This window comes from Monodelphis domestica, chromosome 4 (genome assembly GCF_027887165.1).
Source record: "Monodelphis domestica isolate mMonDom1 chromosome 4, mMonDom1.pri, whole genome shotgun sequence".
Classification (NCBI taxonomy): domain Eukaryota; kingdom Metazoa; phylum Chordata; class Mammalia; order Didelphimorphia; family Didelphidae; genus Monodelphis; species Monodelphis domestica.
In genome coordinates this window covers 57,357,057-57,501,235 of record NC_077230.1, presented here as the reverse complement: position 1 = coordinate 57,501,235, position 144,179 = coordinate 57,357,057, and the positions used below count along the sequence as shown (strand labels likewise).

Below are 144,179 nucleotides of genomic sequence, written 5' to 3'. Positions count from 1 at the left end.
TGGATAAAAGGAAAAGAGAAAAAGAACAAAGTCAATGAATGCTACAGTAACAAAAAGCCAATTAGGGGACAGTTCCCTTTTGCATAAAAGTATACATTCAAAACAAATACATTGAATCCATGCAAAGTTCAAATTCACCATAGCTCAAAGTTCACTCTGGATCTTCTAGTGCAGGATGTGGTCTCTGCAGGCATCTTTGTGGTGCTTTCTCCAAAAGGTTCGCCTTCTGCATTCTGGGAGATAGTCTCTTGTAAATGAGGTTTAAACTGAAATCAAAGTTCACAACAGTAACATAGTCCCCCCCTGAAGAGAATAATAACAAACATAAGGATCACTCAGGGATGCATGACTGAATTATGAGGTATATGAATCAATTGGGAAATCAAAAACATCAAAGAATCCAAATAAAAAAGAAAAAATAACTTGTGGATAAAATATAAAATGTCAAAGTCTTATGTCTAAAAAATCTAAGTAAAGGAAAAATAAACCTATAATAGGACCTTGAATCAGGGCCTAATTAAAGTGATTTTGCAGTTACCCAATCAATAGCCAGGACTACAGAAAGCTTGCCATACTATGAAAGACAGAAAAGGGCCTGGATTAAAGGAGCCAGAATGGTGGCCAAAGTGAGATGCTTGTTAGGGCTCAGAGGAAGTCATGCCTCTGGCATATGTCAAAATAGCAACCTCAAACCCCAAACAATTTCAAATCCTCTTGTCTTGGTTCAAAATTACATCACTCCCACTGGAATTTTGTCTCTTTGACCTTGTGCTCGATAGACACTATTCAGCTCTGTGCTTCTTTGGCATTGTGAAGTGGCTCTATTTTGTATTCCCTTCTCTTGGAATCAGACAGATTTATTAAGCAAGGTCCCATAATTTTTAAGCAATCAATGGCATCAATTTTATAGTCTAAAACTTTTGGGGTATGCATTGACATTAGGGCAAATGTATTTTAAACTTATATTACTGCAAAATCAAAAAAGTTAAAGAAAATCTTCTCAATATTGTTGATATGTGCTCCAAATACAAAAAGGAGAGAAAAAATAAAACTCAAATATCATATTTCACATGCAAGGAAAAACAATATTAAAAAAGTTTTTAAAAATCAAAACTATATAACTTACAATCAATGACATACCGTGTCAGCCAAGGATAGGTAGATTACAAAGGTTTCTCACCAAAAATGAGATCCATTTCCTTTGCCATGAACCACTGTGTGAGTGCAAATATTTTTTACAAAGTAACAGTTTTTTTAATAAAACAGTAGTACAACAGGCAACACACATTCAAAAAAGTACCAAACTCCCCAAAATCACAATATCCCAGCAAATGATAAAAGCAAACAAACTCACTATCATACTTCACATGAGTTGCTGTATGACATTTAAAAAACCTATGAACTGATAGATATTTGTCACAATTTTTACAGATGTAGCAAATCTTTCAACCTTGGCAAAGATATTTTAGCTAAGGCTATTACTGCCATTATTTCAAAATTTGGCAGAAGAGTCTAGAAAAAATACAAACCTCTGTATTGTTGAGGAAAATCTATTTGGGGTCTACAAGATCACCAAGAAATCTAGGTTGTTCTGGTGGAAGTAGATTAAACTGAAGATTTAAATTATTATGCATGCAGGAGTTTCTTTTGGCTTTGTACTTTATATATAAAACCTCTTTTGGTAAGAACTTCTATTTGGTTCTCTACTTTTAATACATATAATAAAGAATGTGTATGTAAAATATCATCCATTCAGAAACCACTAGTTATCTAAAATTATTTCTGAAGACCCCTTAAAATTACAATTTAAATTCTTAGCTCATTAAATCCCCCCAAAGGTTATATACAATTGTAGCAAGTTTTGATGAAGTCCATTCATCATCAGATATGTGACAATTAACAAAGACAAAAGGAAAGAAAAGGTCGTGAGGGCAATATGTGATCTTGATGAATCTAGTGACAAGGTTTGGGCAAGATGTTCACGGGCTTTTACAATGATATTTTGTTCTTAAGCAAAGGTACAAGTTAAAGATCAATATAGGCAAAATATAGTAGCTTAAAATGATTTAGTATAACAGAAAGATATTAATTAGATTAATACAGATGAACTTATAAAAAATTTAAACCTAAAGCAATCAGCAATATCATAGGTAGTGAGGTCAAAAATCCTTTCCTTCAATCCCAATAGACTTCTTCACTATTAAGGAGGGGAATTTCCCTTCCCCTCATCAAGTATTTATCATCCATTTAGGTTTCATTTGTCAGACCTCTGAAGTTTCTGATAGAAGCACTGGGCAGAATCTCTACTCTGCATGTTTGGAGTATTTAAGACTTTCAAAACGTTGTCAAAATATTTTAATTTGGTCTCTAATTTAAGTAGCATAGCTCACTGCATATTCCTGAGGAGAAGAAAACAGAATGGTAAATAGCCAATGAAAATACAAACTGCTAGTTAAAAATTCAAGCAGAACTAATATGCACTAGCTAGCTCAAAAAACTTTGAGTGTTTTAAGAATGGTTTGGAACAACATTTAAAAAAAAAAGAAGGGGAGACTGAATGGATTTTATTTACAGAGTAAACAACCTACAAGGCAAAACTTCTAGGGAAAACAATAGCATATTTCCATATGAGAGAAAGAATATTCCTTGGTGTTTTGGGTAGAAAGGAGGGAAAAAATCTCAAATCCCCTGATTTGGGCTAATATGCCCTCAAACAACAAAACAACAACAACAACAACAACAACATCAGAGGAGTCCCCTTCCTGTGAAAAAATCCTGAGTTGCAAACCAGGAGCCAAGGTCAGTTTAAGAAATGTGGCTTAGAAACCAAAAGTGGGTGGGGCTGAATAACATTTTTTTTCTTTTTTTGATGCTGTGTTCCCCTTGCTGAAAATTGTTAGGATAGGCTGGGGGGGAAACCACATGGGGTTGGAGGGAGAGATCAACGGGACTGGGGGTCTCATCCTCTTTGGGGAAAAAAATAGCTTGGGTTGACAGACTCTCAGCAGCCAATCCAGTCACAGAAAGTAGAGGCAGCAGGCTGGGCAGGGAGCAGCGAGGAACACTAGCTCAAGCAGATGGATGGGAAATAGGTGGTGGGGCAGGATGGGAGCCAGGGAGTGGCAAAAGCAGGTGCTTGCAAAACACATCTATTTATTCTTTTCTCAAAGACTTAAAAAATTCTTTAGAATTTTGTCCCTTTGGGTTACCAAAATGTAAAGATTAAAATTATTATTCAATAACAAGTATTATATTTTTATGAAGTTTATTAGTAACAACTAGAGTAAAAGCTACCTAAACCACCCAGACCGCTCACGAAAGAAGAGAGCAAGAGGGAGGAGCTACAGAACCAATACATAAAGACTCAAACATAGACAAAGGGAAAAGAATTCTAGGTAATACAGAAAGGAATTTTGTGTAACGTAGTTTTAGGGGTTCAAGAATTTCTAACTATACATGCAGCAAATCCATGTGCTCTGACACCAAGCTATTCCTTGAGATTCTGACAACTTCCACTTTGCTGCTGGGTTTGTAGTGACAGGCTATGGAATGGTGAATCTAGTTTTAATCATAGGCTCTGACAGGGCTTTACAACTCTGTCAAATAATACAGAAGAACATTCAACTCTTGTCACTTAGGAAAACTTTTTGTGTTTGAGAATGAAGAATTAATTCCACTTTTTTAGGATGACTGTCCATAAGTAACTTCAGAATCCCATTGAAATCACCTGGACCCAGCCTCCTAGACCATCACAGATGCCAAACTTTGGTATTATCTGTATATATACTAACATGTAGTGAATGGGTTTTCCATATATAATGATACCTGTGGCCCCAAAATTAAAAGCACAAAAGTTCTATTTGAAGCCCTCGCAAAGGAAAGCTTTATCTATAAGGAACTTCATACTTGCAATGATTACTTTCTATTTTCCCTCATAGAACAAAGACTCTACTCAAGTCCTACACTGAGGATATATCATAGCATATGATGAACTCTCAAACCCAATACCCTGGGCCTATGCCAAACTGACAAGTCTTGAAGCGTTGAACAAAATGTCTATCATGGAACATTTCAGAACAGAACCAAAGATTCATCACCAAACTGTTGGCAACAGTATGATGGACTTTTTAAACCTTAATGGAGGTGACTTTCTATTATTGTGATTTGGCAAAATATATTGATGTGTTGTTCAAAAAAAAGTACACATCAAAAATTTGTGGATCTTTTGAAGGACTTAAATAATGAAGTATATAACTATGGGCATGAAGTACTTTTAGAACAATAAAGGAGGAAGGCATAAAGAGATGTTTTGGATGCCGTGGGTATCCTTTACATAGGATTATAAGTACTATCACATTCCTTGAATTGCTATAAAATGCTTGGGGATAGGAAAGAAAGGGATGATTCTTGTATGTTTTATGGAAAGTCACATTCAGTCTAAATCACAGAATGACAGAAGTTCAGAGTCAAAAAGAACCTGAGAGGCCCTTGAGTTCTATCCACACATGAAGACTTGAGTCCCCTCTACAACACACCTGACAGTAGTCATCCAGCTTTTCCTTAAAGACTTCATCCTCACAAAACAGCCCATTCCATTTTGGGATAATTCTAATATAGACAGTTTTAGCTAAGATCAATCCTAAATCTATCTCTCTTTAGCTTCCATAATTTATTTCTAAGTTCTCCCTTTGGGAACAAGCAAAGAAAGTCAAATTCCCTCTTCAAGAGGGCCTTTAAAGCTTAAAGACAGTTATATTGTCCTTCCCCAACATCTTCTCTTTTTTAAGCTCCCCAAACTAACCTTCAACCAGTCCTCATTTGTTATGAATTTAAGGGCCTTCTCTATTCTGGTTGCCTTCCTCTGGACACTCTCCAGTTTATTATGGTCTTCAGAGAAACATGATGTTAAGGGCTGAACAGACTACTCTGAATGTGGTCAAACCAGGGCAGAATGCAGTAGGGCTTATCAACCTTTGATACTTGTCTCTCTTATCATAGTCTGAGATCACAGTAGTTTCTGTGACTGCCATAAGGTTATGGTAACTCTTATTAAACTTGAAGTATCAAAAAAAATTTTTTTCAGACAAATTGATGTCTATCTATGTGTCCCTTGTTTCATATTGTGATGCTGATTTTTGTGACAATCCCATGAGGACATTCTGGACCCATGAGGCAAAATCAGTCAGTAAAGACACATGCACAGATCTGCCTCAGACCCTGGCAAGGACTGATTGGACTTTGAAGTTCTACAAAACACTGTCAAAGAATACCTGGCTTCTTAATTGGCTCAGGGCATCCTGAACAGCTAACTCGCTATCACAAAACCTTGAGCTCTATCTCTGGGACAAGAGGCCTTCATGTACATTCTCAGTCTTGCCCTGGTACCATCGTACTTCTAAAGAAATCCTTATGCCAATGATAAGGGACCAAAGAGTGCTTTGTAGTTTCCCATTGATGAAGTGTGCAGCTGCACTCTCTAATTGGCACCGAAAAATGGATGTTTTGATGTTACTTTCTTTTGATCTTAGAGTATAGAAACTGTATAAATATTGGACTGAAATATCAATAAAGCGAATTGTGCTATATGCTCCTAGGACCCTTGGTTCCCATGACTCTAGTTCAATTGTGCTTAAGACCTCTGCACATCTCTATCTTTCTATGTGCTCTCTCTGCTTTCTCTCTCACCCTCTGAGCTCTGTTTCCAGCCTGAAACTCTCACTGCTGCTGCTCTCTTCCCTCTCTAGGCATAAGAATAAGTGCTGAAACTTGGCATGAGGACTGCCCCCAACTCTTTCTCTTTCCCAGCAGGTTCCCCTCACACACCCCTACAACCCCTCCCCTATGCCAGCACTGGCCTGGGGCAGGCATTCCTGTGTCTCACAGCAGCTACTGGAGTGAGCACAGCACTTCCAACCAACATAGCTCACTCCCCCCTTCACCCACACAGGTGTACCTGACAGCATCCGTAGCAATTTTGGAAGCAAGAAATAGCACTGTTAACTCTCGAACCTAGAGAGCAACAGTTATAATGCTTCCACTAAAAACCAGAGAGCCACAGTGAGCACAGCAAAATTGTTTATTTTCTTTAAAATACAGAAAACAGGATACACGTGCCGTGATTAGAAAGGGAAGAAAAACACCCAGCAGGATACTTAGATGGCATAGTGCAGGGGTCCCCAAACTTTTTACACAGGGGACCAGTTCACTGTCCCTCAGACCTTTGGAGGAATGGACTATAAAAACCTAACCCTAACCCTAACCAGGCAGCAGTATACACAATGTGGAATCCCCTCCCCCAGATCGCTGCTCACTATGCTGACATCTTCCATTGTGCAGATACATAATCCTTTGCACAGCTCCTCCTTCTAAGGCACCACGCAAAGGATTATGTCATTGCAAGTAGTACTGTACATGAACGATGCCTCTCTTTGCAGAGCGCCACATACAGTGTTCCTCTCACTAACCACCAATGAAAGAGATGTCCCTTCCAGAAGTGCAATACGGGCTGGATACATGACCTCAGGGGGTCGCATGTGGCCCATGGGCTGTAGTTTGGGGACCCCTAGCTTAGTGTATGAAGAGCCAGATCTAGCTATAGGAGATTCTGGTTTCAAATATGGCCTCAGGCACTTCCTAGCTACATGACATTGCACAATTCACTTAATCCCCCATTGCCTAGCCCTTACCACTGTTCTCTGCCTTAGAACCAATACACATTATTGATTCCAAAATGGAAAGTAAGGATTTTAAAAAAGAAAAAGAAAAAAAACAGGCCAGAGAAATTGTAGATTACAGGTTTAATAGTATTCTAAGAAAGAGAAGAGGACTCTGGGAATGGGTAACAAGGGAGAAACTTCTAATCACACAGGAGATGTTCTTCAGCAGGTTGGAACCTAGACTAGAATGTGACTTCATTACAAATGGAAAATAGCCTAGGAGTTATCTATAGAGACTCAGGGAATGCTCAGGATGGTCAGAACCATTCTTCTGTACATCTGTAGAGTAACTTGTAGGGCATGTGTCATTATTTTATCAAATTGATCTTGATGTTCCTCACCAAGCTTTAGAAATTAAGGCAATTCTAAATAATAAAGAACCATCAGAAACAGTATCACTTTGACTGGAACAACCTCCAGGAATTGATGCAGAGCAAAAGGAGCAGAACCAGGAGAACATTGTACAGAGACTAATGCACTATGGCACAATCGAATGTAATGGACTTCTCTACTAGCAGCAATACAATGATCCAGGACAATTCTGAGAGACTTATGAGAAAGAACACTATCCACATCCAGAGAAAGAACTGTGGGAACAGAAAAACATATGATTGATCATATGATCCAATGGGTATATGATTGAGAATGTAGACACTAAATGATCACTCTATTGCAAATAATAATATGGAAATAGTTTCTGAACAATGATGCATTTAAAACCCAGTTGAATTGATTGTTGGCTACAGGAGGAAGGAGGCAGGAGGGGAGGAAAAGAATACTAATCATGTAACCATGAAAAAATATTCTTAATTAATTAGTTTGTGTTTAAACCCTTACCTTCTGTCTTGGAGTCAATACTATGTATTAACTCCAAGGTAGAAAAGTGGTATGGGCTAGGCAATGGGGGTTAAGTGACTTGCCCAAGGTCACACAGCTGGGAAGTGTCTGAGGTCAGATTTGAATCTAGGACCTCTTGTCTTTAGGCTTGGTTCTCAATCCACTGAGCTATCCAGCTTTTTGTTTTGTTTTTGAAAGAAAGAATGAGCAGGGTCAACCAAAAAGCTAATTGAAATAATCAACAACTTTAGCAAAGTTGCAGGATACAAAATAAACCCACATAAGTCATCAGCTTTTCTATATATCTCCAACACAGCTCAGCAGCAAAAACTAGAAAGAGAAATCCCATTCAAAATCACCTTAGACAAAATAAAATACCTAGGAATCTATCTCCCGAGACAAACACAGGAACTATATGAACATAACTACAAAACACTCACCACACAACTAAAACTAGACTTGAGCAATTGGAAAAACATTAACTGCTCATGGATAGGACGAGCCAATATAATAAAAATGACCATCCTACCCAAACTTATTTATCTATTTAATGCCATACCCATGGAACTCCCAAAAAATTTATTTACTGATTTAGAAAAAAACATAACAAAGTTCATATGGAATAACAAAAGATCAAGGATATCCAGGGAAATAATGAAAAAAAAAACACAAATGGGGGGGGGGGGGCTTGCAGTCCCAGACCTCAAACTATATTACAAAGCAGCAGTCATCAAAACAATTTGGTACTGGCTAAGAGACAGAAAGGAGGATCAGTTGAATAGACTGGGGGCAAGTGACCTCAGCAAGACAGTATACAATAAACCCAAAGATCCCAGGTTCTGGGACTAAAATCCACTATTAGATAAAAACTGCTGGGAAAATTGGAAGACAGTGTGGGAGAGATTAGGAATTGATCAACACCTCACACCCTACACCAAGATAAATTCAAAATGGGTGAATGACTTAAACATAAAGAAGGAAACCATAAGCAAATTGGGTAAACACAGAATAGTATACATGTCAGACCTTTGGGAGGGGAAAGACTTTAAAACCAAGCAAGACATAGAAAGAATCACAAAATGTAAAATAAATAATTTTGACTACATCAAATTAAAAAGCTTTTGTACAAACAAAACCAATGTAACTAAAATCAGAAGGAAAACAACAAATTGGGGAAAAATCTTCATAAAAATATCTGACAAAGTTTTAATTACTCAAATTTATAAAGAGCTAAATCAATCATACAAAAAATCAAGCCATTCCCCAATTGATAAATGGGCAAGGGACATGGATAGGCAGTTTTCAGATAAAGAAATCAAAACTATTAATAAGCACATGAAGGAGTGTTCTAAATCTCTTATAATCAGAGAGATGCAAATCAAAACAACTCTGAGGTATCACCTCACACTTAGCAGATTGGCTAACATGACAGCTATGGAAAGTAATGAATGCTGGAGGGGATGTGGCAAAGTAGGGACACTAATTCATTGCTGGTGGAGTTGTGAACTGATCCAGCCATTCTGGAGGGCAATTTGGAACTATGCACAAAGGGCGATAAAAGAATGTCTGCCCTTTGATCCAGCCATAGCACTGCTGGGTCTGTACCCCAAAGAGATAATGGACAAAAAGACTTGTACAAAAATATTCATAGCTGCACTCTTTGTGGTGGTCAAAAATTGGAAAACGAGGGGATGCCCATCAATTGGGGAATGGCTGAACAAATTGTGGTATATGTTGGTGATGGAATATTATTGTGCAAAAAGGAATAATAAAGTGGAGGAATTCCATGGAGACTGGAACGACCTCCAGGAAGTGATGCAGAGCGAGAGGAGCAGAACCAGGAGAACATTGTACACAGAGACTAATACACTGTGGTATAATCGAACGTAATGGACTTCTCCATTAGTGGCGGTGTAATGTCCCTGAACAATCTGCAGGGATCTAGGAGAAAAAACACTATCCATAAGCAGAGGACAAACTGAGGGAGTAGAAACACCGAGGAAAAGCAACTGCCTGACTACAGCGGTTGAGGGGACATGACAGAGGAGAGACTCTAAACGAACACTCTAATGCAAATATTAACAACATGGCAATGGGTTCGAATCAAGAACACATGTGATACCCAGTGGAATCACGCGTCAGCTACGGGGGGTGGAGGGGGAGGAAAAGAAAATGATCTTTGTCTTTAATGAATAATGCATGGAAATGATCAAATAAAATACTATAAAATTTAAAAAACAGAATGAGCAGGGTCTAGGGGGAAATCAGAGTCTATTTATGCTTTATAGTTTGTATAAAATAAAATGTTTGTTGGAGAAAAAAACAGTATTACTTTAACAATACTATTACTAATAATAGCTTTCTCCAGGATAATTTAAACACCTCAAGTACTGTGGTGTAGATTGACTTAGTTTTTGATACTTAACATCTCAACACCCTTTAATGTTTTGTCCTCTCTAATTAGAGGGCTTAAAGGTGGATTCATGAACTCCTCCCAAAGACTTCCTTTACAAAAGGCTTAAAACTTTCCTGGAAAACATATTTTCTATCAGAGGCTCTGCGTTTCAATTAGACTCCTATCTTTTTTACTTCGTTTTGTGAATTATTTTTCTCCACTAGATTGTAAGTTCCTTGAGGGCAGGGGCTATCTTTTCCTTATATGTATTCCCAGAACATAGCACAAGGTCTGGCACAAAGAAGGTACTTAATATTTACTAAATTGAGTGGTGACAAGCACTGAGGGAGAGTAGCTGTGAACATAAAGTTCACAAATAAGGTGGGTTTCAGATGCACTCTAAGCCCTACATTCTCCACGATGAGGAACCTCAGCCTATTTCTTGACCTTCTGGGCACCGAAAGATGGAAGTTACTTTGGAGGTTTAGATGGAGGCAAAGGTGAATGAAAATTTAGGGTGGAGGCTGAGGCTGAGAACCAGAGCAGGGTGCTGGTGGTGATGGTGACAGCTACTGTGGCAGTGGCAGCAGTTGCAGTGATAGAGGTGAAGATTGAAGAGGTGGAGATGTAGAAAAAAATGGCAATGGATAAAGATGGAAAGGGAACAGTGAGAGGTGAAGGAACTTCTAAACTGGTCATAGGTTAGGAAGGTTGTCAGTGCCTGAAGGAGTTTGTGCCCACAAATAATGATCTGGGTATAGCAAAAATGTTATGATTCTCTGACCATGCTCCTGGACTCAAAAATCTGAACCAAAAAGCAAAGATGAACATAAGAGCCATCACTTTCTGTTTTATCAATGGCATCTTCATCACTTCTTAAATATTATATCCAGGGGTCCAAATGTTTGGAAAGGGAGTGAGAGGAGCAAGAACCTGCAAATGCTCATAGCTCTTTATAATCTTGGGAAGGTGGTCAGACGGATGGAGTCTGTGCCCAAACAAAATGGTCCAGTGGATCCTCAACCTGCTGATTGAGGTCCAGTAGAGGTTCAAAACCAAAATTTATATGTGTGGCTTCTGGCTTTACCTCAAAATCAGACAAGACAGAAACACGTGCATGTTGTATAGGGTGTAAAGATGATTTGTCATTCAGATCAGATAATGGTATTGTGGTTGATCTGTGGTAAAGATGGTCTCCATAGCAGTGATGGTGATGATTAATGGTGAAGAGTAGCTATGCTGATGAAGCACTCCAATAAGGTAGGGGTAGTATACTGATCCTGGACTGGCGGTCTTGTTTCCCAGTAATAGAGGCATATTTGAACTATGGCCAGTGCATTTTAACACTTGGCAGGACAGGATCCACTGTTATTCAAGAGTCTGGGTAAGGTAGCGGTGTTACCGATAAATCTTGGTGTGATGACAGCTTTCCCCAGGAATCTAGACACACAAAAATCATGTGTTAAACAGTATATGCTTATAGACAATGTTTCTTCTGTGATGTCAATCAAGTGAAACCCCAACCTCATACTGAGGACCTATTAAAGCTATATCTTGGAGATTCAGAGTAAGTATGACATGGAGTTCATCTCAGCCTTGAGAAGAATCTGCCTGGTGAGCAGAACACTCTGTGTTAAGCATGGCCTTCAGAATCATTTAGATCTTGATGGCTAGGAAGGGAAAGAGCTTTGTGTCCTGAAGTCCAGGACCTTTCACCACCTTATTCCAACAGTCAGGGTCCAATAAATCTGTAGCCTGGTCACTGGAAACTGTTGAGATAGTACCTAGACTCAGTTGTTGTTAGTCAGATACTCTAGATAAAAGGGCCAAGATAATAGTATTGGGCCTTGTTTGTTGATTAACACAATGGATAAAAGAGTCAGATAAAAAACTTAATCTTAATTTAATAACAGTTATAAGGATTTAGGAAGGTGATAGATAAACTGGAAACCCTAAAAAAACTAAGGGATTCTAAGCCTTTACCCATTCCCAACTGATTCCCCCTCATAGGGTTGTCTTCTTCTGGAAACCAGACTACTCTATTTCTCTCTATTACTAAATAAAACCCAAATTTTCTGTCTAAATAACCTATTTCCAATAATTTATAAATGATATATTTATCTTAAATCTCTGTCTCCAAAATTATCAAAAATATCAGCCAAAGCAAGTTGGATGTTAGTCCTAGCCAAAGCTCTGCTGTGATGCTGGGTTTCTCTCAGAGTCCAGAGAAAGACAAAATCTTCTCAATGAACTCTAAGACCTTGTATTCCCAAAATGTCACGGGGAAAAGCCAGGGAACTCAGCAAGAACACTGCTTCTTGGACCAGCTAAGATCCAAGAGAGTCAGTCAGCAAACTACTCAGAATCTCAGAGCACCCAGTGGCAGTTAAAAAACCCCCACCTAGGAATTCCAACAGAACTCTTGCTTTGCATTCTGAACTAGTTTGAGCCCTTTTGACAGATACTTCTCTCTTCTGTTACTCAACTTATCAGAATCAATTACTAATCAATAATATTCCTAATAATCCCCCTTTGATCAAATGGAGAGAGATATAATCTCTACCATTTGATTGCAATTAACCATGTAATTCTAAATCTATACCCTAACCCTATTATTATATCCCCCCCCAAAAAAAACAACCAAACAAACATCTTAACCTTAAGCTTATTTTAACCTACTCTTAAACCTAGCATAAGTTTATGCTAGGGATATAATTCAGGTAATAGAGAACATCAAGAAACAGAAGAAATAAATCAAAGAAAACATACTTGCTAACATACAAGTTTAAACATTACAATTACAAAATGCAAAGTGCAAAATGCAAACTATGGCAAAAAAATGTTACAGAAAAACAAATTTGCATACCATGCTATTACAGAAAACAAAATCTATCTAAAACAATAACTATGCAAAACTCATGCAAACTGCATCTTATAAATCCTATGGAAACAATTCAAACAAAACTTTATAACTAAGCTAAAATTCCTATCCTAATACAGAAAACCAAAAATTGTCTATAGTAAAACTCAAAATTAACTTGCTATGCTAAAAAACATCAAAACCTTTTAGGAACCTAACTATTTACACAAATACAGATATATACACATCTGTATAAATGTACACCTTTTCTACATGCTTTATACATATATATAAATCTTTACAAATCTACACATTACTTACATGCTGTGGATACACTATGTATATGTCATATATATATTTTACATACTATGTACAACCTTTTCACACTATTTACATCATATGTACAAACTATATACATATCCTTTTTAAAAATCATCTATTATGAAGATAAACATCTCCCCCTTAAGTTAAGTTAAGTTAAAGATTTTCTTTATGGAAGGTATGTAAGTTTCTCTGATGTTATCTCATAGGAATATATGGAATATTCCTCTAAGATAAGACCTTATAGTCTAATGTGCACAGTCATTGTCATAGTTCCATTATAAGGTGATTAACTGGTATTCATTTATTGTCATGGATACCCATCACCAAGTTATGCTATTGCAATTTACTTGAGAAATGTGTCCAATATGTTCATGTTTTAACTGAATACTTACCAAACATTCAAAGCAACCCCTTCGTTCTTCTGTCTTCTTTCTTCATGCTCCCTCAGTTGTCAATATATAGTGTTGTTTGCAACTATGCAATGACCGTATGTAATGTTAAAGTGGTACAAATAGTCTCACAATTCGTGTCCATAAGCAGTCTGTTTTCCTCTTCTCTTTGTTGTCACTGTGCTGTTGCTGACTCCATCATTATCTTCTCTGTGTGGTTGTTTCCATTGTCTTGATCTTGATCTTTGTCTTTCTCTCCTCATTCTTCTAGAATACCTTCGTCACCTGCAGACCTATTGTCCAAAGTCATGTTGTCTGATAACAAATCTTCCCCTCATCTTTTTAACATGGGAGCAATGCACCAATGATTCTTTCTCTCGTACCCTGATAGTGGAAGGTGTCATAGTGTATGGAATGCCCCAATCCATGCTGATTGTGTTTCACTAGTCCTGTTGAAGTTTTTAAGGTATACTAAGTCCCCTGGTTTTATGTTATAGAGTGTGAAGTCTAATGGTTCACCCTGTACTAATACACCCATTTCATGTAATTCTTTGATCCTATATTGTAGTTCTCTTATACATTCAGAAAGTTTCAGATCTCCCCCCAAGCATAGACACATAAGCTGTTGTGAAATTCTCTGCCTGCATAGGTGCATGGCCATAGAGCATTTCATAGGGTGTCCAAAGTCCCCTCTTGGCCAAGTCCTTAGGTAGAATAGAACTAAAGGTAAAATTTCTGGTCATTTCAAATGTACACACCTTCCCTAGCATAGATTTTACTTCTCGGTTGATCTCTCTGTACACACCTTCCCTAGCATAGATTTTACTTCTCGGTTGATCTCTCAACCTGTCCAAAGCTCTGTGGGTGATATGGGACCTGGAACTTTGGTGTTATCCCCAGATTCTGATAGATCTGTTTAAAAATCAAGTCTGTAAAATGATTCCCTCTGTCTGAATCTATTCATTGGGTCAGTCCAAATCTATGAATTATCTCTCTCAACAAAATCTTAGCCACAAAGCTTACTGTGTTCTTATTAGATGGAAAAACTTCAAGCCACCAAGTCAGCTGGTCAACAATCACTAGTGAAATAATACACTGAGGTATATGGGAACTCTCAATGTCTCTCAATGAAGTAAGGCCAATGGCCTTACCTACTGGGACCAGTGCCCAATCAGGCCTCCAAGCAGTGTTGGTATAAAGGTAAAAGATTTATTAATAATAAAATGAAAGGATTAGGAAGGGAGGATTAAGAAACAAGGCTTCCCTAACTCTAAGAATTCTCACTTGCCTCTCCCTCTACATTTCCCTTTCCTGTCTCTGGCTAATTTCCCAAGCCCTCTCTGTCTCTACCTGACTCTAATTAATCCTCCTTGTCAGTTTCACAAGATGTAATAGCTCTTTAAGATGACCAGGAATGAACTCTTGATTACTGAGTTCAACCCTGTTGGGTCAGGCCCTGAGCTTGACCTCAGTCTCACACCAACAACTGACTCTTGATTAGATCAGGCTTGATATTATAAAAAGAGCTTCTATGTCTCTTCTAGTGAGGAAATGTACTTCCCAGAAAGTCCAAAGGTTTCTATTCAACCTCACTGTAGATTTGTTAAAAGTAGGATCAGCAGAACTCAGCTACCTCCTCTCTTCTCAGCTCTAAGGACCAGGAAGCAAGCCCTTTCCATTGGTCAGTATCCCTTCAAAACCTCTCTCCAGAATCTAGAATCTCCTGGTTTTAAAAGGAAAGGAGGAGAATCCCTGGGATGATGGTTTAAAGGTTGTCAGAATATATTGATGATCTAACTTCCCAAGGGTATTTCCTCCCTATCCCAGACAGAGAGCTAAAGGCTGTCCTTTGTCCTTGATCTATAAGATGGAGGCACAGGTAAAGCAGAGGTCTGAAACTAGATAGGCACAAAATAGGAGTTAGAATCTGACATTTTGTTAGGAAATTTTGTGAAACCTAACCACCTGGGTGTCCTTATTAAACCCCTTGCTGAAGTAAGATCAATGGCGTCTGAACCAGGATTTTGCTTAACCTGGTTCTGATAGAGATCTTCCTCCCGAATTAAACCTCCACCCCCCAATCTTCTTTCTTTCTTCTTTAAAGATCTGACTGCTACTGAATAGACAAACACTATTTTTTTGGGATAGGACTACTATGATAGGGTTAGGAAAGAGGTCAAACAGGAGTGCCCTAAGCTAAAACACAGATTGAGGATGAGTCCTTTCCGCTTAGGCCAACAACCTAGAAGCTTTCTCTGTCTTCTTGATTCCCCTATGCTAAGAATATGTGTTAGGAATATTGGGGTTTACAAATGAATACAGAAAGTAAAAGCAAATGTTACAACACAAGATCATGCAAAACAAAAATCAATAAACTTAGTATTACTATCTTTACATTCTAGACTAATTCAACAATCCTCTATCTATGTTTATCAACATGCAAACTATCTTAACTATAAATTCTTCTATTTACACAATTTTCAGCTGACACTGTTACAATGAACCTCCTTAAAGAAAACTTTTAATTTAAATTCTATTGTTAAGAAACTTAATTACCTATTAATTAAATACACTAAGCCTTAACCTTAATGCTAAACTGTTACAAGATATGCTAACTTTCCCAAGCTATCTTATTCATGGTCAATATACATTATATACGTTCTATGCTCCACTATTTCAACTATGTAGATACACAACCCCTATGGCTATATTTGCAAACATATGTTACAAGTATATACAATTTTTACAGACAGTATGTACAAATATACAACATTTATGCAATTCCTATTCCCTGATGTTAATCACACAGGAAAAATCTATCGATATTCCTATCTGATTAAGACCTTATGGATCTAGCTAAGTATTTACACAATTTGCATTATTGCAATCATAGACTCATTTATCTACACAAGGTCAAAAAAAAGAATCAGCTGTGAATTGTGTTTCTGTCTTTTTATATAGTGTTGCATGAGATACTTACATCTTCCTTTTCAGATTTCCTCTTCTCATGTTGCCTGATGCTTCTCTTCAGTTCCTGAAAGCTATGCATATATTGGATGTTCCCTAATATGTGAAATTATTTTGTGTTTTTCTGCCAATGCTGCACTTTATCTTACATAAGTTCCGGTTTACCATCTGTCCACTTCTTATATACAATATTTACAAAGATCAATGTTTTGCTAGCCACGTCAGCTTTTCAAAAATTGTTTTCTTCTATCTTGAAGCTTTTCTTCTGATCTTTTCCTCTGGGCTGGTATTTTCTTTGTTACATTATTAACTGTTGTCTAAATTGTTATCTGTAGTCTTTATGCTGTAATGATTATTTATGATACAGTAATTGAGTCTTCTTAGGGGATGGTATTTGATGGTCTAATGGAGATAGTTCAGTAAGAGGTGAGCTGTTGAATGGTAGAAGCCTAGATGAAGAGGTTACTTCTCTCTCTCTCTCTCTCTCTCTCTCTCTCTCTCTCTCTCTCTCTCTCTCTCTCTCTCTCTCTCTCTGTTACTCTTCCTGGGCTGTGCTATCAATGGGGTATTACTCAAGAAATTGGGGTTCCCCTGTTATGAGGGGGTGATGAGAAGATGAAGGAAAGTCTCTCCTATCAGGTGATGTAAGGGGTACCCCCAAATTCCCTTGCACAAAATGATATCACTCCTTGGGTCCCATAGTGTCCTTTTTCATGTATGGTATTACATCCTTGATAGAATAGTTTTCTAGGCAAGATGTTTAAATTTCACTGTCATCATAGGCATTGTGTAGATTTTCATCCTCTATGCCTAAGAAATTCAATACATTCATAGGGCCCATTCTTGCAGTATATTTTACTGTGATGTCAGCTCTGGTGTTCCCTAAGGATACTGGGTCTTTGCTAAATGTGTGTGATCTGCAGTGGACTACTGCTACTTCCTTAGGCAATTGTATGGCCTCAAGGAATTCACTTGTGAGTTTTGCATATGCTATTTCTTTCCCTGAGCTTGTGAGAAACCCTCTGTGCTTCCATATTTCCCCCATGGCATGGATAATTGAGAAGGCATATCTAGAATCAGTGTAGATGTTTACTCTTTTGTCTTTGCTTATCTTAAAAGCTTTTATCAAGGCCATGATCTCAGATCCTTGAGCACTCGTTTCTTTTGACAATGATAATATGTCTCTGATTGAATTACTGCTGCTGTCCCCATAAATCTTTCCCCTTGAAAATATAAAACAAGATCCATCAATGAAAGTCTCCAGTTCTAGGTTTATTAATGGAGTATATTTTAAGTCTATTCTGATCTTTTCCACTAAATATATAGTTTCTTCACATTCATGAATTGGTTCTCCCTTGAATGGCAAATCTGGGAGTAGAGTTGCTGGGTTTAAAACATTGCATCTCTTCAATGTGATGTTTTCATTGCTGAATAACACAATCTCATATTGAGGAAAGTCTCTGGTGTGTGAAAACTTGCAAATTGCATCTTTTCAATATTGCTTCTATCTGTTGGGCCAAGTAAACACTCCCAAAACTAAATCTGTGGATTTTTGAATCATGAGTGCAGTTGCTTCCATGGCTCTAAGATATGGGATTGTGCCTTTAGCAACTGTATCTAATTGTGAGTTGTAATATGCTACTAGCCTGAAACTAGGTCTTAAAGTTTGCAGTAATACTGCAGATGCTACTCCTTGTACCTCATCAACAAAGAGATGGAATTATTTGTCATAATCAGGGATTCCTAAGGCTGGTGCTGTGATTATGGATTCTTTTTTTTTTTAATAAAACCAGTTTTGGAGTCAATACTGTATATTGACTCCAAGGCAGAAGAGTGGTAAGGGATAGGCAATGGCGGTTAAGTGACTTGCCCAGGGTCACACAGCTGGGACATGTCTGAGGCCAGATTTGAACCTAGGACCTCCTGTCTCTAGGCCTGGCTGAGCCACCCAGCTGTCCCCTTATGGATTCTTTTTAGCTTGGCTAATGCCTGATGACTCTCAGCTGTGAGTCTCAAAGACTCTGTGATTTCTTTTCTAGTAAGATCAGTGAGACATTGATTATTTGGCTGTAACCAGGTATCCATTGTATACAGAAAACTGTGACTCCTAGAATAGCTCTAAGATGCTTCTTGCATTTTGGCACACTTAGTTTTTGGATATCAGTCACTTTTTTCTTAGAAATTTGCCTCGTCTCTTTCTCCAAAATGAAACCTTAGTATTCAACCTTGGGCATGTACCATTGATTTTTTTTTTACATTTTGTGACTCCTTTTGTAAAGTTCTATGAGCAATTTTGTACTATCCCAAAGACAAACTTTTGCACTGGGACTACCACAAAGTGAATAATTTTGCTTTCTCTGAACACAATGGACTTCAAATATTGTTTTAAAATTTGGCAAAGTAGATTCGTGCTTTTGCAAAAGCCTTGAGACAATCAGGAGCAGTCATAGTTATTACCATTCCAAGTAAAAGAAAAGATCTTTTGGCTTTCCTTGTCAATAGGTATTGAAAAATAAGCACTACACAGATCAACCACTGTGTAAAATTTAGCATTGCTTGGAATTTCTGCTAGAATACTTGAGGAAATTGGTATGAGTGGATGATTTTTGATGACAAAATACTTGACTGCCCTTAAATATTGAATGAATATCCATTGCACTCTGCCTTGGGCATCAAGCTTTGCTTTCTTGATTGGCATTATGGGTATATGGTATTCTGATATATTTGGGACCAGCATTTTCTGCTGGATCAGGTTTTGTATGATCAGCCTGATGCCTTCTGTTGCCTCTTTGCTTAGTCTAAATTGGGGAATTTGGGGAGGTGTTCCTTCCTTTAACTTTTACTGGTGTTGCAGATTTCAATAAGCCTACATCCATGGAATGCATTGCCCAAATTTCATTTGGTACTTCACTAGGAATCTCAAAAATTGCATTTGCATCTTGATCTTGTTCTTCATTCACTTGCCCCAGGAAAAGCAAAGGATGATGTTTCAGTACTTCTTTGGGCAAGTCTAGGAAAATCTTTCCAGATGTATCACATTGGAGTGTAACCCTGATTTTACATAGAAAATCTCTCCCCAAAAGATTTGAAGAACATCCGAGTACTAATAGAAAAGTGTGTTCAGTGGTTAAGGGACCTAGAGTTACCATTTTGGATTTTAGTTCTGGTACTCTTTGTGTTTTTCCTGTGGTCCCCATAACTTTTACTGAACTCACTATTCTACTGTCCTTAGGAGATGTTTTTAACACTGATCTCATGGTTCCCATGTCTATTAATGCTGTATATATTTCCTTTCCAATTTTGATCATGACATGTGGCTCAGTATTGTCAGGTTCTTGATATACCAGAATCATTGGTTCTTTCAACTCTATTTTTCCCAGATCCCAGTCTTGCTCTTATGCTGCTATGTGAGAACTATAAATTGCTACAGATTCTTGATTTAAGATTTCACTTTGCAACCCATCTGCTTCTTGCAATGGGATTGCTTGAGCATAAAGATTTAGGGAGATTAGGATAATGTCTGTGTCATTCAGTGATTCTATATATGTGGTAAGAACAGTACACTAATAATGGAGATCCCAAAACTAAATCTGCTGATTTTTGTACTAGCAGGGCTGCAGCTGCAATATTTCTGAGACAGAGAACCAGCCCAGCTACCACTGGATCTATTTGGGAACTGTAATAAACTATTGATCTAAAATTCTGTCCCAGAGTTTGTGTCTGCACTCCAGAAGTTATCCTTTTGGTCTCATTTATAAAGTGGTAGAATTCTTTGGAATAGTCTGATATCCCTAATGCTGAAGCTGGAAGCTGTTAGTATAGAGTCTTTGACCTTTGCCAGAGCTTGAAAATGCTCAGCTTTGAGGACTAGGGGTTCAGACACTATATTCCTTGTCAGATATGTTAGACACTTTGTAATCTCACTATACCCTGGGATCCACTAATGATAGAATCCTATGGTCCCAAGAATTGCTCTAAGCTGCTTTTTGATCTTGGGAACACTGAGCTTTTGAATATCTGAAATTCTCTTATGGGTTATTCTTCTGCTACCCGTTGATAAAACAAATATTCAACCCTAGGCAAGCACCACTGTAGTTTGGCCTTGAAAATCTTATTTCCATGCTTATATAACTCACAAAGAAGGAATTTACTATCCCATAAACAAACTTTTGCATTCAGGGCCTCTAGAAGTATGTCATTCACAAAATGTACAAGCTTGCTCTCAAATGTTATTGAAGCTGAATGTAAGTCCACCAAAGTGAAATATCTGGCATTGCTTTGGATTGGTAATATTATTGTAGTTGGGCTTGGAATAACAGGGTGGGATTTTATTATATGGTCATTTATAGCTCTCACATCCAGGGTGAACCAATAAACTTGTCTGCCTTGTTCATCAAGTTTTGCTTTCTTTATAGGAAGGATTGGTGTATTGTACTCAGAGAATGTTGGTACTATTATCCCTTGCTTAATAAATGAGTCTATAATTGGGCAGATACCCTCCACTGCCTCTTTACTTAGTTTGTACTGGGGGGTACAAGGTAGAGGACCCACTTTCATCCTCACTCTGTCTGGGGTTGCTGACTTTAATAACCCTACATCAGTAGAAGACTTAGCCCATAGACCTTCTGAAATGTCTTTAAGTATTTCAAAGACAGACTTTGTTTCCTCTTCTGCCTCCACTGCATCTAAGAAAAACATCAGAATTGGAAAGGCCTTCAAAGATTCCTTTGGGAGATGCAGCAAAATCTCCCCAGAAGGAGTGCAGTGGATTGTTGCCCACAGTTTATATAACAAATCTCTCCCCGTAAGATTTGCTGGTCAATCTGGCATAAAAAGGAAACCATTGTACACAGAGACTGACACACTGTGGTACATTTGAATGTAATGGACTTCTCCATTAGTGGCAATGCAGTGATCCTGAACAACTTACCACTATCCACATTCAGAGGAAACACTGTGGGAGTAAAAACACCGAAGAAAAATAACTGCTTGATTACATGGGTCGAAGGGAAATGAACATCCTAATGCAAACAACAACATGGAAATAGGTTCTGATCATGGGCACAAGTGAAATTGCACGTGGGCCCTGGGAAGGGTGGGTGGAGGGGAGGGAGGGAAATAAAGTGATTATTGTAACCAAAAAATAAATAAATGAATAAATAAATAAATAGATAGATAGATAAATGAATGAATGAATTAATGAATAGATGAAATATAAAAAAATAAAATTTTTAAAAAGGGTATGAACTCAAAATGCAGAACTAGGTATATATGATTGTTTTTAAAACTGTTCCCTTAAGTATTAGAATTGATATTGAATATAATTTCCAAGGTGGAAGAGCAGTAAGGGCTAGATAATTTGGGTTAAGTCACTTGCCAAGGATCACAGAGCTAGGAAGTGTCTGAGGCCACATTTGAACTCAGAACCTCTCATCTTCAGTCCTTCTGCTCTATCCACTAAGCTACTTAGCTGTGCTGCCCCTAGACATACACATTTTTACACATGGTCAAGGAAATTTCTTTTGATTTAATGTGTATATTTGATACAAGTGGTGTTGTTTTTTTTCTTTTCATCAGTGAGATGGTAGGGGGATAATTTTTAGTTGAAAAAAGAATAAAATAAGGGGTATTAAATAAATATATATGTGTGTGTTTATATAAAACCCATACACACATGAACAAATATGTATATAAACACACACAGGCACAGAAGGGAAGTAGATTCTGTCAAGACTCTAGAAGTTACTGTATCCTGCTTTAAGAAGAACAATTTTTATAGATGTGGAGAATTCCCCTTCCCTCTCCCTTTCTTGCTATTTTGTTTTTGCTGCTTCTTGCTTCATTAAGAGCCATTATATGTTTCATTTTTCCTTTGCTCTCATTGGAGAGGAGTGCAGAGGATACTTGTCTGTGTTCCTTGCATTCTCGGAAAGGTTTCCTTGTTTTGTTTTTTGTTTGTTTTTTTTTTTTTGAGGGCCAAGGTGCTCAGGATTGTCTGCTATATACAAAGCACTGTGCTAAGGACTGAGGAAACAAATAGAAAAGACCCTGATATCAAGAAACTCACATTTTTTTGAAGAAAGATAACGTGTATAGAAAATTGCTGAAAAGTAAATGGTGATTGTTGTTGCTCAGTTGTATTCAGTCATGTCCAACACTTTATGACCCCTTTAGTGTTTTCTTTGGCAAAAACAATGGAGTGGTCTGCCAAAAGGTGCCCCTTCTTTAATGTCATTTTCTACCCCTCAGAAAAATCCTATTTATTTCCGATGTCTTGATGCCTGGACTAGAAATAGAAACAGTGGCCTGGAAAGTATTGTCACTCCTGGAGCATGAGGCTTACCTTTCAGTTGATGGCAGTTGGTCAGGTGTTGATGATGGTAATGATGAGAAATATCCACCCTTTCTCCATCATGATTGTTCCCTTTCACAATGGCTCTTGTGGGTAAGTGGGACACTGGCTCAGGCCCAGAGTCCTTCATCAGGGTCTGAAGGGAAGTGCTGTTGGCTTTTTCCCTGGAGGATGCTGCCTCCATCTCTGTTGGGGGTAGGAAGTGATCAGGAGGTGGGTAGGGGCTCACTGCCTCAACTAGATTTGCCTGCTTTGTCTCAGTGACAGTTGATGGCAGTTGGTAGAAATGTCTAGTCCCTTCTTCACAAGAGTCACTGCCTTAGATCATGGATAATGAATGTCATTAGCATAATCTATAATCTTACAAAAGAAGATGTCTGGTGATTACAAATAATATTGCCTAAGGGGTTAAAATACAGAGGAATGCTCATAGACTAAAGAATGGATAAATAAATTATAGTGGAAGACTTTTGTGCTGAACTCTTACTGAGTGAAATAAAAGAAGGGGATAAGATTCAGTGTGTAATTCTCAGGGTAGTATTTGGCTTGTAACCCTAATTCTCAAGACCCCTTAATATTACTATTCTGTAGACTAAAACTACCTCCCCCACCCCACCCCATAAAAGTTTTAGTTTTCCTGACCTATTTTCAAAAGCCTTGAGAAGGATTTATCTGTACCCTGAGAAGAAAGCTGAAGGAGGGAAAGTACAATGAGTTTCAAAAGTTTCTTTTTTTTTTTTTGTCCCAAGTTGGGAATCCCATCATAGTCATGGGTTTTTTTCTTGATCAAGGAGGTCTTTAGGGGTATGTAATATTGAAAATCAAGTGCTAAATACTGTAAACATCACAGCTCCCCCCACCCACCTTGACTTCTGTGGGACTGGACAGAGGGGAGGAGAAGAATCTTGTGTCAGAATTATTATAAAAGTCTGTGATTGTACCCAGAAGGGAGGACATGTTTGCCTCAAGCAAACCACTAGTGTGGACAGAATCCCTTTTCCTTCCCTCCCCTTTTCTCTCTCTCTCCCCCACCCCCACTCCCTACTATCCACTATTTTCTCCAAATCAGCTTTTTTCTGTCAGTATCTTACCAAGTCTCCTGTTTGCTCACTAGACTGATTTCTGGGGATATGAGTCTCCCCAAAATTCTACTCCACATAGATGGAATACTTTTGTGCTGGATTCGTACTGGGTGAAATAAAAGTGTGTGTGAAAAGTAAAATTTTTGTCCTGTATACCTGTCTAGGGCATGAGGGTCACTAACCATGGACTCCACCCTACAGTATCAAAAATACAAACTTGGAGCCAGACAAAGAGATGCAAAGATGGTGGCTTTATTGAAACTATGTAAGATGAGTCCAATGTGAAATTCTCAAGATAGCATTTGGCTGGTAACCAGGATCCCCAGCAAGTCCCTTCAAAATAGAGATCGTCCTACCCCTGTCTCTAACACAAACGCCTTTTGACCCTTCTGGCCTGAGTGAGACAGAAAAGCCTGTATCTTTCTTAAAAGAAATTTATTGAAACTTTTCCTTTTAAGTTTATCCTTTAAGTCTATACCCCAGGAAAGTTAGGATACCCCCTTAAGCTAACACCTTTCCCATTACTCTCACTCTCACTCTCCACAAACTCCTTTTACAAACAGAGTTGCTGGTTTAATTTACATTCCAAAAGCAGTTGGAATATCAAAAACCCTTTACAAAGGATAAACACCCCAGCAACAAGTAGCAGCAAGATGGAGCAAAAAGGGAGCATTTCTCCTGAGCAAATTCCCACTGAGAACAGTTCCTTCTGCCTCCTTATCTTGCTAGATACTAAAAGTTTGGGAAATTGTTCAAAATTTATATACATTTAACACTTCTGAATGTTCTTCAAGCTATCAATATTGAAGACAGATTCCGGCCATCCTGATGAGTGATAGGATAAACGTGATGGGAGGGAGGATAAAGAAGAAACAGAACGGAAACAGGTTATTGATAAATTGGGGGAATTTTCGTCTGTTTTCAGTCATTGTCTTGAGCTCTCGAGCTTGAACAGTGTCCTGCTCTTGTGCAACAGCTAATAAAGTCTCCACTTTGCATCTTCTCTCTGCCTCCCGGTTTTGTATTTTGGGATGCTCTGGGGAATCCATTATTAGTGACACCCCTATTCCACACAGCACTGCCCTTTCCTCTTTTGTCTCTGAAACCCTCTTTGGGTTTAGAAAGCAAGCGGAAGTGCCCAACCCCACCCCGCTTTGTCAGGCTGGTAGTCATAGAACTTCTGCTCACAAGCCTCTTAAACCACGCCAAACAGGGCAAACTGAGGCTTCCACTGTTTTGCAATCCTGAACGAGCACCCATCTGTTTGGGACAGGAGAGGGTTTCTAAGGATAGAGTCCCCCTACCCCTACCCTCACCCTCCCATCCCCCTCACTCCCCCCTCTGAACTAAAAATACAAACATGGAGCCAGAGAGAAAGATGCAAAAATGATGGCTTTATTGATTTTAATAGAAAGAGGCATTCCCCTTCTTGGGTGCTCAAAGAATGCTAAAGTATCAGATTTAAGTCCACCAATTTATAAAATTCAGTCACAAACCTCCCCTCTTATCTCTTTCTTTCCATCTTTTTGTTCATGTCATGATTCCTGTCAATCCGAACTCCCAAATTAAAATTTTAAGAAACAGTCTATTGGGTCAGAGGTGTAACAAAATGTATACATATACAACAGAATGAGAACATCTCTTGACATTTTTGGTACCAAAGGAGATAAGGGAGTCACTTAAGTTGTAAAATTTCTCTTGGAAACAAGACTTCCTCAAGGGAAAAAGCACTGGTTAGCACCCCCAATTGAGAAAGGGATGACTAATCTGTTTTTAAATTTCAAAGACCTTTTGTTGACTCTTTATCTAAAAGACTCCAGGACTGTGGGAAAGAGATTGATGAAAGACAAAAGGTTCAAGGGCAATAAACAATCTCCTTGCTTCCTTAAGAACATTCAAGTAACACTTTTACTGTAACTTACAGTGCCCTGAATCAATCAGGCTAGGATTGAGTGGGATGAGATGAAGCACAGCTCAAAAATCTCCCACTGTCAATAAATGGGATGAGAGAGAGGCCTCCTTAGGTTGGGGTGCTGTGACATACCAAACTTTGAGAGTAGTGAGCTAATTTTACTAATACAAAAGAATTATGTACCTCCTATGAGCTTTTCATCCCCCTGAATGAAATGGGGGTTTTGGAAAATGGACCCCTTCCCATTGATAATACTCTGGAGCTGGGGGTTGAAGTAAAAGATGGCTTAATTTTATCTTCTTAGAAGGCACATCCCCTACTTTGGATGCACAGAGATGATCTAACTGATGATAGCAAATGCATGGCAAGTGACTGGCAAATAATTATTTTCACTTGCCTCAGTTTCTCTCTCTACAATAACAATAACATTAATTAGATATAGCTAACACACTTCATCTTCACCAATCATCTTTATCAGGGATCGGTCTTCTCAGGAAATTTGGTCCCTCTGTTCCAAGTTTCTTGCAGAAATTCAGGAGAAGTTTCTGCTAAAAAAAAAAAAAAAAGTCTTTCACAAGGCAGTTTCTAATAATATTTATGAGCACTTAAGTACCAATACTTTTGCAAATAAATTTCTTTACCCTAAGTTCTGTAAGAGACACAAAAATTCTTGGGCTATAACTTTAAGCCTAATATCCAATTTCCAATCATAGTTAATTAAAACTGGGAGGGTCCCCCTTTTCTGTTTCTACAGGACTATAATTAACAAAATCTTACTTAGCTAAAGCTAGCCCTTTAAAGTCTAACCTTCAACTACCAATCTATTTGGTTGTTTGGAAAATGGAAACTCATTTCACAATTTGCATTCTGTGCTGATTATAAGAATTTGTCATGAAGGGAAGGGGAGGTTGCACTGTATCCAAATGAACAGTTCCTGGAAGAACTGCAAGGCCAGAGTCAAGACAGATAACCTGGAAAAACTGTAAGACGTCCTCCCCAAGGCCACAACTGTCGAAACAGATAAGGCCACAATAGATATCCTGTTCTCTTAAGCTGCTCTATATATGTGCACTCCCGATCCTACTAGGGTAACCGTCCTAGTGTGCACTAGTAATAAACCTCTCCCTGCTGTCTTTGCATTGTCTTTGTGTGTTCCTGTGCGGGGTACTTCCACTTGGACCCTAACAGTCATAAAAGGAAAAAGCAGGGGAAAGATCATAACTATCCTCACTGGATCAGAAGGATCTTACTCCATCTTTAAGCTGAGACTGTCCTTTCTCTACTCTCTATAAAGATTTTTCACTTGTTCTCTGAGTTCTTCTCTTGAATGGTGGATCAATCATCAGATAGCCATACTTGAATTCCAAGCTCACAGTAATATCAGTTGAGATTCCAAAAGTCTTTTGCCTTAAATGGCAAATCTTACCCGTTACAGCTTAGAGTAGTTTAACCTCTCATTGGTCCAATTCCATTATTCTGAAATCCAACACTCAAACAAGCTTTTTGTCTTATTTACTTTGCCTACTCTAATGGCTTTTTTTTAATTTTAAAAATTTTTTCCATGTTTACATATTTCATTTTCTTTCCCTCCCCTCCTCTCTTCCAGATCCAATAAGTATTTCCACTAGTTTATACAAATGTTTTCACTTATGCCTATTTCCATATTATTCATTTTTGCAATAGAACAATCTTTTAAAACAAAAACCCCCAAATCATATATCCATATAAACAAATGATAAGTCATTTGTTTTTCTTTGGTGTTTCTACTCCCACAGTTCATTCTCTCAATGTGGAGAATATTCTTTCTCACAAGTCTCTTGGGATTGTCTTGTATTAGCAAAGACCATTACATTGTATTATTCCACAATGTTTCACTTTCTGTGTAAATATTCTCTTGGTTCTGCTCATTTCACTCTGCATCAGTTCCTGGAGACTCTTCCAGTTCATGTAGAAATCCTCCAGTTCATCATTCCTTATAGCACAATAGTATTCAATCACTGTCAGATACCACCATTTGTTTAGCCATTCCCCAATAGAGGGACACCCCATCATTTTCCAACTTTTTGCCACCACAAAGAGTGTGACTATCAATATTTTTGTACAAACATCTTTCATTATTATCTCTAAGGTACAAACCTACTAGAGATATTGGTGAATCAAAGGGTATGCACTTTTTTAAAGCCCTTTGAGTATAGTTCCAAATTGCCCTCCAGAATGGTTGGATCAATTCACACCTCCGCCAGCAATGCATTAGTGTCCCAATTTTGCCACACCCCTCCAACATTTATTATTTTCCTTTACTGTCATATTGGCCAATCTTCTAGGTGTGAGGTGGCTGTTTTGATTTGCATTTCTCTAATTATGAGAGATTTAAAACACTTTTTCATGAGTTTAGAATTTTGATTTCTTTATCTGAAAACTGTCTATTCATGTCCCTTGATCATTTGTCAATTTGGGGAATGGCTTGATTTTTTGTACAACTGACTTAGCTACTTATAAATTTGAGAAATTAGACTGCTGTCAGATGTTTTTGTTATATAATTTTCCCCATTTTGTTGCTTCCCTTCTAATTTTTGTTGCATTGGTTTCATTTGTACAAAACCATTTTAATTTAATGTAATCAAAATTATTCATTTTACATGTTGTATTGTTTCCTATTTCTTGCTTGGTCTTAAATGCTTTCCTTTCCCATAGATCTGAAAGGTATTCTAATGGATTTTTAAAGCCTTACAGATTTACAGATAAAATATTTTTCTCTTTCTCTTTCTCATTTGGTAAATGCCAATTTTGTATATTCTTTATTTTTTCTTACACTAATTTTTAGTCCTTAAAGATTCTTCTTGGTCTACAGTAGATCTAACTTAAAATATATTATCTCCGCTTATTACAATTCATTTACTGCTCTTAGAACACTCAGGGCCATGAGGGCTTTCCCCCTCCTTTTTGGTAGTGAGGAAATAAGATAATTAATTACCTAAACTTACTAGTCTCAAAACTTTCACTCTTTTCCCTTTCAAAGCCTCTGCTCAGAGCACAATAAAATTCTCCGAAATTCCCTGTTTTGCCTTTCTCTCCTCACATACCTACATACTTAAAACCTTAAATATTATATTCCTTCCACTGAACTTTACTTAAAAACCTCATAGTCTGATTAAAACATCTTAAAAACTTATTTCTTTCATATTTTATTTTATTTTATTTTTTAAACCCTTACCTTCCATCTTGGAGTCAATACTGTTCCAAGGCAGAAGAGTGGTAAGGGCCAGGCAATTGGGGTCAAGTGACTTGCCCAGGGTCACACAGCTGGGAAGTGTCTGAGGTCACATTTGAACCTACAACCTCCCACCTCTAGGCCTGGCTCTCAATCCACTGAGCTACCCAGCTGCCCCCTTCTTTCATATTTTAATCCAACAGTTCTCTCTACTTCTTCTACTTACTATTCACCATCATTATTTAAATCAACTTTACCAGGTATGCTTTTACCTGCCAATGAGTAGCTCAAAAGAGCCCAGATTATCATTCTTCTTAAAGATTGCATCATTTACATACTATATCTTCATTTTTTTAAACCTTTATGTGACCTTTTATTTTTTCCCCACATTATTTTTTTAGAATATTTTTCCATGGTTACATTATTTATGTTCTCTCCCTCTTTTCTTCCCTTCCCCCTTCCAGATGACAAACAATTCCACTGGTTTATATATGTATTATTACTTCAAACCTATTTCCATATTATTCATATTTGTAAGAGTAATCTTTTAAAAACTACAACTCCTAGTCATATACCCATATAACCAAATGATAAATCATGTGTTTTTCTTCTGTACTTTGACTCCCATAGTTCTTTCTCTAGATGTTGATAGCATTCCTTTTCATAAGTCACTCAGGATTGTCCTTGATCATTGCATTGTTATTAGTAGCCAAGACTATTACATTTGATTGTCCCACAGTGTTTCAGTTACTGTATATAATGTTCTCCTGGTTCTGCTCATTTCACTCCTCATCAGTTTATGGAGGTCTTTCCAGTTCACATAAAAACCAAATAGTTCATCAATTCTTATACCACATTAGTATTCCATCCCCATTATACACCATAATTTGTTCATCTTTTCCCCAATTGAGGGACACCCGAACAATTTCCAACTTTTTGCCACCACAAAAAGCACAGCCATAAATATTTTTATACAATTTTTTATCTCTTTGGGGATACAAACCCAGTGGTGATATAGAGGATCAAAAGGCATGCATTCTTTTAAAGCTCTTTGGGTATAATTCCAAATTGCCTTCCATAATGGTTGGATCAATTCACAGCTCCACCAGCAATGTATTAGTGTCCCAATTTTGCCACAACCCCTCCAACATCTATTATTTTCTTTTACTGTCATATTGGCCAATCTGCTATGTGTGGTGTGGTACCTCAGAGTTGTTTTAATGTGCATTTCTCTAATCAGGAGAGATTTAGAACATTTTATGTGCTTATTGATTGCATACTATATCTTAAGCTTATTGTCTTATCCAATTCATTTTAGACATTAACTTAGTCCATAGTATAAATCCATAAATCATTTGTGATTAAACAAAATTACATGATACAAGCAGATTGCATTTAAACATGTACTTACATTCAAGCAAAATCATTCTTGTCCAAAGTTCAAATTTTGGTAGTGTGTAATTAGAATCTGTTACCCTAAAAACTACAAACTCAAGCAAAACTATGGGCCCCAGCAAAACTACAATTCCCAATACCCTACTCACTTCCTGTTGTTATGTGGTTATATAGACAGGATGTAAATTGGGTGTACTTCCATCGCTCTTTCTTTTTCTTTTCTGACACAGATTTGATGGAGCAGGGATTTTTTGAGCAGGTAGAAAAAGTTAGTCACATGATTCTATTTTGTCAGATAATAAACTTTATAAAAATAATACTTGGAGTTGCTGGATATTAATTTAAATCTTACAGTAGTAATCCATATATCATTTAACCATATTTCATAGCTCATTCGGCAGTATTCCAAACTATTGATACATGTTCATTTCAAATTTATAGATTTAAACTTTTTCTTTCCTGATGTTCATTGCATTTACCCTTGTGAACACTTTCTAGATTACTCAAAAACTTAGTGCTTCACAACTGTTTTCTTCTAAAAAGTTATTACTAAATTTCTGATACTATAAGTTATTGAACCAATGCACTTCACTAAAAAACTAGCAATTACTGTGGGTTTGCTTCTCATTTGTGTCTTAAAGCAAACTCTGACAAATAGGCTGGCCACACATTACAATGATAAGAACAACATTAATCAATCTTCAATTTTAGACAATTTTGCAGTATTGAGACACCTTTACATTCATTTCATTCTGCTCAAAAAGCACATTTCAGAACCATTTCTTCTTTTCCAAAACCATATATACACATATTCCAACCTTGAAGTTAACACCATTTGAGAAAACCCAATTGAGAGATAAAACATCTCTTTTCTGTACTTCTTCCACGTTCCCTCTCTGTGGCCATAAGAGGAGAAAGGGGAGAAAGTGTTGAACAGATCTTTTTACCAGCCTGTCTTCTCTAAAGCTGAAGGCAAACAATCCCTTTTCACTTAGTTAAGCTATCTTAGAGTTTAAGAAACTCAAAATTCACACTGAAGTGCCTTTTTTGAATCCCTTACCTCACTGTCCTGTCTTTCAAACAGCCTCCCCACGTTTTGGAAAGTAGGGGGAGAAACAGTTACCTTATCAATAACGTAGAGGCTTTCTTCCCAACCATCACCTTTCTTTTTTTTTTAGCCTGATGATACTTACAAATACTGTTGCAGCCCAATTCTGAACTCCTGAATCATTCATTGACTTTTACTTCAGCCTAACACAAAACTCCCTATGGGCATGGAACTTGACAAGAAATTCACATACCTCCTCTTTTTTGAGAGGCAGCCAAAAATCTTAGTTGACTTGTCTTAAACTTTACCAAAAAGGGGAACTGAAAGTTTCTTACCATTCCAGGATCCCAGACAAGCCCCCAGACTGAGTCGGATGAGAATAAGCACAATCTGAAGATCTCCTACTGTCAATAAATTGGATGAGAGAGAGGCATCAGTTTTTATTCTCCATGCAGAAAAGGTGGCAGATTGCCTTAGTAACAATCTACCCTAAATGACAAAATTTGCTAATAGCAAAAAGCATGGCAGACTACCCTAATGACAATCTGCAGCTTCTACATGTAAAATAGACATTTTTTATAGCAATTCTGAGACAAGATTCCACATATACCCCTTTCTCGTCCAGCCTCCTTGCTGGGAACAGTACTGTGACGTACAAAACTTTGAGCACAGTGAGCTAATTTCAATTAAACAAAAGAATTATGTTTCCCCAACAAGATTTTCATCCCCCTAACAAGAGTGACATTCCCCCCAACATTCCCATATTATAACAGACTGGGCTATCATTTGTCTTTGAAGTTAGAAGTGAAAATGTACTTTACCAGGCTGGTTTGTCCTGGGAATAGTTAGATAAGCAACAAATGTTCTTTGTGAATTTAACATTATTGAAACATGCTATTAGATTTAAATGAATAACTCCAGGTTCTTATTTTCCATAGAGTTTATTAATAATCCCTTGAAATAAAGAAAGCAGGTAGGTATAGTTTTAAAGTCTATTTTTCTATTCAAAGTCTAACCACATGTTGATATGACTCTCCGCCAGCCTCTATCACACCGTGTCTAGGGAAGTAGCAAGAGCACCGTAACCCTTTTATTATCCGTCCCCTCACATATGCCTGTGCATTCACACTCATTCATGCAGTGCTGGCACACAAAATGAGTAGGTTGACAGTCCAGGAGGGGAAGGGGATGAAATTCCCTTTCCACAATGCTAAAGGCTTCCCCCTAGGAAAGCTGACTGGACATCTTTGCTCTGGGAATATTGGGAGTTGGGGCAAGCCAACTATTCTACTTTGAGAATCACATACATTTTCATTCCATCTCACACAGAATCCACATGCTGTAAGGGTGATATTAGAAAATAAGTACTGTTTTATTAGTTTAGGGATAAGAGGCTGCTTGAGAAAAGAACTGGAGTTTGAAGCAGAGCTGAGAGAGAATGTTAATTTCAACTGCTGACAATTATAATTGTTTTCCTATGTCAATTATTCTCTCTGGCAATTGGGGAGTTGCTCCCTGATAGTTGGCAGAGACACACTCTGAGACTCTCTCAGGGCTGGAGGGGGTAACATCGTTGACTCTCTCTCTCTCTCTCTCTCTCTCTCTCTCTCTCTCTCTCTCTCTCTCTCTGTCTGAGGGAAAGATCTGAAGGAGCTCAGTGTTTTCCTTTCCCAACTTGGGAAACACTATTGAATATCTATTGTGGTTTTATACATTGTTTAACTCTGAGAAGAACAAAGAAAAACCTGGTCTTTGGTTTGAACACTGAGTCTCTTAAGACTCAGAGTGCTAACTTGATTCTTGTTGAGACTCAACCAGCTAGCCTTTGCCACTTATAATTTGAAGGGGAAGTTAAGATTTATAAGGATAATAGCAGTAGTTTTTATTTAGATAGTATAAATTTGGGTTAGTCAGATTAGGGAAGATTAGTTCCTTGTGGAACCTGGGAATTTATTTGGGTGGATTTAGAATCCCTTAGAATTAGAAATCCTTTATTTATCTTTATATATTTGAATAAATATTTTATGTTTATAATAAGAGTCTCTTTAGCATCCTTTTGCCTGGCCTTGAAGGGAAGTTCACATTTGAGCTTCACTTCATCACTGAGGATACTTTTGATTACCTCTATCGAAAGTATCCGAAAGTATCCAAATAGTTTAAACCTGATTGGTGAGTTAAACAGTTTTGAAGAGTTTTGAACCTATATTAAAGTTTTTCCATCTAAATATTTTATTTTATGACTCGCCAAATTTATTTTTACGATGCTTAGATTGTAAGTTCAAATCCCAAGTAGGGACCAGACAGAGGAGGGAGGAGGGAATCTCACAATTCCTCAGGAACCTATATAATTCTGTATTGCATCCAGGCAATTTGAAGTTTGCCACTAGAACTTTTTGCGTTCCTCATGAGGAAAATAAACAACTGCCTTTTTTTACTCTCTTTTTCTGACTCCAGTTATTTAAGTGAGTAGGGCACTTGTGCTAGGTTTTTCTCTCACTCTTTACCATCTAATGACCTACCAGTATTACAGAGGACTAATGATGAAACATGCCAATCACCTCCTGATATAGAGATGAAGTCTTAGAATACAGAATGAGATAAATATTTTCAAAGACATGGCCAGAATGGAAATTGTTTAGATTAACTGTAAATGTGTATAATGGGCTTTGTTTTTCTTGCTTTCTCAATGAGAAAGGAAAGGGTGGAGTGGGAGGGTAAGAATGTAGATCATTTCTGATTAAAACAAAAAGAAATTTTAACAAAAACTTGAGGACTTTGATAAGTACAATAACCAACCACAATTCCTGAAGACATGATGAAGTGGCACAGGATTTTGCTTAGATAATCCAAATAGTTCAGTTTGACCCAGCATCTTCCAAGTGGTCTCTCAACTCAGTTGGCTTCTCAGAATCTTATTTTTGTTTTCTTTAATAGCATTTTTTAAATTTCTCAAACAACATATTGGGGAAATATAATATCTGAGTCTTAATATTATAGACCCACTGTTATGAATGGAGAAAAGACCTCCTGTATAAATCTCAACATATAAACTCCTTGTGAGAGCTGTTTATTTTTAATTTTTAATAAATTGCCCTGTTCTTTGTATTGTATACCTAGATCCTAGTATGGTGCTAGCATATAGAAGGCACTTAATAAGTGCTTGACTAACATTTTTCAGTGTTCATCTGGGTGTTGCCTTTTCAGTCTCAACCTTAAACGCTCTTGGTATTGATTCTCTTTTTAAGTGATTTTCTGATAGTCTCATGCCCACAGCCTTGGGACATATATTTTTTGGACATGACCAGTAAGAAATTTTGTTTTGCTTCACTATACATGCTCATAATCATTTTGTTTTTCTTGTTTTCTCAAGGTGATGAAGGCGGGATGCGGGAGGGGGAAGAAAGCTGATTTTTGTTTGAACATTAAATGAAATCAAATTTTAAAACTTTTAAAGTAATATTTTAAAATAAATACAAATAACAAACCATGAAGAAGCAATGAAGAGAAATATACATTTGTAAAAAAATATTGGCTAGAGATAATAACTTAGCTGTGACATTATTGTCACATGAATGAAACTGTAAGGGGAACAAGAAATTTAACAATGAAACTGTAAGGGGAACAAGAAACAGATGGAAATGAAAAAGATCTTTCCCCATTTCTATGCCAAGTTCTTTATCAGTGATTGTGAAAGTCCTACATTTCAATTCTAATTTCATAGTTTCCCAGTGTGTTGCATGCAAAGATATTGAAGAAAATAAAGATGGGAAAAGTAGTTGGAATATGCCAAGTACAAAGAGATGTCATATTCCCACTCATGGGGACAATCTTGGGGGAGCCAAGAGGTATATTCTCAAGATAGGTCAAATGAAAGATCTTTCTATTACTTCCAGTAAGGTGGCCAAGAAAGTATCACTTATAACTAATGTGTATATCTTCTTTCCTATAAAGGGCACCCTAATGAAGATATGAGAAGTATGGAGCTAGGTTTTCACAAATGATATTGAGTCGGATAAGATAAAAACAGTCCAAGAATCCCCCACTTACAAAAATGATCTGGAGTCAGAAAGCAGGCTTGAAAAGGCAGCAGTTTTATTATTCATGAGTTTATTATTCATATTTCATGAAAAGGGGAAATGTCCTAATGGCAAGTGCCAAAGAACTAAGCAAAAGACCTCCAGTATATATAGGAAACTCTAATTGCAAATCTTCTCCCACTTCCTACCTTTTCTATCACAGCTCCAGTTGGGGAAGCTGTAACATACAGTATGTGGAGGTTTCTAACTTAGAACAGCAAAGGATGAAAGAAAAGTTATATTCTACATTTTAAGAGATAAAGGAACAACCAAACTACAAAGGATGGCTAGATAACTCAGAAGATTGAGAACTAGGCTTAGATATGGGAGGTTGCGGATTCAAATGTGACCTCACACACTTCCTAGCTGTATGACCCTCGGCAAGTCACATAACCCCATTGTCATTCTTACCACTCTTCTGCCTTGGAACCAATACACAGTATTGATTCCAAGATGAAAGATAAGGATATAAAATAAAGTTTAAAAGTCAAAGGAAGCAAAAAATGTGTTCAGTACTTTTCAGTCATATCTGACTCTTCGTGACCCCATTTGGGTTTTCTCATGGCAAATGAGCTAGAGTTTGCTATTCCCTTCTCTAGCTCATTTTACAAATAAGGAACTGAGACAAATGGGGTTAAGTGGCTTGCCCAGCCTGTCTGAGGCCAGGTTTGATCCCAGGAAGATGAGTCTACTGCATCCACCTAGCATACTCATTAAAGTATTTGCCACTGACATGGAGAATGTCCAGGCAAGAGTCAAGATGGAGAGCTGATGTTTCAGATGATATTATGCCAATTGCATCACTGACAAACACAAGGGATGACCTCCTAAATGATCATTCCAAAGAGTTCTACCATCCACACAAGAAAAAATAAATGGAAAATGAATATTTATGCCTAGTCTATGATATGATAACTATGAACTCAGCCCAGAATTGAGAATGGGGTGAGCTGAGGAGAATCGATTATCTTTGGAAGGCTTTACATGACCCCAAATTTATCCCTGAATCAAAAACTATGTTTTAAAATATTAATATTCTTCCACTGCTGTTGATATGGCTACAAGTCATAGAATACTGCATTTAAGAATAAAAGTTGCAGGTCCCCAGAGGACAGTGAAACGGTTAGTATATGGTGGGCATGCATAGATTTCAACACTTTTCCAAAGAATAGACAGGAGAACTTAACAAAAAAATAGAGAACTAAAAAGTTATGTAGACTGATAGGAGGCAGTTAAGTGACCCTGACTCCTGAATGCGGAGTCAGAAAGATTTGAGTTCAAATCCAACTTTGTGACTCTGGAGTAGTCACTTAACTTCTGCCTTGGTTTTCTCAACTATAAAAGGGATGATAATAGCACCTATCTCACAGGGCACATAGTAGGCATTTTAATAAAGGTCTATCCCCTAGCCACTCCTTTTCATGTAGTGAGGACAAGGAATAATCAGATAGCTCAAGGGTCCCATTGGTCTCCTTTTAGAGGATTTACAGGAGGTCATAGAGAAGTATCTCATAGGGTGAAAAGGTATCAAGCTAATTGTGATCATTACCTGTTGTAATTAGAATGAATACACAAAGTGTGTTTGTCAGTAATGAACACAAGTAAAATATAAGTTCCACAAGAGAAGGGACTGTTTCTTTTTCTCTTTTTTGGGGGGACAAGGGGTAGGACCTTTATATCATCATCACTTAGCACAGAGCCTTGAATATAGAAGTTCATAGATTTAGAGCCAGAAGAAAACCTCACAGTTATCTAGTTCAAACCTATCAGTTTGTAGTTGAAGAAACAGAGGTCCCATAAAGCTAAGTGACTTGCCCAGGGTCACAAGGTTGGTTTTTGTCCTTTCTGAAGAGAACTAATGACATCTTGGGGGGATGTCTTTACTTGTCCATGAATTGGATTTAAGTGAGGCAGAGTTGCACAGAATCATCAGCCTCACTCTCTCTTCCAGTCATCCAAGTTTGGTGTCAGGACCACTGGAGATAGCCCAAGATACAGTGGATAGACCATTGGCTTCTCTGCTGTCTAACTAAGCTCTATGCTATCTACAGTGACTGCTTCAGTCACCTTCTGGAACCACTGGATCATTGGAACAAACTGTTCTCATCCACCCATTCTGCAAGGAGAAGTCTTCATGTGCTTGGGGTTGAATCCTCCTAATTCACTGATGAATTTGAGGTCTATGGATTACCCTCAATCTGGTTTAGCCCATGGATGTGGCCACTGCCCACACTATAGCTTCCTGGAACTACAGATGAAAGCTGGGGGACAGGTGGGCACCAAAGGAGGAAAGTGGTCCTGAAAAGGGCTTGGCAAGCCCTCACCCCAGAAAAACTGAGGATTTTAATCCATGTCCTCAAACTCCAAATACAGCACTCTTTCTACTTCATCTCTACCTTTTAATAAATGCTGTTGTCTGTTGATGAGAAAATGGTTCCATCAAGATATCAAAGAGTAGCTCCTGCTTAGGGGGCTCAGATTCCTGGGATGCACAGCAGTGCACGGGGTGCTTTAAGAAAACATGATTCTGGGGGGTGGGGGGAGAGAGACAGAAAGAGACAGAGAGTGAGAGGGACAGAGAGGGAAAGGGCAAAGATGCTTGAGAAGTTTGCTATTTCCTTCTCCAGGTGATTTTACAGATGAGGAACTGAGGCAAACAAGGTTAAGTGATTTACCCAGGGTCACACCGCTAGTAAGTTTCTGAGGCTGTATTTGAACTCATGAAGATGAATCTTCCTGATTGCAAGCCTGGCACTGTATCCACTGCACCACCAAGTTATCCTAACAATGTTACACTCCTGGGTCTATCCCATCCAGGGGCAAATGTAAAATTCAGTGTTTTTAGCACTTAGTGCTTCATGATATGGCTCCATCCTAGTTCTCTGGTCTTCTTACATCTTATAGCATTCCATCCCCCAGGTACTCTGACATCCAGTGATCCTGACCTCCTGACTGTTCCTCAGACAAATACTCCAGTCTCCTGACTCACTTTCACTGGCTCTTCCCCATGCCTAGAATGCACTCCCCACTCCAGGCTGCCTACTGTCTTCCATGGCTTCCTTCAAGCACTATCTAAAATTCTACCTTCTACAAGAAGCTTCTAATTCTAGTGCCTTCCCTTTTTTGTTGATTATTTACAAATTAGTTTGTAGAGAGCTTGTTTGCACATAGTTTTTTGCACCTTGTTCCATCCCCAACCCTAATCAGATTGTCAGCTCCTCAAAGGCAGGGATTATTTTTTATTTTCTTTGCATCTTCAAGGCTTAGCATGATGTCTGGCATTTAACAGACGACAAATATTGATTGATTGATTGATTAACTAGATAGGCATCAGTAATGCCTCGCAGCCTCAGAGAGACTGTAAGAAACCATGGAAAGTAATTCAGTTCTACAAATGGTTAAACAAATTCTTGCCATATAGAAGGTGCCTTGCTTGTTCCTAAAAAGACACATATTTGCTTCAAAAGAAACTGTTTTAAATCCCTGGAACCCAGGAGCCTACATCTTATTAGGATAATTCTCTCCCCTCTAGCACAGCCTCACCAAATCCCTCTCAAACCACGAGAGGGCAATAGCTACCCATAAGCAGTGCAGTTCCTCACCTCACCAGTCTTTAGATCAGGCCATGTTTTATGGGCTTCCAGAAGCATAAGGTAGAGATAGATGAAGACTTGAATGTCAGCAGGGGCCTCCAAACGCTTTATTGCAGTCACCACCAAAGAACCTCCCCTCCACAGCACAAGGCTTCCCATTCCTTCCCTTTATAAATGCTCACAGCTACTTTTCTTCCTCCTTCCCTAATGGGCTTGACCACAAGAGGTCACTATGTACTTGCCTGGAAACTGTCTGAATCCAAAAGGGAGGTTACATTTTCTTATTTGTGGAAGAGAATTCAGTAACCTTGACAATTCATTAAACAGAACTTCAAATGAGTCAAAGGATAGTAGACATTTCTGGGGAAGACAGAATGGAGTGAGACTTTAGTGAGCCTTGACATCAGGAAGACCGAAGTTCAAATCCCTCCTCAGATACTTAACCAGCTGTGTGACTCTGGGCACGTTATTTAATGTCTCTGCTTCAGTTTTCTTTAAAATGGAGGGTTAGATTCAATGTCTTCTAGAGTCTCTTTCAACTCTTAAATCATTTAATTTAGATTTAATTTAGATTTAATGATTCTATGACATCTATGATCTGTAAAGATTAGACTAAGGAGGTCGACAAAGTGAGAACAGTTTAACAGAAATTTTGTTTAAGAAAGAAGTACAGATAGAAAGATAGAAAAAAAGGAGATGATTGATCTTAGACCCTATAAAAATGCCTAAAATTCCTAATACTACCTAAAATTTCCTAAAACTATCTCTAACTGTCTTCTCAGGATAGGTTCTTCTGCCTGGAACATCAGGCCTATCTAACCTACACTATCCATAAATGATTTACTAACGACCTAACTCCCTAAAATAATAGACAGCCACCACTCACTCACTCCTTCAATTAGTTTTCTATAGCAGCCCAACTGTCAGTAGCCAACTGACAGCAGATCCTTGCCTCAGAGACAGACCTTCTGCTCTCTAGAGATCCCAGAGGCAAAAGACCTTCAACTGTCAGGCTGCTTCCTTTATCTCTTCATTGACCAACTGTCCCCCCTAACTTCCTGTCAGAGGGCCAGCTATTTCCTCTCCTCAATCCTTTTCTCCCTAGTAATGTAAAATCTTCAGCTCTGGCTCACTGACTCCTGTCAGTTCTGATCTACTTAGAAATCTTGCTCTCTAGAGTCTTAAGGAGACAGAGGGAGAGATTAAGAAGATCCCTTTAACATATCTTATGACTCTTACAATCGGGATTACAGCCCCCCCCCCAAATAATTAGGCTACAAGTCAGATTCAGAAAAAGGATAAAAGGCCAAGAAAAAAAAGAACTTTGATTTAGGACAGTTCTCTCCAACTGATGGAAACTGAAATTACTCTTGTGTTTAATAACATCCAACAAGTGACAGACTTGGAAATTACCATATGCTCTGAAAATACATTGGAACAAGAAATACAGATGGCATACCCAGGCTATCCCTGTATATGCCTGTAAAGTACAGGGCAGCCTGCAGAGGGCTGGTGTAACTGAAACAACCTGGGTCAGGGAAGTGCACAAATGGTTTATTCCATGCAGCTTACACTAGGGAAACACTGTAGTGTTTTGTTTTGTTTTTTTTTCCCCAGGGTACCCTCCTTGTCAGGGTCCTGGAGGCTTCTGAGCCCCAGCTGAGAATCAGAGCAACCTACTTTCAGGCTCCAGGCTTTCTTGGCCAAACCCTATTCTGAAGTCCCAATCTCTTGCTCCTTGTACGTAGCTTTAGGCCAGGCTTGTCCCTATTGCCTGAGCTCAAAGGCTTCCATGAGTTCTACTCCTAGTGGGACTATTCTATCTAGACCCCTTCCCTGGGGCCTGCAGATTTCTGGCTGTCTCTGTGCAGATTTCAGCTGAGAAAATACACCTACTGAAGTTTCTCCTTGGATTTCTTGATCATTGCCTAGCCTAGAGATCTTTGCTTTAATCTTTTCTATAGTAGTGATGAGAGAGCCAAATTATTCTGCTCCTGCCCAACCTGCCATCTTGAGGAGCATCAATAACATTGTTCAAAGACACTGAGCAGAAACATCAAGTGAAGCATAAATTGTGTTAAAAATGACCATCATAACCTCTGACAAAGGTCTAATTACCTAAATTTACAAAGAGCTAAACCAATTATACAAAAAATCAAGCCATTCTCCAATTGATAAATGGACAAGGGACATGAACAGGCAATTTTCAGTCAAAGAAATCAAAACCATTAATAAACACATGGAAAAGTGTCCTAAATCTCTGATAATCAGAGAAATGCAAATCAAAACAACTCTGAGGTATCACCTCACACCTAGCAGATTGGCTAACATGACAGCTATGAAAAGTAATGAATGCTGGAGGGGATGTGGCAAAGTGGGGACATTAATGCATTGCTGGTGGAGTTGTGAATTGATCCAACATTCTGGAGGGCAATTTGGAACTATGCCCAAAGGGCGACAAAAGACTGTCTACCCTTTGATCCAGCCATAGCACTGCTGGGTCTGTACCCCAAAGAGATAATAAGGAAAAAGACTTGTACAAGAATATTCATAGCAGCGCTCTTTGTGGTGGCAAAAAATTGGAAAATGAGGGGATGCCCTTCAATTGGGGAATGGCTGAACAAATTGTGGTATATGTTGGTGATGTAATAAGACTGTGTTCAAAGGAATAATAAAGTAGAGGAATTCCATGGAAACTGGAACAACCTCCAGGAAATGATGCAGAATGAGAGTAGCAGAACCAGGAAAACATTGTACACAGAGACTGATACACTGTGGTACAATCTAATATAATGGTCTTCTCTACTAGCAGCAATGCAACGATCTAGGAAAATCCAGAGGAATTTATGAGAAAGAACACTATCCACATCCAGAGAAAGAACTGTGGGAGCAGAAATGTAGAAGAAAAATATATGATCAACCACATAGTTCTATGAGTATATGATTGAGGATGTTGACTTTAAATGATCATTCTATTGCAAATATTAATAATATAGAAACAGGTTTTGAACAATGACACATGTATATTGGAATTGCTTGTCATCTCTGGAAGTGGGGAGGGAAGAGGAGAAAAAACAGAAATCATATAATTATAAGAAAAATATTCTAAATAAATAAAAAATTTTTTAAAGAATAAAGAAAATGACCATCATCAACTAGAGTGGAGAAGTGCATGGTGAGTGGGAGCAGGCTGCAACACATAACAGACGCAGAACTTGAGGAACAGGAGCGAAGAATGTTATCAAAGAAATGTGTACCAGAAAGGAACGATCACCTGACAAGGGCAATGGATGAGAGAGGGATTGTTTAAGTGTATCAGTGATACACTAGTGATATCAGGAGAAAATAAAGCATGTCCCTAGCATGTGGCAGACATGTGGGAGGACATAGAGAAGAATTGCACAAGATGGTAGGCAAGAATGGGATTGGATATGTATCACTGGAGCAAACATCCAAGTCAATGAGATCACAAATGCATTGGAGTAAATTTTTGAAGGCGCATGATTTTAAAATTGAATTGAAAGCATGATGACTTATCCTGGCATGGGAACATAATTCAGAGACAAAGGGCAGAACTAAGATTCCATCTCTTGGTTTTATGCAGAGGCAAGTGAGACCTTACTTCTACTCACAATTAGTATCTATTAATGTAAAGTATGAAATACCCCTTTTTTTCCTTTTTTTTAAACCATTCCTGTGCTAAGATCATTCTAAGTTATATGACTATTTCAATCAACTTCAAAGGCTCTGTGAAGGAAGATTTTATCCATTCCTAGAGAAAAAACTGATATATGGAACTGCATAGAATTGTGTAGTTTCACATATATGTACATATATGTCAAATGCTGACTGTCGACAGCACAGGGTTGGGAGGAAAGGAGAAAAAGAAAGAGCTTGGATCTCAGATGTAACCCTAAAAAATAATAAACTTTTTTTAAAAGGGGGGGACGTCCTATAATTTCACTGTTATGAGAAGTTCCTGGAGAAGAATTCCCCCTAACAAAGATGAGTACCTTCTCTGTAACTAATAGTCTTGGAGTGTTGCCTGGGACATTCATTGAAAGGAGAGACACTTAGTAAAGGCCCAACTTGAGTCTGGGTCTTCCTGACTCCAAAGTCTATTTTCTACTGTATCACTCAATTTTAATCCTTCATCTTAATGCCTTCCCTCTGACAATATCCCTAGTTTATCCTTTATATATATATCTTATTTGTAAATATGTCTACATAGTATCTGCCCCATTAGAATGTGAGCTTCTTAAGAGGAGGGACTATTTTTTGCCTCTCTTTGTATCCTGAATCCTTAGCACAGTGCATGGCCCATTATGGATATTTAATAAATTCCAGTTGATTTGACTTGATGCTGCCTCTCAGAAAATGTCATGAGTGTGCAGAAAAATGCAAAATACCATCATGCCAAGTCTTCTCATCATAAAAAATAACTTCTCCTGACCCTGATATCGCCTCATAGCATAATCCTTTATTGGTCCAATTTTCTTAAATTCCTAGGAATATGTCTATAATCTTTTTCTCCACTTCCTTTTCTATTACTTCTTGTTCTTTGCAGTTTTTCTTCCCACTTCACAATTAAGTTGAATTTCATCTCTTCAAGGTTATCATTTATATTTATCTTAATGGTGTTTTAATTAAATTATGTCTCAATTAAAATCCCTGATTTTAATAAACAACTCCAATTTTTAAAAGTATTTATAGTGTGCCTCAATTTTTTTAAATCTGGGCCTATCAAGGTCAAGGAGAATGAGTCTAGGTCTACCTCCATATACAAACTTTTAACCATATTTCATTTTTGCCATCTTCCTCACCCAATGTCTTCTCTCCTCAAGCTAAGGAAGATGGTTGAAGTCAGTGTATTAAAGGATAAAGCCAATGTTGAGAGCCAAGGACAGAACTTTGTGGACTACCCACTTCAAGGGATCAAGTGGAGGACAAGGAGTCCATGGAGAGGTATAATATAGGAAGGAAGTAGAGAATGGGGGGAAGACACTCAGTTCTGAAGTATGGCAGGAGGAGAGTCAAAGGAGCTCCGGGCAGGACAGGGCTTTGATTTTATTTTGTTCACATTATCTTATTTTTATTGAAACCTTTTGTTTTTCTATCACATTCCTCCCCCCCCCCCCCATACATCCCTACTCTTCAAGGCCCAGAATGCTTTGATCTTTTCAGTGAAATAGGCCTTTTTCTAGCTGCTGATTGATTTCTTGTAAATTAAAACCTTTAGTCTTTTGACTATGAATAAAACATGTATTTAGCCTGTGTCTAAGCAGAATTTCAGCTTCCCACTTACTGAAGGCTTTCTTTCCCAGATAACAATAACAATAATAAAACACTTACAAAGCCTTTTAAGGTTGTAAAGTACTTTACTATATTAACTCATATGATAGTTATTATTCATATAGAACTTCATTTTTTACAAAGCTTTTTTTTCCCTTTAAACATGGTCAATCTTACCAGAAGACCTGAATCAGTAAAGATTCATTCGATTTGGGGATTTCTTCTTTCTCCCTTTGGTTCTTCAGTTTTTCATTTTCGACAGGCACCAATTTTGTTTGTTCCCACCAGAGCCGCCAACAGCCCATCAAAAGCATCATTGGCCCATGGTGCTGACTTCCTACAACCCCATGCGAATCAGTGCCTGAAGCTGTTTGGAAATATCTCATCCAAATGGACCCCATTCTATAGATGTCTATAGCAAGTTAAAATGATATGAATGGATATGGATTGATAGTTATGTGGCATGTCCTTCTCCCTGCCAACCATGTACACACATTGTAGGTTGAGGACACGAGGAAAGAGCATGCCCTCAAAAGTGTAGCTCACTCACCCTCACCAAAGTCTGTTATTTTTTTTTTTGCTTTGTTTTGGTTTTTTAGGATTTTTTTTTAGCATCTGTTTTTACCTGGCCAACCAGAGGACCCATGAATTCAAATCAAAGGAAGTTTAATCAAACAGCATTACAAAATAAGAAACAAAGGATGGTTCCCTCACCTCCTGTGCACACAGATGTACACTCTGCCACAGGGTACTGCACCACCAGTGGAGAGGCCATAAGACAGGAACATGTGCAGGGAATACACATGAATGGATATAAATAGGGAACATGCTTAATCGGGAAATATGGAATCACCAGCGTCACTTGGGTGCTCAAAGCTACAAAGCCTTCCGGGGACAAATCCTGGCTCTTCCTTTGTGGTCATCTCTACTATGCCGCTGCTAGTAGTTTCCTCCTCAGGAGGGACCTCTCTTTTCTTCAGCTGTTGCTGCCTAGGATTCTCCAAAGCCTTTCTCCAAGTTTGGGCTGGAATTCCTCTGAACTCCTGAGTCCCTGGAGGCCCCAAGGTGAGGAGAGTCTGTAACTCATTCATTTGCTGTAATGGAGTGAGGTATGGCACAGTATGGCTTCATAAATCATCAGTAAGCATCTAGGGGCACAAAGGAGCTTTGGGCACTTTTCCCACTCCACGATGCTGAAAGAACAGTAGATCTGAAATCAGATGCCCTGAGTCCATAGCCCAGCTCTTCCACTTACTAGCTATGTGACCTTAAGTATGGTCAACTGAGAAGGTTGGAGCCTCCGATACTTCTCCTATCTATCACCCAGTGGTGCTGAGAGATTAAAATGGAATCATCAAGGTATAAAACATGCAGAGAACTATATAAATGTAAGAGACTATGGTCCTTGCCTTCAAAAAGCTAATATGTGATTGGAAGGCAAAACAAAACTTATATGAAACAATTAAGAGAATTCAGTGTTATTATTATGGCCAATAAAAGGAGGGGACTGGACCACTCTTAGAGATAATTGAAGGTCCTTTCAAGACCTTAGGGTGATCTAAGGACCAGCAGAGATGCCTTATTTACCTTTTGCTCTCAAAAAATATATATGTTGGGGCAGCTGGGTGGCTCAGTGGATTAAAAGCCAGTCCCAGAGACAGGAGGTCCAGGGTTCAAATTTGGCTTCAGACACTTCCTAGCTGTGTGACCCTGGGCAAGTCACTTGACCCCCATTGCCCAGCCCTTACCACTCTTTTGCCTTAGAACCAATAAACAGTATTGATTCTAAGATGAAAGGGTTTTAATACATGTTACTAAAATATGTTACTATAATGTCTATTATTTAAGCTCAAGCCGGCAGTATTATTTATTCAACGTTATTTCATTAAATATTCTTTCTTAAAAATCTAACCAACAATCACAAAACTACTACAGTACGGTTTGAATTTACTGTTTGTTTCAGAGGCTAGAGTTGGACAACACCAGAAAACACTTATAGAATTCAAATAAGTCAAAATCATGGAACTTGGCTGATAAAGTCACATGACACAAAATAAGAAAAGGATTACTGTGTCCTGATTTTCCAAATACCCTGATGAGTATCTACATGATTTTTTTATTATGTGTATATTCAAGTTGTTCCTTGGACCAATTATCTTGGAACAACTCTCAGGATTAGTGCATAAATATAGGTTTGTATCTATTATTTTTTTATCCTTGCCTTCTGTCTTAGGATTGTAATAGAATATTTGTTCATTAAGAGTTAATTAATGGTTAATTAGGAAATAGGATTGTTGCAATAGATAAATATAGAAATTTGGGAAAAGGCGGATTTCTTTAAAATAGAATTTTCAAGAGAGGATCATGGGAAATAAAAAGAATCTCTCAGACGTTCTTGAAAGGGACAGTTGAAACCATTGAACTCTCATACACTCTCTATTGGTCTATCCTGATTCAAGGAAGGAGGTTCCAGAGTGTTCTGGCTCAAAAAGTTAGAAATTGGAGAACATCTGGTAAAATTTCTACTTGAGAGTTATCCAAGTAAGGAGAAGATTGGGGTGAAATATCACTGCTTTGCCAGTGGTGGCAAAAGGGAGCAAAGATTAGAAGATGTTGGCTTGCTGGTTTTGCCCATCTAATCAGCAGGAAAAAAATCAATTCTTTCCCACTGTTAAAATTTGTAATTTTTTTAGTTTTAGAATAGATAGAAATTGGGTTAATAGAGATCATAGGAAGATTAAGTTAGCCTTGATTGGTATCAAGGAGAAGCAGATTCTTGCAAACCCTATGAGGTACAGTTAGAAGATTTAGATTTAGAATAAATATATTCTTACTTGTTTCCTTTTTCTTTCCCTTTTTCCAAATTTTTAAATACTTCCAATAAGTAGTTCTTATAAGCTGGCCTGAGCCAGAATTTTTAAGATTTTGGGATGCCATCTTTTCCAACATTCAAAACAACCACCTATCAACACAGGAAAATAGAGTGATAATACCATCCAATACCAATAATCAATAAGGGTTAGAAAACCCTTATAACAGGATTGATACTGATTAATGGTTCCAAGGCAGAAGAGTTTAAGGGCTAGGTAATGGCAGTCAAGTGACTTGACATGGGTCACATTGCTAACAAGTATCTGAGGTCAAATTTGAACCCTAAACCTCTCAACTCTAGGTCTGGTTTTCAATCCACTGAGCTACCTAGCTGCCCTATGTTTGTTCTTTCTAAATCCTCAGTTAAAAAATATTTTGTGAGTTTGACAGTGCATCTGATCCACTGACTTGAATCATCTCCTCTCCATCCAGCATCAAGGCGGTACATATGTGACGATGGCCGACTTCCAGGCTTGTTGGGAGGTCTGGAATTTGAGATGTGAAGTTATGAAATGTCTTCCTCCTCCTGAGACTGTCCATAAGCTTCCTTTCTTTTCTCCACAATGAAGGACTGCCGCAGCAATTACTCAATCCCTCATCCCCAGCCTTGGTCACTGCAGAGCCCTTCAAGTTAAAGTCCTTCCTAACTTCCACACCTTTATAGCCTTCTTAGACTTTACCTGTTTTCCCTCTTGTCCACGGTCCACAGAACCAGAGGGAAGACCTGATTTGGAAAACATCCCCAGTTCATGGCGACACTTGGGATGATGGTGGGTCAATCCCTCGAAGATCAAGGGCATGGAAAAATGAAGTCAAATAAAATGTCTCGAACTTGTGTCCCCGAGCCTCGGCAAATTTATACACAAAGCAGCTCTAGCACTGGAGTGACCAAGAAGGGTTTATCCTCCTTCAGTCAGCTTCCTTCTCTCACCTCATGGAACTGACTTAAATACTACTCCAAGAAGACATAGAAATGGAGGCCATGTTTTGTTTTTTAATACACAAATAAATTTAAACACACGTCAACCTATGGTGCTATTTTTTGAGAATGTCGTGTTATCTCCATTGGGTTCAATCTACGGCCAACAGATGATAGAGTGGATAGCTGGCAATAAAGAGGCAACATCTCTGCTCCAAACGACTTTGCCTTGTTAGCACGGAGGCTACATTAATGCTACATTTAGGAGAGGAGATCATGCCTGGATCTGCAAGCTCTTAGGTACTCTTGGATAAGGAAGCTCCTTCTACCAAGGCCCATCAGCACTTTCTCCGTGTTACAAGCTTAGAGAAGTGTCCAGGGCACTGAGGGGTTAAAGAGACTTTGCTCGGGGTCACATAGGCAGTTTATGTCTAAGGTGGGACACAAAACCAGGTCTTGTTGGCTCCAAGACCAGAGTGCTATCCACTCCACCATGCTTCCTTTATATTCCATGTTTATTAAGTTACAAATGGTTGCAAGTTTAGCTCAAATAATCAAAGCCCGTCTCAAAATAATATACATCTTTTTCCATGGGCAACAACATCAAACATTAGGAAGATGGACTAAATAGTCAGGTAAATGCCATTTAACCCTCAGATTCTATGATTAAAGTGCAAAGTGAACCACTCTCAAAAGCAAACACATAGAAATTCTGTAGCAAGGTGAGAGAATACAGTACGCTGACTGACCCTTACAGAGCCAGTGGCATAAAAGAACAAGATAAACTATCTTGGAGGCTGACCTTTACTGTGGAGGCTAGTCGCATAAAGGAGAACAAGAATAATGACACAAACACAGACAAACTATGTTTACAGACATCAAGTGAAGATCAACCTAAGGGTAAGATGTCTAACTGGAAAAATAGGGGCACTGAGCAAAATTATATTTCTTCTTCTGATTCTTGGTCTCGTTCAGTGTTTTTTAGCAATCTCATATCAGCAGGAAATGTCTTCTTAAGTTTTGATCCAATTAACCTGAGGAGAAAGAATAATTTGTCATTAGACATAAACAGGTTTGAATTGGGAGCATTATGAATCAAATCAAAGGAATTAATTAAGAATGAATTACAGGGGCAGCTGGGTAGCTCAGTGGATTGAGAGTCAGGCCTAGAGACAGGAGGCCTAGGTTCAAATCTGGCCTCAGACACTTCCCAGCTGTGTGATCCTGGGCAAGTCACTTAACCCCCATTGCCCAGCCCTTACCACTCTTCTGCCTTGGAGCCAAACCACAATATTGACTCCAAGACGGAAGGTAAGGGTTTAATAAAAAAAAGAAAAGAAAAGAAAAAAAAGAATGAATTATAGTTTTAAAAATAAAATATTAACTTTGCAATTTAAAAGAGTAATCCAAAACAGCAGACAGTGGAACAATCATTTTCATTTTGCCACCCCCTCCTTTGGGTCAGCTCTTTCTCCTTGGCCTTCATAGACATGGCTCACTGCCTACTTCTCTGTCTTAATTTTTGTTCCCCCTCACTTTCCCCCTTAAACTGGACTGTTATTAATCCCCTTGTCTCTCTACACTGGGAAATAGCATCAACTCCCATGACTACAATCATTTTTATGATATAAATGACTTCCACATCTTTATATTTACCACTATCCTTTTTATGGAGCACTATCCATTTTCCAGTTCTGAAATCATCATCAAAACCAACTCATTTGGGGGCAGCTGTGTGGCTCAGTGGATTGAGACAGGCCTAGAGATGGAAGGTCCTGGGTTCAAATCTGGCCTCAGATACTTCCCAGCTGTATGACCCTGGGTGAGTCACATAACCCTCATTGCCTAGCCCTTACCACTCTCCTGCCTTGGAACCAATACATACTAAGCAAAAGGTAAGGGATTAAAAAAAATGAAAACCAACTCATTGCTCCTGGGAAAAAATATATATATATACACACACACACATACATACATATATCTTCTCTCTTATGGCCCCATTTACCATCTCTATAACTTTCTAGACCAAAATCTACCTCTCTCTCCTCTGCCCTACATCTAGTTTCTTCCCTATTAGGATTATTTTTGCTTTAATATTTCTTTGACATTTGGTGCATAAGTGCTTAAATGCTTTTTCATGTGTTCATTCATTCATTCATTCATTCATTCATTCCCAGATATTTGTAGGACATCTGGCTGCTTGCAGGGTAGCTCCACCTAGACATAGTGCCTGACAGTGCCTCAATTCGACATATCCAAAACTGAATCCATCCCATTCCCTCTTGGGTCTGCTTCTCCTCCTCACTCCACCAGAGAGGAAACCCCCATCAGCCCAAGCCCAAACTTCAGAGTCACTGTTGGCTTTTCCTTCTCCTCAAAGTCATCATGTGTGAAGACTACCTCAGCAAGCTCTCTCCTCTCTATTCCTCTACCAAGAAAAACACATTCCTTAAGACCCTCATCTGAAAAGAAATTCTCTGGACCATTATGATAGCCTCTTAAGAAGGAAGTCTTACATCTACCTTCTCTCCAACCCATCCTTCATACTGCTGTCCAAATAATTCTAATACAACACTTGGATTATGCCTCTCCTCTCATCAAAACCCTCAAATGCCTCCCTATTTCCCACTAAATAAAGAATAAACCTGACTTTCGGGTAAGCATGGCAGCAGTGTAGACTCAGGATGCTTCCTCTCCCCAGCACACACCAATATAGACTACTTCAAAAGACAAAAAAAAAAATTCTCATAAGAATGGACCAACTCTACAGTAGGGTGCAACATTGAAGGTACGTGGGATTTGGGCATTTCCACAGTATAAGGGGGTGAAAAAGCTCCCAGCCAAATGTGACCCAATCTACACTCCCCAACCCCACTTACAGAGCCAGAGTCAGAGCCAGCACATGCCAGAATCAGCGAGTGAGCAAGGGGCACTTCTAGGTCCTTGGGAGCGGACTAAAACCACCAACAATCTACCCCTGAGAGCAGATACACCTGAAACGTCAGTGGGAGGGGTAATGCAGACCGTGGGTGCTTCCCCACTGCTGCGAACAGCAGAGGCTACGGAGATTTGAAAGCTTGCTGCAGGCAAAATCCTTGCTCCTTGACTCCATACACAGAGAACCTGCCCATCTCACTCAGATTTCTGACTAAAAAGGGAAGGGAAAACCTCAACCGTGATGGCAAATTGCACACAGGACCAATATACACTCTCCAAGAAAAAAAAAAGGCAGGGACCCTCAAAAATTTTTACAAAGGAAAAACCCAGGCTACAGAGGAAATATGGGAGGAAACGCAAAAACAGACAAAACCTTTTTAAAAAATGGAAACTGTCCACAAGCCCTGGAAGAATTTAAATTGGAGCTTATCAAAAAGATGGAAGCCTTCTGGCAAGAGAAGTGGGAAATGGTTCAAAGAGAAAATCAAAAAATGATAGGAGAAAATAAAAAAAAATTGAAGCAGAAAACCAGGCCTTAAGGACCAGAATTGAGCAACTGGAAAACAACGATCTGGCAAAACAGCAAGAATTAATAAAGCAAAGTCAAAAGACTGACAAAATAGAAGAAAACATAAAATATCTCACTGACAAGGTAACAGATCAGGAAAACAGAGGAAGGAGAGACAATTTGAGAATCATTGGTCTACCTGAAAAGCCAGAAATAAACAGAAATCTTGACATCATATTACAAGAAATCATCCAAGAAAACTGCCCTGGTGTTCTTGAACAAGGAGGCAAAATAGACATTGAAAGAGTTCACAGAACATCCTCTACACTAAATCTTCAAAAGACAACTCCCAGGAATGTAAATGCCAAATTCCAGAGCTTTCAAGGTAAGGAGAAAATTCTATAAGAAGCCAAAAAGAGATAATTCAGATACAAAGGAACACCAATCAGGATCACACAAGACCTGGCAGTTTCCACACTAAAGGACCACAAGGCCTGGAACATGATATTCAGCAAGGCAAGAGAACTGGGCCATCAACCAAGAATCACCTATCCATCAAAACTGACTATATATTTCCAGGGGGAAGTATGGGCATTCAACAAAATAGACGATTTCCACGTTTGTAAAGAAAAAACCAGAACTAAGTGGAAAGTTTGATATTCAAACACAAAGTTCAAGAGAAACATGAAAAGGCAAATAAGAGAGGGAAAAGGGGAAAATGTTTTTTTATTCAAACTCTCTTCTTTAAGGGCTACAATTAGATCAAATTGTATATATTTATATATGGGGGAACTGTTATTTGTAATTCTCAAAAATTGTATTCATTATTATAGTAATTAGAAGAAACACTCATAGGAAAAGATTGGGGCATTAAGGGTCATAAGATGATATGCAAAAAAAAAGAAAAAGGGGAGGGGGATCGAGGATGGTACAAAGAGAAACTTGAAGAAATAAAATAAATAGGATAACCTTTTTCACACAAAGATACGCATGGGAAGGGAAGGGGAAGAATGCTCTTATAAGAAGGAGAGGAAGATGGGAGGTCCTAGGTTCAAATCTGACCTCAGTCACTTCCTAGCTGTGTGACCCTGGGCAAGTCACTTGACCCCCATTGCCTAGCCCTTACCACTCTTCTGCCTTGGAGTCAATACACAGTATTGACTCCAAGACGGAAGGTAAGGGTTTAAAAAAAAAGGAGAGGAAGAGAGTGCTAATAGGTAATACTTAAACCTTACTCTCAGTGAAATCAATTCTGAAAGGGGAAGAGCATCTAGATCCATTGGGATCTTGAATTCTATCTTATCCTACAGGGTAAGTGAGAAGGTACAACTAAAGGGGGTATGGGGTGAGGGAGTACAAAAAGGGGAGGGAAGGAGAGGGGGGAGAAAAATTAACAGACCCTAAAAAAAAAGAAGGGAACAAAAAGGGAGGGACCAGAAAGGGAAGTATATCAAGGGAGGGGATTAGGGGGATTGATTAAAAGTAAACCACTGGTTTAAAAGGATGTAACAAAAGAAGAAAGGACAGAACTCGGAGAGGATATCAAAATGCTAGGGAATTCACAAGTGACAATCATAACTTTGAACGTGAATAGTATGAACTCACCCATAAAACATAGACGAATAGCAGAATGGATCAGAACCCAAAATCCTACCATATGTTGTCTACAAGAAACATGCCTGAGGCGGGTAGATACTCACAAGGTCAGAATTAAAGGTTGGAGCAAGACCTAATAGGCTTCAACTGATAGAAAGAAGGAAGGAGTTACAATCATGATATCTGACAAAGCCAAAGTAAAACTAGACCTGATTAAAAGGGATAGGGAAGATAAATACATCCTGATAAAAGGGAGAATAGGCAATGAGGAAATATCACTAATCAACATGTATGCACCAAATGGTATAGCATCCAAATTTCTAAAGGAGAAACTAGTAGCATTGAAGGAGGAAATAGATAGTAAAACTATTCTAGTGGGAGACCTGAACCTACCACTATCAAAATTAGATAAATCAAATCAAAAAATAAATAAGAAAGATGTAAAAGATGTGAATGAAATCTTAGAAAAATTAAAATTAATAGATATATGGAGAAAAATAAATAGGGATAAAAAGGAATACACCTTCTTTTCAGTAGTACATGGTACATTCACAAAGTCTGACCATATACTAGGTCATAAAAACATGGCATACAAATGCAGAAAAGCAGAAATAATAAATGCGACCTTTTCAGATCATATGGCAATAAAAATAATCATCAATAAGGGTACATGGAGAGCCAAATCAAAAATTAATTGGAAATTAAATGATACAATTCTCCAAAATCGGTTAGAGAACAATTCATAATTTCATTGAAGAAAATGACAATGATTAGACATCCTATCAAACTCTATGGAATGCAGCCAAAGCAGTATTCAGGAGAAAATTTATATCCTTGAATTCATATATTAACAAATTAGGGAGGGCAGAGGTCAATGAATTGAACATAAAAATCAAAAAACTTGAAAGCAAACAAATTAAAAACCCCCAGAAGAAAACCAAATTAGAGATCCTAAAAATTAAGGGAGAAATTAATAAAAATCAGAAGTGATAGAACTATTGAACTAATAAATACAACTAGAAGCCGGTACTTTGAAAAAAACAAACAAATTAGACAAAGTACTGATCAATCTAATTTTAAAAAAGGAAAGAAGAAAACCAAATTAACAGTATCATAGATTAAAAGGGAGAACTCACCTCCAATAAAGAGGAAATTAAGACAATCATTAAAAACTATTTTGCCCAATTATATGGCAATAAATATGGCAATCTAGGTCATATGAATGAATATTTACAAAAATATAACCTGCCTAGATTAACAGAAGAAGAAATAGAATTCTTAAATAATCCCATATCAGAAAAAGAAATTGAACAGGCCACCAAAGAACTCCCTAAGAAAAAATCCCCAGGGCCTGATGAATTCACAAGTGAATTCTATCAAACATTCAAAGAACAGATAATCCCAATACTATTCAAACTATTTGACATAAGTGAAGAGGGAGTTCTACCAAATTCATTTTATGACACAAATATGGTACTGATTCCAAAGCCAGGCAGGTCAAAAATGGAGAAAGAAAACTACAGACCAATCTCTGTAATGAACATAGATGCAAAAATCTTAAATTATCCAGATACTAGCAAAAAGACTCCAGCAAGTGATCAGGAGGGTTATCCACTCTGATCAGATGGAATTTATACCAGGAATGCAAGGATGGTTCAATATCTGAAAAACCATCCACATAAATGACCATATTAATAAGCAAAGCAACAAAAATCACATGATTATCTCAATAGACACAGAAAAAGCCTTTGACAAAAATACAACACTCATTCCTATTAAAAACACTAGAAAGTATTGGAATAGAAGGGTCTTTCCTAAAAATAATAAGCAGTATCTAAAACCATCAGCCAACATCAACTGCAATGGGGACAAACTAGATGCATTCCCAATAAGATGAGGAGTGAAACAAGGATGCCCATTTTATCACCTCTATTATTTGACATTGTACTAGAAACACTAGCAGTCACAATTAGAGAAGAAAAAGAAATTGAAGGCATTAAAATTGGCAATGAGGAGACCAAGCTATCACTCTTTGCAGATGATATGATGGTCTACTTAAAGAATCCTAGAGAATCAACCAAAAAGCTAGTTGAAATAATCAACAACTTTAGCAAAGTTGCAGGATACAAAATAAACCCACATAGTTCATCAACATTTCTATATAACTCCAACACATTTCAGCAGCAGGAATTAGAAAGAGAAATTCCATTCAAATTCACCCTAGACAATATAAAATACTGAGGAATGTATCTGCCGAGACAACCACAGAACTATATGAACACAACTACAAAACACTTTCCACACAACTAAAACTAGATCTAAACAATTGGAAAAACATTGACTGCTCATGAGTGGGATGAGCTAACATAATAAAAATGATCATTCTACCCAAACTTATCTATCTATTTACTGCCATACCCATTGAACTTCCAAAAAACTTTTTTACTGAATTAGAGAAAACCATAACAAAATTCATTTGGAAGAACAAAGGATCAGGGATATCCAGGGAAATAATGAAAAAAAAAATACAAAGGAAGGGGGCCTTGCAATCCCAGATCTCAAACTATACTATAAAGCAGTGTTCATCAAAACAATTTGGTACTGGCTAAGAGACAGAAAGGAGGATCAGTGAAATAGTCTTGGAGTAAGTGGCCTCAGCAAGACAGTCTATGACAAGCCCAAAGATCCCAGCTTTGGGGACAAAAATCCACTATTTGATAAAAAACTGCTGGGAAAATTGGAAGACAGTGTGGGAGAGATTAGGCTTGGACCAACACTTCACACCCTACACCAAGATAAACTCAGAAAGGGTGAATGACTTGAACATAAAGAAGGAAACTATAAGTAAATTATGTGAGCACAGAATAGTATACATGTCAGACCTTTGGGAGAGGAAAGATTCTAAAACCAAGCAAGACTTAAAAAGAATCACAAAATGTAAAATAAATAATTTTGACTCCATCAAATTTAAGTTTTTGCACAAACAAAACCAGTGTAATCAAAATCAGAAGGGAGATAAAAAAACTGGGAAACAATCTTCATAACAAAAACCTCTGACAAAGGTCTAACTACTCAAATTTACAAAGAGGTAAATCAATTGTACAAAAAATCAAGCCATTCTGCAATCGACAAATGGGCAAGGGACATAAATTGGCAGTTTTCAGCTAAAGAAATCAAAACTATTAATAAGCACATGAAAAAGTGCTCTACATCTCTTATAATCAGAGAGATGCAAATCAAAACAATTCTGAGGTATCACCTCACACCTAGCAGATTGGCTAACATGACAGCTATGGAAAGTAATGAATGCTGGAGGGGATGCGGCAAAGTGGGGACATTAATTCATTGCTGGTGGAGTTGTGAATTGATCCAACCATTCTGGAGGGCAATATGGAACTATGTCCAAAGGGCAACAAAAGAATGTCTACCCTTTGACCCAGCCATAGCACTGCTGGGTTTGTACCCCAAAGAGATAATAAGGAAAAAGATTTGTACAAGAATATTCATAGCAGCGCTCTTTGTGGTGGCAAAAAATTGGAAAATGAGGGGATGCCCTTCAATTGGGAAAAGCTGAACAAATTGTGGTATATGCTGGTGATGGAAGACTATTGTGCTCAAAGGAATAATAAACTGGAGGCATTCCATGGGAACTGGAAGAACCTCCAGGAATTGATGCAGAACGAGAGGAGCAGAACCAAGAGAACATTGTACACAGAGACTGATACACTGTGGTACAATCAAATGATATAGACTTCTTTATAACAGCAATGCAGTGACCCTGAACAACCCACAGGGATCTAGGAGAAAGAACACTATCCACATTCAAAGGAAAAACTGTGGGAGTAAAAACACCAAAGGAAAACAACTGCTTGACTACATGGGTCAAGGGGGATATGGTTGGGGATGTAGACTCCAAATGAACATCCTACTGCAAACATCAACAGCAAGGAAGTGGGTTCTGATCAAGGACACATGTAATACCCAGTGGAATTGCGCCTCGGCTATGGCAGGGTTGGGGGGAGGTGATGGAGGAATAGAAAATATTTTTTTTTTTTACCAAGGAATAATGTTTGAAATTGACCAAATAAAAAAAAATAATGTCAAAAAAATAAACTTGCCTATAGACAGAGACAGTTAAGTGATACAGAAAGATCTGGACTCAAGATGATGAGTTTGAATCCAACTTCAGACACTTACTAACTGTGTGGCCCTGAACAAGTCACTTAATCTCTCTGGACCTCAGTTTCCTCATCAGTAAAATGTTAGACTTGATTGCCTTGAAGGTCTACAGCTCAAAATCTAGGATCCTGTGATTCTTCAGACCCAAGTTTAGTAATTACAATGATTTTTAATCACACAAATTCTAAATGAATTCTGTTTCCCTAAGTAGTTACTCCTTGGTCCTAGGTAAGAGATGGTTGAAATCGATCCCTCTCCCTGATAATAGGGTGAGAGGTGAAACAAAAGTCTAGCCTAGGGACCCCTTTCCTTTCTTATTCTCCTGAATCTTTTTTGTTTCTTGGGCAGTTTGGCTTCAGAGGGAGTATTTGGAGTTTTGTGAATGAATAGAGTGAATGGAGTGGAAGGTAGATGCCAGCTGTAGGCAGAACCATGAATAATTCAGCTAATTTCATCCCTGGCTCAGCTCTAATACAAACTACAAGTATTTTCCTTATAAAACGTGACTGTTATAGGAACCCCAAAACGAATTTGGTTGTATTATTTGTTGAAAAGAAAATGGGTGGTGCTGGTCCACAAAGCACCATTCCTGAGGAATAACTACAAAGACATAAAGACTGGTAGAGCTTTGGGAGTCATTGTGTCCAACCTCCTCCTATGATGTAAGACAAAAACAAAGCCCAGAGACATTCTGGGATGATCCAGACACAACAAGGTACTCCCAAGGTGATTGTGAAAGATGGGAAATCTCATCAGTGGGAGATCTGGGACAGAAATTCACTCTTCTGCCTTCTAGTCCAGTATTCTTTCCACCTTTCCATACTCTCCTCCCTTGTATACAAGGAGCTTTTTGTAGCTTTCTTAGAATCCTTGTAATTACCTTTTATTTACATCTCTAATAGATTGTTTTATAAATTAATAGTGCAAAGCATGTATTAGCTTGTGTAAGATAAGACCAATGACAGCATCATTTTTATTTCTATAATTTTTCTATTCAATAAACATGTTCAATAAACATTTATTAAGTGCCCACTGTATGCCAGGCCTGGAGTCAGGAAGACTAATCCTGCTGAGTTCAAATCTGGCCTCAGACATTTACTACCTATGTGGCCCTGTGTAAATCATTTAACTCTATCTGCCTCAATTTTCTCATCTGTAAAATAAAGAAGGAAATGGCAAACTACACCAATATCTTTGCCAAGAAAATCCAGAAAGGGGGTCACAAAGAGTTAGATATGACCACAACAACTCAACAATATAACAAAAATGTACCAGGCACTGTGTTCATTATAAATTCATCTCATCTAGTGTTAATGTTGTCTAATTCTCTAAGACCACGTGTTTGTAGGCAAATCATTTAACCTCTCCAAGGTTCAATTTTTCCATCATTAAATGAGGATAATATATTTGTATTAATGCTTAAGAATGCTGGGAAGATCAACCAAAACAGTGGTGTGCCAGAAACAGTTTTCAGAGTGTTTACATTAAAGAATTATTATTATATTACTATTATTATTATTATTGCTGAGTATCAAGGGCTATATTGATTGGGGAAGGAACATGGCCAAACAAACTGTAGTACAGGAATGTAGTGGAATATAACTGTGCTCTAAGAAATAACACAAAAGCTAAAAGGATGCATGGAAAGACTTATGTGAACTAAAGCAAAGTGAAAGAAGCAGAAGCAGGAAAATAGTATACATGGAACTATAACAACATAAATGGAAACATCAACAAAGACCCATCTTGCTGAGTAGTTGCATTTTAGCCATGATTTGTAACTCTTATTTTTCTACTGTAGGAATTCTAAGCCCATTTAACTTCTCTCTGTTCCAGTATATCATAATTGTTAATGTCTTGCAGGGATAGTAAGAACTCTGAAAAAGACAAAAGAAAGATTGGAAGGGAGGCTTCTTTAGGGAAAAGATGGTGAATATTTTTGTTTTGGATATATCAAATCAAATAGTTTGATCCATGACAATCCAGAGTTATTACTTCATCAGAGTGGGACTTCCTAGGTATAAATTCCTTCCATGGATGCAGGCTGACAACTCCTCCTTCAGTTCCTAGAGAATTGTTGAGATACTGAGAAGATATGACTTGTCCAGAGTTATATGACTAGTGTGTATCAAAGACAAGACTTGAGCCAAGGTTTTTCTGACTGCAAGATCAGCCTCTAATTACGGTATCATACTGCCTCTCCTCCAAGGGTCAAGTTCAGTTGCTTTAAAAAAAAAAAAGAATCAAGACCCTTAACAACTACTTTTTTTCAATACGACATTAGTTTCAGAAAATTCGGACAAAAAAAAATTCAGTTAAAAGCCAATGTCAATGCAACTTCTCTCCATTCACTCACGAAGTATCTGGGAACTAACAGTCCCATGTCAAAAAAGAAAAAGAAAGCATAAGAAAATTCACTTGTTAAGCAATTTTATCTATTTTCTGGCTACTGTCTGATTCTCTATCTCTGAATGCTCTACCTTCTCCCTCAAATACAGAAGTATGGGGTCTTCAAATTGGGTTTCAGACCTGTTATATTTATGGGGAGTTAAGAATTAAAACCCCTTCATCTGTGAAGGACTAAACTATTATCAGCAAAATAAAATTCTAAGATAATCCCAAGGGACTCATGATTTTTAAAAAAGTGCTATCCATAGCCAAAGAAGGAGCTGTTAATGTTAAAGTCTCGTTGCCGATCAAAGCATGCCATCTTTCATTTTAGTTCCTTCCTGAGTTTCTTCTTGTATGTGTGATATATGATTTCTATCATGGCATGAGGAATAGGGAAATAGGTATTGGATGAAAGTAACCTACATCAAACTATTTACCACCATGGGGAGGGGAAAGAAGAAAAGGAGGGAGAGAATCCGAATTCTGAAATGTCAAAAATGAATATCAAAAATTGTCTCTCCATATAATTGAAAAAAATTTAAGTTAAATAAAACAAAAACAAACAAAAAAGGACTAAAGATTTTTCAGCATCCCTAGGCAACTCTATAGGACTTTAAATTACAGATGAGTTGCTAGTTTGTATTGATGGAGTTTCCACCCTACGAATCCTACAGGGCAGACAGTGGAATGTCATTCCACTGATCAATCAACTCTAGGATTACCTCAAAGATAAAATATAAAATTCTCTATCTGGCATTCAAAGAATTTCATAAATCTGGCCTCCTCTTCCCTTTCCAGGCTTCCTACACAATATTCCCCTCCACACACTACAATCCACTGTGGCACAGCTCCTTGCTACTCCTCACATGAGATCCTCCATTGCCTCCCACTCCTGCTTCTTTCCCAGTTAATTTTGGAGGTGGCAAGAGAGACACCAACCAGCAATCTGTGGCTTCAGCCATGCCAAGAGAGGTTCAGTCGGCTGGGGGCATTAATCAAAGCCCTGAATGACCAGAGGACTGAACTAGATGTGCCCCTTGCATCAAAGCAACTGAGGGAAAGGAGCATCTTCTTTGGTATCTTTGGTATCTTCTATGTTTCCAAATCCCTCCTTTTGGAAGTCACTGGCTGGCTAAGATGAGTGGTCCATTACCATCAGGATAGGCAACCTGCTAAAACCACCAGCTAAAACACTGTCTCTGTCTCTTCAGTACCAATAGCCCAGTGCCTGGCACCCAGTAGGTGCTTAGTAAATGCTTGGTCATTGTTTGCTAACTTGTTTTGAGCAATAATGCGTGTATGTGGAATTGCTTGTCAGCTCCAGAAGGGGGCGGGAAGAGGGGAGGGAGACCACATGAATTAGGTAACTTTGGAAAACTTATGTGTGCATTTGCTAATGGAATAAAATCAAATAAAGAAAAAAGATTCATTGTTTGCTAACTGACAGTTCAGTTGATTAATGACATTCACAGGAAAAAAAAAAGGATCAGGAACTACCTCTTCTCTTTGTGTTTTTAAGTACCCAATAAATATTTCTTGAGTCCCATTGGTAACTAGTGACCAGAAAAACTTTCCCAAAATAGCTGCGATCTTCATTGACTCTCTATTGCCTACCAAATAAAATCCAAGCTCTTCGGCACAGAATTCAGAAAGTTCTGAGTCCCCTCTCCTTTTTTTTTTTTTAAACCCTTACCTTCCATCTTGGAATCAATACTGTGTATTGGCTCCAAGGCAGAAGAGTGGTAAGGGCTAGGCAATGGGGGTTAAGTGACTTGCCCAGGGTCACACAGCTAGGAAGTGGCTGAGGCCAGATTTGTCTCACTCCATTTTTTGTAAACCCTTACCACCTGTATCAATTCTATAGCAAAAGAGTGGCAAGGTGTATGCAATAACAGCCATATTGTGGAATGCTCAAATGGATAGACTTGGCTATTATTGGCAATGCAATGATCCAGGACAATTTAAGGGACTTGGGACAAAGAATGCTATTTACCTCCGGAGAAAGAACTGCTGGAGTCAGAATGCAGATGAAAGCAATGATTTTCACTGTAGTTTGCCTGGGTTTATATTTGGGGGTTTTGGTTTTCTAACATTACTCTCAAAAATGATAATATGGGACTATGTTTTGCATGATAATACATGTGTAAGCCAGAAAAAAATAAAACCGAGCAGTAAGGGAGAGGTTATTGAGGTTAAGTGATTTGCTCAGGGTCACAAAGCTAGGAAGTGTCTGAGGTCAGATTTGAACCTCCCATCTCCAGGCCTCATTCTCTATCCACCAAGCTACCTTGCTTCCCCTGCCTTTTTAAACCAGCTAATGGTTTAAACTAAATTAATGTTAATTTTTCTCTGCAAAAAAAAAAAAAAACCATCCAGTCAGCTTTCCTCTCCCTTGACTTTCATTTTAATGTCAAAAACCCTCTGAATGGAAACACAGAAGAAAATCATTTGCTTGAACACATGGTTCAATGAGGATATGATTGGGGATGTAGACTCTAAATGATCACCCTAGAGCAAATATCAATAATATGGGACTAGGTCTTGGTCAAGGACACATGTAAAACCCAGTAGAATTGCTTGATGGCTCAGGAGGGGGATGGGAGGAGGGGAGGGAAAGAACATGAATCATGTAACCATGGGAAAATATTCTAATTTAATTAATTAAATAAATTGATTTTTCTAAAAAGCTCTTTGAATGGGGGGTAGTTGGGTATCTCAGGGGATTGAGAGCCAGGCCTAGAGACAGGAGGTCCTAGGTTCAAATCAGGCCTCAGACACTTCCTAGCTGTGTGACCCTGGGCAAGTCACTTGACCCCCATTGCCTACTCTTCTGCCTTAGAACCAATATACAGTATGGATTCCAAGATGGAAGGTAAGAGTTTAAAAAAAAATAAAAAGCTCTCTGAATGGATCAGAGCTCAGCATTACCAACCCTTCCTGTGCCTTGTAATCTGTAGAACTGATCCCAAATGGCCAATAACAGTTAACTTACCAGGTGATAAAAGCATAATTCACACCCAGAATGAAATAAGTGAATGCATAATGCCAGCAAAAACATATGGTCAGAAACATGATATTGCCGTGATCCGTTTGATTCCATTCAGGGCCCCCGTTGGGAGGATACAATACAAAGGCAATCTGTAACAGAAAACATAAATCCGTGTTGAAGCCATCAGATGGATCATAAACATGCTGAATTGTTAAGCCTTTGGTTCCAGGGATCGTGGGTGAACCACACACCCAGGACATGGGCTGCTACAAACAGTTTTACAAAAATGAGGCTTTACTTATTCTGTCCAGCCATGTGGACTGCAGCTGCCAAATGTAATAGATAGTAATTCCTGAGGGTGTATATTGATTCTTTATGTGACTAATGGATCAAGTTTTTCTTATCCTCTTCCCTTTTCCTCCCACTTCAAAAGCCTTTCAGCTTCTCCTCCCCTTTCTTCCTTTCTTATCACTCAGTGTGAACTATGATACTTTAGGGGAAAATACTCTTTTCTCTTCTTTAACTCAAAGTAAGGGTTTATTTGGGGAAGACAGGAAAGGATGGAGGATAAAGTAAGAGGGATAGGTTTCCCTATTCTCTACAAAGAGCCTTGGTTTGGAGGATATTGGGGGAATGGCAGTTCTGTCACAACTGTGACACAGAGTCAGTCAGAGAAATATGAGGACCACTGTCTGTCTTCTTTCTTCTTCTAAACAGCCAGGTAACCTCAGCAGTCAGTCAGCAAAAGCTTCAAGGTCTTCATCATCAGCCACACGTAGCCAAAAGCTCAGCTTCTTCTCCCCCACTCTCTCAGAAGCCAAAAGCTCAGAAGCCCAGTTCACCACTGGCTTAGCTCCAACTGTTTTTCCCGGTAACTTTCCAAATGGAATGTTCCTTTTGATTCACAGATGATGTCCTTTGCATGCATGTATATTCTCTCTTTTACACAAAGCACATCACCTCTCAAACATCCCGGAATTCAGAGCTAGAAAAGGGAAGAGATCTAAAAATATGTTTTTACAGATGAGGAAACTGAGGCTCATGAAGGCAACTGGTAAGTCAATCTGACTTTTGGTGGGGTTTTTTTTAATTCTGAATTCCATATTTTTCTCCTTCTCTCCAACCCTTCCCACACACATTGAGAAGGGAAAAAATAAAGATCCATTATACATGCAGAGTCATACAAACCATACTTCCATATTAGCCATGTTGCACAAAAAAAAAATTTTTTTAGCAAGAAAAAGAAGATACACTTCAGTCTCTCAGTTCTCTCTCTGGAGGCAAAGACCATTTTTTATCATAAGCTCTTTAGAACTGTCTTGGATGGTTGTATGGATCAGAATTGCCAAGATTTTCACAGTGAATTTCATTCCAATATTGCTTTAACAAACATTTATTATGCCCATACTGGGTGCCAGGTGCCATGTTAAATGCTGGGCATACAAAGGAAAGCAAAAACCTCAAGGAGCTCCCTTTCTAGGTGGGGAGCCACTATATGAATAACCACGTGCATGCAAGATTCCTGCAGGGAAAATGGAAGGCAATCTCAGGGGGAAGGCCCTGGTGGGAGAGGGAAGGAGGCCTGAGAAAGGACAGTTTAGGCAGAAGCTAGGAGAACTGAGAGACAGAGACAAAGAGGGGGAGCATTCCAGGCAGAGAGGAAGGAAGGTGTAAAGGTATGGAGTCAGGCTGGGGAAGCAAACTGGATGGTGATGCACATATGGAATGAAACTAGGATGCAGCTGGATTGTGAAGGACTCCAAATGCCAAAAAGAGGACTTTATGTTTCATTCTGGAGATATCAGAGAGCTAATGGAAATTGAATAAGGGGTAACATAGTCAGGGAGTAGGCTCAGTGGATAGAGCTCAGTGGTATGACCCTGGGTGAGTCCCTTCATGCTGTTTGCCTCAGTTTCCTTATCTGTTAGATGAGCTGGAGAAGGAAATGACAAACCATCCCGGGATCTTTGTGAAGAATATCCCAAAAGGGATTATGAAGCATCAGACAGCAAACATCAGACCTGTGCTTGAGGAAAATCCCTTCAGCAGCAGAGTGTAGGAAGAATTGGAACAGGCAGAGAGTTGAGGCAAGGAGATGAATGAGAAAGCTGTGATAATAGTCCAAGTAAGAAGTAATGAGGGCCTCTGTTGGGGTGATAGCTATCTGAATGAGAAAAGGGAAGAAGCAAGCATTTATTAAAATACTTTCTAAATGCCAAGCACACTGTGCTACATGCTTCACAAAATAGCCTTTCCTTTGACCCTTGCAATAACCTCAGGAGGTAGGTGCTGTTATTATCCCCATTTTGCGGTTGAGGAGACTGAGGCAGAGAGTGATCAAGTGACTTGCTGAAAATCACAAAATTAAAAAGTGTCTGGGGGGCAGCTGGGTAGCTCAGTGTGTTGAGAGCTAGGCCTAGAGATGGGAGGTCCTAGGTTCAAATCTGGCCTCGGACACTTCCCAGTTGTGTGACCCTGGGCAAGTCACTTGACCCCCATTGCCTAGCCCTTACCACTCTTCTGCCTTGGAGCCAATACACAGTATTGACTCCAAGACGGAAGGTAAGGGTTTAAAAAAAAAAAAGTGTCTGAAGTTGGATTAAATTCAGTTCTTCCCAACTTCAGGGTGTCCACTTCCAATGATCTACCCACTGGACCATCTACCTGCCTCTAGGCTACCTAGATGTTGGGAAGGCAGGAAAAAAAACCATAATTTGACAACAGACTAGATATATGAGGTAGGTTCAGTCAAAAATAACAGTAAGGTGGTAAGCTTGGGTGACTCTTGAGGATGTAAGGTGCCTCATCAGTAATAAAAAAGTTGGGGAGAGGTGAAGGTTTTGGGGGGAAAAGATAATAAACTTCCAGGCTGGAGAAGATAGGGAAACCTATTCATATATATGTGTGTATATATATATATATATAATTGTTGCAATAAATTTTATTTTAAAACAAAAACTATAATAATACAATAAAGGCCTATTGTTTTATGCAGTACTGGCTTGTATGGTCGTCTCCAAAAACCTCCTGATAAAACTAGAACAGGAATAATAGAAGCAGAAGCATCAAGGATGACTCCAAAGTTTCAGCCAGTCCTTGGCAAATAATGGGAAATTAGCAAAGCAAGTGGCAAAGAACTGGAAATCAAGAGGATGCCCATCAGTTGGGAATGGCTAAACAAGTTGTGACAGATGATTGTGATGGAATACTGTAAGAAACTGTAAGAAACAATGAGCAAGCTAAATTCTAAAAAGCCAGGAAAGAACTACATGGAAAAATGAATAACAAAATGAGTAGAACCAAGAGAACACCAAACACAACTACAAATTTAATACTTGAAGAATAACTTGTGAATCTTAACTGAGAGTGAACTGAAAAATGAGGACATGAGAGACATAATTTGTACTAACATATCTGTCTTCTAGATGATGCTTTCTATGATGCATTATGATGCAGGGAGAAGAAAGAAGGGCTGAGACACTTGTAAATAAATTCTATTAATAAAAAAAATTCTAGCTAAATGTTAAATCTATATCAGATTACTGACCATCTCAGTGCAGAAGGATTAGAAAGGAAAAGGGAGAATTTTAGACTTTTTTTAAAAAATTCTTTTTAAGATGTTAGAAACTATTTTTACATGTAATTATGGAGGAAACTAAATTTAATTTATGAAATTTTTAAATAATTCTAGCTAAGTGTAAGTTAGAATAAAGTATTCTTTCACTTTTATTACCTAGTTTTCTCAATGAATGGCTTACGTGAAGATATGGCCATGAAAAGAGCTTATAATTGTATGAAAAGAAAAAAAAATCCATGGTCTCAAATATTGTTTGTATGAGGAAACCATGGCCATTCTGATAGGGCAAATACTCTGGTGAGCAACTTGGACCTTGTGTGCTGCATCATGGACCAATTCACTAAATTTATACAGACCTAGTCTTGGGTCTTCTTCCTACCCAAAAATTAGCTCTTATAGGAGCGAGGGAGGTCTTCTGAAACTAAAGCAACAACTACTCACACTTATAGTAGGAAATCATTTTATGCAAACTCAACTCAAGCAAATTCAGACATAAACGATTGGCAATCAGAAAAAAATAAAGGCAGAAAATATGTAAGATAGCAATCTTTAATTATATGCTAAATTCGTTTCAATTTCCCAAGCACCAGTTCACCCACTTTCATTATTGCTCTGGGAGGTGTTAGTCTGAGTCATATTTATATTGTTTTGTGACAACTATTAGCTCCCACTATCAGTGTTCCAAAGTTGTGTCCACATCTGAGTAGTGTTTCTCTTCGTTTCAGTAATGCTATTTAGTTATTAATAATGGCCCCAAAGTACAAGAGTAGTGATTCTGGTAGCTCGGATGAGTCTAAGAAAAGTCATAAAGTGCCTAATGGTGTTCATATAAGAATACTTATTAAATTACAGGGTGTGCTATTATGCACAATTTTCAACTTACACAAAGGATATTGGAAATTAATGCTTGTGCAAAAAAATAAAATAAATAAAGCTACTATGGACAGTGCTTTTGCAGTTAAAAAAAAAGCATATTCCTTAGAACCCTGTAACATAGGTAATAAGAATAATTCTTCTTCATTTTACATAAGAAGAAGGAAAGAATCAGAAAGAACTGACTTGCCAAGGGCCATACAGGCAACACCTTGTTGGAATATGAAGCCAGATCTTCTAACATCACATCAATACTCTTTTCTCCTGCTTTTTTGGTTTATGTGTCAGTGTCACCAGTCGCTTCAGTGGGGAAAAAACCCACCACCTTCTAGTTATTTGACATCATGAAGATCAAATAATCAGCAATTTATCTGAGTTATTCATTTGTCAAATAGCAATAAAGTATATTTTTAAAGGAATAAAATATTGCATATGCTAAATTTTCCATGTTTACAAAGGGCTTTATGGCCATTGATTCTAACTGTGTCTTTCAACAATGCCCAGAAGGAAGACACCTCTAGAGAATAACAGAGAGATCTAAGAATCATCCTTTCCAATTCCAATTAGTAGCAGAGATGACATCAGGAATCATGGCACCGACTGATGGAGCTATTGTTCAACAAATCTTGAGTGTCTGATTAGAAAAGCAGAGATGCAGGAGTCTTCTCCAGAACTCCAGACTAAACTCTGATGTGGCAAGACATCCACCCTCAGCACCCAGCAATATTGCTGCAAGGCTTCAATTGCATGACTCAATACACCCATCTTTTTTTTTTTAAACCCTTACCTTCCATCTTGGAGTCAATACTGTATATTGGCTCCAAGGCAGAAGAGTGGTAAGGGCTAGGCAATGGGAGTCAAGTGACTTGCCTAGGGTCACAGAGCTAGGAAGTGGCTGAGGCCGGATTTGAACCTAGGACCTCCCATCTCTAGGCCTGGTTCTCAATCCACTGAGCTACCCAGCTGCCCCCTACACCCATCTTTAAAAAGAAGATGCAAGGCTCTTAATGAGTGCAATCCCAATTCATTCCCAGGACTGTACATGAGGAGCTAGAAAACAGGTTCTGAGGAAAGTCCCCTTGCTATCCAACAGCCTCCAAGTGTTCTTCCTTATAGAAGGGTAGACACCCTATACCAATATAAGTTTAAAATGGATATGCAGATTAAGGTTAAAATGAATAGACATAAAGGAGATACTCTAAGTAAATGAGGGGAACATAGAACAGGTTTACTTGTCAAATCTATGGAGAAGGGAAGAATTTATGACCAAACAAAAGATAAAGAACATGACAAGATGTAAAATGAATAATTTTGACTATATTAAATTAAAATAGTTTTGTACAAACAAAGCAATGTAACCAAGATTAGAAGAGATACAACAAACTGGGGGGAGGGATTATAATAAATTTCTCTGGTAAAGTCTCATTTCTCAAATATATAAGAATACAAGTCATTCCTCAATTGACAAATGGTCAAAGGATATGAATAAGCAGTTATTGGTTGTGTAAAGTAAGGTCCTAATCAAAGCTATCAATATGAAAAAATGTTCTAAATCACTCTTGATTAGAGAAATGCAAATTAAAACAACTCTGCGATACCACCTCACACCAATCAAATTGGCCAATATGACAATAAAGGAAAGTGTTGTGTAGCAAAAAATTGGAAAATGAGGAGATGTCCATCAATTGGAGAATGGTGGGACAAATTGTGGTATCTGATGGTGATGGAATATTATTGTGCTATAAGGAATGCCAAACTGGAGGATTTCTATATGAACTGGAAGAACCTCCAAGAACTAATTCAGAGTGAAATGAGAAGAACCAAGAGAACACTGTATTCAGAAAGTGAAACATTGTAGAACAATCCAAGACTTTGTTACTACAAAACTTATGAGAAAGGGACTTAAGAGAAAGGATGCTATCCACATCAAGAGAAAGAACTGTGAGAGTAGAAATGCAGAAGGAAAACAAATGGCTTCTCATTTGTTTATGTGGATATATGATTGGGGATTTTTGTTTTTAAAAATTGCTCTAGTGCAAAAATGAGTAATAAGGAAATGGATATGTGATAGCATTTGTATAACCCAGTGGGAGTGGCTGTTGGCTCCGGGTGCAGGGAGGGAAGAAGGTAAAGAAAGAAAATGAGTCATGTAAACATGGAGAAATATTTTTTAGATAAAAATTTAAAATATTTTTTAAAAATAATACTTCTGCCAAGAGGCCTGTGAGTGTACCCTTGTCAATCTATGAAAATTGCAGGTACCACCATGAACCTCTGCACTGAGGAGTCTTAAAAGTAACTCTGAGTAGTAGAGACTGGTATAGAATATTCAGATATCCCAAAAGGAAATGTACCAATTAAGCAACAACAAATTCTCAGGCACTGCACATTTTTCTCGCAGATGGGATTTTGGGAAAAGCTGCAGCTGAGGCTTTCATTTCCTGACAATGTGCATGTTTCCTTTGGTCTTGTGTGTACAGTGTTGGTGTTTTTTAAGGCCTCAAGTATTTCAGTTATTATTTGGTCTAGCCATCAGGTAAAAAAGGAAACCAGTCTAGAAATTTGTAGAGGAGAAAAAATTTTAAAAGCATTAGTGCTTGTGAGAACATTAACCTTAAAATTCTTTATGAGTCCAAAAGCAGTTTCAAGAAATATGGATTCGGGGGCAGCTGGGTAGCTCAGTGGATTGAGAGCCAGTCCTAGAGATGGGAGGTCCTAGGTTCAAATCTAGCCTCAGACACTTCCCAGCTGTGTGACCCTGGGCAAGTCACTTGACTCCCATTGCCTAGCCTTTACCACTCTTCTGCCTTGGAGCCAATACACAGTATTGACTCCAAGATGGAAGGTAAGGGTTTAAAAAAAAAAGAAATATGGATTCATCAATAAATGCAGCCTTCATGTAAGTTCCTTGAAGGTAGGAACTTTTCCATTTCCATCTTTTAATTGCAGTTTGGCACTTGGATGGCACCTCAATGTTCCTTGAATTAAATTCTTGAATTACACAATTATGCCAAATGAGAGTATAATTCACTGGTTCTTTCTTAATCAGGTAATGGAGCCAATAGCCCTGTAACTGCTTCCTTCTGATGGTAATACTAGTACAAAGCTATAATAGAAACTCTAAAAGAACTCTTTTCTCCTTTCTCTTTATTTTAGACTTCAAAGAAGTTTTTTAAAAATGCAACTGTAGAGAGTAAAGTCATCACAATCAAGAACAAAGGAACAAGGATTAGGAAGTGTTCATGCCATTCGTGCCTATCAAAAAAAAAAATCATAAAAATTCATTCTCCCAAAGTTCTCTCAATTATTCACAAGTGGATTAATAATAGCTAACATTGGGGGCAGCTGAGTATCTAAGTGAATTGAGATCCAGGCCTAGAGATGGGAGGTCCTAGGTTCAAATCTGGCCTCAGATACTCCCTAACTATGTGACCCTGGGCAAGTCACTTAACCCCCATTGCCTAGCCCTTACCACTCTTCTGCCTTGGAGCCAAACCACAGTGTTGACTCCAAGACAGAAGATAAGGGTTTTAAAAAAATAGCTAACATTTATATAATATTTTAAGAATTATAAAATTCTTGTTTCTATAAAATCTGCTGCCTTGACTCATGAACAGGTCTTGTTCCAAAAGATCACCTCAAATTTATTTGATTGAAACACAATATGCGGAGGCAGATAGTTGACTCAGTGAATAGACAGTCAGGTTTGGAGTCAGGAGGACCTGGGTTCAAATTTGACCTCAGCCACTTCCTAGCAGTGTGACACACTGGGCAAGTGACTTAACCCCAAATATCTAGCCCTTACGGAAGGAAGGAAGGAAGGAAGGAAGGAAGGAAGGAAGGAAGGAAGGAAGGAAGGAAGGAAGGAAGGAAGGAAGGAAGGAAGGAAAGAAGGAAGGAAGAAAGAAAGAAAGAAAGAAAGAAAGAGAGAGAGAGAGAGAGAGAGAGAGAGAGAGAGAGAGAGAAAGAAAGAAAGAAAGAGAAAGAAAGAAAGAAAGAAAGAAAGAAAGAAAGAAAGAAAGAAAGAAAGAAAGAAAGAAAGAAAGAAAGAAAGAAAGAAAGAAAGAAAGAAAGAAAGAAAGAAAGAAAGAAAGAAAGAAAGAAAGAAAGAAAGAAAGAAAGAAAGAAAGAAAGAAAGAAAGAAAGAAAGAAAGAAAGAAAGAAAGAAAGAAAGAAAGAAAGAAAAGAAGAAGAAAGAAAAGAAGAAAAGAAGGAAGGGAAAAGGGAAGGAGGGAAGAAGCATATTAGTCAATCAATTAGCAAGCATTTATTATGTAATTGAGTTATTTTATAAATATTCTCTCAAATAATCTTCACAACAACTCTGTAATGTAGGTACTATAATTTCCCCTAATTTGCAGGCAAGGAAACTGAGGCTGAGATTAAGTGATTTGTCCAGGGTCACACAGCTAGTGATTATTTGAGTGACTTCAGCATTTGAACTTCCAACTATCCAGCACTATCTCACGTACCATATCACTGTCTATGTGGTATTGATTTAGTAGATTATTGCTCAGAGATATTTCCTCTCAGTCTTAACTTCTCTTTGGCAGGTAACCTACTCCTGGGCCTTCTGCTTGTATGACCTCAGGAAACACAAACCCAATTCAGCATTAGAGAGTCAGCAGACCTGTGTTCAAATATTCCCTGTGATACTTAGTACTTGTGTTACCATGGGCAATCCTGGGCAAATTCTATCACCCTCAGCCATCCTTATCTGTGAAAAGAGGAGCTTGAACCAAATGACCTAGGAGGTACACAGAGCTTTGGTCAACCAAAGTAAAATATGGCCCAAAACAAAAATCTGATGAGGAAAAATAAATCATACAATACATTCCAAAGACAAGCATAAATTATTTCTGGATTATATTCTGCTTCCAAACATTATGTAATGTCATACTACTGCCTCCCCTCCCATTTTCTTTCTTTCCTTCTTCCCTCCTTCCCTCCTGGGGAAGGGAAGAGGAGAGGACAGGACAGGACAGGACAGGACAGGACAGGACAGGACAGGAGAGGAAAGAGGAGAGGAGAGGAAAGAGGAGAGGAAAGAGGAGAGGAGAGGAGAGGAGAGGAGAGGAGAGGAGAGGAGAGGAGAGGAGAGGAGAGGAGAGGAGAGGAGAGGAGAGGAGAGGAGAGGAGAGGAAAGGAGAGGGAGAAGGAGAGGGAGAGGGAGAGGGAGAGGGAGAGGGAGAGGGAGAGAGAGGGAGAGGGAGAGGGAGAGGGAGAGAGAGAGGAGAGGAGAGGAGAGGAGAGGAGAGGAGAGGAGAGGAGAGGAGAGGAGAGGAGAGGAGAGGAGAGGAGAGGAGAGGAGAGGAGAGGAGAGGAGAGGAGAGGAGAGGAGAGGAGAGGAGAGGAGAGGAGAGGAGAGGAGAGGAGAGGAGAGGAGAGGAGAGGAGAGGAGAGGAGAGGAGAGGAGAGGAGAGGAGAGGAGAGGAGAGGTGGACACCAAAGGTGAGGAGCAAGGCTCAGAGAGCCTCACACCAAAGCTGCTAGCCCCTCTCCTCCAACACCTGGGGAATAAGTCCTAGAATGAGGACTATATTCTTACTGCTGAAGACAGCAAAATGATCTGTATAATCCCCATATGGAAGGTAAAGGGGTAGACTGTGGTTTCCCTGGCACTGGGAACTCTTGAGGAGAATACTCCCTCTGTCAGGGTACCACCACACCTGCTCTGTTACTTATAATCAATAACCTTTTCTACCTCATGCCTGAGATGGGCCAGAGCTATGGCCCACTTCAGAATTGGTCAGAGGGATGGTTTCTCCTCCTCTGTGTTTCCAAAGGGACAGTGTTTTTATATCCATTTTGGCAGGAAGATGAGGCTAAAGCTCAATCAAAGCATGTATTTTTAAAGTAAATAATCACTGAAAGGAATGGAAACTATTATAAGGGAAATGAATACATGCATAACAGACCTGAATAAACTTCTTGTTGCATCCAAAGTCAAATTACTTTTTACTAATAATAAATACCAGAAAAAATTTGTCTGATTTTGTTAATGAGCAGAAACTTGAAATTTGTCCAATATTCTCTTCTCTAAACAAAATCACTTAGTTGACACAATATTTGTACACATAATAACCCATCTCTCAATTTCCTGCACTTAGTTTTCCTGGTGGTCAAAGACATACTGCCAAAAACTCTATTAAGCTAAAGAAATTCACCAACACTCAATTATGTGAGGAGATAAACATTTATTAAGCATTTATTATGTGCTAAGAACCCTATAAATATTATGTTATTTGATCCTCATATCGACCTGGGAGATAGTGCTATTATTATTCCCATAGTATTATAGTTAATATTCATATAGTGATTTTTACTATGAACTAGGTTCTCTACTAAGTTTTATAATATCTCATCTGATCCGCATAACAACCCAGGGAGATACATGATACTATGATCCCCATTATCCTCACTTTAAAAAAAAAAACTTTACTTTCTGTCTTGGCATCAATACTAAATATCAGTTGTAAGGCAGAAGGGCTTGGAGTTAAGTAAAGTGCCCAGGATCACAGAGCCAGAAATTTGAGACCAGATTTGAACCCAGGTCCTCCCCATCACCAGGTCTGACTCTTTATCTACTGAGCCACCTATGTGCCCCAACTATCCCAATTTTACATTTGAGGAAACTGAGGCAAACATAAGTTAAGTGGCTTACTCTGCAACAAGTTCTATGATAAGTGCTTTAGAATTATTATCTCATTTGATCCTTACAACTAGAAGGTAGGTGATGTTATGACCCCCATTTATTAGATCAAGAAACGGAAGTTAAGAGATTAAGACTGCTCAAGGTCACACAGGCAGTAAATGTCTGAGGCTATATTTGAATTCAGGTTTCCCAGACCCCATACCCATGCCCCATCTACCTCCTCCTGTAATTTCCAATAGCCCATTATTTATGAAAATAAAACTTATACCTTAGCCATAAAATTTTCAGTGACTTAATTCTTGTCATCGTCTTGCTGCCCTCACCAGCAATCACTGCAAACTGAATGTACTCTAAGAATTCTTCCCTGCTAGTCCAGACCCACCAACTATTTGATTTAGTACGTTATTTAAAATGTCATGCTATTCTAAGTATGAATCCGATATCACCAATGCAAATAAGATTGCCTGGAGGGCTGCAGTGTTGGTGTCGGTACATCCATATCATCATCCAATTAATATAAATGATATAATACCTACACCCCAACATCCAATGAATAACTGGAATAGGTTGTTAACGGATACTAAGATAATTATTGTGAGGAGAAATGTAATGGGGTATTTGAAGAATCAAAAAATGTTAGGGTCTAAGTGTATATATCATAAGGAGAATTCTAGGATTGACCATGTGACAAAAAAAAAGGCAATTGGAATAAAAATAATAGAGAAAAAATCTAATTTAAAACTTACTGAAATGTTAAATGTGTAAACAGAACCAATGTCAGTTGGTGACAATTGATTCTTGGTCTAGATATTTAAAGGTAAGGAAAGAAGGGAGACTAATTAGGAAGGTAATATAGTGGGAAATGTTTTGATTTTTGTGGAAGTAAGAGGGTATATAATAGCAGTAAAATTAATAATGGCATGGACAGTAAAGTGGTTGGGTTAAGGAAGTAACTGACTACTTTCATTTGGAGTTGCACCAAAGTTTTTAATTCCCAAGACCAATGGATAACTACTATCCTTTGAAAGTAAGAAAGTCTAGGCAGAAGCAAGGGTGGAGTCAAGATGGAGGTGTAGAGGCAGTAAAAGTTCAGACCTCTGAAAACCCTTCCTTACCTCTTACAAATTAAATGCTCCTAGGGGTCTGAAAATCAAACCTAACAACAAGACACAGTGAAGGAACCCTCCTGATGGAGTCAACTCAAAAGGTATGTCCCCAAAAGCCAGAATTCAAAAACACTCCAGTTTAAGTTGAAGGAAGAAGGAAGGTCCAGGGACTCCTCCCCCACCTAGAGAGCTAAGCCTCTAGCGTTAGCTGGAACCTCTGGGCAGGCAAAGGCACTGGTCTGAAGGGAGTACCTTTCGGGAAAAGCTGTGCCAGGATCACAGAGTCCAACACAGGCAGTGGGGAAGCAGTTAGAGAAGAAATGCAGAGCACAGAGCAGGCAGGAGACACTCCATATCACCCCCTCCCCTTCCTGAGGTTTTGACCTCAGGGCACATTCAGCAACCCAGCTGGACTTAATCCCATCAAAGCCTCCAGAGGACAGGAAAGCTCCAGCTCCAACGAACCTCCCCCACAGACTGTACTGAGAGATTTGCTGACAAAACTGCAAGGGTGAAAGCTGAAAGAAAAGCCCAAAACCACACCAAAAATATGACAGGAGCAAGAGCTGAGGCAACTACAGGGAGTAAAGAAGGGGTAAATATGAGCAAACAACAGAAAAAGAAAAAATAAATTACAGTTGACAGCTCATATATATATATATATATATATATATATATATATACAGGCAATGAACAAAAAGCAAACAGAAAAGAGAAGGATGAGGGAACACCAAGCAAAAAAACAGAAAACATAGTGAATTGGATACAGGCTCTGGAAGAACTCAAAATACAAATCAGAACACAATTAAGAGAGGCTGAAGACAACTGGAAAAAGAACTTAAAAACTAAGATCAGTCATCTGCAAACAGAGGCACTTAAACTAAAACAAGAAAATAGTGTCTTGAATGCCAAAATCAACCATCTTGAAAATGAGGCAAAGGAGATAAAAGATGAGACAAAGAAGATGAAAAATGAGGCAAAGGAGATGAAAGATGAGGCAAAGAAGATGAAAGATGACCTCCAAAGAAAATCAGACCAGAAGGAGAAAGATGACCAAAAAGCCAGGGATGAAATCCAGTCTTTAAGAACCAGAATACAACAACTAGAAACAAATGACTTCAAAAGACAGCAGGACACTATAAAACAAAATCAAAACAATGAAAAAATTGAGGAAAATATGAAGAACCTCATTCACAAAACAGAAGATATGAAAAATCAATCCAAGAGAGACAACCTAAGAATCATTGGTCTACCAGAAGACCATGGCAAAAGAAAAAGCCTGGACATCATACTACAGGAAATTATCCAAGAAAATGCCCCAATATTCTAGAACGAGAGGGAAACATGGAGATTGAAAGAATCCACAGATCACCTCCTGTACTTAATCCCCAACTGACAACACCCAGGAATGTTATAGCCAAATTCAAGAACTATCAGACCAAGGAAAAAATATTATGAGCTGCTAAGAAATCATTCAGATACCATGGAACCACAGTAATGATAACACAGGATATGGCTGCATCTACACTGAAGGACCGAAAGGCATGGAATATGATATTCTGTAAAGCAAGGGAACCAGGTCTACAACCAAGAATCAATTACCCAGCAAAACTGACTATATTCTTTCAGAGGAAAGTATGATCATTTAACAAAAGAGAAGAATTCCAAGCATTTGTAAAGAAAAGACCAGACCTGAACAGAAAATTTGATGCCCAAATACAGAACTCAAGAGAATCATCAAAAGGTAATTAATAAAGAAGGAAAAAAGAAAAACAAAACAAAACTTTTTTTAAGAGACCCAATAAGTTAAAATGATACGTATCCCTATAAGAAAAGAGGTCATTGGTAACTCTTAAAAATTGTTATCACCTGGGCAGCTAGAAGAATTACACTTAGAGGGAACAGTGACAAATTGTAAGGGTTGAAATGCCAAGACATAAATATATAGAAAAATCAAATACAAAAATAAATAAGAAAAAGGTAAGAGAAGTGAATGAAATCTTAGAAAAATTAGAGTTAGTAGATATGTAGAGAAAAATAAATAGGGACAAAAAAGGAATACGCCTTTTCAGCAGCACATGGTGTGAACTTTAGATTACTCTACCCTAATTAGTCTAACAAAAACAGGAATGTCTACACTCATTTTTAAGGATTAAGTATTTAGGAGGATGGACTATGGACAGATATGTGCTAGCAAATGACTAATCAGAAACAACTGACAGACCCCTGGACTGTCCTAAATCAAGCTTAAGTTACCATTGGTACATGTGAGACCCAGGAAAGTGATGTAAAAACCATCTATATATTTCATGTCACTTCCTCTCTCCAGCCTCTTTTCGGTGGAGAGGTGGCTCTGGGGGCAGCTTGCTGAACATCTTTTGGCATCTTGGTGTGGCGGCACCTATTGTCCGGGTTTGGCGGTGAGTTTTCCTTGATACTATACTGGGAGAAGCTTAGTAGCCTAGTTCAGGTGAGACATCTTCACTGAGCTCTCTCGGAGCTTAGGCTGATTCTTTTCTCCTTTACCTTCCAAACACCATCCTCTTAGGAAAGCCTCTAATCTCATGGTGGAGGTCTTTGAACTCCCCCTGGCAAAAGCCAAGCAGGAGAAATCTTATACTCACTCACTCTCTCTCTCTCTCTCTCTCTCTCTCTCTCTCTCTCTCTCTCTCTCTCTCTCTCTCTCTCTCTTCTCCTTAATTCCTTACCTCTATATTAATTAAAATCACCATAAATTTCCAAACTGACTTGGGAATTTTATTTGGGATTTTCTCTGGTGACCAAATTAATTTAGATTAAGTCACAACCCTAAAATTACCTTTACAGTCATACATTCACAAAAATTGAACATTTATTAGGGCATAAAAACATTGCAAACAGGTGCAAAAGAGCAGAAATAATAAATGCAACCTTTTCAGATCACAATGCAATGAAAATAATAATTAGTAATGGTACATGGAGAGGCAAATCAAAAATTAATTTGAAATTAAACAATATGATTCTCCAAAATCAGTTAGTTAAAGAACAAATCATACAAACAATTAACAACTTGATAGAAGAATATGACAATGATGAGACATCCTTTCAAAATCTATGGAATGCAACCAAAGTAGTACTTGGGGAAATTTATAGCCTTAAGTTCATATGTTAACAAATTAAGAAGGGCAGAGATCAATGAATTGGGCATGTAAATTAAAAAAACTAGAAAGTGAACAAATTAAAAATCCTCAGATGAAGACTACATTAGAGATCCTAAAAATCAAAGGAGAAATTAATAAAATTGAAAGTCAAAGAACTATTGATTTAATAAATAAGACTAGAAGCTGGTACTCTGAAAAAACAAATAAAATAGAAAAAGTACTAGTCAATCTAATTTAAAAAAGGAAAGAAGAAAACCAAATTGACAGTATCCAAGATGAAAAGGGAGACCTCACCTCTAATGAAGACGAAATTAAGGCAATCATTAAAAAGTATTATGCCCAATTATATGGCAATCTAGGTGATATGGATGAAAATTTACAAAAATATAAATTGCCTAGACTAACAGAGGAAGAAATAGATAACCTAAGCAACCCCATATCAGAAAAAGAAATTGAACAAGCCATCAAAGAACTCCCTAAGAAATAATCCCCAGGTCCAGATGGATTCACAAATGAATTCTATCAAACATTCAAAGAACAACTAATCCCAATATTATGCAAACTATTTGACAGAATAAGCAAAGAAGGAGTTCTACCAGATTCATTTTATGACACAAATATGGTACTGATTCCAAAGCCAGGCACATCAAAAACAGAGAAAGAAAACTATAGACCAATCTCCTTAATGAATATAGATGCAAAAATCTTAAATAGGATACTAGCAAAAAGACTCCAGCAAGTGATCATGAGGGTTATTCATAATGATCAGATAGGATTCACACCAGGAATGCAAGGATGGTTCAATATTAGGGAAACCATCCACATAATTGACCATATTAACAAGTAAACTGACAAAAATCACATGATTATCTCAATAGATGAAGAAAAAGTCTTTGACAAAATACAACACTCATTCCTATTGAAAACACTAGAAAGTATAGGAATAGAAGGGCCTTTTCTAAAAAGAATAAACAGTATATATCTAAAACCATCAGCCAACATCATCTGCAATGGGGACAAACTAGATGCATTCCCAATAAGATCAGGAGTGAAACAAACTATGCTCTAAAGCAGTGGTCATCAAAATAATTTGGTACTGGCTAAGAGACAGAAAGGAGGATCAGTGGAATAGACCTGGGGTAAGCGACCTCAGCAAGACAGTCTATGATAAGCTCAAAGATCCCAGTTTTTGAAACCAAAACCCACTATTTGATAAAAACTGCTGGGAAAATTGGAAGACAATATGGGAATGATTAGGTTTGGATCAACATCTCACACCCTACACCAAGATAAACCAATGGGTGAATGACTTGAATATAAAGAAGTAAACTATAAACAAATTAGTTGAACACAGAATAGTATACATGTCAGATCTTTAGGAAAGGAAAGATTTTAAAACCAAGCAAGAGCTAGAAAAAAGCACAAAATATAAAATAAATAATTTTGATTACATCAAATTAAAAAGGGTTTGTACAAACAAAACCAATGCAATCAAAATTAGAAAGGAGGCAACAAATGGGGGGGGAGGGGATCTTCATAACAAAAACCTCTGACAAAGATCTAATTGCTCAGATTCATAAGGAATTAAATCAATTGTACAAAAAATCAAGCCATTCCCCAATTGATAAATGGGCAAAAAACATGAATAGGCAATTTTCAGATAAAGAAATCAAAACTATCAATAAGCACGTGAAAAAGTGTTCTAAATCTCTTAAAATTAGAGAAATGCAATTGAAAATAACACTGTGGTACTACCTCATACCTAGCAGATTGCCTATTATGACAGCAAAGGAAAGTACAATGTTGGAGGGGATGTGGCAAAATTGGGACACTAATGCATTGCTGGTGGAATTGTGAATTGATTCAAACATTTTGGAGGGCAATTTGGAACTATGATGAAAGGGCGCTAAAAGACTGTCTGCCCTTTGACCCAGCCATAGCACTGCTGGGTTTGTACCCCAAAGAGATAATAAGGAAAAAGACATGTATAAGAATATTCATAGCTGCTCTCTTTGTGGTGGCAAAAAAAAAAAATTGGAAAATGAGGGGATGCCCTTCAATTGGGGAATGGCTGAACAAATTGTGGTATTATGTTGGTGATGGAATACTATTGTGCTCAAAGGAATGATAAAGTGGAGGAATTCCATGGGGACTAGAACAACCTCCAGGAATTGATGCAGAGTGAGAGGAGCAGAATCAGGAGAACATTGTACACAGAGACTGATAAACTGTGGTACAATCAACTGTAATGGACTTCTTCATTAGTGGCAATGCAGTGATCCTGAACAATCCGGAGGGATCTATGAGAAAGAACACTATCCACATTCAAAGGAAACACTGTGGGAGTAGAAACACCAAAGAAAAACAACTGTTTGATTACATGGATCGAGGGGGATATAGTTGGGGATGTAGACTCTGTATGAACATCCTAGTGCAAATATCAACAACATGCTAATAGGTTCTGATCAAGGACAGATGTAATACCCAATGGAATTGCATTTTGGCTACAGGAAGGGTGGGGAGAAGGGAGGGAGGGTAATAATGTGATTCTTGTAGCCAAGAAATAATGTTCTAAATTGACTAAATAAATCAATTTTTTTAAGTAAGAAAGCCTTATTGTTAAGTATAGGTTCAGAAATGAACAGTTCTTGGTTCTTTCTCAGCAGATAAGAAGGTTTAAACTTCTATGTTTAGACTCACAATCTAATGTTTTGGTTAAACTATATTTGCAGTATGTTAAGCCCAAAATATATTTTAGGTTTAGAGATAAAATAATTAGTGGTAGGATGTGAAGGATTATGAATATATGTTCACATGTTAATGAAGGGTGGATAGGGGTTAGGTGGTGCATAAAATTTTCCCATTGTGAAGTGATTAATATATATATATATACATACACACACACACACACACACACACACACACACACACATATATGGAGTATAAGGCTGTGATTACTGTATATACTCCTAAAAGTTGAAGGGAGAAGTTGGACCATGAGAATGATAATGACTATTAGTTCTCCTAGAAGGTTAACTGAGGGTGGAAGAACTTAGCTATGAGTCATCAAGAGCAAATTAGCGGTAAAATTATTTGTAATCCTCAGACAAGGATTATTGTGCGGCTGTGAATTCATTTATAATTAGCATTGGCTAGACAAAATAATATAGAAGATGTAAGGCCATGGGCAATTATCGATACAGTAGCTCCTATGAAGCTAAGTGTTGATTGTATTAGGGCAGCAATAATAACTAAGACCATATGGCTTACTGATGAGTAGGTGATTAAGGATTTTTCTTAGAATCAGTACTAAATATTGGTTCTAACCCAAGAGAGTAGTAAGAACTAGGCAATTGGGGTTAAATGACTTCTCCAGGGTCACACAACTAAGAAGTATCTGAGGACAGATTTGAACCCAGGTCCTCTTGACTCCAGGTCTGGCATTCTATCTATTGTGCTACCTAACTGCCCCAGGAGGAACATAATTTGAAATGAAGGTGATATAAAGACAACTCATATCAATATATTTTTTAAGTTGCTCTAGCAGAAAAATGTGTTACTCTGTGATCAGTCTGGTAAGAAACCTTTTCTGTAGGAGAAAGAATACTATCCACATCCAGAGAAAGAACTGTGGAACCAGAAATGCATTAGAAAAATGTGTGATCAGTCATGTAGTATAAAAGGGATATGATTAGGGTTTTGATGCAAATATGATTAACATGGAAATAGGTTTTGAACAATGATACATGTATAACCCAGTGGAACTGCTTGTCAGCTCTGGGAGGGAAAGAGGAAAGAGGGGTGGGAAGAATCGTGTAAGCATGGAAAAATATTCTAAATAAAAATCTTAAAAAAGAAACCTAATTAGCTAGGCTGGTCTTCAGATAACAGAGAGATAATCAATTACCCACTCTTTTTTGTTTTGTTATTGTTGTTACTTGTTATATTATTATTGATATATTACGTGTTATAATAATGTTATTATTCATGTTGTTTCATTATTCTATCAGACTGTAAGATCCTTTAAAGCAAGAACTGCTTCCAACTAAAACCCTATAAACCTCCAGGAAGGGGCTGCTTCCTGGCCAATCTCTGGTAAGGTGCCCACTGAGGATTCTGAGGACATCCCTTTACAAATACAAATGCTGCCTCTGTGCAATGGAAGCACTGACTTACCTGCCAAAACCAGCTACCTTGAAGCAAGACAAAACTTGACCGGAGGAGCTCTAAAACTATGTTGCTCCGAAAGAAGAATTCCAGGAATACGAGGATTGCTGCACCAGTGATGGATAGAAAAAGCAGATGATGAATGTAGATGTCCAACATCATCCGGCCATGGGTATGGAAGTAAAAGACAAAACCTGATGGATGAGAGAAAGATGTTTTTGACTTGAACTGAAGTCAAAGTTAATCGTGGTTATAGAGCTTAGAGCTTGAAAAAATTAAGAAGAAACAAAAATAAAAATAATATTAAATGTGAAGTCAGGAGACCCAAAATCAAATCTTGGCCTTGTCATTTTCTGAGTAAGTTTTCTCATATGTGAAAAGAGGTTTTGTTGTTGAGTCGTTTCCATCATGTTCAATTCTTGTGACCCCATTTAGGGTTTTCTTGGCAAAGATACTGAAGAAGTTTGCCCTTTTTCCTTCTCTAGCTCATTTTACAGATGAGGAAACTGAGGCAAACAGGGTAAAGTGACTTTCCCAGGATCACACAGCTTGATTTGAAGTCATGACGATGAGTCTTCCTGACTTCAAGCCCAGCACACCCCCTTGTAAAAAGAGTGAGTTGGCCTAAAATATGGTCTCTTTCCAGCTCTAAATGTAAAAATGAATAATGCTGCTCTCTCTCATAGGACTACACCGGGAAACTAACTGAATTTCTTTGAAGTTTTCATATAGGGCAAATTATTTCTTCAACCATAAAATTAAGAAGCTGAACTAAATGTCTTCTGAGAGCTCTTCCAGCTTTAATGTATGATTGTATGTATGCACATAGATGTAGATTATATAGCTATATGTACATATGTGTATATAATTATATATTTATATGTATTTATACATTTTTATCTTATATGCATATTTATAAATACAAACATGGAGCAGAACCAAGAAAACATTGTACACAGAAAGTGAAACATTGTGGAATAATTGAATGTGGACTTTGCTACTAGTAGCAATGAAACAATCCAAGACCGTTCTGAGGAACTTGAGAGAAAGAATACTAGCCACATCCAGAGAAAGAACTGTGGGAGTAGAAACACAGAAGAAAAACATATGATGGATCACTTGTTTATATGGGTCCATGATTCGGGGTTTTGGCTTCAAAAGATTGTTCTATTGCAAAAATGAATAACAAGGAAATAGGTATCAAGTGATAACATTTGGACAACCCAGTGGAATTGCTTATCAGCTCTGGGAGGCGGGAGGGAAGAGAGGAAGGAGAGAAAATTAAACATGTAACCATGAAAAGACATTTTTAAAATAAAAATAAACAAACAATAAAAATAAAATAACACAAAGACATATGTGTCTACATACATGTATGTATGCATTTATAAATATATGTATGTGTGTATGTGCATATATATGGTAGATGAAGGGAAATAATTCGTGGTAGGATGTGAAGGATTATGAATATATGTTCACATGTTAATGAAGGGTGGATAGGGGTTAGGTGGTGGGTAAATGTTCTCAGACTTACCCTCCACAAAAAAGGCATTTGAGAGCATCATCTTGCTTAAGGAAACCGGCAGTGCATGGGTGGTAAAGCACAAGATGTCAACCAGTCCAGAGAGTCCAAAGAAGAAGTACATGGTCGCATGCTGCCAATTCATGAGGTAAACCCAATGTTTCTCTTCATAGTTGTACAAGTTCAGGTGGGGCCCTTCAGGAACAAACTGCTCTGCTGTCATGCCTTCGTGGGAGCAAACAAACAAAAATCAGAGATCAATAATAGAAGACGATCCCAGTTCATGAATCTCACACCTCATCCCTCTCTGATCTGTCCCTTAGAATGGGCAAGACAGGAGCTCTTCACTGGTGTCTCCCCTTCTAGGCATCCTGTTACCATGGATAAATCCATGGTTCCTCTTCCATCAAGCAAATAATACTGCTCCAACATAAGTGAAAAGTATTTTGCTAATTTGGGGCAAGGCGCTTAGTGTCTCTAGACCTAAGTTTCCTTATCTTTACAATGACGGTCTAAAGCAAAGGTGCCAAACTCACAGCTTCCCTCCTATTGAAGCCACAACATTCCCAGAGTGCTGTCCAATCCAGAGTAAAATGTCAATTAAATGTCAATTAAAATAAAAAATGCTTAACAAAATAAATGAAAGTAAAATAAAACAAATAACATTAATATGTGGTTTTCTAAGACAACGTATGGCCCATGGGGATTCTTAGAATGGTTGTGTCCTTATTTTAAGTGCCCTTCTTCTATTTGATTTTGGCACCACTGGACTATAGAATGCTATGGTTCTAAGTATCAAGGCAGCAGGGGACCATGGGAAAAGTAACAAGAGTAAATGAAAGAGCTGGGATTGGAACCCACCCCTTTTTATTCCATTAAGTTATAGATAGGTTGGATTCTGCAAGGGTAGAAGGAATTCCTGCATGGATGAAATCACAGCTGCTTCAGAAATTTGCCCATATAAATGTCAGTTATTAGAGTAAAATCATAGGACCATAGATTTAGAAATGAAAGGGACTTAAAAGGGCAAATATTCATTATAGTGCATTATTATTTGCCATCTTTGTATAAGTTTGGCTCTACCAGGCTGGCCCTATAGAGTCTGATGTTGTCTTCTGCACACTTTGCTTTAAGGGAACTTCTACTAGGGGAAAGATAAAGCCAGATTGTGGTAGGATGGTTCAGGGAATGTGTTTTCTCCAGGTATGAACAGCTATGAAAGAACAGGGATGGTCTAACCAATTACATGAATGCAAGTAAAAAACATTGATTAAAAAATGTATAAATTGGAGGCAGCTGGGTAGCTCAGTGGATTGAGAACCAGACCTTGAGACGGGAGGTCCTAGGTTCAAATCTGGCCTCAGCCACTTCCCAGCTGTGTGACCCTGGGCAAGTCACTTGACCCCCATTGCCTAGCCCTTACCACTCTTCTGCCTTGGAGCCAAACAACAGTATTGACTCCAAGACAGAAGGTATGGGTTTAAAAAAAAAATGTATAAATTGTTCCCTCTCAGATGCTGTTGGGTCTGATTATTATGTAGAAACCAAAAGAGATGCTTTAATTCTCTTTTTTAAAATACTTTTTATTATTATGAATGTAGTCAGTAGCAACTAATAAGAACATATCCCTTAACAGAGAAAAACAGAAAAGGAAACTATAAATCTCTGCTATATACACTTTGTTTTTTAGTGTAGAATTCAAATTTAACATGGTTCCAACACTGCTAATGTCCTCTTCTGAACTTTCTTCAGCTTTCTCTTGTTTATTTTTAATGATTTATCCACAGCCTTTGTTTTCTTCCTTTTTCTTATTAGCATTACTGTCACTGACCCCCCATTGCACTCCATTTCTTTCTGACAAAAAGTCTCTATAATAAGTATAGTCATGCAAAAGTAGGCTATACATTGGCCATATATGAAAATGTCAATTTTTTTGCCTAACCTTTTTTTTTTAAACCCTTACCTTCCATCTTGGAGTCAATACTGTGTATTGGCTCCAAGGCAGAAGAGCAGTAATGACTAGGCAATGGGGGTTAAGTGACTTGCCCAGGGTCACATAGCTAGGAAGTGTCTGAGGTCAGATTTGAACCCAGGACCTCCCATGTCTAGGTCTGGTTCTCAATCCACTGAGCTACCCAGCTGCCCCCTACCTAAAATTTTTATTTAGAAAGCATCTATTTTCCTCTTCCCATCTTCCATTTTCAAAAAATCTATAATAAATATTCACAAAGCAAAACAAATTTCTGTATTGACCAAACTCACAAAGGTGTGTCTCATTCTGCATATTTAGTATATCACTTCTCTATCCAGAAGTGAGTATCATTCTTTGTCATTAATCCTCTGGAATCATGATTGATTACAACATTGATTAGCATTCTTAAGTCTTTTATTATTGTTCATTTTTACAGTTTTATTTTATAAATTGTTCTCCGGGTTGTGCTAACTTCACTCTCCTACTTCATGTAAGTTTTCTCAGGTTTCCCTGAAACCATGGCCTTCATTATTTCTTTTAACACAAGAGTATTCCATTACATTCACATACCATAATTAATTATCCACTCCCTAATTAATGAACACTCAGGGTTTCCAGTTCCCTGCCACTATAAAAAGAGTTGTTATAAATGTACCTCTACATTTGAGTCTACGTTTCTTTAATTTTTGTAGGGAATAGACAAAGTGGGGGTATTTCTGGATCTAAGGGTATGAATAGTTTAGTAATTGGGGGGGGGGAGGATATAGCTCCAAACGGCTTTCCAGAATGGCTGAACCAATTCACACCTTTACTAACGGTATTAATGTGCCCATTTTCCCATGACTCCTCTGACATTTGTCATTTTCCTTTTATTTGCCAATCTAATAGCAGAAGGAAGGACCTTAGAATTGCTTTCATTTGCAATTTTCTAATTATTGCTGATTTGGAGCATTTTAATACGGCTATAGGTAGTTTAGAGTTCTTCCTTTGATAGTGCCTTTGATCTTTTATCAAGTGGACGTCTCATTCTTATTCAGTTGAACCAATTCCATAAACACACACATACATATACATATATCACAGAAAGATAGATAGTCAGACATCTAGATACCTAGACATTTAGGTGAGAATTCTTTATCAGAGAAACCTCTTGCAAGCACATTTTCCCAGTTAACTGTTTTCCTTCTAAACTTAGTGAATTAGATTTGCTTGTGCAAAAAAGTTTAAATTTTTTTTGTAATCAAAATTGTCCATTTTATTTCCTGTGGTCTTCTATATCCCTTGTTTGTTCATGAATTCTTTCCCTTTTGATGTGACCTTTTACATCTAGGTCATATATCTATTTGGAGCTTATCTTGGTTTTGTATAAAATAATGGTTTAAATATTTTCTGCCAGATTGCTTCTGGACAACTCTGACAGTTTTGGACAAACAGTGTGTACTTACCCCAGTAGCTTGCATCTTTGGGTTTAGGGAACACTAAGCCAATAGGTGTTTACTTCAGTATGTTGTCTACTTAATCTACTCCACTGATAAACCATTCTATTTTTTAACCAGTACAAAACAATTTTGATCACTGCAAAGCAGAAGTCAGTCATTAAATACTCAACTCATAATTCGAAATCTAGTTCTGGTACATCCCTTTCCTCACTTTTTTTCATTATTCTCATTAAGATTCTTGATCTTTTGTTCTTCCAAATGATTTTTATTATACTTTCTAGTACTATAAAGTAGTCAAAGTAGCCCTTTGATAGTTTGATGTGGCAATAAATCTGTAAATTAATTCAGGTATTTCCGTCATTATTATATTGACATGTCTTCAATCATGAGAAATTCATCTCTCTCTTAATTACTTAGATCTGTAGTTCTGTAAAAAGGATTTCATAGTCATATTCATATAATTCCCATGGGAGTCATTGTAGCTAGACTCAAAGATATTTAATGCATTATACAGTTTTTTTCCTCCTTTCTTGCTGAATTATTTTGGTAATATAGAGAAATGATAATTGAGTTTAGTTTACATCCTAAAAGTATTAACTGTTTCAAGTAATTTTAGTTGAATTTCTAGGGTGCTCTAAGTAAAGAAGCAAGTCATCTCTAAAAACTGATCATTTTGTTTCCTTTTGATCTATTCTCATTTCCTTGATTTCATTTTCTTGTCTTATTTAGATAGCTACTATTCCTAGAACGATGTCAAATGATAGTGTTAACAATGGCTATCTGGTTTTTCCTTGGTCTTATGGGAAAGTCCTCTTGTAGAAACTTGGAAAGCCTTGTATGAACTGATAGGGTGAAGTGAGCAGAACCAGAATAGTTTTTATATTTATAACAGTATTATAAAGTTAAATAACTTTGAAAGACTTAAGAATTCTGAACCCAGTGGCTGAACAAGTAGCATTATAAGGGCTTCTTGACAAATGGATGAAGGAATTAGGGTACAGAATGAGAAATATATCTTTTTGGACATAGTCACTACGGGAAATTATTTTTAGCTTGACTATCTGTTGTAGGGATTTTTTTTCCTTTTTTTCCAATAAGAGATTCAAGGTGGGAAGAATAAAAAAAATAGATTTTTATTCATTGAAAAACATGTAATTTAATTTTTGAAAAATGTATATTAATTTTTCTCCATTACACATAATGCTAATTCTTTGGTTTAGGTGAATACAACTTATTTTGTTTTTAAAAATGGTCATTTTATTTCAATAGTTCTTAATTTTTTAAACATAGATGGGTATTTTATTATATCAGAAGTCTCTTCTGAATTCAATGATATAATCATGTCCTTTTTATTGTTATTAATATGGTTTTTTATGTTTATAGGGACCTAGACTTGCAATTTAATTATTGTAGGGAATTTGTGGGTAAGAAAAATTGCCTCTACTAATACAGGTCAACCTCCTTTCCAGCAACTTCTAATCTTAAAGAATTATTTAGAGCAGTAAGAGAGCATATGACTTACCCACAGTCACAAAGCAAATATATGTCAGAGATGTGACTCAAACTTTCTTTTTCTGCCTTCAAGGCCAGCTCTCTATCCATTATGGCAACCTACCTTTCAATTTTATGTTCATATTTTTCATAAATTAAACCAACTTGCATCCCTGGCATAAATCCAACTATGTCATAGTGTATATATAATTTTTTTAACACCCTCTTTGCTAATATTTTATTGGATATTTTTACCTTGATATTTATTAGAGATATCGATCTAAAGTTTTCTTTCTCTGATTTCTCTGTTCTTGATTTAAGTACCAAGACCACATATGTCTTAAAGAATAAGTTTGATTTGTGTTCACTTTAGCAGTATATATACTAAAAAAAAAAAGAATACGTTTGATAATAAGTTTTTCTCTACTTTTGCAAATAATGGATGTAATATTAGAATTGTAGCTGGTGAACATCTGATAAAATTACCTATAAATCCATCCAGTCCTGAAGTTTTTTTTCTTTGAGAGTTTCTTTAGGGATTTTTTGGTGTTTTTCCTGAGATCCAGTTATTTAAATTCTTTATTTCTTGTTTTGTTTTTCTGGATATTTTATATTTGTAGACATTCATCCATTTCACTAATCAATTTTGCTGGTAAATAATTGAACAGAGTAGCTCTAATGATTTTCTTTACTTTCTTTTTCCTTTGTGAATTTGCCCTTTTCATTTATGATATTGGTGATTTGGTTTTGCTCTTATAACAAAATCAAATTAGATAATGGTTTAATCTATGTTATTGGTTTGTTTTCCAAAAATTAAGCTTTTTATTTTATTGATCATTTCAATTACCTGTTTTTTTGTGGGGAGATTGTTTTATGTTTTGATTTGATTTGGTTTACTTGTTCATGTAACCAAGAATAGACAACATTAAGGCCATGAGAAAGTCATTTCTCTTAGTGTTAGCTTTTTCATCTTTGAGCTAAGTATAGTAAAAATGCTTCCTGCACAGTATTGCCATGACAATCATATCAAATAGTACTTCAGTCAAGGAAAAGTGATGTGAGCTCCCAAGAACTCACTGAGAATTTGCATGTTAGAAATGTCATCCACTAAACTCCTAAAAATTAAATAAGAATCAATTAACAGGAAATGGATGAAGCTATTCCACATCAAAAGTTTCCTTCCTGCGTCTACACCCAATTACAATTTTATCAGTTGTAGGGAGCTCTACCATAAGGACATTCCATCCTCTGATGCAAATTAGTGCCTATTCATTAACTTCTAAATGACTTGTTTATGTCTGCCCTTTGATCCAGCCATAGCACTAATGGGTTTGTACCCCAAAGAGATCAAAAGGGAAAAGACTTGTACAAGAATATTCATAGCAGCACTCTGTGGTGGCAAAAAATTGGAAAATGAGGGGATGCCCTTCAATTGGGGAATGGCTGAACAAATTGTGGTATATGTTGGTGATGGAATACTATTGTGCTCAAAGGAATAATAAACTGGAGTTATTCCATGTGAACTGGAAGACCTCCAGAATTGAGTGCAGAACAAAAGGAGCAGAACCAGGAGAACATTATACACAGAGATGGATGCACTGTGGTAGAATCTATTGTAAAGAACTTTTCTACTAGCAGCAATGCAATGACCCAGGACAACTCTGAGGGACTTATGAGAAAGAACACTATCCACATTCAGAGGAAAAATTGTGGGAGTAGAAACACAGAAGAAAAACAACTGCTTGATTACATGGGTCAATGGAGATATGATTGGGGATGTAGACTCTAAATGATCACCCTAGTGCAAGTATCAATAACATGGAAATAGGTTTTGATCAAGGACACATGTAATACCCAGTGGAATTGTGTGTCAGCTGCAGGAGGGTGAGGGGAGGGGAGGGAAAGAACACGATTCTTGTAACCAAGAAAAAATATTCTAAATTGACTAATTAAATAAATTTTTCAAAAAATAAAATTGATGGAAACTCCCCCAAAAATAAATGACTTGTTTAGTTTGTAAATATATCAGTTATGGGACTAGAAGGAACCAGGGCAGGATGAGGGGAAATATTTGGTCTCATAGATCACGAAGGGATGATCTGAACTTCCATATTCAACTGCAACAATTAAAACTACAATTTGCCACTCAAGGTTTGATTCAACAATAATAAAAAATAGGCAATTAAAAGAAAATGTTAATCCTTCTACCAAAAATAAATTAATAAAAGATTCACATTCTCTTGAATCCAATCCTGAATCTGGATGCCCAAATGGAAAAAGCGGGAATCTGAGAAATGACCAATTTACCAGTTAAAGACATGGAGATTTTGACCAGGCCCTCGATAATTTCCAAGCGTTGAAATCCTGCTCTGGACCCAAAGAAACAGGTCCTCTTGTTCTTTTTGCAGACATACTTCAGTGTGTACTTGACACTCCACCAAAAACCAAAGAAAAGGAAAAAACTTCCAGGCACAGCATGACCTCTGAAACTCCCCATCCTATGCTAGCACAGCAGAACCTAGAGAGAAAAAGAAAAACAATATCCATGTCATTTCTGGAAGCATTTCAGGGATCACCCATTACTATAAACGATGAAGGAGTTTGATCATGTGACCCAGGAAGATCCTGAAATTGTCTTGTCAAGAGAATATTTCGCCACTATTAAACTTGTTCAAGCCATTAGTTGTTCAGGTTTGTTTGTTTGTTTTTTTGTTTGTTTGTTTTTAAGGTTTTAACTATACATTTTTATTGATATATTCTGTGTTTACATCACTTATAGTTCAAGGGAAGTGGCACAATGTAGTACTTTCTGTTTTAGTACCAACTCTAAGGCAAAAGGGAAGGGCTAGGCAAATGCAGTTATGAAAGTTCTTTCCCCCCCCTGGGTTAGCCCCCTACCCCAGATCTTTGGGTTTTGTGATACTTGATCATCAGGGCCCCTTCTGGGGTCTCAGAAAAGAATGCTAGAGATAATGGAATCTTGAGGTGTCTCTCCTTTGAATCTTGCCCAAACTAGAGTCTGCCCCACTCTCATTGGCTGCTACTACTGGGGACTTCCAACATCTCCACTGGGCATTTATAGTTGTAAATCCAGGAGTTCTTTGGGGTGTTTTCTGAAGTACATATATGAGAGAGTTGGTCAGCCTGCCTCCATTCAGGCAGCCATCTGGCCACTATAGACAATTTTTTAAAACCTACCATCTGTCTTGGTATAATTTCTAAGGCACAAGAGTGGCAAAGACTAAGCAATCAGATTAAATGACTTGTTGGAGCTCACACAGCTAGGAAGTATCTGAGGTTAGATATGAACCCAGGTCCTCTCGACTCCAAGCCTAACACCCTGGACATTGTGCCACCACACCTCCCCTTTTCTGCCTGAATTGTACCATTGTCTAGTGGCCCCACCATAGATGATTAATAAACAATCACTGAGCTGAATTGCATTTGAGTTTACATCAAGGGTTAACATTGAGTTAACAAGAAGGGAGGAATAATTTGCAATAACATAGATGGAGTAAGGCTTTATGAGAAGGTGAGCTTTGGCCTTTTGGCTAAGATCAAGTGTAGAATGTGAGATTTGAATTTGATCTTGAAAGATGTCTTTCCAAAGGGGAGAGTTAACAAATTCATGGAGATGGGAAAATGTAGGACATGTTCATTAAACAGTGAAATATTGAGTAAGCCAGTTTGACTGAAGCCCTAAATATATATAGTGACATAGATAGAGATATAGATACATAATAATAACAGCTAATACGCCCTTTGTATGAATTACCTGATTTAATCTTCTCGACAATCTAGGTGCAATTATCTCCATTTTACAGATGACGAAATATAGATGAAGACAGGGAAAGAAATTTAACCAGTGTTGGCCAGGTGATGAAAGTCTGAGGAAGTATTCAAAATTCACCTCTTAAAAGACATGAGGCTGTGTGTTAGGCTGAAGAATTTAGAATTTGGAGGGGGAAAAAAACTATGTACAGTTTTTGGACAAAGATATAACATGATTAGATCCATATATTAAGAAGATAAGTCTTTCATCAGGACAGAGGATGGATTGGTACAGAGGAGAAATGTCAAGATTCTCCTACCAGACCTGAGGACAAAGATCTAGATGGAAAACATAACAAAGAGTTGACATTTATTTTTTGGTGAATTTTAGTTTTACTCCACCCTGCTTAGTCTTTAGAATTCTAGCAACCAGGAATGTATGTATACGCCTCCACTTAAGGATTAAGTGTCAGGGAGGAAGGCCTGTGTGATAAATCAGAAACAACTGACTGATCCCCTGGGCTTTCCTAAACCAAGCTTAAACCACCATTGGCACATGTGAGACACAGGAAGTGATGTAAAGACCTGCCTTTATATTGCGCGTCACTTCCTGTGAGTGGGAGCTTTGGTGGAGTTGGCCCTGGAACTCAAGCCTGGAGGAACTCCTCAGACTGCTTCCTTTTAGACAGTCACGTGGTGAGTGATAAGATTGACTCCCCTTTCTCTTGGCTTTCTAGAGAGGCCCCTTGGCTGAGGCCTCTGAACTCCTGCCTGGCTCAGCCAGGGCCAGAGCATTTTTATTCCTTTTCCTCTCCCTCTCTCATTCTTAAGTCCTTCCTTCTATTGTTAATAAACCACCATAAAATTGCACTCTGACTTGAGTATTTCATTGGGATTTAGAATTTAAATCTCTGGCGACCAACTAAAATTTATATTCAGTCTCAACCCTAAATTCACCCCTAACAGTCTTGGGAATTTTACCCCTAACATTGTACATTGGCTTAAGATGTTAGCTTATCAGTACCAATGTTGAAGAGTAATTACACGTTTACAAAACAAAGCAAGGAAGACAAAAGTATAGCTATACTCTGGAGAAAAACAGACATTTCCACAGCCTGTCATCAGGTTGAATGCAAGTTTCTTTTTGTATTTTGGCTAGATGTGCAATTTAAGCTCTTAAAGTTTCTATACTATTTGTTTCTAAATTTTCTCCTTAAACCCTACCTGTATGTGGCCCTGGGCAAGTCCTTTCTCTGCTCTGCCTCATTTTCTCTATCTGTAAAATAAGAAAGCTGGACTAGTTGGAGGTGTCAAACTCAAAGCTCCCTATTTACTTAGTAAACCACAAATTAACATTATGTTGTATTGTAAGGTTTTTTTCAATCTTGTTAGATGCTTCTCAATTACATTTTAATTTGGTTCTGGCAGCCTTGAAGAGTTTTGCCTGCTGTGAATAGGCAGCACCTCTCAAGTCTGGAGTTCACAACCTGTACAAAGGCAAAGGAAAGACAGAATGTTGTGTGTAAAGAATAACAAGAAAGCCAGCTTGAAAAGGTGAAAGGGAAGCAGATAACTGGGGGGGGGGGGATCTTTGGAGTGAAGTTTTTCTGAAAAGGCTCTCATTTCCACAATATATTAAGAATGAATCCAAAATTATACGATTATAACCATTGACAAAATGATTAATAGTCAAAGGATAGAAATTCTATAGATATAGATATACATTCATATATGTGTATGTATATATATATACATATATGTATATATATATATATATATATACACACAAACACACACGTTTCTAGGTATATAACACATGTGGGGGGGGGGGGTTAATGCCACACTTAAGAGAGAACAATTGATAGAATACTTATTGTACCTTGACTGCCACCAAGAAATTAACAATAACAGCAAGTGGTGTTATACATCCAGAGACTAAGTGCTTTCAACATAATGAGGGCCATTGTAAACCTTAAAATTCCTTAGACTTATAAATGTTGGAAATTTCACCATTGGGAAATTTCATACTTGGAAAATTTCTTACTGATAGTGTATTGGAATGTGAACCCCATTGGCATGGGAGGTTCCTCCTCCTCCCTTCTTAAGATTACTTTAGGACAGAAACCTTTTGCTGAACAATGGAAAGGACTTTGACCTATGCTTAAGCATAGAACAGGAATTTCTTTGAGTCATGATTGATTTTAGAATTGATACAATGGAGATACTTGGAATCAATCTCCACCCTACTCAGTCCTAACAGGATTGAGGAAGGGCTGCAGCATAGATCAAAATTTAATTATTCCAATCTCTACCCTACTCAGGTTAACAGGATTTAGGAAGGGCTGTAGCAAAGGATCAAAGATTTAATTATTTGAAAATATGACCTTCAACAGACATGTGCAAAGCCAGAGACCTCTGGGCGGTCCTGGGTTAAGCTAGAGCCTCCATTGGCACAGGGAAATTGATGGACAGTGATTGGTAGATATGAGAACTGAGGGGAGGGAACTTGGATGGTTTCCTTAAAGAGAGAGGGGTCTGAAGACTCAGAGGTGGTGGTGGAGGAGTTTGTCTGAGTAGTTGGAGTGTGCTCTGAGAAGCTTGCTCTGAAGGAAGCTGAAGGTGGGGGCCTCTGAGACTGTTTCTCCATTTTGGTCACGTGAGTAATAGGGACTGATCTCTTTTCTTTGCCCCAGCTATCTAAGGGCTTCGGCCTTTTGGCCCAGCCTAAACAGAAGAGGTATTTAAGCCCTATTCCCTTCTCTCCCTTTTCTCTCTCTCTATCTCTAATTCCTTTCTTCCTCCTATTGTAATTAAACTCCATAAAAGATTGACTGCTGACTTGAGTTTTCATTTAGGAATTACATAGCTGAATTCCTTGGCGACCTTAAATTAATATATATCAGTCTTTTAAAGTGATTTCCTTGTCACACCATATGGGAAATGTTATGTTAAAATCAATATACTAGGGGCAGGGGGGATCAGTAAATAATTAGTGTTAGAGACCTATACAATTATTTGCAACTTCCTTTTTCAGCTTTCACCCTCATTTTTTCCTTGACTTCTCATTCATAAAGCTTATTGACTGAAATTTTAATTAAAATCTATATCAATTCAATAAGATCTAGATGAAAACCCATAAATTCTATTACAAGTAAATACTCTTACTAGTAAATGCATGGATAATGCCTGATTTTAAGTATTTTCCCTCTGCATAACCACAGATTGTTTAGTCTATCCTTCTGCCTTAATGGAAAGGAACAAACATTGAAGTGCCTAATATGTACCAGGCACTGTTAGGCAGGTTACAAATATCATCAAGGCAGGACTGAACTTAAACCCTCTCCAAGTTTCATCCCCCATCTCCAGAGAAAAGAGATTCACAGAACCTCGGAATTGGAAGGTACTCAAAAGTTAACTAGTCTATTCTCTAACTCAGCAAGAGCTCCCCTGAAGAACTTCTAACAATCGGCCATTCAATTTCGCACAAAGATTTCCAGTAGGAAGGAAGACACTACCTCAAATAGGCAGCCTCCCCTAATTTGGACAGCTTTCATTTTCAAAATTATTCTCTTCTACTGAGGCAAAATGTGCCTCTCCACAATTTATACCCATTGCTTCCAACAACACCTTCCTTGGTCATATATTCAAATCTCTCAGCCAAAAGGGCAAAATGCTTACCAGAATACAAGTTCTTTCTCTTCACCTCCCAACTTTACTATGGAAAACAACAACAACAACAACAACAACCTATTCATTCAAATAACATTTGCCACAACAAAGCACTTTGAACAACATTCCCAAAGCCAAAATGAGACAAGCACATACAGTTTTCAATACTATTTTTTTAACCTTCACTTATTCACTTCATGGTCTTCAACGGCTGCCCCATGGCATTCCATCCCCAATGTCCTCACCAATGTTCAAGGAGAGCAGGATCCCTTTGTCAAAATTTAGCCTCACAATTCCTTCCAAAGAGACTCCAGCTCTTCCTCCAAGAGACTGAAATGGCACCAGGGAAAAGGCGTGGAAACAAAGGACAACCAATCCTAATTCTAAACTCCCAACTCTGCCTTGTCATAAATTGAACTGAAGTGCTCCTGTTTTCCAAGCAGGAAATAAAACAACTAAGTCTGCAGACTGGGTCCCAATGCTGAAAAAAAATATGCCCTTGAAACATTCTCCCTTCATTTCTGAACTGGGCCAAAAATCACCCCTAAATCAAACTCATCCTCCTAACCAGGCTCTATAAGGCTTCAAGCAACAATGATGAATCCTCAAAATGAAGCTAACAGAGCAGACTGACCTGTAAAGTACTCGTGACAGGAGCAATCAGAAGGGAGACTAAGACACAGGGAAGGGTGACAGATTACATGAATATCAGGGAGAGGTAGGGTGAGTAGGTGGTGCCTGAAGCTGGCTAGACTCATTTTTCTGAGTCCAAATCTGACCTCAGACACTTACTGTGTCTGTAACCCCTATTGCCTCTGTTTCCTTACCTGTGAAATGAGCTAGAGGAAAAAAAGGCAAATTCCTCAAGAATTTTTGCAAAACAAAACCCAAGTGGAATCATGAAGAGTGAGAAATGACTCAACAACAAGAGGAGATAATAAAAATGATAAAATAAATATGAATAACTATATATATATATACATACAAATAACATAATACAAAACATAAATAAATACAGTAATAAAAGGAAGAGGGAATCTAGTTTCCCATAGAGGATCAGACTATCCTAACCTTCTATAAATGGGGTATACTGGACATGGGGAGTTGGGAGCTACATTTCAATCCTGCCTCAGATTCTTACTAATTGCACAATCATAGTGAGACACATAACTTCTCAAAGCCTCCGTTTCTTCCGGTGAAAAATGAGGATAATGATAAACTCACTACCTACCTAACCAAGTTGTTGTGAGGCAACTGTTTAGATCTAATCCCCTTATTTTACCATTGAGAAAGTCCCAGAGATAGAAACTTGCAAAGCCCCCTACAATTCTAACATTAGTATTTACAGAAATGTTAGTGACTGCATTCAAGGCTACAGGATGATAGTGTCATCCAAATTCTGTATTTTTCTCTTTTTTTATGTATAACAAAGGACTAGCCAATAAACTTGGGCTCTACAAGCATACACAGATTGCCACTGATGCAGCTTCCCATGTAGATAGGCTGGGGACATTATGTCTCACTAAGTCATGATGACATATGATGGAAGTACCTTGGAGAGACTTTGGAGCACATGTAGCTTGTCTACAGCTGGTTTCTGGTCTGGTTTCCACAGAGTGGACGGACAAAAGCCTCTTAGATTGACTGGATCTATGACAGAAGTTGAAAGTCTGGGACTCTTATGCTATTCAACGTGACCATTTGACTCTCCTCCTGAATGCTTCTGCCCAAGCTATATGGATGGCCAAAGTATGAGGGAACCCAGTCTTGGCATGATGTTTACAGTAATTTGCTGGTATCCTAAATGGATTAGAATTAATTCCAACCAAAGCTGACATTCCATTTACCCAAGCTTGGGTCTGAGAAGACCGGGATCAGAACCTTCATTTCCTTGTTGACTTTAGCAATATTTTCAGGGAATTCTAAAAGTTATTTCAGTGTATCACCAGGCATGGATGGCTTTTGCCACTCAGTCCTCCGAGGTTGAAACCTTCAAGAAGCTACATGTACTTTCTTCAAATGTTTCTCTTAGAATAACTGGAACACAACAATCATTTGTGCTTCACCTACTAGGACAGGAGTATGGTCTACATTTCCAGTTTTCGCAATCATCCCTGTACAACAGCCAATGAATCTGACCCTACATCCTTTTCCCAAAGCTTGACCTATTATCTTGAGCTCCTGTGCCACCAGATTTATATTCTCTACCTACATGCATGTGTCCTGTATTTAACTATCATATCCACAACTCCAACAGAAAGATGGTCTGACTTTCTGGTTTCTTTCTAGTGGTGATGTTTGTGACACATACTGGCACACTTGCCCTCTTAGTGCTTTAGGAAACTATGAAATTCTGTTAGAGTGAATCATTTTTCCAGGTGGGTTGGATTGGTTCCTGGGTCCATTTTTCCTTACAGGTCCTATAAGCTCCTTTAGCTGAGTCACCATTTATAAGGCTGTTTCCCTGTTTAGTCCTTTAATATTTTTGTGATCAGGTAAATGTCTTCTTGTGGTTAGAATTAACTACATGACAAATGAGACATTCTAGATTCATCATATACATACTTAAGTGATTTCATGTAATCCATCAGTTTGTAGGTCTGTATTCATTTCAGGGCTATGAAAATCTTTATACTTTCTTTACCGTTCAAAGAAACAAAAACAAATCCTCGTGGCTCTGGGGCTACTTGGGCCATCTTCAGGGGATACTAATGCTGTGCTAGTCTGGATACTAGTCTGGATAAATGGTGGTTCACCATAGGACCTAGAATAGCAATTTTCCTCTTTCTTCCTCTTTACAATATTTCTACCAAATTCAATCAAGGCCATTGCTGCTATTTGGCCAGGGCCAGAGAATAATTTGAGTTTATTTATGCATTCAAATTATGTGAGTCCAGACTCTGATTTTCTTATATCCTACCATAGGGAGAAAGAGGGAATAAGCCTATGATTTCATTTAAAGAATTCCTAGATGAGCAAACTCCTACTACCAATGCAGGTCAGAATTTTCACACCAACTGAGAATCTTAAAAGAGTCTCCTAGAGCTCCGTGAGGTTGTGATTTGCCCAGGGTCACACACACACAACAGCTGGTATGGATCAAAAGGCAAGATTTGAACCCAAATTTTTCTGTCTCTGAGACCAACTCTCTATCCACGATGTCACACTAACATTTTTTCAATAATAACTCATATTTACAAAGTCCTCTTAGGTTTGTGAGGCACTTTTATGTCTTATATTCCAACCAACCCTCACAATAACCCTCTTAGCTAGGTACTTAGTTAACACCATTCCCAGCTTATGTACGAGAAAATTAAGATCGATCTTGGATAAGCAATTTACCCATAGTCACACCACTAGTAAGGCACAGAGGCAAGATTTGAAGCAAGTCCTCCTAACTCTAAATCCTTCACTCTACTTATTGTAACACAAAGTAATGAGAATGTGCACGTATCTGGTGAATTCCTTAATATCTCGTATTATTATTGTTAATATGTTAATATCCAATATCTAATAACATTGATCACTGAACAGAAGATACCGATACCCAGAACCCAGCAAAGGAAGACAAAATGGGGTTTCCCCCTCACTTATCCTTGGCTTTGCATTCATCAGTGTGCTTTCACAACTCTGGCCATGACCAGGGCTCTCTGAAAGACCAAATAAGGGTGAAATACTTCTTTTGCCAGTAAGATTTCTCATTCAGTCATCCCCGTAAACTGTGGATGGGAAAAGCCTGTGATTGGTTGGTGTGGCAGTAACAGAATATCCAAACATTCTGCAAGCTCCATCCAAAACACCTTAGGGGAGCTCCCCTGGTACTCTAACTGAAGCCAACCATAGCAGGGTGGATCACGTATTGGCCCTGCTTCTAATAAAGAAAGCTTTTATTTAAACGCTTGCCAGATTCCACACTACCTTTCAGAAATGCTAGTCAGGGCTTCAGGGAATGCAATAGAACTGAATGTAATGGACTGATGAGAACAAATAAGGACAGTGGAAATATGTTCTAACTACCCCATGGGAATGTGAAGTTGCACATAGCTGTGCACTGGTCCCTGTGCTAGTTGGGCCACGTCTGAATTGTGGGTTTTGGTTTTACTGTAACAGTGTGTCCATTTTATTTTATTTTTAAAACCCTTACTTTCTGTCTTAGTAACAACTCTGAAACAAATGGGCAGGAGCTAGGCGAACGAGGTTAAATGACTTGCCCAGACTCATACAGCTAGTATCTAAAGCCATATCTGAATCCAGATCCTCTCTGGCACTCTATCCACTGTGCCACCTAGCTGCCCCTAATGTGTTCATTTTAAGAAGAGACGTTGAAAAAGCAGAATATACTAAGAGTAGGATAACGAAGATAGAGAAAAGGCTTGAAACCATGCCATACAAAGCTTTTTTGAAGGAACTGGGAATATTTAACTTGAAGAAAGAACTTAGAGGCAATATCATGAGAAAAAGTATTTGTTAAATGAAATGTGTCGAAAGCCCTGGGCTAAAAGCTGATTGTAGTTTTCAAGAATTCTGAGGGCTGTCAGATTAGAAATGAGAGACAGGCATAGAAAATAAGAGAGGCAGGCAGCCCTGTCTACTTTGCCTTGCGGGTTCAGGTGGGACCTGTGGGCTGGGCTGGCCAGTGATCACTATGGATCCCATCTTTTTCTTCCCATTTTCGTTCCTCCCTTCCCACTGCAAACCTTCTTCCCTCTCCTCTGGACTCCTGCAATAGCTGTCTGCCCCAGTCCACTACAGCTTCTCTGAAGTTTAAAGAGCTTCATAGAAGAATTAGCCTGAATAAAAGCAAGAAGCCTTCTCTGGACATATTTAAATTCATACAAGGAAAGACTTGAGATTTAAGAACAGATATAGAGGGTAACCAACAGTGGGCACACCCAGAGAGGGAGAAGCAGGAGCAACAAGGGTAACATCCCTCCCCACCACCAAAAAAATAAATAAATAAAACTAAGGCAGCCTCTGTCATTTCCAAAGCAGAGCAGAGAAGCACAAGGCAGGGGTATAACCAGCAATGCCATTAGGGCTTTGAGTCGGCAGGCAGGGACAAGAGGCAGAAGCACATGGTGGATTTATAAGGTCATTCTCTAGACTCAGTAACTAAGCTCCCATGTTAGTGAACAGAATGTCCGTGTCATGTGTCTCTGTAGGCATTAGGGCCGTTCAAAAATGAAGATTAAGAGGCTCTGGGAATTTAAACAGGAAAAAGTTAATTTTATCTTTATTTTCATTAACCTTTGACTGAAATGTAGAGCATTTCCTTCAATAACATTATTCTGCAAAAGTTTTCCCTAGAAGGACAAGGTCCACTACTCACAAACAAACAAAAGATTAAGAAATAATCTATCTGACACAACAGGAAGAATACTGACTACTGCTGAAGTTTTATAGTCATTATAAGTTCTATGAACAGAAGATTACAGAAGGAAGGTTGGGGTGCCAGGAAGGAGAGTCATAAGTAGGGTGAGTCCTAGAAGAACAGATAGGTTTTCTGGACTATTTCATTTCCTAATTTATCTGTCCACCTCCAGGTACTCCATCTCATCTTATCCTACATATTACCACATTCATATAATTGGCACTAGATCTATGATTCCATATGTACAAACCACTCCTATATGGGGAAACTTCCTCTACCAAAGCAGATCAGCATTTGTTCTATAATTTGAAATATTAAAAAATTGCCCAGTGATGGTGAACCTATGGCATGGGTGCCAAAGATGGCATGCAGAACACTTTCTATGGGAACACAGTCACCCTCTCCACTCCCCCTACCCCCCAGAATTTGTTACTAGAAAGGCAGAGGAACTTGGATGGAACTGCTCCCTCTCCACTGTGCCTCATGACATTTTTTTCACATCCCCCACCCCTTTGCCTAGCAGCCCAATGGGATCACATAGGGGGTAAGGTGGGCAGCTCACAAGTGGCAGATCTGCAGGGGACCAGAGCACTCAGACCACTTCCCTCCCCCTCTCTACACTCTCTGAGGACATTCTTTATTTCACCTGCCCCTCTGCCCAGCAGCCCAATGGGAGCACTTCCTCCCTCCCCTGTGTGGGGTAATGGAGGGCAGAAAGTGCCCAGCATTTAGTGGGGTGGGGTGGGGCCTGGCACTCCATCTCTAAAAGGTTCACCATCACTGACCTAGAACATTGAGAGGACAGCTAGATTTTACAGTGGTTAGAGCTCCCAGTTGGAGTCAGAAAGATTCATTTGTCTGAATTCAAATCTCGCCTCAGACACTTATTAGATGTGTGAGCCTGAGCAAGTTGCTTAATCCTGTTTGCCTCAGTTTCCTCATCTTCAAAATGAACTAGAGAAGTAAATGGCTAACCCCAAAATGAGGTCACAAAGAGTCAGACACATATGAAACAAATGAACAACAAGAAATAGAATATCAAAAGGTTAAGTGACTTTCCCAGAGTCACAAAGTCAATGCTAATCCTAAAATTAATCCTTCTTAAACACAGGTCTGATTACTTCCTGACTCATAAACACTCTCTCCCCCTTCCTTTCTCTTTTCTTCTCTCTTCTTCTCCCCAACCTTCTCTTTCTTCCTTTCTCTCTCCCTCCTTCCCTTCTCTACCTCCTTCTCTCTCTGTTTTACTCTCTCCATCTTTCCTCATTCTCTCTTCCCTCTTTCTTTTATTCCCCTCCTCATCCTCCCCCCTCCCCCATTAAATCCTGTTTCCTGATTTGGTGCAATATATGCCTGTAATAAATTGTACATATTCTTCCTCCTTTGATCAATTCAAATGAGAATGGGGCTCAAATGTTGCCTACTCTCCCTAACCTTTGTTTGCATAGAATACAAAGTTCTTATGAAGCTATGGTCTTTACATCAGAAATGATTTACTGTTGTTCAGTCACTCCAGTCATGTCCTACTCTTCATCTTTTGGGGTTTTCTTGGCAAGGGTTCTGAAATGGTTTGCCATTTCTTTCTCCAGTCCATTTTACAGATGAGTAACTGAGGCAAACAGAGTGAATTGACTCACCCAGGGAAATACAGCTAGTAAGTGTCTGTGACAGAGGCTGGCACTAAAGAAAAAGGCTGAAGAGTGAAACTGATCACCTCAATGGGGGAGGGACCCCAAGAGTTAGGAATCCTGAAGAGAGAAGCCACTGGCTGGGAGAAGAGTTCGTCCTCTCTTTGGTCTTGAAAAGCCAAAGACAGAAGGTAGGAAAAAAACTTTCTCCTGAGGGTTACCCACTTTTACTGCTAATGACTGTAAATCTTTCCCCTCAACACTTCCCAATTGAAGGGAATTTCTGAAGAGCAGACTTTACCTCAGCTCCTGTTGCCCAGGGGTGAGCCAACCTAACTTTCTCTCAGGGGCTCAGGATGCCAAGGCCCACTGAGTTTCCCCCAAACTCGGGGAGGGAGGAAAAGGGTTTAGATAGAGACAGGGACCCCCTTTTCCCACATTCCTTTCCCATTCTTTCCTGCCCATTATTCCTTTTGTATTACCTGATTGAGTTGACATTAAAAGTTATCTGTTCCCCAAGCTGAGTGTGAATGAACAGATCAAGAGGAGACCCTTTGGTCTTGAGTCGTGGAGGGGGGAAACAAGAAGGGCAAGAGCAAATCTGGGAGAGCAGCTTTAGCTAAGGAGGGAAGGCAGAAGGGGGAAAATCTTCAAACCCCCTCTCCTTTCTCTAAGCCAACCTTAACATCAGCTGTCTCCCCTGAACCCCACTTTGTGGAAGGGGGGTCTCCTCCCTTTTTCCCCTCTCCATACTGAAAAGCCAAACTCCCTCAGTTACAACTTAATACAGTCTGAGGCCAGATTTGAACTCATGAAGATAATTTTCTCATTTTAAACCTAGTGCTCTATCCACTGCCTTATGTAGTTGCCCCAGAAATGCTTAGAAGTCTTCTAATTAAATCAAAATCAACTTTCCCTATTACGATTATATTCTCTTTTTCAGAGTAAGTTATTCTTGACTGCAAAACCATATCCTTTGCCTTCTGAAATATTGTATTCTGAGCTCTCCAGATCCTTTTTAGAAGTGACTACTAAATTGTGATGATCCTGACTATGCCTCTTTTTTTGGTGAAATTAACCTTAAAATAGAACCCATAGTTGGCACGTGCACATTAAGGCATGACAGAGTGATAGTGCAGTTTCTGATTCCTGGAAGGTATGGGTAGACCCATCTGACCCAGTGATTGATTTTTGGTCATGTCTTTGAGGTAGTCCAGCAAATCTCAAATAATCTCTCTTCCATCTGTTTTTTATATCAGTTGTTTTTCATATGGGATATCTTATGTTTTCTTTTCTATTTTTCAATCATTTGACTGTTTTCATGTTTTTTCTTATCTCACAGAAACATTAACTTCTATTTGGTCCATTCTAATTTTCAGGCATTTTGTTCCTTGAGTAACCTCATATCTCTTGCTCAAATTTTTTTGTGCTAATTCCTATATTTTTTCCACACTGCTCTCATTTATTTCCAATTTTTCCTTTATCACTTAATTTTATTTATTTTAAAAATGTGAAGTCTTAAAACAAAACACTTATTTCATCTCTTCCAAGAATTCTTATTGAACTTGTTCAGCTATGTTTTGTTTTGAGAATTTGCTTGTAGATTTTTTGAATCATTCTCTCCTAGTTTTGAATCTTGAGATTCCCTGTCACCATAAAAGTTCTTTTGGTGGGATTTTTTAAATTGTTTGTTGATTCTCCCAAACTACTTCCTGGCCTTGGATTTGATATTATAATAGAGCTCTTTGCATTTCTGGAGAGAATTTCTGGGTAGAGCTTTTGTCTTCTTGAGTCCTATTGCTGCTTTGTTGTGGTTTTGAGTATTGTATTATTCCAGGATCTCAGGGACAAGCCTCAAACTGGGGTCTTGAAAGCTTTCAGTGCTCCCAAAATGGTCTGATCCAGTTCAAGAATCTAACCACTACTCTACTACTCAGAGGTCTGCAAGTTCCTGGCCTGGGTTTGAGGCTAAGTAATACCACTGTGAGTTTGCCTCTAGTTAGAGTTTCTAAAGATTGCTGCTACACTCTGCCATAATCAATCAGCAGGAAAGTTTGGCTGGGTCAGTGACAGAATTTGAGGCTTTCCTTTAGTCTGGGACTCCTGTTGTCAGTTTAGATTGGGTTGGGAACTGGAATTGAGTCTCCACTTTTCTCCTGTAATCATAGCTACTTCTGAACTTGCTCTTTGCTCAGTACATAGCTACAAGAATAAAATTGCTTTTCATCCCAGAAAGTCACCCTTAGCACAGGTCCCCTCCTCAGTCAGTCCTAGATCTCTGACCTAGAACTGAATTGCATAAGTTCAGGTCTTTGTGTGCAAGATCTGGGATTTCTCCTTGGCTTCAGGTAGGATTTCTCCCGGTGTTGGCGTATTCTGTGTTGAAGCTATTCCTAACCAGTCCCATCCCCAGTATTCAGAGAACTCTCTGTCTCCTTTTGTTGACCTAGGCTGGAAAAATCATTCACTGTGATTTGGGGATGGGGGTGGGGGGATTTTCTGAACAGGACTTGGTCTCATGAGTTTCTTAGATTTGTGTAGAGGAGTTATGGGATTGACCTTGATTATACATCTTTCTGATACTTCTCTGACAATGGTTCCCCAGGATCTATGTCAATCATGGAATAGCAGAGTTGGAGGGAATGTTGGGATCACCTGGCTCAAAAAAGGGAAGACTATATGAACTGATGCAGAGTAACAGAACTAGAAATGTGAAAACAATATGCACAGTGACTATGAAAATATTAAAATCAAGAACAAAAAGACAAATGTGAATGTTGTTATTGTGATGACCATAACCCTTGGCCCTAGAATATACTTCTTCCCATTCTTTCAGAGAAAATGAACCATACTCAGTACTTCAAAAAGTCAACAGTTATTGATGTGCAACAGTACTTATACCATCAGAGTCTGTTGATATATTAATCGTTTATACAGAATTACCTTTTTTAATTCACAGGAGACACAAAGATGTGTTTAGAAATAAAATGTATATGGAAACAAATCAATTTTAAAAATTAAGATAATAGATTTGGAGACATAAAGGACTTTAAGAGTGATTAGATCTAATCTCATCATCTTATGGTTGAGAAAAAAGATGCACAAAGTGGTTGGACTTACATAAAGGTACAAAGGACGTAAGTTGTAGGCCCAGAGTTTTTATCCAAGTCCTCTGACTAGATTCAGTCCCCTTTTTACTGCACTACATTCCACAAATTCTTTTCAGACATATTCGCCTGTATTTCTATCCTCATGGTGACTCCAGATCAGAAAATGAAATGGGTTTCAACAGATTCTAAACTTAGAATTTCCAGATCAGGAGATCCAGGGAGTTCTGGGACAAAAGTATAGCCTCTATCTTTGAGGATACATACAGTACTATTGTCCCTACAGACACATTGCCACTATTTCCTACTGTCTCCTCACTTCTGGACCTTTGTTGGACAGGAAAGGTGAGTAGTTGGATATATTATAGTTTTGCTCAAGAAAGCAAGAACATGTCCTCTGCCCCACTTCTCCCATCAAAGGTGACCCACAAAGGCATAAGATACATTTTACCATTTAAGGAACACATTTTCACATGCTAATTTGTATCCATCATCCATCAAAGTTCCATCTCATCACAGTAACTTCTATATCACCATTAAATATTAAAATACCCTTTAGAATGGTAGGCTTGATTAACACTCCAACTCAGAGCCAGAACAGTCTAAAGAAATTCCAGCTTTTATCTAGTGTTGGGTGACATTCTAAAAGTAAAATGGGCAAAAAGCCTTGATGCTCAGTATCCAGGCATCCAGTTCTCTGTCGTGCCCTACTACTATTGGACCAGCCCAACAACTGTAGGTTGTCTTACCAATGCCACATTAACTCTCAGAGTAATACATTCTTGCTGCCCAACCCTCCCCTATCTGCACCTTAACCTCCTCTGGACTTCTGTAAGAATAGAGTCTTCAAGGGGCAGCTGGGTGGCTCAATGGATGGAGAGCCAAGCCTAGAGATAGGAGATCCTGGGTTCAAATCTGGCCTCAGACACTTCCCAGCTGTGCGACCCTGGGTAAGTCACTTAACTCCCATCACCTAGCCCTTACCACTCTTCTGCCTTGGAACCAATACACAGTATTGATTCCAAGATGGAAGGTAAGGGGTTTTTTATTTTTATTTTTTAAAAAAAGTCTTCAGAACACAGCAGGAAGGGGAAGAGAGAAGGGGGGTAGAATTAAGGCTTGGCCGCTAACTATATGCAAAACCTCTTTCCAAATATTGTAAGTTTATTAGATGAAACCTAATCCCATAAAAGCATCTTTCCTACACACTGCTATTCATAAGACTATGAAAAGGAATGTAGCGTATTAAAACTCATCATCTATGATTATCCAGACCCCTGGCCATGACCATAAGCTTTGACTTTAGCCAAAATCCTACCTAAATGAGTTACCAGCCATAGTGCTACCAGCCTGAGAACAATTGCTACCCCTGGCAAATGTGGAGCTCCTGGCTCATCTGGAAAGACCAGAATATTCTAACAACATCAGTCTTGCAACACCAAAGAAATCACTCTTTACCTTCCCACTCATTTCTCTTCCCTTTGGAGGCTGTAATCACCACTAGCAGCCTCCTCCCTAGCTTTTATTGTAATAATTTACCTAGCAATTACTGTCATAAGAAGCAACCAGTCTGTTATCAATAGGAATCACGCTTCCAATGATGTCCTTGGTACACAAAATACACACTAATGACTTGTGTGATTTCTCCATAAGGGAAAATACATTTGCACCAGAGCCGTACCCCGCCCCCAACACACCTCTCTTTGTCTCTCTTAAGTCTACTTATATCTATCTATGAGACAGGTTAGAGCCTGTGACTGACTCAGGGATGGAACCTAGCTCTTCTTTGAGTGTCATAAATATGACATGCAAATAATGACCAACATTTAAGATGTAGCTCAAACATCACCTTCTTCTGCATTCATGAAGCTTTTCCTGATCTTCCCCAACTGCTGGTGTACCCCCCCCCCACCCCACTATCATGTATTATTAACTACTTATTACATATTTACATTTGTGGCATATATATTTTTATATATACTTGTTGTCTCCTGCATTAGGAGTTCATTGTGGGGGCAGCTAGGAGGCTCAGTGGACAGAAAGTCAGGCTTAGAGAAGGGAAGTCGTAGGTTTAAATGTGGCCTCAGACACTTCGTAGCTATATGACCCTGGACAATTCACTTAACCCTGATTGCCTAGCCCTTACCACTCTTCTGTCCTGGAACTGACACTTAATATTGATTCTAAGACCGGAGGTTAGAATTACAAACAAAAAAAAAATTATTGTGAGTAGGGATGTGTACTTTGTACTCGCATTTCCCAGTGCCTAGAAGAATATCTGGAACATTATAGGTGCTAAATAAATACTTGTTCATTGACTGATTGATATTATACTTTAAAGTTACCAAAGAAGAACTTCTCTCTATGTCTCTCTCTGTCTCTGTCTCTCTGTCTCTGTCTCTCTCTCTCTCTCTCTCTCTCTCTCTGAATCTCTCTCTCTCTCTCTGAATCTCTCTCTCTCTCTCTCTCTCTCTCTCTCTCTTCTCTCTCTCTCTCTCTCTCTCCCTTCCCTCCTTGACTCTACTCCATCTTTACCTCACTCAGGGAGGGAAGACTCTATTCTCTCCCTGCCCTTATATTACATGAGGAATCAAGTCCACCCCTTCCCTTCTCAGTGGTAAAAGTCAAAAGACTTGTGATCACTTCCTGCCTCTGTCTCTATGAAATAAGAAGTTTGACATAGATGGTCTGTAAGGCCCCTTCCAGTCCTAAATCTGTTATCTTATGACTGAAGACTTTTCTAACTTTTATAGTCATTTCCCAATATATCTTCTACCCAATCTCCATTGCTATATATGTACATATTTAAATACAAAATATATGCAATTTTTTGAGTAGAGGGCACAGATCTAATATGAAGAATAATTAACAATTGTGTAATTAGAAATCTTGAACCCTTGGACTTCATCTCCCAGAATCCTTTTCCCTTTGTCCACATAGGGACTTTTATCATACATAAACGTTTGCTGTAACTGCCCTTTTGCTCTCTTTTCTTCCTGCATTCTCCTCCTTGCTCTTCCCACTTTTGGTGATCCAGGCAACTCTCTCTTTGCTAATACTATCATTTTCCTTTTTCTTCAAGTTATTATTTAATAAATTCTTATAATAATATAATATTTGAAGTATTTGGATATTAATTTTTAATCTTACACAATATAATGGGGGTTATCAGAGAGTATGGACCAGCTAAATGGATCCTTGGATAGAGTGCTAGCCCTAAAATCAAGAGAACCTGAGTTCAAATCCAGCCTCAGACATGTACTGACTGTAACACTAGGTGAGTCACTTAACCCTGTTTGCCTCAGTTTCTCATCCATAAAATGAGCTGAATTTTTGTTTTTTGTGTTTGTGGTTATGCACATCCTGGGACCCAGACAATCTGCAAGAGATAATGGGTTGGAATGGAATCACTTGTGTAAGGAAAGGGCTGCTTCTTCCACTGAGACAATGGCAGAAAGCATCTGAGTCATGTGAAATGAGGAAAAGGGAGAGGCAAAAGGCCCCAGGTTTTTTTAGTAAAATATGAGGCAAGCTGAGAAGGTGTGGGAATGGGAAGTTTGAGGAGGAATGAAAAACTATGAGAAATCCATTGTGGTGAGTGAGACACTGAGTCAGTTAGGGAGATATAAAAGGATTGCTTTACCAAAGTGAGGGCCTAGCCGAGATTATGTAACATGCAGAAACTGAAATGATGAAGGAAACAAAGATTTGATCTTCTGAGTTTATCAACTTATTAAGCAACACATACCAATTGTCCAACAAAACAAAACAAAGCCCCTTTCTTGGTTTATGGGTGTGCATCAAATTTATATAGTAAAAACTGTTTAGCAAAACAAGACAAATTTATTAAAAGGAAACAATATAGCATTAGGTAATCTGATTTCTAGGGTGTATGGGGTGCTCAGGGAGGAGTAATATCTCTGGTATGGAGGGCTTGTCGTGCCCTTCTAGGGCAGCTCTCCAGCCTCTGACCCTCACCTGACACCCAGCTCTCACGTGTGGCTCCCAGTAGCTGCTAGCATGCAGCAGCGGCCACACCCTGGGCAAAGGCTTCGACAGGCCGGCTAAACCTTGTGAGGGTAGCCATCGGGTCGTCGACCCCTGGTGAACCAGGGCTTTGCTCACCCAGCATGTGAAGACTGCTTCGGTGGAACAGGTGGAAGAAACCAATAAGAAGGTTCAACAGCTGAGAGGGCGACGCAGCAGAGCACTGTGGAGTGCTTATGGTGTGTTGGAGCACAAAGGACAACATGGCCATCCAATGCAGTTGAGGAAGTCTCCAGGTGTAACGACTTTTTGTGCCACTGGACCCAGGCTTCCAACGCCGAGAGAGTGGGACTGTCTCTGTGCATCGACTCTTCCACTTAAATCTCCTTCACGCACAAGTATCTTTGTGCACACTCATCTATCATAGATGAAAACGCACAAAGACAATCGCCATCTTCAGTTACCGAGAGACTACTACTATAATCTGATTTCTAATTGGATGAAAGAAATAAGGACTTCTCAAGTTGGGAGGGAAGAATGAACAGGAAAAGAGGGGTCCCACTCCTCCCCAAGAATCTGTAAACAATCAAAGAAATGTGGAAACAATAACTAATTGATCAGTGTGGCCAATTTTCAGATAAGACAGATGGATTACTTGAGATGTAGGTATGAATAAAATCCTTACTCAGTCTTGGGATCTGACTGTGTTTCTGGTCAACAAAATCTAGGTCCTTGGTTAAGGTTAAGTGAATTTTAAAACTACTCCACCCTACTCAGACCATACTTTAGAAGATTTGATTTAGCTATTTTCTGATTGTAACAATGGAGATACTTGATCAGGAATGTCTTGGGAACTTTACATTGCTCCACCCTACTTAGTCTAACAAGGTCACAAATGTCTGCACCCATACTTAAGTATCTAGGAGGATGGCCTTTGATAGGCATGTTCAGAAACAGCTGACAGACCCCTGGGCTGTCCTAAGTCAAGCTAGGCTATCATTGGTACAGATAAGACGCAGGAAAGTGACGTAAAACCATTTATATAGGGCGTGTCACTTCCTCTTTTCACTCTCTTTCCCCAGAGAGGTGGATCTGGCTGATCACTTCCTGTGAGCAGCCTGGGTACTAGTTTGACCCTGGAACTCAGCCTGGAGGATCTCCCTCAGACAGCTTCCTTGAGAGGGTCACGTGGTGAGTGATAAGACTGACTTCCGGGGGCAGCTGGGTAGCTCAGTGGATTAAGAGCCAGTCCTAGAGACGGGAGGTCCTAGGTTCAAATCTGGCCTCAGCCACTTCCTAGCTGTGTGACCCTGGGCAAGTCACTTGACCCCCATTGCCTAGCCCTTACCACTCTTCTGCCTTGGAGCCAATACAGAGTATTGACTCCAAGACGGAAGGTAAGGGTTTAAAAAAAAAAAGACTGACTTCCCTTTCCTTTGACTCTCAAGGGAGGCCTTTGGCCAAGGCCTTTAAGTCCTGCCTGGCTCAGTCTGAGCTGGAACAGTTTAAATTAACTCTTTCCTCTCTTTCTCTCTTCTCCTTAATTCCTTCTCTCCATATTAATTAAACTCACCATAATTTCCAGCTGACTTGGGTATTTTATTATTTGGGATTTTTCCCTGGCGATCAATTAATTTAGATTTTTAGTCACAACACTAAAATTATCTTTACAAGGGTCTCTAAATAGCAAATACAGGTGGTCCAGTTTCCAGGGCTAGGTTCAAACAATGCAAATAAGATTTTCTCCCAATTCCCACAATTGAATAACTTTTCTCACAAAACAGAATTTGGACCAGGTTCATAATTAAATGGAAAAAGAATGACACTAGCTCTAGAATAAAGTCAGGAGATGGAATCAATGTGGTTTCAAGTCCCACAATTAACCATTTGCTGTCTTAATCCCTTCAATTCCTTTATTTAGACTGGTGGTTACTGAAGCAACCTGTCAAGTCATGACTTACAAAGTAGCAATGTCTATTTTATGTATTGCTACTATGATCACACTCCAGAGTGATTGCCTAAGGCTCTGTTAATTATCCTTGTTGGGTTTGGCACTGATGCACTTGATACTATTCTGGCATGGTTTTTGAAAATATTTATTTGTTCCATTTAAATGTTGGCCAATTGGGTGTATCATAAAATAAAATGAGCTGGATAAAGAAAGGGCAAATCACTCAGTATCCTCACCTGGAAAACCTCAAATGGAGTTTGGAAGAGTGGGACACAACTAAACAAAAGCAATCAGAGAGCACTGTGGGAGGGTAGCAAAGGAGAGAAAGGGTCAGAGAAGGATGACACTAACATGTATGGGGGAGAGGCAAGCAGAAAGGAGGCTCTCAGACTTTTCACAGGAATTCTGACCCAAAACCTAGGCCAGCAGATTGCCATGCTCTATAATGTTGATTTGATTCTCCCCCTGGGCAAGAAGAAGAAATCCTAAGCTTGAAGATCTCACAGGGATAATTGATTAGACCACTTTGCTCAATGACCAGCTAGAAGACATCAAATATGTACTTCCTCCCTTCCCTGTTCAACAAGTTATATCTAACAAGGAATAAAAAGAGAAAGAAAAAATCAATTCAGCAAACTAACCATGAATAGTGTCTAACAGTAAAGGCCATAAAGTCTATCTATACTCATAGCCCCCTACCTCTACCAAGAAACAAGGGAGGTGCATTTTCTCAATTCTTTTCCATGGTCAAGACACAACCTACTTTCTCAAATATACAACTGATTTAAAAGACTTGGCTTTTTGGCAATTGGTGGACATCTGAAAAAAGAAGCACAGGTATCCCTTCCACATCCTGACTTGCTCCAACATAGTTTCAATATGTCACAGGTGGGCATAAGGAATTAAGTGGGAATTTGAAGTTAGTTTTGTGGGAACTGAAGATGACATGCAAAGGCCCACAGAAGGCACAGGAAAAGTTTAGAAACTCAAAAATGCATAATATATATATATGATATTATAAAATACCAACATAAGTTATCTTTTAACAACATAAATATACACAATTTCTTTTTTAAAGTTAAAATAAGTAAAAAAGTTAAAGTCTACAAAAAGTACATGAAAGGCAACAGACAGCAGATGCACTAAGGCTAGAAATGTAGATATCTTTAAAAGTTTTGTAATTCAAATAAATAAATGAATGAATGAATGAATAAAATAGTTTAGTAACTCATAAATGCATATAAGTTATTGTTAACACTCTATAAAAGAAAGAGAAAAGATTCAGCCATCTTCTCAGGTTCAGAGGGAGGGCTAAAAAATCTTACACAGATTTTTCAAATCATAGGAGTGTCATGCCCCTAAACCCCACAATGTGGAAGGGATACCAGTATAGTTTTTTTCCCTCGCTTCTACTGCGAGGACTTTATAACTGCCCCCCAAAAGCCTTCCAGTTTAGAAGTTTCTGCTATCACCCTATTCTGTTCTCCCAGATTATGGGAAGTCACTATTTTATTGCCCTGAGACATTTTCATCCTCCACTAAGGATTGATTCCAAGGCAGAAGAGTGATAAGGGCTAGCCGGTTAGGGTTAAGTGACTTGCCCAGGACCACATAGCTAAAAAGTGTCTGAGGCCAGATTTAAACCTACATGGGAATTCCAGTTCTTCCATTAATTTGCAAAGTAACTTGGGGCCATTCATATTTCTCTGGGCCTCAGTCTCTTCAGTTCCCTCATGTGCAAAATGAAGGGGTAGTTTTTCTAGAGAATGCTAAGGACTGGAATCCTAAAAGGATTGGGAAAACTGGATAGCTGAATGAGACTGAGAGAAGAATAGGTTCACTAATGAACTGTTACCTGAGTTGTAAACTGATCCAACAATTCCAGAAAACAATTTATAACTATGCATATCTAATTTCCACCCACCCTTCCTTCCCCACACTAGATAAGGCATCGCTTGAACAAAAGATATAGGCATATATAAAACTATGTCTTGCTTGTTTCTTTTTATCAGATCTTTCTCAGGAGGTGGACATACACAAGTCATTCTTCAATTGGTAACTATATAAACAACCAAAAAAGTGAATTTGGAGCCATACTTTACATCATACACTACAAATAATGAATTGATGATCTTGATTTTTTTTTTTAATCTGGGGGGATACTCAGAGATCTATCTGTTCCTTTACTGCCTCCTTATAGCACAGAACTGAGACCCTCCCAGAACTGTACATTTTTAAATTAACTGTTAAAAAGGAATATTCCTTTTGGGGGGAAAGAAGTTAGTATATTGAACAGAGAATTGACCTAGAGTCAAAAAGATCTAGATTCAAGTCCTGGCCTGCCACTTATTGACTATGTCAATAAGCAAGTCATATAAGTGAGAAAGGAATCTCTTCAGGGCTCTAGAAAATTCTCTAAGACTATAAATTGCTAAGAAAGAACCACTCTACATTGATAGAAAGAGTGCCTCACCAGGAGAAATGCCAATGCAATCATGGAGTCATTCAAATAAATATACATATATGCATGCATATATACTATAACTATCTACATACTTATGTTTTGGCAGAACAGGCAGAAGAAACCAACAAGAAGGTTCAACGGCTGAGATGGCGACGCAGCAAAGCACTGTGGAGTGCTTAGGGCATGTTGGAGCACAAAGGACAACACGGCCATCCAATGCAGCTGAGGAAGTCTCCAGGTGTAACGACTTTTCGTGCCAATGGACCCAGGCTTCCAATGCCGAGAGAGTGGGACTGTCACTGTGCAGCGACTTTTCCACTTAAATCTTCATGCACAAGTGTCTTTGTGCACAAAAATGCACAAAGACAATCGTCATCCTCGGTTACTGAGAGACTTCTACTATATCTACATATAAATATACACATATGGATACATCCAAATACAAATCTTATAAATTATTCATAGCTGTCTAAAAGTCAGAAAAAATATGCATTATTATCAAACAAGTGCAAGAAATTACCGGAGATGATCATATCACCTTGCAGCATACACCTAACAAAGAGATAAAAAATCTACATGAAAATATGAAGAGTGAAACAAGCAGAGCTAAGAGAACAGTGCATCTGTAGCAATTGAAATATTGTTTGAAGAAAGACTTGCATATGTCCACCTTCAAAGAAAAAACTAATAAATAGAAACAAGCAAGACAGTTTTATATATACATATATCTTTTTGACAAATGGTGCAGGAAAGGGGAGGAAGAAATGGAGGTACCTGCGAACTTTAATGTAACAAACAATCAAAAAAATTTTTTTTAAATAAGTCTATTAGAAAAAATGAAGAAAAAGTCTAATATGTACAAAATTATAAAGGTAGTTTGTTTTATAGTACTAAAGAGCAAGTTTTTGTTTGCTGGTTATGTTTTTAACAAAGATTTTTTTTAAAGTACAATAAAAAAGGGGTTGGATCAGATAACCAGGAGGATCTCTTGTAGGCCTAACATTTGTAATCTTATGAAATTATCTCACCAGACTCTTATTCTTCCTCCATCTAACACACCTCATTCTGACACTGAGGAACAGCTAGCCTGAATATCAGCAGCCAGGCCCTAACTCTGTACTTTAAAAATTTTTTTTCCCCATGATTTTTTTTGTCTCCCTTCCCTCTTCCCTACTCCCTCCCAGAGTTGACGAGCAATTCCACTGGGTTATACATATATTATCACTCAAAACCTATTTCCATATTATTCACTTTTGTAATCGTAACTCTGTGTACATTTAAATTTTTTTATTTACTTGTTCATTACATTAAAATTCCCAATTATCTATCTTCCACCTACCCTACTCTCCCTGCACTAGAGAAAGCATCATTTGACAAAAAAAAAATATGCATACATAAAACTATTTCTCACTTGTTTATATTTATCAGTTCTTTCTCTGCAGGTGGACATATACAAGTCATTCTTCAAACCATTTCTGTTGTTGTATATACTATTCTCTGAAAAAAAATAATAAAAGGAAAGGAGAGAGACTTTTCCTTCCTTTTAAATGGAGAGGGCTGAATGGTTTTGTCTCACTGGAAATATGTAGGCTACAGTGAAACAATTGAGGGAAACTAGGGAGGCTGAGGTGTGATCTGCTAGTGTAGCGAAGATGGTGAGATCTCTCCCTCCCTAGGGTTAACTGTAACCAGAGCTTGAGGGGCTTCTAGAGAGACAGAAAAGAGACTTTCTGTCTCTTCCCACAAAAGATATTTTAAAACCTGTATCCATTGGATCACCAATGTGAGGACTAGCTGAAGAGAAAATGTCTGTATCCCAGTCTGCTGCTAGAGAGCAAAGGTGTGTTGTCAGACCCTTCTCTATGGAGGATTGTGGCAGACAAGGTCTAGTTTTGCCACAGATGAGACAGGATTCACCCTTGAATCCTGCTCTCAATCATCCAACTTCTCTCTTGTTATGGAACAGACCAACCCCAAATCTGACTTGAACTAAAGAATTTATTTGGAAAGGAAAAAGAAGGTAGGGAAGGGGAAAAGGAGCAGGAGCAGGAAAAGGAGTCCTGTCAAGCTAAAAACCTCAAATAGCTGGATCAAGGGGCAGGAGCATGAGACCCAAAGGACTCAGTCCCCTTTTCCAGCTGTCAGTGTTCTTTATCCTGTTACTATTTATTTAATCTCTAAATCTAAAGTATAAAGTAGTTCAAGAAAAGGCAAGGAGGGACACAGACATGAAGTCAGAAAGCTGACTCAGTTGTGAGAGTCCAAACTAAAGAGTCTGTGGCTCTTGCTGGCAGATGGATGAAGGTAGTAGAAAGCTCTCTAGATAACAACAGCTTCAACGAATAGGCAGGAAAGTCTTAGTCCTCTCTCTTGTGGCTCTGGTTGTCCCTCAGCCACATGGAAAAGGCCTTGTCCCCTTCCAGTACTAGACTGGAAGTCCTGGGGCTGGCCAGAATTCTCCTCAGCTCACAGTTCTCTGCCCACAATCCTTTGCTGTCTCCAAACTGCCACCTCTGTGCCTGTCCACCAAAACACAGGTTCTGCCAAGATCCCCCTTGCCATTCTTACATCTCTTAGTTTTGCCCGTTTCACTCTTCATATTTTCATGTAGTTCTTTCCATGTTTTCGTAAAATTAACCTGCTCATCCTTTCTTAAAGCACAGTATTCCAATACAATCATATGCCACAACTATGTGCTTTTATGAGCCTACAAGTAAAATTCATGCTCTCATTGGGGCTATTAGTAGCACCTGCTGTCTCTCTGTCCCCACAGATCAACTAGCTTGCCTCTAAGGCTATGATAACAGTATTCTCTCTCTATGGCCTGGGGCCTCGTACCCCTGGAGATAGGAAAACACCAGTGACTTAAAGGTCTCTCTGGACTTATTGCTTTGGATCTCTGTCTTTGCTAGCTCTCCATATAAAAAGGCTTTTAAGGCCTAGCTCAATTATATTCCTGTTCTGCAATGACTTTCCTTTTGGCCAATATTCTATCCTGCCCTTCTCCTAAAGGCTATCAACTCTTGAATTTTCAAAATACTACTGAAAGGGTGAAATCTGGGCTCCTTTGCTATCTATCCACTTCTCTGATTATCTGCCTGGAGGTGGAAAGTATGCTTCCCCAAAGATTTCTCAACTCTGAACTAAAGTCTCCTCTCATTTTCAATCTCTCCCTATCATTTAGCCTATTTCCTACTACCTACTACCATGTCTCCCCATCCTGAAAAAAACTCAGACTTCAACCTCCCATCCCTGCTAGCCATTGTCCTATTTCTCTTCTGTTCTTGGTAGCTAAATTCCTAGAAAAGACCATCTACAATAGATGCCTCCACTTTCTTTCCTCTCACTCTCTTTTCAATTCTTAACAATCTGGCTTCTGACTTTACCATTCTACCAAAACTGCTCTCTCCAAAATTATTATAATCTTTGTTGTCAAATCAGTCCTCATTCTCTTTGATCTCTCTAAATCCTTTGACACTGTTGATCACTCCTCCACACCCATTCCTCTCGTGATTTTCCTCCTATCTTACCATTCCTCTGCTTCCTTCTCTGGATCCTCCCCCAGAACATGCCCTCTAGGATCTATTCAAGGCTCTCTTCTCATCTCCCTCTATACTACTTCACTTGTTGATTTCATCAGTTCCCATGGATTTATTTATCATCTTGAGTGGCAGGAAAATTAAACTAGGATTGAAACAGAAGAAAGTATATATGAAATTCTGAAAAGAGAATTGGCTATTTCAAACAAGTTTCATGATGCTTATTGCTCACCTCTGATCACTAGAGTCCATTGGCTCCCTGGTACTACTGATTTTGATGCCAGGTATTTAACAAAAATCAGAGGAATGGGATATGGGAGATGGGAAGGGTCACTTATTATAAGAACAGGTATTTGGGGGAGGTGAGGTCACTTCTACCCCTGGTCAAGATGTGCTGCCAATTTGGGAAATGGAAAAATGTCAGAAGTCAAGCCAGATCAGTCACTGACAGAGTGACCTACAGCAGTCACCAATAAAAGCTTGCTCCTGCTGATTACAGGAGACACCCAACAAATGCTTGTTGCTGCTGCTTATAGCAGTCACCCAATAAACATGTGCTGCTCCTAATATCTGGCACCCAGTAAATGCTTACTGCTAGTTATAGCAGACACCTAGTAAATGCTTGCTGTTATGGACTATTTCATTCAAGTCCTAAGATCCACTCCAGGTTATAAATGATGCACATTAATATCTTCTCTTATACTACCCCCTTTTCTGTTTATTTTTGCATCAATGTTGAACTAGGATAAACCGCCAGTTCCTCAGGTTAGCATTTGAGTGTCTCCATAGTCTGGCTTGTGAAGTTTAGATTTACTCCACCCTGCTTAGTCTTTAGAATTCTATCAACCAGAAATGTATATACCCCCACTTAAGGATTAACTGTGGGGGATTGTAAAAATGGAGATTTGAACCCCAGACGTCAATCCCCAGAAGTCCTTGCTGGTTCCCAGATTGCCCTATAATCTCCCCGAGTCCTCACCTGAATGCGAGAACACAATGGCTATTTAAACTGACTGTACTACCTACTCTCTCTCTCAGCTTCCGCTTCTAGGGACAGGCGGCTCTTTACCAGGCAGGCAAGATGTAGGTTGCACGTGCTTTCTTATTTGATATTTTCTTTATTTCTTAATCTTTAATAAATCTCATAAAAATATAATACATTTAGCAGAGAAACTAATTTTTAATCTTAACAGGATGAAAGTGTATGATGCTAGTGTGCTTGCAAGTGACAAATCAGAAAAAACTGACTGACCCACTGGGCTGTCCAAAGCCAAGTTTAAGCCACCATTGGTACATGTGAAACACAGGAAGTGATGTAAAGAACTGCCTTTATATTTTGTGTCACTTCCTGTGAGAGGGACTTTTTTCCTTTGGCAGTGGAACTTGACTTGGAGGAGGTCCAGTGTGAGACCTGAGACAAGTTTCCCTTAGATGACCACATTGTGAATGTTAAGGCTGACTCCCCTTTCCTTGGCTCTTTCTGGAGGTGCTAGCCTCTAAGAAGGCCCCTCATCTTGGAGGAGGCCTCCTAGCTAGAAGTCGAGCTAGATTTAATCTTAGGGGAAGGCCCCTTGGCTGAGGTCTCTGAACTCCCCCTGGCTCCGACCAGGCCATAGCAGATCTTCCCTCTCTCTCTCTTCCTTGTTCTTAATTTCTTCCTTCTGTTGTAAATAAACCACCATAAAATTCCATCCTGACTTGAGTATTTCATTGGGATTTATAATTTAAATCCCTGGCGACCAACTAAAAAATATATTCAGTCTCAACCCTAAAACTTACCCTTAACAGTCTCCCATCTATATTTCTAGTGTTATTTTATATTATTCTTCTAAACACACTCTCCATTATATAGTAGTTTGCTAGGTGTTCCCTGTGCAGGGTGTTTTAGTTTCAGTCTTTTGAAAAAGAGCAAAATACAGAAGCAACAGCAGAGAGTGACAAACAAGCAATCACATCCAAATTTCCAAAAAAAAATGGAAATTGGTCACAAACTCTCAAGAAACTCGAAAAGGAGTTCGAGAACCAAGAAGGAAATTTAGAAGAAAAATGGGAAGAAAAGTGGGGAAAAGAAATTCATAAAGAAAATAGTAGCTTAAAAGGCAAAATTGTCCACATGGAAAAAGAGGCACACAAATCAAATGAAGTAATAAGCAAATTGGAGAGCAGAATTGACCTGCTGAAAGCCATGAAAACCAGGATAGACCAAACCAAAAAAGAAAATCAAAAGATCATAGCTGAAATCAGTCTTTAAAGACTAGAATTGGGCAAGTAGAAGCTAATGATCTCACAAGACAGCAAGAATTAATAAAGCAAAGTCAAAAGAATGACAAAATAGAAGGAAACATGAAATATCTCATTGAAAAGACAACTGACCTAGAAAATAAATCTAGGTCAGACAATTTGAGAATTATTGATCTACCTGAAAGCCTGTGAAAAAATAGAAGCCTTGGCATCATATTACAAAAATTTATCCAAAAAAACTGCCCTGATATTCTTGAATAAGAGGGCAAAATAGACATTGAAAGAGTCCATAGATCACCATATGTCCATTGAAAGAGTCCATAGGTCACCAAAAAAACCCAGGAATATAATTTCCAATTCAAGAGCTTCCAAGTCAAAGAGAAAATATTATAAGAAGTCAGAAAGAGACAAATCAGTTATCAAGGAGTCCCAGTCAGGATTCCACGGGACCTGGCAGCCTCCACAATAAAGGACTACAAGTCTTGTAATATGATATTCAGGAAAGCAAGAGAATTGAGTCTAAAACCAAGAATCACCTATCCATCAAAACTGACTGTATACTTTCAGGGGAAAGTATGGGTATTTAACAAAACAGAAGATTTCCAACCATTCCTAATGAAAAGACCAGAACTAAATGGAAAATTTGATGTCCAAATACAAAATTCAAGAGAAACATGAAAAGATAAACAAGAAAGGGGGGGGGGGATTTTTAAGGGCTTCAGTGAGATCAACTTGTTTATATTCCTACATGGAAAAATGATATTTGTAACTCTCAAAATTGTTTTCATTATATAGTATATATAGTAGATAGTAGATAGAAGAATTATTCATAGGCAGAGGTTAGGGTACCAAGTTGTTTAAGATGATATGTAAAAAAAGAGAGGTGGATAAAAGATGGTGCCAAGAGAAACTTGAATAAAGAAGAAAAATAGGATAAATTATACTACATAAAGAGGCACATGGGGATGAGAGAAGGGAAGAATGTTATTATAAGAAGGAGAAGAAGAGAGTGGTAATAGGTAATATACATTTGTCTCTTAGATCTAGGATGTACTCTCTCCCAATCTCCACTTCTCAATATCCCTACCTTCCTTTAAGATATAGCTTCAGGGACAGCTGGGTTGCTCAGTGGATTGAGAGCTAGACTCAGAGACAGGAGGTCCTGGGTTCAAAATATGATCTCAGATACTTCCTAGCTGTGTGACCCTGGGCAAATCACTTAACCTCCATTGTCTAGCCCTTACCACTCTTCTGCCTTAGCAATAATACACAATATTGGTTCTAAGACAGAAGATAATGGTCTAAAAAAAAGTTTTAAAAAGACATAGCTTCCCTTAAAGACCATCCCCAGTCCCTTGGTCTTTCATGATCCCTAAAATATTCTCTTCCTCTATTATTTTTAATATCTTTATATTTATTTATCACTGTATGTGGATTCAACAAATCAAGCAATCATTAAGCACTTATAGAATACATATAGAGTACCTGGAAGATAATTTTAGAAGGGAAGGTTGTAGCAAGTAAGGGAAACCAAGAAAATCCTCCTGTAAAAAGTGGCATTTGATCTGAGTTTTGAAAGAAGTCAGGGGCAGCTAGGTGGTTCCATGGATAGAGAGCCAGGCCTAGAGACAGGAGGTCCTGGGTTCAAATGTGGCCTCAGACACTTTCAAGCTGTGTGATCCTAGTCGTAGCCAATATCTAGTAAATGCTTGCTGCTATGGATTACTTCATATGTGTCCCAAGGTAAATTCTGGGTTATAAATAATATATATTAATATTCTTTACTATACTACCCCATTTCCTGCTTATTTCTGCACAGAAGTTGAACTAGGCTAAAACACAACCCCAATTGCCTAGCCCTTACCTCCCTTCTGCCTTAGAACCAATACTTAGTATTGATTCTAAGATAGAAGGAAAGAGTTTTTTTCTTAAAGCCAGGAAAAATTGTTTTTACATATAATTGGGGAAACTAGGAAGTCAAGCCTTCTTGTCAAAGGCACATGAAAACATTAACTCCAAGTCATTCACTCACCAAAGTCTTTCTTCAAAGTGTTATATTGAATTTTAAACATATTGAATATCCCCTTTGCTCCTAAAAATTTAATAGAATAATAAGAGTAATGCTAATTTAAACAATTCACACCCTACAAATTGGCAGATGATAAAAAATGGGAGCAGTCAATGCTGCAGACTTTCTGGGAAGGCAATCACGCTAACTGTTGGTAGAGCTCCAATTATTTTATTATTATTTTTTTAACCCTTACCTTCTCTTAGAATCAATAGTATGTATTGGTTCCAAGGCAGAAGAGCAGTAAGAGCTAGGCAGTGGGGTTAAGTCTATGCCCCAAAGAGATCAAAGAAAGAGGAAAAGTATCCATATGTACAAAATATTTATAGCAATAGTGGCAAAAACTTGGAAACTGAGAGGATCAAATTAAGAATAACTAAACAAATAATAGTATATGCATATGATAGATAACTGTTGTGCTGCAAGATGTGATGAAAGGGATGGTTTTGGAGAAGTCGAAGAAGACTTTTCTGAACTTATAGAGGGTGAAGTGAGCAGAACAAGGAGAGCAACTTATACAACAGGAATAAACAATACATAGACAAATATGGCAAGAAGAAACTTTTCCATGTTTCCAAGAAACAATCCTGTAGGGGAGGAAAATGCAAATTCTCCCACACCCACAGAAGCTTCAGTACACAGATTTATGATACCAGCCTCTCGTGGCCTAATAAATTCTACAAGGTCTTTAAGAGGGTGTGGAAGTATTGACCGTGGCATCAAATTACCTACAAGAAAATACCCTAGCACTGGGTATAACCTGATTATTTTGCCTCATACTACAATGAGAATCTAAGAGGAGAAGCCTTTCCAATTCATTCATTATTTTAATTATGACCCCCAGTCCCAGAAAAAGGCATTTTCCCAATACTAGAAGTTGAACCAAATCTGAATGCTAGGAAGAAGGAAAACGGAGAGTTATTACAAGACTTATAACTGCTACCTTGATAGTATGCTTGGCTATAAGCTTTTTGAGGAGCACAATCACTGGCTTTTACATAATTCCTGAATTTTTTGATGTTCTTTCTATTCCCTCTTATCCTCTACTAGAACTACTTTGACTATGAAGTACCATTTCATAGCCACCATTTTGGCATAGTTGACAAAAAAAGGAAAATGGCAAATGTTAGAGTGGCTGTGGGAAGAAAAGGGATACAGATGGTAGAGATATAAATATATATATATATATATATAAACATACACACATAGATACATAATTTTTTCCATGACTTATCAGTGTACAAAAGTAGAATGTGAGCTCCTTTAAAACAGGGATTGTTCAATTTTTGTCTTTGCATCTTTAGTGTCTTAAACATAGATGCTTAATTTGTTGAATGAATGGGTGGAATGGAGAAAAATGCAAATCTATACAGCAAGAAGATCTGTGTTTGAATGACTTTAAGCAAATTATTCATATGTCTAGACCTCAAGTTACTTCATATGTAATGTGGGGGAAAGAGAGTTGAATCTCTGAAATCCAGTATGAACCTATAAACCAGAAATAAGGAGATGCATTACTCATTTTCTTGCCACCTCAAAGAACTTCACTTGGTTTCTAGTAGTTATTTCTTGGCTAAAAGTCTGAAGTCAGTCAAACTAATGAGAACAACAGATAATCTTTCCAGGGCAGCCAAGGGCAGTTATTTTCTGATTATCACATAGAATGGTCTATATCACTCATGGATGTAAACCTGAAGAGAAGTGATGGTGGAAGAGAAGATGATGGGAAAAACTTATCTTCACCAGCTTCTATGCACAAGGCAAGCCTTGACATGAGCTCAGAGGGCCAAAATAGGGAGAAAGTTATCTAAATAAATGTGTCTCTGTGCCTAGTTCAATACCTAAACAGTTAATTAAAAAGTTACCACTAATATAGTTGTTGCCTGCAAAATGGCGATGCAAATGACTCCCAAATCTTTCTCTCCAGTTCTGATCTTTCTTCTGAACTCCAGACCTACATCTGGCACTAAAGAAAGAGAGGTAGATTTAGAGGCTGGAGATCTGAGTTGCCAATTGGGTGGTTTCTAGTCCAGCTCTAATGCATGAGCCTTCAATCTTCAACTAACTATAGGACAATGCCACTCAGAAGTCCTCGGGTTCAACAACATCTCCAAGAATGAGCTCACTATCTTGTTTGTTTGTTTTTAACCCTTACTTTTTGTCTTAGAATTGATTCTAAGTATTGATTCCAAGGCAGAAGAGCAATAAGGGATAGGCAATTGAGGTTAAGTGATTTGCCCAGGGTCACACTGCTAGGAAGTATCTGACAAATTTGAACCCAGGACCTTCTGTCTCCAGACCTGGTTCTCTCTCTACTATGCATCCTAGTTGCCATCATCTTTTATGTAACCAGTTCATTATCTTTCTCCCTGAATCTTATTCTCCTTCTTATTTTCTGTCTAAGGAACCAGTATTTACTATCTCCAGTGTTTCAGACCTTGGGTATGACTCTGACTCTGACTCTTCCCTTCCCCTCCCTTCTCCCTTATCTCTCATAGCCAGTAGGTTACCAGTCCCACTGGTTCATCCCTTTATCCGTTACCATTGTCATCACCTTAGTAAAGAATCTCAATACCACCTGCCTGGCTTAGTCCAATAGACTCCTAAAAAGTCCTACCACCTCTTGAATCTTACATTCCAATCTATCCTTCATAATGCTTCCAGATTATTCTTCATTGTACCTTGAGAAGACTGTTAAGTAACACAGTGGATAGAGTACTATACCTGGAGATAGGAAGACCTGAGTTCAAATTTAGTCAGATACTTCCTAGCTGTCCTACTTTGTTCAAGTCATTTTATCTCTGTTTGCCTCAGTTTCCTCAACTGTAAAGGGGAGGGGGAATAAAAACAGCACCTACCTCCCAAGTCTGTTGTGAGGATCAAATGAGGCAATATCTGTAAAGTGCTAAGCACAATGCTTGGCATATAGTAGGTGCTATAAAAGTATTGGCTATTACTATTAGTATTATTATAATTATTCCCCTTTTCACATATCATTCATCAGCTCAAAACCATTCATTGACTCTCCATGATTTGCCAAGTTCAGATTCCTCTATCTGCCCTTTGTAAAAATGGAGACTTGAATCCAGGACTTCAATCCCCAGAAGTCCTTGCTCCACTTCCCCAGAATGCTTTGTAATATCACTGAATTCTCACCTGGGTGGAGATCAAGATGGGGTATTTAACCTGATTGGAAAGGCTTGTGGGCCTCTCTTCTCTTCCTGTCTCCACTGGCAAGCAGATGGTCTCATGATGTGAGTGAAATTGAATTGGGCCTCTTGGCCCACCTGGCATATGCCTTTCTTACTTGTATATTCTTAAATTCTCAACCTTTATTAAACCTCTAAAAATATCATACTCCTTGCAGAGAGAAACTAATTTCTACCTGCCTCGGTTTCCCTAAATTTTAAATGTTACACCTTCAAGGCTCTCTCTCTACCCTGGTACCACCCTATCTACCTTGCCTCATATTACTACATTCCTTTGACACTATGCTCCAGGTAAAATAGGTTTCTAACACTGCAATTCAAAGTTGAATATGCTAAATGCCTTTGCTAATTAATTAGATAGCCTAGTCAGAAGTGTTGAAGAAAGGCTCATGAGTTATAGCTAGAAAAAAATATGAGAATTAATTCAAAATATAATCTTATTTTAAATGAAACATATATTTTGTAGACTAGTGAAGTTAAAAGCACATTAAACCAATAGAGTAGGTGACTTCATCCAAGTTACTGAGCTCTTTGTCACATGTAGGGGGTCAGAAGAAAGAGTGAGGGGTTTCCAATCACTAAATTATCTCCAAGTTCCTTTCCAGGGCTGATATTTTGTGAACCGTTTCCACAAAGTACACAGAGCGACTTGTCTTGAAAACAGGCAACTATGTAAAAAAAGTGCAGAGGACTGTCTCTCCTTTTCTAGCACTGCCCCAAATGCAATTAAGGAAGGAAAGGAGAAAAGAAAAATAAAAAAGATAGAAGCCGGTGTCCAAGGAAGGTAGGGATGGTTTCAGAGGTAGTAATTACTTAATAATAGCAAGAAGTAGGTTCAGATGACAGAGGTGAGAGGATAGATGATCAGGAACATTCCCTTAAACTTCATCAATGATGACCCCCTCAGTCACTCCACTATTTTCTTTTCTTTCTTTCTTTCTTCCTTTTTTTTTTGGTAACAAAAACACACCTGCTCTCAAGATATTAAAATTTCCTCCTACTTCGTTTATACACAGAAATTATGGGACAGATTTCTTGGCCTATAAAATGCTAAAGATCCAAACTGAATATTACACTCGATATGGTTTTAGGTGTCTTAAAGAGGACAGGCCTTAGTTCAAATCATCCAACTATTTTCTAATACTTCCTAAATTTTAAAATATTAATTACATGCAATCATAAGTACTTACAAGTCAAATTTGATCACTATTCTTACAATATCCTACATTTAAACTACTTTTAAAATGATATTGATGAATAATGTGTACTTTCTTTTGTTAAATGTGTTTCTACATTAAAATAGTGATATCAACAAAACGGGAAGTCTTCAGACCTGTACACTAAAATGCAGTGGAAAAGCACAGCAATTATTTAAACAATTCAAGTTTAAATCACGTTAACTTGAAATATCTCGATAATTAAAGCAAAAGATTTTACTATTCTGCTATTTATATATATAATTGCCTCAATTCTCCAATAGGAAATACATCAATAAGTCAGTCAACAAGCATTTACCAAGCTGCTCCTAGTATGTGCTAAGTGCTGGAAATTATAGCCTAAAAAGAAGAGGACACCAAAGGTAAAATTTAAAAGCTTCATCTTCTCTTAAAAAAAAATTACAGGATATCCAACTTCAGAATTAGGGGTGATTAACCTCAAAATACTAATTAAATGTCTGCCTTTTCTCCCAACATGGGGGAAAATGCCGTGTAAATTAGGGGCGAGCTGGGGAACAGGGAAAGAATATTAGCAAACAAGAAACAGAGGGTCTAGGGGGTAGAATTTGTGTAGTTTCTGGCACAAAGCAGTATTTTTCTCCCTTTCATCAACTAAGGAAAGAGCTGGTGAGAATATAGCGGCCACTACTCACAACTAAAATTTAGCATTAGAAGTACAAAACCCAACACATCCAACACCGCCCCCACCCCACCCCCCAAAAAAACCAATAAGCACCAAAAACTTACCTAACTTCTCCGTTTCTTTTCGACTCAGTCCTCACCACCTGGTTGCTATAGCCAATTTAAAACCAGACAACTGAGCTTTTGTTGATGGGGCTGGTTCTGTTGCTTTAAAACACTCAAGAAAATTACATTAGGTACGGTCGCTTTTCTCTTGGAAAAGTTTTGAATCTGGGTCCTCGATTTCTACTTTGGGAGTAGCAATTAGTCATTAAATGGCCAGAGGGAGGGAAGAGCGCGTAGATCGGTAACTAATGCAGGGAGAAAGAACCAGCCCTCAAGGAGTGTCACGCAACCGTCCAGATGTGCTTCATTTGCTTGCACCCCTGGCAAGCACTTGGGCTGCCGCGGCTGGCAGCGGCCCAAGCTCATTGGTGGCTGTGGCTGCTCTCTGCTCAGTGATAGGCTCCCCGCCCCGCCACTCTCCCTCCATCTCCAGCCCACCGCTAAACCTGGGCTTTCCAGCCTCCCACTAAAGACTGAGGGCTGGCGCTGCAGGCGCGGCCAGTGATGTGGCACTGAACTGGGGGGAGGAGAGGGGAGCGGGGAGGCGGGGCGGGGCCTGGGATGGGATGGGGAAACCTAGCGGGGCGGGTGGTGCTGGGAACTAGCTAAGAGAGAGCTGGAAAAAGTCCTGCTGCGGTGATTGTGCGTTTATCTTCAAACGCTTCTCCCTTGCACTTATCTATCATCCTTGGAAGTTGGGACAGGATGTTTTCAGTTCCACCTCTGGGCAGAGATGGGAGGTGGATAACCCTGTAGCATACGGCCTCCATCCCTCCACTCTCGTTACCACGCAAATCAGCCCTAAGCAAATCCCACCCAAGGTCTTCCCTCTCCTTACTGGAATCAAAGACAGAGGGAAGCTCCGGATCCCGAGTCAGCCCTTAGTAAATCCCACCCAAGGAGGACCCAGGTCACTCTCCTTGCTAGAATCAAAGACAGAAAGAAACTACGGGTCCTGAGCATCAAGGATGCCCGAGGCCACTACGTGATACTAGTCAAGTCACTTAACCCCAATTGCCCAGCCCTTACAGCATTTCTGTCTTGGAATTGGATAGCATCGATTCTAGGTAAGGGTTTTTTGTTGTTGTTGTTGTTGTTGTTGTTGTTTTAATAAAGAAAGAAAAGAATTCTCGAGTCCCATGTGTCTCATGGAACTCATTTTCTCATAAACCCTAGGTTTCCTAATTTTATTAAGGAGGGGGAACAAAGTGTTTGGAGAGGGGGCCATAGGGAAGAGGAGAGAAAGTTGGTAAGATTATTATTATTATTAAAGTTGGTAAGGTTTATCTTAAAGGAACCTTTCCTTTGCTGAATCTTCTCCCAGGTTAACTTTGGGTGTCCTGGGACTTCTATATTGTTTCACTTGGTGGTTTCACTAGTTCTCATAGATTAGATTATCATATGGTTGTGGATAATTTTGTTGTCCTTCTCCAGCTCATTTTACAGATAATGAACTGAGGCAAACAGGGTTAAGTGACTTACCCAAAGTCACACAGATAGAAAATGTGTGAGACCAGATTTGAACTCAGGAAGACTCATTTTCCCCACTTCTGGCCCAATGTTCAATCCTTGTGCCACTTACTGCTCTCTATACAATCCTAACCTACTTTCTAATTCCCAAAATAGCATCTCCAGCTGCTTATTGGGATCCCATACTAGATGGTCTGTAGAAATCTTAAAACTCAGTATGTCCAAAACTAATCTCATCTTGCTCCTCAGACCTCCCCTCTTTCTATTAATTCAATCTGTTGTCAAGTCCTGTCAATTCTATCTTCAAAATATCTCTCATCGTCACTGCTTCTCTCATCTGATACTTTCACCATCTTGTTGTGGATCACTTCATATCTGGAGTATTGCAAAAACTTGTTCATTAGCCTCCCTATCTCTACCCATCATTCAGCTGTCATATTGAATTTAGTAAAGCTATGGTCTGAACACATAATTCTACTATTCAATAAATTCTAGTGGCTTCCTATTACCTCCAGTATCAAACATAAATCCTTGTTTGATTTTTAAAGTACTTCATAATTTCACCCCCTCCTATCTTTCCAGGTTTCTTAAGCTACTCATCTCCACAGTGACACTGGCCTTCTTACTTTTTCTTCATACAAGACTCCATCTCCTCACTCCAGGCAATTTCACTACTGTCTCCTATACCTACAATTCTCTCCTCTTCATTTCTGTCCCCTAGCTCAGTAGCTTCCTTTAGGTCCCAACTAAAATCCCATCTTCTGCAAAAAGCCTTTGGAAAAAAAATTGGAAAATGAGGGGTTACTCCTCGATTGAGAAATGACTGAACAAATTGTGACATATGGTGGTAAGGAAATACTATTGTGCTAAAAGGAATTATGAACTGCTTGATTTCTATAAGAGCTGGAAAAACCTACAAGAACTGATGACAGGTGAAATGAGCAAAACAAATGTAATGGACTTCTCTACTAATAGCAATGCAATGATCCAGGACAATTCCAAGGGAATTATGAAAAAGAATGCTATCCACATCTAGAGAAAGAACTGAGGGAGTAGAAATCCAGAAGAAAACATATGACTTATCACTTGTATATGGATATATGATTTGGGGTTTAGATTTTAAAAGATTAGTGTATTACAAAAATGAATCATATGGAAATGGGTTTTGAGTGATAATACATGTATAACCCCAGTGGAATTGCTTGTCAACTCTGGGAGGAGGGAAGGTAGAGGGGAGGGAGAGAACATAAATCATATAACCATGGAAAAATATTTTTAAATAAATAATTTTTAAAAGCTTTTGCCAATATTTTAAGGCTAATACTTTTCCTTTGTTGTTAATCTCCAATTTATTCTGCTTTTTTTTTTAATTGCTATTTGAAGTGTCCCCTATTAAACTACCTGAACCAGCTCAAGGGCAAACTCACCACCAAACCCAGACAAATAACTGCCACCACTCCAAGATTCAGGTTTGGGCATCCTTGGCTTAGCTTTTTGGATTGGAAGTTAGTTGGAGTTGGAGTTCAGAGGTTTGGAGCTTGCTTGAAGACAATCTTGTGGTGAGTGATAAAGACTGACTCACTTTCCCTTAGGCTCAGGCCTAGGCCATTTGGCCTAGGCCCTTTCTACTATTTTCTCTTTCTCTCTCTCTCTCTCTCTCCTTCCCTTAATTCCTTCATTTATATTAATTAAAATCTTCATAAAACCTAGCTGACTTGGGTATTTTCATATTTGGGAATTTTCCCATGGTGACTACTATTTTTCTTTTTTTTTAAACATTATTTTATTTGGTCATTTTCATACATTATTCATTGGAAACAGAGATCATTTTCTTTTCCTGCCCCCCTCCCATCACCCCTCCCCTAGCTGACGTGCGATTCCACAGGGTATCACATGTGTCCTTGCTCCGAAACCATTTCCTTGTTGTTGGTATTTGCATTAGGGTGCTCATTTAGCATCTCTCCTCAATCTTATCCCCTCCACCCCTGTAGTCAAGCAGTTGCCTTTCCAGTCAAGCAGTTGCCTTTCCTCAATGTTTTTACTCCCACAGTTGGTCCTCTGCTTGTGAATGTTTTTTCTCATAGATCCCTGCATATTGTTCAGGGACGTTGTGTTGACACCAATGGAGAAGTCCATTACATTCAATTGTTCCACAGTGTATCAGTCTCTGTGTACAATGTTCTCCTGGTTCTGCTCCTCTCACTCTGCATCACTTCCTGGAGGTCGTTCCAGTTTCCATGGAATTCCTCCAGTTCATTATTCCTTTGAGCACAATAGTATTCCATCACCAACATATACCACAATTTGTTCAGCTATTCCCCAATTGAAGGGCAGCCCCTCATTTTCCAATTTTTGGCCACCACAAAGAGCGCAGCTATGAATATTCTTGTACAAGTATTTTTGTCCATTATCTCTTTGGGGTACAAACCCAGCAGTGCTATGGCTGGATCAAAGGGCAGACAGTCTTTTATCACCCTTTGGGCATAGTTCCAAATTGCCCTCCAGAATGGCTGGATCAATTCACAACTCCACCAGCAATAAATTAGTGTCCCCACTTTGCCACATCCCCTCCAGCATTCATTACTTTCTATAGCTGTCATGTTAGCCAATCTGCTAGGTGTGAGGTGATACCTCAGAGTTGTTTTGATTTGCATCTCTCTGATTATAAGAGATGTAGAACACTTTTTCATGTGCTTATTAATAGTTTTGATTTCTTTAACTGAAAACTGCCTAATCATGTCCCTTGCCCATTTTTCAATTGGAGAATGGCTTGATTTTTTGTACAACTGGTTTAACTCTTTATAAATTTGAGACTTCCGGTTAAGATGGCGGCTTAGAGAAAGCTAAAGTTCAGATCTCCGGAAAACCCTTCCCGACTGATCTCAAAATATAAGCTCCTAAGGTGCCGAAATTCAAAACGATCAACAGCACAGACCCTGGGAACCCTCCTCCTGGACCTGGACCCGGTTCAAAAGGTACGGCTCCCCTCAAAAGCCAGAACCCGAGATCACTCGGACCTCAGGGGTAGGAGCGCAGAGTCCAAGGCTCCCGGAAGCCGCAGCCCGGCTGGGCTCAGAGAGCAGGGTCCTCGGAACAACAACCCTCAGGGCCTTCTACCCAGTCCCGGTGAAAGTTACTGCCTGGGGCTTCCACTGCAGAGAGCTGGTCGAAACAACAGCAACCCTCAGGGCGGGCAAGACAGCCTCACGGGCTGGATCCTGCTATCCAAGTCTCAGTGAAAGTCCTTGCCCTCGGAGCTTGGGTTAGCTGCAGCCCATCCCCCCGCAGGCCAACGAAACAGCCTCACGGCCAGCCATTCTGAAGGCAACTTCCGGAAAGCAACATGGTCCGACCCTTCCATTCCAGTTCCAGTGAGGCATATTCAGTTTAACCCAGGGAAAGCTCATAGAACCATCTGCCCAGGACTAAAGCCTCTGAACACCAGACAGAGACAAGAAAAGCTAATCCTCCACATTCAGAAATGGCAAACTCCACAGAACCACAGAAGCCCCAAAATACCAAGAAAAATAAGAAGAAAGGGGCGACTTTGGACACATTCTATGGAGCCAAAATACAAAATACAGAGCAGATAGAAGAAGATATACAAGAAAATTCTCCAAAATCTTCCAAAGGAAATAGAAACTCTCCACAAACCCATGAAGAATTTGAATCAGAAATGACCAAAAAGATGGAAGCCCTCTGGGAGGAAAAGTGGGAAATAATGCAAAAGAAATTCATGCATCTACAAAACCAGTATGATGAAACTGAAAAGGAAAACCAGGCTTTAAAGGCCAGAATCAGGCAGCTGGAAGACAACGATCGTGTAAAAGAGCAAGAATTAATAAAGCAAAGCCAAAATACCAAGAAATTAGAAGAGAACATAAAATATCTCACCGACAAGGTGATAGATCTGGAAAATAGAGGGAGAAGGGATAATTTAAGAATAATTGGACTCCCAGAAAAGCCAGAAATAAACACCAAACTGGACATGGTGATACAAGATATAATCAAAGAAAATTGCCCAGAGATTCTAGAACAAGGGGGCAATACAGCCACTGACAGAGCTCACAGAACACCTTCTACACTAAACCCCCAAAAGACAACTCCCAGGAATGTAATTGCCAAATTCCAAAGCTATCAAACAAAAGAAAAAATCCTACAGGAAGCCAGAAAAAGACAATTTAGATATAAAGGAATGCCAATCAGGGTCACACAAGACCTTGCAAGTTCTACTCTGAATGATCGTAAGGCATGGAACATGATCTTCAGAAAGGCAAGAGAGCTGGGTCTCCAACCAAGAATCAGCTACCCAGCAAAACTGACTATATACTTCCAAGGGAAAGTATGGGCATTCAACAAAATAGAAGACTTCCAACTTTTTGCAAAGAAAAGACCAGAGCTCTGTGGAAAGTTTGATACCGAAAATCAAAGAGCAAGGAATACCTGAAAAGGTAAATATTAAGGAGAGGGGAAAATGTTATCTTCTTCTTTATAAATTTGAGTAATTAGACCTTTGTCAGAGGTTTTTGTTATGAAGATTGTTTCCCAATTTGTTGCTTCCCTTCTAATTTTAGTTACATTGGTTTTTGACCACTTAATTTTAGATTTTAAATCAAGACACTAAAAATTATCTTTACAGTTTGGCCGAAATCTTTACAAGTGTTGGCAATTCACAGTCTTGGCAAACCACATTTTCATGGTTACAAAACCTAGCATGCTGTCAACCAGAGTCGCCTCTCCAGGAAAAGAGGAAGAGAGAGGAAGTGACGTGCCTTATATAGATGGTTTTACATCACTTTCCTGTGTCTCATCTGTACCAATGATAGTTTAGCTTGACTTAGGACAGCCCAGGGGTCTGTCTGCTTTTTCTGAACATGTCTGCTGAAGGCCATTTCCTCAGATAATTAAAACTTGAGTTTGGTGTAGATCTTCCTAATCTTGTTAAACTAAGGAAGGTGGAGAAATGCAGGGTTCCCAAGACCTGATTCTGTTAGTCCAAGTATCTCTATTGTTATTGATCAGGAAATAGATAAATCAAATCTTCTAAAGTACAGTCTGATTAGGGTGGAATAGTTTTAAAATTCACAATCAACCCCCTGAGGCCCAAGGAAGACTAGTCTCTCCAATGGGTCTTATAAACATCCCAGCTATGAAATTACAATAGTTAGAGAGGAATAGAAAAGAGAGAAAGCAAAACCAATGTTTTGCTAGGCGCATTGACAAAAAGCCAAATTAGGGGCAGTCCCCTTTGGCATAAAAGTGTACATTTACAATAAATGTTCAATCAAACTTCAGTTCAATTAACCACAACCAAAATTCATTCTGGATCTTGATGTAGTGTAGGTTTCCTGCAAAAGTTCATTCTCTGGATTTAGGAATTAGCAAGCTACTTCCTTGAAGATCTTTCTCTAACTAAAAATTTCAAAATCTTGGATTTTTATTAAAATACAATCCCCCCCCCCTGAAGTTCAGCTCAGGATGCATTGTTGACTTATGGGTCATGAGTCAATTATTAATTGAGTTTATGGGTGTAAGAGTTAATTATTAAAAGAATTCAAAAATAATAAAAACAAAACTATATATATATAAAAGAAAAATATGGAAGAAAGTTAAACTTTTGGGAGAAAGAAAAAAAAATTCAAAATCAGAATCAAAATACCAAAATCTATGTATATAAAATGTTGAATAAACAAGAATAAATTCATAATAGGACCTTGTACAGGTCCAATTTAAAGTAATTTCTATCCCACAAGTCTGTAGGACAGAATGCAGTAATATTTCACTTACCCATTTGTAGCCAAGACTACAGGAAGTTGGCATACTATAAGAAGGAAAGGAACTAGAATTCTATTTTGATAGGGAAGGTGATATTCCCTGGTTTGACTTTTTTCATTCTCAGGGATATAGGGAGCCAGCATGATAGTCAAATTTTGGTACTTGTATTACTACTTCACAAAGAGTGTAGATACAAGGAAGTCCTACAACTTAACATATGTCAAGCATCACAACCTCGAGTCCACATTAATATTTCCTGTGTGCTCTTTTTGGCACTATTAGGATTAAGTCTGTGCTCCTTGTTTTATCCCATTTCCTGGAATCAGACACAAACATTAATCACAGTCCCATAACATTTTATCAATAAATGCCAAGTTCCCACAGTTTAAAGCTTTTGGGCATGCATTGATATTATAACAAGTATATGTGTATGTATGTGTATATATATATATATATATATTAAACATATTACTTCAGAGAGAAAAGAAAAAATTAATTATGTACCTTCAGTACAAGAAATGAGGAAAAGGGGGGGGGGGAATCAAATATTCTAATCAAAATAAAAGCAAAAAAAATAAGGGAAAAAATCAGGAATTTAATGTGTTCTCAAAAAATAATATCCACTTGTCAATGGATTATTATCTCCAATTCATGTGATAGGATAGAGTCAATCAGTCTCAACAGAAGATGCTCTCTTTACATGTTAGCAATGAATCCAAGAGTCCTTCTCTCCAACCTTTATAGATGTTGGAGTAGTTACCAATATTTGGAATGGTCCTTCCCAGGAAGGCTAAGTTGCTCCAGTATGCTGGAAATTCTTAATATGCACCTTGTCTCCTGGGTTCAGATTGTGAAGTGAAAAGTCTAGTGGTCCGGCTTGTACTGCAGCTCCAGATTCATGGAGTTCACAAAGTTTGTGCTGTAATTCCTATATATAGGAAACGATAGAAGTATCTCCCCATAATAGTGATGTATGTGTGGGGGAGAAAGGCTTAACCTGTATAGGTAGATGAACAAAAAGCATCTCAAATGGTGAGATGTGTAGAAGGCCTGCTTCTAAGATAAAATAGGGCCACAGGGAGAATTTCAGGCCATTTTAAATGTGTCTCAGTGCATAATTTTCCAATCATAGTTTTAAGTTCTTTATTCATTCTTTCAACTTGGCCTGAGCTCTGGGGATGATATGGAACATGGAATTTGGGAGTTATTCCTAAGCAATCATATATTTGATTTAAGACAGAATCAGTAAAATGACTTCTATCTGAATCAATACGTACTGGCAGGCCAAAGCGAGGAATAATTTCTTTTAAAAGCACCTTAGCAACAAAAGCCACTGTGGCTCAGGTCGCAGGAAATGCTTCAGGCCATCTGGGCAGTTGATCTACTATGACTAGACAAAATTTATAATGTCCAGCCTTTAGCATTGTTATGAAATCTATCTGTAGGTGCTCAAAAGGTGTGTAAGCCAGAGAACACCCCTTTGCCATGAAAGGCATGTTGGCTATATGCCTGGCAGGTAGAGCAGGCTGAACATACTTTAGAGGCTATGATAGTTATACCAGGGGCTATCCATACTCTATTAACAGAGTCCATGATGCCCTGGGTACCAAAGTAACCATTTTTATGAACAGATTGGCAAATTTAGTGATAGAAACTTCTAGGGAGCAGGGGTTTTCCTTCAGATGACACCCATACCCCATTCATCTGTTTTGCTTTGAATTTTTGTTTCCATTTCTCCACTTCCTTTTCATTATAGCAGAGAGATAAATTTAAATCATCAGTGGTTGTTAATGTTAAAATTAATTCAGGCCCTTCTATGACTGCTAGCAGTCATAGAAGTATCTGCTTGATAATTTCCCCTAGAGACAGGGTCAGTGCCACCTGTATGGGCAAAGCAATGAACTAAAGCTAGGGCTTCAGGAAGCTGGAGAGCAGAAAGAACTTCATTAATAATTTCTGCATTAGCTATGGATTTTCCAGCTGAGATTAAAAATCCTCTCTGGAGCTATAGCATCCCAACTGAGTGACAAATGCCAAAAGCATGTCTAGAATCTGTATAAATTGTTGCCTTTTTACCCTTGGCATATTTCAGAGCTATGAGTTCTGACCCTTGAGCACTAATATTAGAGGACAGAGAAGTTGACCACTCAGTGGCAAATTCTGTGACTACAGCAGTTCCAGTGTAGTGTATGCTATCCCTCATAAAAGAACCATCACTAAATAAGACCAGATCTGAGTTGTTTAAGGCAGTATCCAAGAGATCATCTCGAGGCTTTTCTGCCATGAACACTAGTGATTCACAACTATGTAATGGTTCTCCTGAAATTGGTAAATCTGGAAGCAAGGTGGCAGGGTTAAGGTTGAGCGACGTTTCAAGGTAATGTTTTCATTGTTTAACAAGGTTATTTCATACCTTGTAATTCGCTGATCAGAAAATGCCAGTGTTCTATGTCTTAGCAACAATGCTTCTAAATTGTTAATGGACATCCCAATATTAGATCAACAGTTTTTGCCACTAATAAGGCTGTAGCAGCTACTCCTCTAAGACATGATGGTGCTCCTGATGCTACTGGGTCCAGTTGGGCAGAATAATAAGCAATTGGGTGCTGAGAAAACCCCAAAGTCTGACTTAAAACACCTGAAGCTACCCCTCTTCACTCATGTACATACAAAGTAAATGGCTTGTTGTAATCTGGGATGCCTAGAGTGGGGGAAGACAGGATAGCCTGTTTTAGATCTGACAGAGCTGACAGGTGTTCTGGCTGTATTTTTAGGGGTTCAGGTACTGAATCCCTTGTTAGTGCTATAAGGGGTTTAGTAATTTGCCCATAGCAATGAATCCATTGTCTACAAAACCCTGTTGCTTCTAAAATTGCTCTCAACTGTTTCTAAGTAGTAGGAGCGCTTAAATTTTTAATATTCTCAATTCGTTTCGGAGAAATCAAGCAGGCACCCGCAGTCAGGATGAACCCCAAATATTCTGCTTTAGGGAGGCACCACTGAACCTTATCCTTTGAGATCTTATGCCCTCTTTTGTGCAATTCCAAAAGGAGGTGTTTGCTATCTTCCTGACAGGTTTCCACATCTGTTGAAGCCAAGAGTAGATCATCTATGTATTTGATTAATTTGCTGTTTTTAAATTTTATATTATCTGTATCTTGGCTCAAAATTTGCACAAATAAGCTTGGGCTATCTATGAAACCTTGTGGCAAATGACTCCAGGAGTACTTCTGGCCCTGCCAGGTGAAAGCAAAGATATGCCTGAATTCTTATGTATGGGTATGGAAAAGAAGGCTGAGCATAAGTCTACTACTGTAAAGTATGTAGCTGTGCTAGGAATAGAAGAAATAATAGTATTGATGTTGGAAACTACGGTGTGTCTCTTTATAATGTGATTGTTCACAGCCCTCAAATCCTGTACAAATCTATAGAGGTGCTTTCCATGGGGCCCCCTTTTTGGTTTTTTAACTGGCAGGATGGGAGTATTATATTCAGATTTACAAGGGATTATTATTCCTTGTGCAATTAATGAGTTAATTACTGGGGTAATACCCTCAATTGCCTCTTTTGAGAGGGGATACTGAGGAATGGAAGGAGGTGGGCTAGATTTCATTTTTATTTGCACAGGAACAGCTGACTTAAGTAAACCTTCATTGGAAGAAGATGTGATTCAAAGAGACTCCGGTATATCTGCAGGTATTACAAAGATGGGATGCTCTTTCCCCTCCTGACTCTCTGAGAGAAGTACAGGGAATAATTTTAAAGATTCCTCAGGTACTTCCAATGATAAGGAACTATCTGTGGAGCAAGTTATTGTGGCTCTGAGTTTGCATAGAAGGTCCCTCCCCAGCAAATTTAAAGGGGAATCAGGCATCAAAGGGAAGGAATGTTGTACCTCTAAGGGTCCTACAGACACCATTCTAGGGGAAAGTTTTTTAACTCTTTGGGGTACTCCTGACACTCCCATTACATTCTCTGAGCCAACAGAATAACAATGTAAATCAGGTGTAGTCTTCAATACAGACCTAAAAGCCCCAGTGTCTAAAAGACAACCATAATAGGTATTATCCACCTCTAAGGTAACATGGGGTTCATTAGTATGGGGGGGGGCAGTGGATAGGGACAACAGGTAGCAGGACATCAGGGTCCAGAAATCAAAGGTTGTATCCTCTGATTCCTGTGCCCCAGTCCCCCTGGACACCTTCATTATATTTGGGAAGTTCCCTGGGCATCCCCCTGAATGCCTCCCCCCTGAGGGGCATTAGCACCTCGAGTATTTTTTGGATGAGCACCATTTAAGTTATATTGTTGTGGAGTCACTTGGTTTGAGTTATCATTTTCCCAATATGTATTCCTATAGTTATCATTCCTAAAGTTGTGGTTTCCATTATCATTATTATAGTTTTTTCTATAATTATTACTTCTGTAGTTGTTATTAAACTGCGTGTTCCTTCTGATAAGCTTGAGTAAATTTCTACACTCTAACATTTTGTGGCCCTTCTTCTCACAGAATTGGCAGGTAATGAATTGATAATTAGATTCCTGGAGAGGGGCAAGTGCCATTGGCTGAGTATCATACCCTCTTTCCAGTTTTTCAATCTTATCTGTTAAATATGTCAATAGTTTTTCTATTTTTTCTATGAGATCATTATTCTCTTCCTCCTTTTCTTTGTTTCCCTTTGAAACATATGAAGCTGTTTACCACAATTCTTCAAGGTCCATCTCTGGCCATCTTGGGCAATGTGTTCTAAAATAATCTCTAATCACTTTCCAAGAGTTACTGACAAAGTGCTTTCTAATGTCTCTTGTGCTATTTTCTTTAGATAGGTAAAAATCCAGGTATCTACTCCCAAAGTCGATTATTCTGTCCATGAATCTGGAGGGTGTCTCTTCTTCATTTTGTTTAATTTTTTCAAATTCCGTCCACTTATCTGTACTGTCTGCACATTCTCTCATTGCCAATAGGATGGCCTCTGTAGCAGTCCAGTCCATAGGTATTATAAAGAGACAAGGTTTGTGAATGGGCACATGGCCATTCTGTGCATGGCAATGAACTCTTTCCCAGCGTGGCTGAAGTTAGGGCACGAAAACCCTGATTCCTTTTGTCCCACTCACCTGAGGATAAAAACTCCACCCTTCACCTTGTCGCGATTTGCAATTATCCAATGGCAATACACTAGGTAACTCATCTATATGTATTGAGGCATTGTGTAACTTATCAATATGTATTGAGTTCATTTGCATAGACAATAAATTGGAAATCCGTGGCCAGCTCCTCCTCTTCTCCCTCTTCTTCTCTTCTCCCTCTCCTTCTTTAGTTCCTCCTTCTTCTTGGACGAGCTACAGGTTTGCTATCACCACCTTTCTCTCTACTCTCTATCTTTACCTGAGGCCTGGCCTTCGGCCAGGTGTGTCTCTCTTTCTTTTCCAATGCTAATACCTAGCATTCTCTAATTCTATTAGTCTCTATTCATTCTCCCAGCTGAGCTATATCATCCTTTGACCAGTGTAGTGTTAAATGGGATCTCTGGGCAGAAAATAGCCTTTCAGTGACTTCCATTGATTGGAGCATGGCTGCGGCTCCCAAATATTAATAATAATTGATTACTGACTCATTATTGACATCTCAAAAGCTTGGCTCCTTCACGCCCTTCGCGGGATCCAAAACTTCTATCCCTTTTCTATTTTCCTACCATAAAGCTTCTTGCTGGTGGGAGGCTTTAGCCTCTATACAAAGGTATAGTTGTAAAAGATCCTCAGGGTCATTATAGTCCCATTCAGGATCCTGAGATGGTCAATGTGCTGCATTGCGCCCCTGGGTTTTGTTGACATGAGCAATTATTTTATTTTTCTCACGTTCAATTAAAAAAGCCTGTAGTAAGTTTTCAATGTTCTTGTAAGACGGATTATACTGAAAAATATCTGTCATCTTTTTTTTATTACTAGAAAGGGATCTTTGTTCATATGTGGGGATATTTCGTGTAAATTCATTTATTTCTTGGGGAGTAAACGGTATATTGTGCCTTAAAGTCATCACATCTCCATTCCGTCCTATTTCAGGTACTTCTCTTAGAGAAAACAGGCCTCTAGTTGAATTTGGTACTAGTGGGTCAATTCAACTAAGACAAGTTTCTCTAGAAGGATGAGATCTCCTTTGGGCTGGAATTTGGTTTTGTGTAGAAGGAACATGAGAACTGGGATTGCAGGGGAAGGGTTTCAGGGACTAAATTCAGCCAAGATTTGCAGACCATGAGAGAACAAGTCTGTTAGCTGAGCTACAGGGAAGGTGTTTTCCATCTCTATTTCGCAGAAGGAAATTTCCTCATTCAAAGGTTCAGAAACAGGTCTATTTCTGGTGGGTTGGATGTTTGCTAATTGATCCTGTAAGAAACATTTTAAATTGTCTAATTGGGTTTGCATGTTCTCTTGCATGTTTTTTTATGTTCTCCTGCATTTTATCCTCAATTTTTTTGTGTTTTTCTGAATTTCAGCCTCAAATAATTTTTTTATGTTAGCATATCTAAACACAGTACTGAGGAGTACAAAAATGGCATTACCTAATAATATAAAAAATTGGAGGTATGCTGTATTCATCAATGTCCCTGATTCTTCAACTGTCATATAAATGTCGAAGATTGTAGTATTCATTTTATGTGTGTGTGTGTGTGTGTGTGTGTGTGTGTGTGTGTGTGTGTAAATTATTTTTCTAGCGGGCTCCACAAAACACATGGGGCGCAGGACAAAGACAAAACTTTCTACAGGTTTCCCCCACTCCTAATCTAGGTAGTTGTTCCCTAAGGGAAAGGAGATTTAGAAATAGCTCTCCCAGCCAGGACCTTAGGGCCCTGTTGCTAAGATTTAAAATAGCCGTTTTATATCTAATTTAAGGAGAGAGGGAGAAAATAAAAATAAATAAATCCAAATTTCCTTACCTCTACTGCTGATCAAAATAAGCTATTAAAAGGGATAGTCACAGTGGGAAAAAAAAAGGTTTAGGAAAGTTAAGAAGATTGAGGGTATTTCATCACAACCAATATGGTCAGCCAAAACCAACATGGTCAGCCAGTTTAAATACTCATTATGATCTTGCCCAGGTGGAGACTCAGGTGAGATTATGGGGAATTTTGGGAAATACCAAGGACTTCTGGGGATTGAAGTCTAGGGCTCAAATCTCCATTTTACATTCCTCATTATATATTTAAGCACAGGCTATTCACCTTTAACTGAGAGCCAAATATATCTGTTTTTACTGGTACTATTATGAATAATGAGGACAGTTCAGTGGCACAGTGGGTATAGTGCCAGATCTGGAGTCAGGAAGACTCATCTTCCTGAGTTCAAATCCAACCTCAGACATTTAGTAGTTGTGTGTCCCTGGGCAAGTCATTTAACTCTATTTGCCTTGGTTTCCTCATCTGTAAAATGAGATGGATAAGGAAATGATTCTTTGCCAAGAAAACCCTCAAAAGAGTCATCAAGAGTTGGATATGACTGAAATGAATCAACAACAATTATTAAGGATGGGGAGTTGGTGGTATTGGTAGAAGATGACTGATGGTAGATGGCTATTTGGATGTGTGCAGGAAGGCTATCTATATATACTCAGCTACCTCTACAACTTGAATAATAGACAATAAGTAAGATAAGAAAGAAGTTGTGATCAACTGGTAAATCTTCCTCCACAGATATATGATCAAGAACAACACCAGAACTAAAGTGACTTTGACTTCTAAGGCCCAGGGAAACAACATGAGTTCAAATTCTGGTAATGATATATTTGGAGGATGTATGGGCAGAATATATAATAAAAGTGACAGGGAAATGGGAAGAGTGAGGAATAAAGCTAGTTATCTCTAGCTCAGCATGCTACAGGCACACCTAATTGAATGGAGGGAAATTAGGAGGAATGAATGGAACTTAGAACTACTTTGGCCTCTCCTGTAAGTTGTTTTTTGTCCCTGTAACCCTGAAAGAACTGACCGACCACCTTTCCCAGAGGGGTTTTGGGAAAACTTACAGAGGATCAAAATTTATTGAATGCCTTATATGTAAATATCATGTTATATACACTGTGGAGGATACATAAAAGTAGGACACAATCACAGCACTCACAAGTTTACACTTTACATAAACCCAATTCTCAAGGAGTTTACAATAGCTACAGCTTTTACCCCTTTTTTCCAAACATTTGTTTGGTTGGGTATTATTCAGGCATACTTCATATCATTTTGCTTTACTGGTATAATTTTTCAGTAACATCATCAACACATCACAGTTAAATGTCACCAATAACATTCCACCATAAGTAATTTTGCCAATTGCCTGAGACCCAAATTATAGCATTGTTTCTATAAAATTGTCTCCTCAATTCTAATCCTAGGTTATAGTCTCTGCCCTAGTTAATTTATGATCTTAGCAATTTCAAAAACTCTCAGGCCTCAGTTTCTTCATGTAGAAAACTGGGATGATTATTGCTGTCCTATGCATCCCAAAGGAATATTTTGAACATCAAATGGGATAATGAATGTGACTTATGGGAAATGCATATAAAAAAACTTGGCTGAATGAACTATAGGATCATTCCCACCTTTGAAGAGTCTATTCACTTTGCCTGGGGTGGGTTTTCCCCATCTAACATAGCTATTCAAAATTCTAAATATCCTTCAAAGACTTTTTTTGACAGTTTCTAGTAAGGAAAATGCCATAACCCTAGTTAAGAGAGGAAGCACTATGAATAAAGGAGTTATTAGTGTTGTTATTATAGATCCAGGCCTTTGATTTTATTAGTATTTGGAAGCTTCTGTGAAGAAACTCCCTCTAGCATTGCAGATCAGAAACTATCTTGTAACTTATAGTATTAGCTTCCCAGGGCTCCAAGAGGTTATTACTTCTCCATGTTCACAAAGCTATTATGTTCCAGAGTGTATTGATTAGTTTTGTTGGGATTTTTTTCTCTTCTTTTTCTTTCTTTTTGTTTTAGTCTCTTAAAATATAATTTGTTGTGTAGAAAGGCTCTCTGAGAGGGAGGAAGAGCAAGGATGCTGGTGATTAAAAAGAGGCCAATAAAAACTTATTTTTAAGTAAATAAATGTGTGCTACTTTTTATTCAGAAACAGGGCATCAGGCTTCTAAAAAAGAGGAAGCTGACAAAGTGTTCTGCTCATAATTCATGTGCCACTCCAAA

The 144,179-nt window shown here is 38.5% G+C and overlaps 1 protein-coding gene and 1 long non-coding RNA gene across 6 annotated transcripts; both read right to left on the bottom strand.

Moving 5' to 3' along the window:
* Window positions 1–25,284: 25,284 nt before the first annotated feature.
* LOC130453643 (uncharacterized) lies at window positions 25,285–39,348 on the bottom strand. The gene is made up of 3 exons (XR_008911088.1): window positions 39,167–39,348; window positions 31,824–31,892; window positions 25,285–26,382 (listed from the first exon to the last, which is right to left on the bottom strand). It is a non-coding gene; the product is annotated as an uncharacterized LOC130453643 (long non-coding RNA).
* A 5,750-nt stretch (window positions 39,349–45,098) lies between these two features.
* TMEM45A (transmembrane protein 45A) lies at window positions 45,099–128,124 on the bottom strand. Of its 5 annotated transcripts, XM_056793392.1 has the most exons (7): window positions 127,751–128,122; window positions 115,250–115,281; window positions 91,089–91,299; window positions 83,892–84,104; window positions 82,367–82,551; window positions 62,843–62,988; window positions 45,099–49,273 (listed from the first exon to the last, which is right to left on the bottom strand). In XM_056793392.1, exons 3-7 carry the CDS (start codon window positions 91,276–91,278, stop codon window positions 49,180–49,182), a joined length of 828 nt encoding a protein of 275 aa, XP_056649370.1. In that variant the 5' UTR covers window positions 91,279–91,299; window positions 115,250–115,281; window positions 127,751–128,122; the 3' UTR covers window positions 45,099–49,179. The 5 variants fall into 5 exon arrangements, with proteins under 5 accessions (XP_056649370.1, XP_007493633.1, XP_056649369.1 ...); XM_007493571.3 differs by lacking the exon at window positions 115,250–115,281 and having other exon boundaries at window positions 127,751–128,116; XM_056793391.1 differs by lacking the exons at window positions 115,250–115,281; window positions 127,751–128,122 and adding an exon at window positions 96,856–96,937.
* Window positions 128,125–144,179: the final 16,055 nt, after the last annotated feature.

Bases quoted from the DNA above. Each gene is read 5' to 3' on its own strand.
- TMEM45A (XM_056793392.1), bottom strand. From the start codon at position 91,278: ATGGGGAGTTTCAGAGGTCATGCTGTGCCTGGAAGTTTTTTCCTTTTC. The intron at 84,105-91,088 runs GTAAATTGGTCA...GCTCCCACGAAG, and splicing joins AATCTCCATGTCTTTAACTG to GCATGACAGCAGAGCAGTTT. The intron at 82,552-83,891 runs GTAAGTCTGAGA...CTCATCCATCAG, and splicing joins AAATGCCTTTTTTGTGGAGG to GTTTTGTCTTTTACTTCCAT.